The sequence below is a fragment of the Mobula birostris genome, chromosome 13, assembly GCF_030028105.1.
Source record: "Mobula birostris isolate sMobBir1 chromosome 13, sMobBir1.hap1, whole genome shotgun sequence".
Lineage (NCBI taxonomy): Eukaryota > Metazoa > Chordata > Chondrichthyes > Myliobatiformes > Myliobatidae > Mobula > Mobula birostris.
In genome coordinates, this window is record NC_092382.1 from 92,682,796 (window position 1) to 92,826,974 (window position 144,179).

The following is a 144,179-nucleotide window of genomic DNA, read 5'->3' on the forward strand; positions in this document are numbered from 1 at the left end:
CCCAAATCTCTCGGTCATCTCCCCTTGAAGGACCTGACAAACCATCCACCCACGCCGGAAGTTTGGCGAGGTTTCCCTGTATTTTCATTTACCTCAGATAGTGATCACAATTATTTTGCAGGCTCCACTCTTTGGATTTTACCACAAAATTTGCCTGGCCTTCGTATGACTGAACGAAATGATCTCCCGGAAACGGCTGAGAATTTCTCGAGATCTATGTCTTACTTTCTAGAGAATTTGCCCTGATACCATCCTCCCGCAGCAGCAGTGGGAAAAGGTCCTTCATGTCGTTACCTACTCCACCACGAACGTATCATCCGTCGTAACTTCCTCCGTCTCCAATGGGATCTTACGACGATGCCATCCCCTACCCCACTTCTTCCGCCTTCTCGGCTTTTGGCAGGTATCAGTTTCCACATCACTCACTTCTCCACAGTCCCTCCCTACTGACCTCCTTCCTGGCACTTACCTCTGCATGCGTAACAAGTCCACCTGCACCTACACCTCGTCCGTCACCAACCTCCATTCATGAAAATCTGTCCTTTCAGTTCGAACGGTTATACAGTATCCGGTTCTCCCGGCGTGACAGCCTCCACATTGTTGAGACCTAATGTAGGTTGGTGTACCGCATTGTGGAACATCATCGCTTCACACTCACCCTCCGAAACCGATGCCTTTTGAATAGCGAATGAACATCTAAACAATTACCAGTATTACAATCCAAATGGATCTGTGGCTGGTCTATGAGGATGGAACATAGGACATCCCAGGTTGGCTGGTAAAGTGATTTTCAAATTGACTTGTAACAGGAGGGAGAGATTCGCTGTGGAGACTTGCTCTGTGACTCACCAGTTAAAATAACCAAGTTTCTGTTCAGACATAGCACGGAATAAGATTATGATGGAATTTTCCCCACTTTACTGGAAAATAAATCTTCAGTACGTCGATAGGAATTTTGATGCCACCCGGAAAAGGAAACCGCTTCATCATATTTCACTCGGCAGTGTGTGCCACCTACAGTGCTCGTCCGGGCCGCACCTCCATCGTCTGGACCAACGACCACAGTTGCAGGGAAACCACGGTACCTCAGAGTTCCAGTTCGAGGCAGAAACCTGCTTTGCCGAAAAATGTATCTTCGTCCGTCACTGTTCATCGGCCTACCACTTTCCATTCGCTACTTGAGAGGCTGCAATCGTGCACCAGAGAAGCTAATTACTGCCATCGGAGGAGCAACTGGAGACGGATAATAAATGATGCCTTGGTTACAAAGAAATGAATAAAACCAGCGCGAGCGTGGATATATTAATCAATTAACCCGATGTGTTGAATAATGGCGCAGTTCGCAATAAAATGGCGGAGTATGAATTGAAATGAACTGGATAAAAACCATTCAGAAAAGTTGAGTCAAATAGTGAGACTAGCGCAGTCAGTCTCTCAAATGGTATTTAAAGTGTGAGAGGTGAGACGCGCGTAACAGGGCTGAGAATTTATCAAATGAGCCGAGGGCCACGCATCAGTACGAGTTCCACAATTTATGCACGTTGGTGAGTCTCCCTACAGTGAGCCGAGGGGCTGCACATCGATACCAGTTCCACAATGGATACAGGGAGGTGTGACTTTCCCTGGACAACAGAAGGCTGCACACCGGTAAGTGTTCCACAATGGATACAGAGAGGTGTGCCTTTTTTCCCCAACAAGCCGAGAGCCGCTCATCGGTACGAGTTCCACAATAGGCCCGGGGTGGTTCACTGCAAGAGCAGAGGAAGTGTGATTGAAAGATGAGTTGAACACATCTTCCGTTCTGCACGTACTTAGAGTGGCGAGGAAATGGACAATGAGAAGAGACTGAGTGGGAAAATGGGACAGATAGAGTCATCGAGTCATAGATTATTACTACAGAGAAAGAGGCTCTTCTGCCCATCCAGGTCATCCGGCTGTGATCTTCCGCCTCCTCCCGTTTATCTGCACCCTCCGTCCGTCTCTCATCTACGTACCTACACAACCTTTATTTAAATGGTGCAGTGATTGTGACAACCAATGAGAATAGAGCTCTCAATACCATCCAATCTGCCTGTGATGCCGCTTTCCTGGAATTAAAGATCTGTAATCCCAGATCCTTTAAAAAAATATTGCACACTAAAGTCCTACCGTTCAGTATGCGCGTCTTCCTCCGCTGTCATTTCTCATCCCAACGCAGACCACCTCACTCTTGCCTGTGTTCAATTCCGCCGCCATTTCCCAACCCTCTTCCCAGCCAGTCAAGACCACACTACGAGCTTGGATGGTCTGCCGGCTTGTACAGGGCACCCTCAGTCTTGGAGTCGTCCGCAAGTTTTCTGATCCACTTTTCTACGCTAACATTTAAATCATTAATATAGATGACAAATAAAAACGAACCCAACACTTGTCACAGTCAAATAATCAACCATCCACTCTCTGCTAAACTAGATCCATGTTGCTTTAGTTTGATGTCTCTGAATGAAAATTTGAAGTCAACGTGCGAGATTCACCTGAAAAATAAGCTGTCGTGTCTCATCAGTGTTTCATGGGGACATAAACAACATTTGGGACTTTCAGCACACAATTTCCGTGCGAATATCAGGTATTGACACCTTGTGGTGTTCCATTCGGTCTTCGTGGCAAATAATATCCTGGAAACTTCCGGATAGATCACAGATTTTAGTTTCTACTTCTGCTCAGACCGAAGATGGATGCAGAAATGCTGATATGACTGTGGCAGCTCTGGCTAATGTCTTTGACACACGTCACGGGTGGGGGTTAAGGTGGTCAAGTCTTTCAGCAGTGTGCTGAACGTGTGTGCTGGGAAAGAACCTTCATTAATCAGTCCACAAACCGCAGTTAATGTCGTGTGGGCTGGTACCTATGACTATCAAATATCCCTGGAATATTACTGCTGATCTCTCTGATAAACTCAGATGAAAATATGTAGTGTGTGTTTTATTGTGATCCGTGCACTCAAATCACTTGAAATGACTGGAACAAACGGAAGGACAGAATGATTTTTTTATTCCCCTTCAATAAAGAAGTTTATTCCGTTTCACCTGCCAAGCTAAACTCGTGCCCTCAATTTTAGGATCGACTCCGCTCCGCCGAATGTGCGGAGATAAATCTGTTTGAAGTTGGTGGTTGAAGAATACTCCCTGTGTTAGAAACCGGACTGATCAGAAACTGTCCCATTTCAGCAGATGGAGCCAGGTGACTTGGAAATTAACTTGGTAACGCTCGTATTATCTTTTGTTTTGAAGTTAATAACTTGGAACATCCCTTGAGGAGGCGAATTTATAGCACGGTGACAGAGTGACGAAAACATTTTCATTGTCAGTGTTTTTGTAGCTGGTTGCTTCTAACGTGACTGATGTGATAACCACACTAATTGTCTCAGTGGAATTGCTCTCTCTTGCATATAACTCTGTCAAACCGATCCCCGGTTCAGATGAGCAGCAGCAAAGTTCCGTACACTTGACTGAATATGGGATACCCAGCGGTTTACTACATCGCGGCTGTTTTCTACCCTGTCCTTGTAGCGATTGGTGTCCCGGGTAAGATACAGAATCGTGCTTCAAGCGTCTGATAGTTTTATTTTAGTTTTCCACATTTTTTCCGATGTGATTGTTGTTTTCTTTTGTCAATTACCTTGGCGCCCACACTGACATAGTTTCTGAAGCATGTTGGTCTATGTGTTCCTCGGCCGGTGTCTCTATCTTCGGCCTTAAACAACAACACGACAGCTTTCTGAGACGACTGACCAGATGTCTCTCTATTTTTATTTTCGACACAAGTCAGTAAATTATAATTGATGCTTTAAATCGCCTTGATTTTACTTTGTTCTCACTACATATAACAACTTCAGAATTTTCATCTCCAATCATGAAACTGGTGTTGTTTATGGAGGATGAACTTCTGACCAGTACGCGAGCGGTGGAAATCGGATGCCTCGCTCTCCACTGTCGGAAGCTCACTGCCTCTCCAGTCCGTTATTGTTGTGCAGCCGGAGCCCACACACCATGGATTCCTGCTTTTCTCTTCCAAGATAAAGTATACCCTGCAGAGCATCGGAAGCATGGTGGATATTCAGACAGTTGCAACTAACGACAATTCTGTTTGTTTTCTCCACATTTCTTGCAGTTAATTTAACGGCGATTGTGATCCTCTCTCGGGGAAAATGCGGACTCTCCAAATGCATCACCCGTTACCTGGTTGGAATGGCAACAGCGGACTTGGTGGTTATTGTTGTCGCGTTGGTGGAACAGACCAACAATATCTACATTTATGCCAGATCCCTGCTCATCACTCCTGTATGCGCTCTGACACTTGTATTTCGGGTCATAACGACGGACTGTTCTGTTTGGTTCACGGTCAGTTTTACCTTCGATCGCTTCATCGCCATATGTTGCCGAAAGCTGCGGGAGCGATACTGCACTGAGGGAACAGCGACGGTGGTGATCGTGACCGTGGTTATAGTGAGCTGCGGGAAATGTGTCCCGTTTTATTTTGCCGTTGAACCTTACGCCATCATTGACAACATGCCGTGGCGCTGCGCTTTCACACAGGAATACGCTACTTCACCCGTGTGGAAAGGATTCGAATTGTTGGACAGCATTTTAACACCGCTGCTACCAATCGGCTTAATTCTAGTGTTCAATGTGTTAACAGTAAGGCATATCATTGCGGCAAATAGAGTCCGCAGAGGACTACGGAACAACGGCGATAATCAGAAGGATACCGAGGTGGAAAATCGTCGGAAATCGATGATCTTGTTGTTTGCTATATCAGCTAATTTCATATTATTCTGGATGCCCTATGTAGCTCGTTCTCTGAAGTGGCAAGCGCAGAACTATTTTTACCAGGACAGACATTTGAGTTCCCCGGTATATATACTACAGCAGTTTGGGTACATGTTGCAAATCCTCAGTATGTGCACCAATACTTGTATCTATACACTGACACAGAGGAAATTCAGAAAAGAGCTCAAAAATGGAATGAAGTATGTCTTTACATTAAATGGTCATCTGTGTAGATAAGGTCGACGTCCAATTGCAATTCAAAAGATTTTTCAAATAAAACAGTTTTTTAATTAGTAGTTTTGGAAGATATGCCCTAAAGTTAAACAGTCATGTGCCTGATCATCCTGAAATCGAAAAAGCCACGAAACCTTGCATACCTCACACGTTTAAGGTAGGAAACTGCGCAAACGTTCAATGGGCAGGGGTGATTGTTACAGCGATTGAAGTACACTCCAAACTCTCACAGAAACTTGATAATCACAAGGGCGGGAATGGCTTCTGGACTCTCCCGGGTTCAGGCGGACAGAGTCGGGTAAAAGGAATGCCATTTCAAAGCAGGGACAGTATGCCGGTATCACAGTTGCAGAAAGGGACGACGCCGTGGAGAGGTTGTCTCTTGTTAGACTGTGAGTAGAACTCAGAAGCAGGAAGGGAGTATTGGGAGTCTTTTGGGAGTATTCTATACAGATCCCTCCCCCACGTCATCATAAAGAAAAACAGCAGGGACAGTGAAGAACTGATTGGGAAAAAGATTTTAGACAGATGCCATATTATTAGGAAAGTTATCAAAGGCAACATAAACTTCCTTAATACTCATTGGCAGTTTCCCATGTTAAGAAGGCTTAGATATGACAGGATTTCTCAGTTGTGTCCAGGAAGGAGACCTGGCACAATATGCGGACAGGCGGACTAGTACTAGAAAGTGAAACGGATCAGGCGACAGATCTCTCCGCGGATCACCATTTCAGAAAGATAGAGCATAACTCCCCGATATTTACTATAATGTTACACTGGGAGAGGGGCAGACAGTACAGAATGTATCGAATCGGGGGAGTGCGAAGTATGGTGGTACCAGGCAGTAAATTGGTAAATGTCACACTCACGGAAATGCACAACTAAAACGTGGAGACTGTCTTGGGAGCACTTGCATGGGGTTCAGTGTAGGCTTGTCTCATTGAGGCGCGGAACTGATGGTAGCGTAAACTAACTCTGGTTGACAAGAGATTTGGAACACCTCGTCAAGTGGAAGAAAGAAAGGTACTTAAGGTTCAGGGAGAAATGATCGGGCAGGGCTATGGAAAGTCACAATGTAGTGAGGAAGGAATTTAACAATGGGCTGAGAAGAACTAAAGAGGGACACGAGACTATAAGAATATAAGAGCATAAGGAATAGGAGCAGAAGGGGGCATCTGACCCGTCGATCCTACTCCGCCATTCAACAAGATCATGGCTGATCTGACCATGGACTCATTTCCACCTCCCTGCCTTTCCCCCATAACCCTTAATTCCACTACTACTTAAAAAATTATTCAACCTTGTTATAAATATATCTACTAAGGTAGCCTTCACTGCTTCATTAAGCAGAGAATTGCACAGATTCACAACTCTCTGGGAAAACCAATTCCTCCTCAGCTCCGTCCCAAAATTACTTCCCCCCCCCATCTTGGGGCCAAGTCCTCAAGTTCTTGTCTCACCTATCAGTGGAAACAACTTTCATACCTCTATCATATCTATCCCTTTTATAATTTTATATGTTTCTGTAAGATCTCCTCTGAATTTTCTGAATTCCTGTGAGTACAGCCCAGGCGACTTAATCTCTTCTCAGAATCTAACCCCCTCATCTCTGGAATCAACCTGGTGAACCTCCTCTGCACCGACTCCAAAGACAGTATATCCTTCCTCAAGTAATAAGACCAGCTGTGCACTCCGTACTGCTGGTGCGCCCTCACCAGAACCCTGTAGAGTTGCAGCATAATCTATCCGCTGTTAAATTCAATCCCTCTAGCAACGAAGGTCAACATTCCATTTATCTTCTTGATAGTCTGCTGCACCAACAAACCAAGATCACGCCCAGGCACTCCCAAGTCCTTCTGCACAGCATTTACCATTTAAATAATAATCTCTTCTATTTTTCTTTCCAAAGTGGGTGACCTCGCATTTAACAATATTGTACTCCGTCTGCCAGACCCTTGCCCACTCACTTAATCTATCCGTATCCCTCTGCACACTCTCCGTATCTTCTGAGTAATTTGCCTTTCCACTCAAATTAGGGTCATCAACAACCTTGGAAATGCTACACTCGGTCCCCATTTCCAGTTCGTTAATATATATTGTGATCAGTTGCGGGCCCAGCACCGACCCCTGCCGCACACCGCTCACCACTGATTGCCAACCACAGAAAAACCCATGTAGCCCAACTCTCTGCATCCTATCTTATGTAAGTCTTTCATGCGGCACCTATCGAACGCGCTTGATATATACACACGAAATAAAACAACTCCAGTAAGTTTGTTAAACAGGACTTGCCTTTGCTGAGTCCATGCTGCGTCTGCCTGATGGATCCATTTCTTTCCAGATGCCTCGCTACTTCTTCTTTAAGGATAGCTTCAAGCATTTTTCCTTCTGGAGATGTTAAACTGACTTGCCTCCAGTTACCTGCCTTTTGCGTAAATCTTTATTTTGAACTGTGGCGTGACATTCGGATTCTTCCACTCGTCGGCAGCTGCCGAGAGTTCAGAGAACTTTGGACAGTTTTTACCAAAGCTTCAACTATAATCTGTGCCATTTCTTTCAGCACCCTGGGATACAGTCGGTAAGGACCATGGGACTTGTCTATCATTAAGCTCACACGTTCGCTCAGCAATACCTCTTTCGTGATAGCTATTGTATCGTGGGTCTCACCTCCTGTCGAATCCATATAGTTTCTCTTCGGCATGTTAGGCGTGTCCTCCACTATGAAAATCGACACCAAATAGTCATTCAAAGTCCCGGCCATTTCCTCATCATTGAATATCACATCCCCCTTCTCGCTCTCCAAGGGACCTATATTCACTTTGGCCTGCCTTTTCCACTTTACATAATTACAAAAAACTTGTACTATCCGTTTTAATATTTTGTGCCAGCGTATTGTCATAATCTATCTTGCCTTTCTTTACTGATCGCTTAGTGGTTCTTTGTTGTTTTTTTCAAGTTTTCCGAATCTTCCAGTTTTCCACTACTCCTGGCGAATTTGTACACACGAGCTTTAGTTTGATACCTTCCTGTATTTCCTGAGTTATCCATGGCTGACTCTCCCCGACCCCTACCGTCCTTACTTTTAACTGGAATGTATTTTTGTTGAGCACCATGAAAACTCTCTTTTTTGAAAGTTCTCCACTGTTCCTCCAACCTACCACAATATAGCCCGTGCTGCCAGTATACCTGATCCAGCTCCTCCCTCATTCCCTTGTAGGCTCCCGTGCTTATGCATGGGTGACTGGTTTTAGACCGAGCTATTGCGCTCTCCATTTATATGAGAAACTCAGTCATATCGTGAGAACTCGTTCCAAGTGGGCCCCTAACCACATGATGGCTAATTTTACCCGTTTCATTGCTCAACACCAGATCTAAGATAACGCATTCCCTTCGAGGTTCAGTAACATGCTGTTCAAGAAAGCTATCATTTATGCACTTCTGTGAAGTCCTCCTCAGGTCTGGCTCGACCAACGTGATTCACCTAATCTATATGCAAGGTTAAGTCCCCCTCGATAACTGCTGTTCCATTTTTACTTGCCTCAGGTATTTCTCTGTTCATTGCCTGTGCCACTGTAATGTTATTATCCGGTGGCCTATAGACAACTACCACCAGTGAATGTTTCCATTTAATATTCCTAATCTCTACCCAGATGGATACAATATTCTGCTTCTTAGATCTAATATCGTCTTTCAGTGTCGCTCTGATCTCATCCTGGATTAAGAGCGTTACCCCACCTCCCTTACCTTCCTGCCTATCCTTCCGTATTACCTGATATCCTTGGATACTTAATTCCCAATCCTCTCCAACCATTTCTTTGTAATGGTCACTAAATCATACCTCTTCGTACTGATTTGTGCCACAAGTTCACTGACCTTGTTACAAATATTACGGGCATTCACATTTAGTGCCTTCACTGATTGTGCCTTTAAAATCTCGTAATCTTTGTCCCGTAAGCACTTTTCTGCACTTCATCCTTACGTTTCAATTTGTTTAACTTTTGTTCTTACTTCATCTTTATCCACAGCTTCCTCTTATACTTTATCCATATTTCTCCAATCTGTTGAAACTAGCCCCCTGCTAATTGGTTTAATACCCTATCCACTGTGATAATCCATAACTCTAGTTAACAATTCCTCAGGATCCAATTCCCATTACGGTTCGTGTGGAGCCCATCCCGATGGAAAAGTTCCCTCCTTCCCCAATACTGGTGCCAGTTTCCCGTGAATTCAAACCCACTTCTCACACACCAATCCTTCAGCCACGCATTGAACTCGCCAATCTTCTTTACCTCTGCCAATTTGCACAGCACATCACCCGATCCAGCATCTTCCTTTCTTTATTGAATTAGTTTTAGTTTCGTGACTTTTTATTCAACCACTACTCAACTGTGCATCGTCACTGAAGCCTTTTGAGCCAAAGTCGGTGAACTCTGTTCTCTTCGCCGATAAACTATACCGCGAAGCACCTTTTAGTCCCGCCTTGTTAGGGCAAAAACAACTTCACCGCTCTTCTCATTATATGTTCCCATTTATCTTGAAAAGCACGCTAAGCGCCTCTATTACCGCTAGAGGACGCCTTGGAGAGTCTTTTTAGGATATATAAAGAACATTAAGATGACTAGAGAGAGGGTTGGACAGATCAGGGTCAAAAGAGGAAGCGTGTATCTGGAGTACAAAGTGGCAGTGAAGGCCCTTAGTGATGCCTTGCTTCGGTATTCACCAATGAGCGCGACCTTGATGAATGTGCATAAAGCGTAAAAACGTCAGATATTCTGGCACATGCCGACGCGAAGAATTATGCACTGGTACCTTGTAAAACTTTAAAATAGACCATTCCCCGGTGCTGGAAGGGATATAATCCAGGTAATTAGAGAAAGCGGGCGAAGATATTGCTGCACTTTGGACATGATATATGCGTCTTCACTGGCCGCAGTAGTAGTACCAGAGTACTGGAGGATACAAACGTTATTTCTTTGTTCAGCAAAAGTAAGAAGAATAGACCTGAGAATTACAGGCCTCCCAAAGTCCGAATTTCAAATTCCCTATTCAAATCCACACGAATTTGTCCTAATGCCAACTTTTGATCAATGGGTTTATCGTACCCCGAATAGATACTCTCATATATCTACACTCTTAACCCAGATTCCACCTGGCCAGTGTGGAATCCGTGTCTCCCTCTGAAGTCAATACCAAAGCAGAGAATTAAACGTACACAATCTAAATCCGCAGGAGAGTCTAAACAAAAAGTCCAAGCCTGGGCTTCTCTTCCTTCCAAGCCGTCACAGGTAAATGGCGTATTCAGAATAAACAGTCAATTCCCGGAGTGAAAATCCTTATCGAATATTCTAAAGGACAGAGTGAAGAAAGAGGTGTGTGGTTGCGGCCCACACACACGAACACTTTCAGAAGGAGATGCAATCCCTAAAGTACACATCAGTTGCCGCCAATGTATTTCACGCAAGGAAACAGACATTTTCAGACAGTCATACCCTGTTGTGAAATTGGGGGTTAACTCAAACAGCCTTTCAATACAAACCTAACAAACAGACGACTGTCCACCCTTCATTCACGCACGCATTATCTCCTCTTCTCTTTCAAGTGAACTCACAAATGTCCAGATCTAGTGCAATACTTTAAATGCTCAAAACACGACATAATTTTCAGTGTTGAACAGCTAACAAATAATGTATAATTAGAATCAGACAACATTTAAGAAACCCTTTCGAGTTGAAAACAAACAGACACGAGAAGTTATGTATCGTCCGCAATATCAACACATTTAAAACGTGACGTCACCACGCCACCAACGATTTCCACGTTTTCTCGCCTTCCATCTCTGACCCAGGGTAGGATTCAGATTAAATGAACGTTTTGTTGCGTAGTATCAGTCTTAATAATCCCCATGACCACCGCTGACGTAACAGATTTGGAAACCGTTCTGGGACCTGTGCCACACCCACATTCAGTCTGGAACTATAGTCTTTACTAATGGAGTGAAGGTAAATAGATAGATAGATAGAGAGAAAGAGACATACTTCATTGATCCCGAGGGAAACTGGGTTTCGTTACAGTTGTACCAACCAAGAATAGAGGAGGGATCCAAGTGAGGACTGGCAGGAAGTGAAGGGCAGAGGAAGCTGCTCAGGAAGCAGAGGCTGCGTCACAGGAGGTTGGTGGGAGCGGTCACACGAGGCCGAGCTGGGCTAGGATCCTTTCCAACTCCCTAAATGGACACAAGAGGGAAGGAAAGGTGTCGTCTAGTTCAGGAGGAGGTGAGAGCAGTAGTGGAGGAGATGAGAGCCTGCAAGGCGGTGGGGATGAAGCAACAGGGAGCTTGGACAAGATAGGAGAATGCGCTTGAGAGGAAAGTGACCTGGGCTGATCTTTGGAAAGCCGAACCACACCGCATCCAATTTCTCATCCAGGCAGTGTAAGATGTGCTTCCAAGTTCATCAAATCTGCACACATGGGGCTGTGCAAGGACACTTGGCGCGGGACGGTACAGGTGGAGGCATGATCAGGTCCTGAAGACCATCGCTGAAGCCGTCAGCGCAGGAGTTGATTGGGCGAAGTGGTCCCGATCCTCCAAGCAGACCATTGCCTTTGTCAGAGCTGGGGAGAAGTCAATACCTGCCAAAAGAACATCTGCAGGGATTCTGACCTCTGCAAGGGACTGGCAGCTGTTGGTGGACCTCGAAGGGCAGCTGAAGTTCCCCAACCATATCGCAGCCACCACCCTGCGACCAGACATTGTCCTTGTGTCTGAGTCTACTAAGCAAGTGGTGCTGCTGGAGCTGCAGTCCCATGGGAAGTTAGCTTGGAAGAGGCCTTTGAAAGGAAGCTCTCCAAGTACGCAGGACTGGTCAACAACTGACAGCAGGCTGGATGGAGAGTGAGGTGTCTCCCAGTGGAGGTTGGTTGTAGGGGATTCGTAGCCAATTCTTTAGTTAGAGCCTTCAGCATTTTGGGCATCGAGGGAGAGAGGAAGAGGAGAGCCATCCGCAGTACCGCCGATGGGACAGAGAGGGCCTCAAGATGGCTGTAGCTCAAAAGAGGGGAGCCTTGGAGTCATAAGTAACTAACCATCTGGACACAAGCTGGGGTCCGATCAGCCCCGGCTGGTTCACCTGGAGGAGGTTGTATGATGTTGAAAGACCCGAAACACCCGGTGATTCCAGGAACATCACTGAAGCTGTGTCCAGAAGCATCAATGGATGTATGTACACATCATATATTAATGAAATATTTATCTGCGAAGATGTTAGCAATATGAGAGTAAGTCTAGAGAAAAATACATTTGTGTTAAGGGGTTCAGAGATCTTAGAAAGCGAGGTCCTGATTCAGCTGAGAATGCTGAAAGTTAATAAATCTCCAGGCCATACAACCGATGTCTAAGGGTACTTAAAGAGTCATGCGATTGTACATACAAACCACTGATATGTATGTTGCAGAAGTCATTGTTGACTGATGAAATCTCGAAGGAGTGTAAATGTGTAACGTTGTCAAAGTATATAAGTAGGGTCTCCACACTAACCCTGGTAACTATAGACCAGGAATCTTAACGTGCATATAGGTAAGATAATGGAAACAATCATAAAGAATGAGTTGGAAAAGACACTGATAAGAACAGGAAATGTTTGCAAAAAGCCAGCATTGGTTCAGAACGGGGAAATCATGATTTACTGATAGTCTGTTCTGTGAAGAGGAAACTAAACTTTATGATAACCTTTGAATGGTTCATATCATTTCAAAAGGCTTTTGACAAGATGTTCCACAAGGGGTTAATTATCAAATTACAAGACACAGGGATTCGGAGTAAGGTGTGCGATGGCTGCAGAATTGGCTCAAAAACAGAAAGCAGCGAGTGGTGGTGACAAATCTGATCTCAACAATATCCAGGTGTGAGCAGATAACTGGCAGGGCACTTAATGTAAGTAAATGTAAAGTATTACATTTCGGACGCAGGAATATTAGATACAAATATATAATGGGGGTCTTGAGTTCGACAGTGCGCTGTATGAAAAGGATTCGGCCGTCCTGGTAGACTCCTCACCATCAACATCTGGACAATGCGCAGAAACGATCAGAAAGGCTAATGGAATATCGGTCTATATAATGTGCTCAGTGGAGTTCGAGGCCAGCGAGATCCTCGTTAAGCTGCATAATGCGCTGGTGAGGCCATTCCTTGAGTGCTGTGTTTGAGGGATGTGGAGGCATCAGAAACAGGTCAGAGAAGGGCGAAGAAACTCATTCCATTTCTGCAGGTGATAAGCTATCCAGAAAGATTGAAATAATTAAATCTTTTTAGCACAGGTAGACCTGAAATACCAGGAGACATGATAGAAGTGTTTAAGATCATTCCGAGTAGAAGTAAGATGGATAACAGCTCAGGAAATATCAAAATTAGTCCATCATCAAGTACACGGGGCCAAAGGTGAAGTCTGACTGGAGGGAGATTTTAGACCAAAATCAGGAAGCGCCTCAGGTAGGGTCTGCACTATCAAAACTGAGGGAATGCTTCTCGTTCACGAAATATGAGGAAATACGGGAATTCTACTTGCAACATGGATGAGAGGGTGGTGATTTGTACAAGGCGATCTCTAATAGCGTTTGGCCACTTTACAAGCCATATCCTCGCTAATTCTGATTACAGCTACAGGCGGAGAAAGGTGCAAAGAGACACTCAAGCTGTGAAATGCACGTCAAAGCTTTTGTAGAAAATCAAACTTATTCGGAATGTCGGAAATATCCGCAGTGTCAAAACACCTTACTGTGCTCGTTGCTCACAATGCAGGGCCCTCTGTTTAGAAAACGTAAAGGAGTCCTGCATGATCGCCATGACTAACCCAATTGCCGCTTGTCTCTGTTTTCACTCGCCACCGTCATCGCAGTCTGAGCTCTGACCGGCTGCAATGTTCCAGAGAGTTTAAAAGTGAGACTGAGTAATAGCATTTTATCACCCGCGTACGCCGTGCAGGAAATTATGGTGAGGTGTATTGCAGAAAATCATGATATCCCTGTTTGTTTGTCCGTCTCTATAACCTCTCGCTCCTCCCACTCCTTTGTTTCCCGTCTGTTTCTCTGCATGTGTTTCTGGTCTATATTTGCAATATAAGATTGGAGGGTTATGGGCCGAGTGCAGACCGGTGGGACTAGATGAGAGTAAGCGTTCGGCACGGACTAGAAGGGCAGAGGTGGCCTGTTTCCGTGCTATAATTGTTATATGGTTATACGTTGTATAACAGTGGAGGAGGCCATAGATGGATATATCAGAATGGGAATGGGAAGTGGAATGAAAATGGGCTGATACCGGGAAATCCTGATTGTTCATGGCGGACTGAACGTCGATGGTCGGTTAAACGTCCCCAATCTACGCCGGGTCTCACCGATGTACAGGAGGTCATACCGCGAGCACAGAGCACAGTAAATGGCCAACAGACTCACAGGCGAAGTGTCGGCTGACCTGCAAGGACTGTTTAGGGCGCTGTATGGTAGTGAGGAAGGAGGTGTAGGGGCAGGTTTTGCACTTGTTCCGCTTGCAAGGATGTGGCAGGACGGGGATCAGTGGAGAGGGACGAATGGACAAGGAAGTCGCGTGGGAACGATCCCTGTGGTAAGCAGATAGAGGGGGGCGATGGAAGGGTGCTTGGTGGTGGGATCCCATTGAAGATGTCGGAAGTTTCGGAGAATTATGTGCTGGATGCCGAGGCTGGTGGGGTGGTATGTGAAGACAAGAGTAACACTATCCCTGGTAGGGTGGCGGGAGGACGGGGTAAGAGCAGGCGTGTGTGAAATGAAAGAGATGCGGCTGAGGGAAGCGTTGATGGTGGAGGAAGGGAATCCTCTTTCTTTGCAAAAGGAGGATATCTCCTTTGTTTTAAAAAGAAAAGCCTCATCCTGGAAGCAGATGCGGCGGAGACGGAGGAAATGAGAGAAGGGGATGGTGTTTTTACTAGTGGCAGGGTGGGACGAGGTCTAGTTCAAGTAGTTGTGAGAGCTCGTGGGTTTATAATAGACATCGGTGGATAAGCTGTCTCCGGACATAGAGATAGTGAGATTGAGAAATGAAAGGGAGGAGTCGGAAATGCACCAGGTGAATTTGAGGGCAGGGAGGAAGTTGGAGGCAAAGTGCATGAAATCGACGAGTTCAGCACGGGTACAGGAGGCAGCACCAGTGCAGTGGTCGATGCAGGGTAGGAAATGTGTGGAAAGATAACCAGATTGGAACTGTCCCACGTAGCCGACAAACAGACTGGCATAGCTGGGACCCATGGGACTGCCCATGGCTGCCCCTTTTGTCTGAAGGATGTGGGAGGAACCAAAGGAGAAATCATTGAGGGTGAGAAAAAATTCCACAAGGCGGAGGTGAGTGGTGATGGCGGGGAGCTGTTTAGGTCTGGTGTCCAGAAAAAAAAGAGCAAAGCGTGTTGAGGCCTTCCTGGTGGGACTGGAGGTGTGTAGGGATTGGACATACAAACTAAAAATGAGACGATGAGGTCCGGGGAACTTGATATTCTTGAAAAGAGCAAGAGCGTGTGAGGTGTCACGGATTTAGGTAGCGATAGGGTTCCTTTTCTCCTCACCTACCACACCACCAGCCTGCGCGTCCAGCACATAATTCTCCGAAACTTCCACCTCCTCCAACGGCACACATTTCCCTCCACCCCACTCCCCAACTTTCTGCTTTCCCCTGGGATCCGTCCCTACACGGCTCCCTTGTCCATTCGTTCCTCCCTGCTGATCTCTCCTGGCACCTAACCTTGCAAGAGGAACAAGTGTTGCACCTGCCGCTACACCTCCTCCCTCAACAACATCCAGGATCCTAAACAGACACTCCAGGTGAGGCAACACTACATGTGAGTATGTTGGCTTCCTTTCACTGTCATGATGGCTCCACACTTAGATTGGAGGAATGACACCTTATATTACGTTTGTGTAACCTCCAACCCGATGGCATGAACATCAATTTCGTGACCTTCCGGCAATGCCCCCCAATAACACCCGTCCTCCCCATTTCCCAACCCCTTTTCGCTCTCTCACTTTATCTCACCAAACGATTTCCCAGCTCATTACTTCATCCCTCCACCCCCAGGTTTCACGTACCTCCTTGTGGTTGTCTATCCCCTCCCCCCACCTTTCAAATCTACTCCTCAGCCTTGTTTTTTCTCCAGTGCTGCGAAAGGTTTCGGCCCAAAATGTCGAGCGTACTTTTTTTTTAGTAGATGCTATTTGGCCTGCTGAGTTCTTCCAGCATTTTGTGTGTGTTGTTCGGATTTCCAACAGCTGCAGATCGTTTTTTTCCTGTTTGTGGTTTGAAATCTACCCCTCATCTTCTTCTGTCACCAGACCTGCCGGAGTGTTTCAGCCCGAAACATCGAATGTAATTTTTGCATTAGATGCTGCCTGGCCTGTTGAGTTCCTTCAGAATTTTGTGAGTGTTGTTTAAGTCTAAACAATTTGTGGAAATCAAATGTGTAAAAATATAGAGTGTGTAGCGTTTGAATCCAAAATTTGATTAATCTCCGATTTATCTCATCATGCTCCTGTATTTCTTTCAGTATTTTGTCCACCTTTGGGACGCCATTCCGGATTTTCACGAACGTTTCCCACATCACCCTCTGGGCGCGGGAGCCTTTCTCCAGCACGAGGCTCAGGAGGAGTTTAGAACTGTCCGCCCGCTCTCCCTTATCAGCGAGATCAGAGATTTTCTGTGAAGAGTAACAATGAACATATTGGGGTTTGACAGATTCACACAGAATGATGCACTCTGTAACGGGATCACACCGAGCAATCACCCGGACGGGTGCTGATCTTGTCTGGACATGCACTGTACATTCTGAGTGCAGAGGACACGAAGGAACATTCGCCTCAATCGTTGTCGACCAGTCAATGAGATCCTGGTTGATCTGTGACTGCTTTGATGAGGTGGCTCCAAATCTATAAATTGTTCCTCACCAGATTTGAGTGTCAAGCAGAAATTATAAATTATAGATCACAGATGAATAAGGAAATCAAGAAGAGTTTTATAACAGAGCCCTCGGTCTCAGAGCAGTTGCAGGAAATATGATGTGATTAATTTCCGCAGTCCGACAGTGTCCAACATGACAGCTTTTTACCAGCTGACACCTGATGCCTTTCCTTTGCCTTGTCTAGTGGAGGTTTATTCAGTGAATGTGTCACAGCATTACAACAGGGCAGTATTCCCCGATTCATACTGTTTGTATTTGCAGATTAGAACACAATCACCTCCTGCCAGAATAGAAACCACTCGAGCTCCTGTCACACCCAGAGAGGATGCCCTGGTTCTCACTGGCCTCCTGCTGCCATGATTCCTGATAGTCCATTACCGGAACTCCTTCCAGTTTACTTTTAAACTCCTTCTTTGTACGACCTTACAACGGATAGCTTTCCCCTCTCTCCGCTCTGAACATTGAGCAGCCACCCACCAGTCCGCGGGGTTTTTTCACCGCTTCTATCGATGGTTTAGATTCACAGTGTTGTGATTGTGTGTACAGTATTTATTTCACAGTTGTTCGTTTATCTGATTTTTTATCCGATGGCTCAGAGCGGCAACGCCCCTCCGTACAGTTATGATCAAAAATTCAAACCCTCTCTCCGTCTCACTTACCCGATGTTCCTCTCCACTGAACTGATTCTCGAAGGTTAACGCCAGGCTCAGTCCGTATATCCCCCCTTCTATCGCCTGTTCCAGCCTGTCCCGGTAGAAGTTAGTCAATTGCAGAAGCTTGAAATCGTCCCAGTTTGCCAGGAGTTCGGTGATCACCGAGCTCGCACCTGTGAAGCAAAACGGAGGGAACTAGGGACATTATCTCTAGTGACACCTACTGGGCAACAGATTTCTCTCTGGAACCTCTGGACTTTGCGCCAGCTCATCAAACAGGTTCGAAGTAGACGCGCACAGGTGTTACGATTTAGAAGGACAAATCAGAGGACACTTGAACAGAGAAGGACATGGCACTGAACAATATAGATCCAACTCCAAAGAATTTAATTAATTGAAAACGACGTCATGTGGAGGTAGTTTAAACACAGCCTTGGTATATTATTTTATAGATCTAGTTACCTATAGAAATCGGAGTGGTATGTATCGTTCGTGAGGTATAGTTTGGAACATTGCGTGCAGATCCACCTTGGATCGACTTTGGCATCTTTCAGTTCTCATTAATTCCAAGTACATTTGCCTCCTGCAACAATTTGCATCCAATGACCCGTGGTGCTGTAAAAAGCACCCGAGAACAGGGACAGACTGAGAAAGATTGAATGGTTTGAGGCAATTAACATTACGCAAGTCTCTGACAGAAGAGGTTAGAGCGAAAATTAGGAACAGCACTCTGGTTAGTCTGAGATCAGTGCTGTGAGCAATTCTCGACCACTGTAGAAGCTGTATCAGGAGAAAATTCAAAGGACCTAACACATTCAACAATGCTCTGTAAAACGGAAATCATACTGACCGAGCCCACTGGAATGCTATTGAGGATGCAACGAGCAGAATAGATAAGGCGAGACCAGCGAACATAGAACATTTAGATTTTCAGTAAATTTGCAGTGAGATTAATAGGCAAACCTAAAGTAATGATGTGGACACGAATTGGTTGGTCGAATTACATCTAGTAGGCATGAATGGATTGTTATTCAAATGACAGGGAGTGACGAATGGTTCCCGCGGAATTAATGAAGGACCCGAGCTATTCAAAATAGCGAAAATAGCGATTTGAACAAGGGATTTGAAAGCAGCATACCCGGGTGTTTTCCTGATCTTGACGCCACTGGATCTCGTCCCTGATCGGTTCCTTCAGCCATTGTGAAGGCAGGTGTTGACAGATTCCGGTTCTCTGTAAGAAGCAAAATCAACAGGAAGGTCAGGCATTAAGTAATGTATAAAGGAAGAAGTTGTTTTGTGTACCGATCCACACACTACGAAACAACTTGGTCCTGTCAAGTTAAGTCATGAAAAGGCCTGATCCACCTGCACACAATATTCCGTGGCGGGATTACTGGGTGATCTGGCCGCACTATTCCAGGCAATCCTGTTTTAAGAATCAGTTCTGCGGCCTACATCAGGAGTGGGGTGTCTTACAGGGTTGTGAGTCAGATTGGAAGTCCTGAGCAGACAGTACGAACTGCTTGTGCCCTCCCACCACTAGGTGGCGCTATGTTTATTAATGGCCACCTACAGCAGCGTGAGCTCAAAAACTTCTACTGGCCGTGAGACATCTATTCCTCTCATCGCTGAATTGTGCACGTTTCTCAATCACTTCTTTCTCTGACTGACAGCAGGATCTCCCAGTGGCCACACATTTTAATTACACACCCCATTCCCATTCTGACATGTCTATCCACGGCCTCCTCTACTGTAAAGATGAAGCCACACTCAGGTTGGAGGAACAACACCTTATATTCCGTCTGGGTAGCCTCCAACCTGATGGCATGAACATTGACTTCTCCAACTTCCGCTAATGCCCCACCTCCCCCTCGTACCCCATCTGTTACTTATTTTTATGCACACATTCTTTCTCTCACTCTCCTTTTTCTCCCTCTGTCCCTCTGACTATACCTCTTGCCCATCCTCTGGGCTTTTCCCCCCTCTCACTTTTCCTTCTCCCTGGGCCTCCTGTCCCATGATCCTCTCATAAACCTTTTGCCAATCACCTGTCCAGCTCTTGGCTCCATCCCTCCCCCTCCTCCTATCACTTTGGATCTCCCCCTTCCCCTCCCACTTTCAAATCTTTCACTAGCTCTTCCTTCATTTAGTCCTGACGAAGGGTCTCGGCCTGAAACGTCGACTGTACCTCTTCCTAGATATGCTGCCTGGCCTGCTGCGTTCACCAGCACCTTTAAAATTATAACCAGTTGGTGCGTTTCCCCGCTATCCCAGTCACTTTTCAGATACGTCACTTATTTCTCCATACTGAGCGACGAAAAGATCTTTAACACTAACTTCACCGGCTCTGTTTTCATCAGCCAGTGGATGCGGATGGTAGAGTTAGTAACATTCACATCCCGCATTCACTGTGACCAACGCAAATCTCTCTGTGATCTCAGCTCCTTTGCTGTAACATATCAATCACTTGTGCATCAGGAATCATTACACTGCAGGACTGCAAAATACATTGAAAGAGTCTGCTTCCCCCGATGTTGAGGGCAGCAATTCCAATGACATACCAGACCCAAGCGAGAGAGGAGAAATCTTATCTGTCTTCAACTTCCTCCCTCAACAGGAAGCACTCTGTCCACAGCCGTGCTTGCAGTTACAGGAAGCTACCGTCCTGGGTATTCTATCTTTCATCTAAGTTCCCGCTCATTGTACCAAACTATGGCGGATACAATCAAATATTAGAACATTCTGTAGAGTATGCAACCAGGTTTCCCCTTATTCATCTGATATCATTGTATTAACGCAGGTCAAATTAAATTATTCTAAATCTGTGAAAACATGTTAAGATCACAGACCTTTCGCCTCAGGAGAGCTCACACGGTCCAGTCATTTCTCTGCTAAACCGTATCTGAACTCTCACCAACCCGCTCTTGTTCTGAGAGAAGAAAAGCAACACTGCAGACTGTGATCCACAAAAGTTCTCACTAACAGTCTGTATAACAGAAGCATCACTTCCTTATAGTTCCACCTCACTTTAATCTGCAACCTGGACGTTTCCCCTAATGACGCCCCCGTACATATCTACTGAAATGTAGTCAAGGATGGGCAGAGAGTGTCCATCCCGCTTGCGGAGGAATAAAGAGAAGCCTCGGTTCCCTCGGTGCAGGATCAGTGTGGTAGGGTCTGACTTCTGCTGCTGGAAGTACTAGCCATTGGGTTCAACTTTTAGGGCTTCCGGAAGCTCCCACTTCCCCAGCATTTGCTCGTTATTCAGAAACGGATTGCAAGCGCGGCATTTCAACTGACACTTCCAGCTGCACCAGGTTCCCGCAGGACTTGCTCAGAAAGATGATCCAAGTAGCTGGAAGGAATTAATAATTCCTTGAATAGTGGTTCGTTACAGCTCCACTGTTAAGTCCTTAGTCTCATTTAAGTGTTCATAAAGTGTCTAGCTGCCTTTTTTGATGTTTATTTTTCAGTATCTGCTGGTTCAAATCTTGCGCGGCGGCCACAGATTCTGTTACCAGACTGTCCCAGCAAAGCTGCGCTGTGGGTTCTGCAGATTTCACAACCCGGATAAGCCTCATCTCCTGGTGATGATCATAACCTGAACTCACATCTTTATCAGCGGATCCCTCCGTGCCCTGTCCGTTAGTGCTGGCATGTTCTGAGACACAAGCATCAGAATGGGGAAGTAATGTGACCTCAATGACTTTGGACGTGGAATAGTTGTTGGTGACAGACGGTACAGTTTGAGTACCGCAAGAAAACAGATGACTTGGGGGCTTCACAATTTACAATCTCAGTTTACGGAGAATGGCGGGAAGGGGAAAACAAAAAGCAACCGTTGAGCGGCTGCTGTGTGGGCTAAAAGGCCTTATTAATGAGAGAGATTGGAGGAGAATGCCCAGACTGATTCAATCTGCCAGGAAGAGAAGAAGTCAGTACAGTTGCAGCACCTGGGTTCTTTTTCAGTCCTGTGCAGAAAAACATCACTGAACGCGTAACATGACGAACATTGAGGTGGCCTGGCTTCAACAGCAGGTGACCGTGAACGTGCGCACTCTTAGTAGCCACAGGAGGTACACAAACAAGTCCCCACGAAGTACAGACTTCAAATGTTTATCAACCACCAGTGAGATTTTTGTCAGGAAGTTTTCTTTTAAATATTACTGCCGGAACACGCCACTGTCATTGTTAAAGCAGAACATACAAAAAGAGTATACAGATCGGCAAAGCCGCACAATTTAAAGACAATATTGAACTGATGGAATCCCTGGAAATACTGCCGTGACAAGTGTTCGTGTTGAAGCACAATAACATTGCCGACCGAGTACAGACTCTAAATTTACCGTGTGCTGATCTTCTGATTCCGTTCCAAGCGAACCCGAGCTGCTGAATTTTGTGGATCCACACAGTAAGTGAACACACCCTGAGCCTGGACTTTACTCTAATTAGCATGTTTCGCAACACCCATAAGAACATACGATACCTGAGCAGAATTTGACCATTTGGCCCATCGTGTCTACTTCTCCATTGCATCATGTTTGTTGTATTTTCCCTCTCGGCCTCATCTTCTGTCGTCTGCCACTATGCCATTATATATGGGAAGGATGTAATAGAGAAATAGAGGTCATTTAAAGGTGAAATTTTGAGGATACAGAATCTTTCTGTTCCTGTTAGGTTGAAAGGAAAGGTTAAAAGTTTGAGAGAGCCATGGTTTTCCAGGGATATTGGAAAATTGTTTCGGAAAAAGAGAGATATCTACAACAGATATAGGAAGCATGGAGTAAATGAGGATCCCGAGGAATATAAAGAATGTAAAAAGAATCTAAAGAAATAAATTAGAAAGGCTAAAAGAAGATATGAGGTTGCTTTGGTAAGTAGGGTGAAAATAAATCCAAAGGGTTTCTACAGTTATATTTATAGGAAAAGGATAGTGAGGGATAAAATTGGTCCCTCAGAGAATCAGAGTGGACGGCTATGTGCGGAGCCAAAAGAGATGGGGAGATGTTGAACAATTTATTTTCTTCGGTATTCACTAAGGAGAAGGGTATTGAATTGTGCAAGGTAAGGGAAACAGGTAGGGAAGTTATACATAGAAACATACATAGAAAATAGGTGCAGGAGTAGGCCATTCGGCCCTTCGAGCCTGCACCGCCATTTATTATGATCATGGCTGATCATCCAACTCAGAACCCCGTACTGGCCTTCCCTCCATACCCCCTGATCCCCGTAGCCACAAGGGCCATATCTACCTCCCTCTTAAATATAGCCAATGAACTGGCCTCAACTGTTTCCTGTGGCAGAGAATTCCACAGATTCACCACTCTCTGTGTGAAGAAGTTTTTCCTAATCTCGGTCCTAAAAGGCTTCCCCTCTATCCTCAAACTGTGGCCCCTCGTTCTGGACTTCCCCAACATCGAGAACAATCTTCCTGCATCTAGCCTGTCCAATCCCTTTAGGATCTTATACGTTTCAATCAGATCCCCCCTCAATCTTCTAAATTCCAACGAGTACAAGCCCAGTTCATCCAGTCTTTCTTCATATGAAAGTTCTGCCATCCCAGGAATCAATCTGGTGAACCTTCTTTGTACTCCCTCTATGGCAAGGATGTCTTTCCTCAGATTAGGGGACCAAAACTGCACACAATACTCCAGGTGTGGTCTCACCAAGGCCTTGTACAACTGCAGTAGTACCTCCCTGCTCCTGTACTCAAATCCTCTCGCTATAAATGCCAGCATACCATTCGCCGGCATTTATAGCGAGAGGATTTGAGTACAGGAGCAGGGAGGTACTACTGCAGTTGTACAGTAGTTATGGAAACTATGATGATTAAAGAAGAGGACGTATTGGCGCTATTAAGGAATTAAGTAGATAAGTCTCCGGGTCCTGACAGGATATTCCCTGGGACATTGAGGGAACTTAATGTGGAAATAACAGGGGCTCTGACAGAAATATTTCAAATGTCATTAGAAACGGGGATGGTGCCGGAGGATTGGTGTATTGCTCATGTTATTCCATTGTTTAAAAAGGGTTCTAAGAGTAAACCTAGCAATTATCGACTGTAAGTTTGACGTCAGTTGTGGGTAAATTAATGGAAAGTATTCGTAGAGATGGCATATATTATTATCTGGATAGATAGGGTCTGATTAGGAACAGTCAACATGGATTTGTGCGTGGAAAGTCATGTTTGACCAATCTTATTGAATTTTCTGAAGCGATTACGTGGAAAATTGACGAGGGTAAAGCGGTGGATGTTGTCTATATGGACTTCAGTAAGGCCTTTGTCAAGGTTACCTAGGGAAGATTCGTTAGGAAGGTTCAATCGTTAGTTATTAATCTTGAAGTAATAAAACAGTGGCTGGATGGGATACACCAGAGAGTAGCGGTGGATATCTGTTTATCACGTTGGAGGCCGGTGACTAGTGGTGTGCCTCAGGAATCTGTACTGGGTCCAATGTTGTTTGTCATATACATTGATGATTTGGATGATAGGGTGGTAAATTGGATTAGTAAGTATGCAGTTGATACTAAGATAGGTGCCGTTGTGGATAATGAAATAGGCTTTCAAAACTTGCAGAGAATTTTAGGCCAGTTAGGAGAGTGGGCAGAAAGATGGCAAATGGAGTTTAATGCTGATAAGTGTGAGGTGCTACATTTTGGAAGGACTATTCAAAATAGGACATAGATGGTAAATGGTAGGGCATTGAAGAATGCTGTAGAATGGAGGGATCTAGGAATAATGGTGCATCGGGCTTCCAGCTGAGTACAGGTATCGATTTTAATCGATATTTCAAAACATGTACCTGGCTGGAAGCCTGAAAAGAATTTATTCGCCATGTACGCCGGGAAAGCACTAGATCCCATTGACCACATGCCGGCCGTCAAACACTGCTGACACTGTTTGGCATCGTCCGTCTCGAAGGACAATGGGTGATGATCATCATCACAAGCCTGGGTGGAAGACCCTGAGATGCCCAGTCGTCAAGCCCTCTCGGCCTCACAGGTGTAGTCCAAAGAAAAGCTTATGAAGCAATGCGTTTGGCACCAGCTTGGCTGCAGGAGCTGCGGAAGGATGTTCAATGACGTCTCTGGATCTGTTGTCTGAGTTCACTCCCGCAGCTTTTGTCTCTCCCGAGGCTGCCGCAATGCAGTGGGGCTATTTATCTGGTGCTAGGGATCGGGTTCACGAGCACTAGGGCGTGTCCACGCGTCAGTGGCCCTGCGTGTTACGTGACTTCCTCCCCGTCCTCTGTATTTCAGCCTGTTTCCGAAAGGACTTCAGTTTCCGTGTGTCACCAGCGAGGAGACACTGCATGAGAGTAGCTGTCAGAGAGGCTGTGTACTGATAGGGAGAGACTTGCACACTCAGCTCTCCTTTTCACAAGACTGCTAGCCAGTGGTGGAAGCTGAAAGTGAGAATGACAAGCACTACCCACTACCACTACACTACCACACTAGCTGTATCACAAAAATTTTGACACCATTGACACTGATCCCACATAAATCTCATGTTATCTTCTTCACGTACCCCCAGAGGCAGTTTTCTGTGGTCATTTAACCTACTGATCAGTGTGTGAAACAAAACAAGGACTCCCTGTTCTAGAGTTACCTCCTGAGGACCCTCCATCTCACGATGCAAGAAGACAACGCACTAGGGGCCAAAGGCATCTCCCGACCCCCAAGTCTGGGCTGCCACTGACTGGTCAATCTGTCCCCGTCCCACACCAATTTCCAAGAACGGAGAAGCCTATAAAAAGTGGTGGATTAAGCCCAGTCCATCACGGGAAATAACTGTCCCTACCACTGGCCACGTCTACAAGAATCGTTGCCACAAGAAAGCAGCATCCACCATCCAGACCATGCTCTCTTCTCTCTGTGTCCATTGGGCAGGAGGTACAGAAGTCTGAAGTCTCGCATCACCACATCAAGGACATTTATTACCCTTCATCCGTCAGGCTGCTGATGCAGCGTGGATAACTTTACTCACCTCAATACTAATCTGATTCCACAACCTATGGACTCATTTTCAAGGAATCTACAGCTCATCTTCTCAATGTTATATATATTTTCTATCTATCTTTCTACAGTGCTTTGAAAGTATCCAGCCCCCAAAACGTTGTACATCTTAATGAGGACTGTAACCAAACAGTTTGATCAACTTAACTGGAATTCTTTATCTGTGAATCACGTGCTCCTAGGTTCACAGGTGAAAAAAAAACACGAGAAACGAAAAATTCAAAAGCTGAAGTGTCAGCAGTTCAGAAATAAACTCAAAATAAAAGCTAAAGAATCCTTAATGTGAGATCATTGGTGAAGTGAATGCAGTTAACCCCTTTGCTCAGGAACCTGATGGCTGCGGGTAGTGACTGCTCTTGAACATTGTGATGCGAGTCTTGAGGCTGTTGTACTTTCTATCTGATGGCAGCAGCGAGAAACGAGCGTGGTCTGGGTACTGAGGATTTCTGATGGTGGACGCCGCTTTCTTGCAACAGCATTTCATGTAGATGTGCTCAGTGGTTTGGAGGGATCTACCCGCTACCTACTGGGCCGAATCCAATCCCTTCTGTAGGACTTTCCGTTCAAACGCTTTGCTGTTTCCGTACCAGGCCGTGAGGCAGCCTGTCATTACACTCTCTACGACACATCTGTAAAGGTTTGCCAACGTTTTAGATGGAATTTCCTCAAAATTTTAAGGAAGCAGAGGCGCTGCGGTGCTTTATTCACAATTGCACCTATGGGCTGGGTTCAGGGCAGGTCCTCTGAAATGTTAAAACGCAGCAATTTTAAGTTGCTGACCATCTCCTCGTCCGATCCTCCGATGCGTACTTGCCCATGGACCTCCGGTTGCTCTCTCTTAAAGACTACAATCAGTTCTTTGGTGTTGCTGACACTGACTGGGAGTTCAGTTTGTTATTATGACACTACTCAGACAAATTTGCAAATTTGCCTGTGTGCTGATTCATTGCCACCTTTCATTTGGCCCACAACAGCGGTGTCATCAGCAAACTAGAATACGGTATTGGAGCTGTGCATTACCATACACAGTTATGGGTGATACAAGAGTAGAGCAGGGGGCTAAGCACACGGCCTTGTGATAAAGCTGTGCTGATGGAGATCGTGGAGGAGACGTTGTTGCCAATCGGAACTGACCAGGGTGTAAAAGTAAGGGAATCCTGGCACCAATTCAACAAGGGGTTATGGAGGCCAAGCAGCGTGTTGATCAGTTTTGAGGATGTACTGGCATTAAACGCTGAGGTGTAATCGATAAAGAGCATCCTGATGTATGCATCTTTGTTGTCCAGGGTTGGGTGAAGAGCCAATGAGATTGGATCTGCCTTACGTCACCCTCTTTTCCGTGCCCCTCCCTCCCCACTGCTCCTTTCTCCCTCCCTGCTCGCTCAACGCTCCCCTCGCTCATCAGCACCGCTCCTCTCCCGCAAGTGTCCGGGTATATGGAAATCGTTGTGTGTTTTTTTTCCTCCAGAAATATAAAGATCAAAAGTGACGCGATACTGGATGCAACCCAGGAGAGGTAATAATGAGGGGTGTAGGCAAATGGCGGGCTATCTTGCGCCAGTCCTCGCTGTGGAAGGCACCAGACATTGAAGAGTGCCGGGATTTGGGGGCAGAGTTGAGTGTAGTTGCTGTTACTAACAGAAGGTGCTTGGGATGCTGAAAGGTCTGAAGGTGAATAAGTCACCTGGAACATCGCAGATTTCGGAAAAAGTGGTTAAAGAGATTGTGGAGGCATTGGTATGTCCGTTGGGAATCACTCGGATCTGGAATGATTCCTGAGGACTGGGAAATTGCAGATGTCACTCTACCCCTTCAGAAGGGAGGGGGGCAAAAATAGGAAATTCGCAGCCAGTTAGTCTGACTTCCTGGTTCGGAGATTGTTGGAGGATGAGGTTTCGTGATGCATGATAACATAGCCCTAATGAGAAATTTTGCCACGCAAATATGTTGCTTTCTTTTTTTGGAGGAAATAACAGCTAGTAACAGACAAATGAGTGTCTGGGGATATTGTTTACTTGGATTTTCAGAAGGATTTGACAAGCTGCTGCACAACCGGAAAAATGCCAGCCCGGAGAGCTTTACAAAACTCCAGTGAGGCTGCACCTGGAGTAACACATTTAACTCTGGTGGCCCAATCAGAGGAAGGGTGTCAATACTTTGTCGAAGGTGCAGAAGACGTTAACCAAGATGCTGCCTGGATTAGAGCGCATGTGCGAGAACGAGAGTTTGGACAAACGGGGGTTGTTTTCTCTGGAGCGGAGAATGCTGAGAGTAGATTTGTAAGATTGTAAGAGACATAGAGATATAAGCGTAGCCTCCTGGTAATGGCTCTGCTCGCTTCAGTCTAGGGGAAGCAGCCTTCGGCCCCGCCAAACTGGGTAATCAAGTTTGTGTGGATGCTGTGTGATGTACCCCACCCCTGCCCAAATAACAGACAGTACACCATATCTGATTAAATGATTACACTCTACAGATCTTACTGGAAATATGTAATTAATGGAGATACAATATAAAAGGAAAGTAAAAGACGCCAAACTTATCAAAGTCCGACCACTTCGTGCACAACAGTTGGAGCTCAATTAATGGAGTCTTCTTTCCACCATTCGATCCCCTCCGACCCCCTCGACCCGCCGCCTGGGACCAACCACGGTGGTTGACCAGACGCTCCACACGAGTCTGTCCTCGTCTCCTCTCCTCGCCGAAGACTCTGGGCCTTGGACTCCCGCTCGGGGTCCGTTCCGTCGCCCAATTACAGCATCGCTTATCCTCTCACTGTCCCCATCGCGCCTTCTGCCCTAAAGTCCGCCAAAACAGTAGCTTACAGACACAAAAGAAAGAATAACATCTATCCCAATTGGTTAGCAAATGAATACAATTCTCTTTATCAGTAATTATAACCCAAACAAGCTGCTAGAGAGAGAACCACTGTCTCAGCAGTTAACATCACAGAGGAGCCATTTTATTCTAACATAGCAAAGAACCATTTTTATTAGCCTTAGCAGTAACATAAAAGAAGAATCCCCTTACATAAGACAGACAGTATCTTTGCCCCAGCGTTGAAATGCCAAGCAGCAGAGGGCGTATATACAGGCTGAGATGGGGGCAATTTCAAAGGACATGTGTAGTGCAGGCTGCTAACACAGACAGCGGTGCGTACCTGGACTGTGCTGCCTAGGTTGGCGGTTGAGGCAGAAACATTGGGAAATGTTAAGGGATGTTAAGATAGGCACGTAATTTTATGGTGAGCGGACGACTATTTAGGCGAGGTGTTTCATTTTAATAGAGATGGTTGGTGACAGGAATGCTCTGCGGAGAGTGGTGATTGAGAGAGATATATTAGTGAAGTTTACGAGTCTAACAGATCGGCAAAGGGATGCTAGAAAAAAGCAGATTATGGGCTGTGCAGTGGGGATAGTTTGGACAGAGTCCGCGCAGGGTGCAGCAGACACGAGGAGAGGGCGCGCCAGTGGTTAGGCGCAAGAAGTGCGCGTGGCTGGTGGGGCGGTAGAGCCCAGGTGGCGGGAAGGAGGAGAGGACGGGGTTAGCAGGAGTTGGGGGGCCATCCCACCAGACCTCCCTCAGCCTGGAGGTGAAACGCTGCTGTGCTAGTGTGAGAGGCTTTGGCCCACTGTCGGTTTGCCCGGGCTGCGGGGAACAGCAGTAACCTCAGGTCACTGATTCGCCTCAAATCAGACTCAAGTTCAACACCACGACTGGAAGCTACAGCGGTTTGTTGATTTAATCATGACAAATGTAAATTACACAATTCCTGCTAACGTGCGGGAATAAATGAACTTCTCCCGATTTACTCACAGACACAACAATTCATTGACCGACGACAATGAGTGACAGGTTGAATAATTATCAGTCCCGTTTCTCACCATCACTCTGCAATGGGGAGCCGATGATTATAAAATTACACTTCGAGGCAGTGTTCGAGATCGCCACAGATCCAGGGTCACTACCGAGGCATTTGTCAATTTAACAGAATTATATCTCCACACAGCGGATTGCACCGTCCTCAGCAAAGGGAGCAAAATAATCCTCTCCATGGATAATTCCACCCCGGAACACTGGTGTCCCAGAATGAGCCCCGCCCGCGGACTCTTCCTGTCAGTCTATATCCACAGGGTGTCACTTGGGGAACGCTCCGACGCGGACAACCCGCGGAGTCGCTGACACGAAGCGCAATCGTAACTGTGGCAACGCCTCTGACGTCACACAAGAGTCGGCTGGAAAAAAGATCCGTTAGCACCGTTGCGAATTAAACCTGGGGGGCGGTCATTAAAGGGCAGGGTGGCTATTAAAGGGAAGGGTGGGAAATCGGCCAAAATGTTCACACATTCAGATTCTCACAGGATCACGGTCAGTCCGGGTCTGGGACCGTCCAGAGACCGCAATTCCTTCTTCCTGGTACGACTGAATCCGTTCCCATCCAGCCTTCAACAGTTGGAAGAATAAAAAGGAAATACACAGATTACACAAGTGTCAGCAACAGGGCACTGGAGTTATTGTTTCAACAAAACTCACAGACAAATATCACCAGAAACGCCTCAGATCGACTGATATTTTACCACATTGAACACTAACACAAACACTCACTTGATTTGTTTCAGTCTCAGGAGGGACTGAATGAGGCTGCAGAGAGCAGGGACAGATCGGTCTGTGAGCGAGTTTAATCCCAGGTTCAGCACCGTCAGTGATCGTTTTGTACTGAGAGCGGACACGAGATCCTCGACACCAGAATCTGTGAGACCGACATACCACAGCCTGGAGATGAGAGAGAGTGAGGTTTGAGGACAGGGAGAGACAAGAGACGGTAAAAATCACCACTGTTTATTAGTAACACAATTACTGGTCATATTAATGTTCAGTGTCAGACACCCAGTGACTGTAAACACAATCTCCCACAGTCTGGTACTTACCCCAGTTTCTGTATTTTACTCTTCTGGTTATTCAGAGCCGTGGACACCAGTATCACTCCTGAATCTCCCAAGTCATTACCACCCAGGTCCAGCTCCGTCAGTGATCGGATTGCACTTAGAGAGGAGACGAGATCTTCCACACCAGAATCTGTGAGCCCGACACCCCACAGTCTGGAGATAAGAGAGAGTTAGGGTGAAGACACAGAGACACATGAGACGGTACAAATTCCCAGTGTTTATCAATAACACAATGACTGATCATATTAATGTAAACTGTCAGATATCCAGTGACTGTAAACACCATCTCCCACAGTCTGGTACTTACTCCAGTTTCTGTATTTTACACTGTGGGTTCCTCAGAGCCGCAGACACCAATTTCACTCCTGAATCTCCCAGCTTATTCTCCTTCAGGTCCATCAGTGATCGGTTTGTACTGAGAATGGAGACGAGATCCTCGACAACAAAATCTGTGAGACCAACATCGTTCAGTCTGGAGATGAGAGAGAGTGAGGGTGAGGGACACAGAGAGACAGGAGACGGTGCAAATCCCCAGTTTTTATCAGTAATACAATTACTAATTACATTAATGTTCAGTGTCAAACACCCAGTGACTGTAAACATAGTACTGTATTTTATACTCTGTGCTACTGAGAGCCGCAGACACCAGTTACACTCTTGAGTCTACCAGGTCATTCTCCCCAAGACTAAACACAAACAGACAAATTGATGAACTATTGAAACCGTTTGTCTGAGAGAATTTCATCACTTGGATATTTCAGGAAAAATTAATCCCTTCAGAAAATCACGGATCGGATTTCCCATCTCTGTCAATGTCCCTCAGTGCGCAGCTCCAGGGTAATCACCCAATGTCAGGAACTGAAACTGTCGGCGTGACCCTGTAAACTCTCCATATTCTGTCTCACTCCCCGACGGATACAAAAACTTTCCTGATGTGAGACGGTCAGAGTTGAAAGGTGGGAGAAATTCCCAAGGCGAGGACGAGATGTAGGTGACAAAATATCCTTAGGAGATGGCGGAAGACACCCGCACCAGAGGAAAGGCGGAAAAGGGTTCTGACAGGAGGAAGGGGGATGGCGATGAGAAATCCCTACATGAGGCAAGGGGATGGGGAACGAAGATACGGGACAAAGGAAGAGAGATCCCAACAGCAGAAAGGGGGTCGAGGAACGGAGATCTCTACAGAAGGAATGGGAGTGGTGCAGAGAAATCCCGCAGGAGGATAGCAATGCAGAATGCAGATCCCACAAATAGATATGATGTGAACATCGATCGCACGGGAAGGATTTGTCCGAACTGAGGCCCACATTCGGAAGAGGAGATGCCGTCATGGGGATTGGGCATCTGGTCGTAAGCAAAGTCACACGGTGGAGTAATGGAGGAAGTCACACGCGGGGAAAGGCAGGAGGAGGACAATCTCTCTGAGGTATTTCTCTCCCTCTCACTGGGTCAGTGCTCTGACCCTCTCTTGTCCCTCACTGGGAATAGGGTGAGAAGATCTGACCCACCGGCTGCAGTCAGTATCGGCCTGGGTGCCAGTAACAGCGAGAAGGGACATTGTCAATGGTTTCGTCACAGGCCGCGAGAAAAACGGCCACTCCTGTGACTTACTACCATTAAATCAATGGCCCTTGTTCACTAATTTGATGAAGTCCCCAAATCCATTTAAGAGGAACCACAGAATCCTCCCATCCTTGGGGAATTACTGGCCGATCACCTGGACATTTGTTACAATTCTTCACAACCTGATTTTTCTCAGTTTTACACAAATCCCTTCACGTTGAAACAACACGATGGAACAGTTTCACAGATCGCGGTGAGAGATAAATCAAGCTACCTCAAATCCTGGCACTTATGGAGACAGGGTCCCAGCCTCTGGAATCCTTCACCCTGAACATGGCAGCTAGAGAGATCGAGGAGTTTTATGGTATCACAGAGTCCGATGACATGAGACAGGACCGCGCAATCAACCGGGGTCAGTGTCATTCCACTGAATGAAAGACTTTCCACAGATTCCAGTGCGGCCTGAGCCAGTCTACGATCCTGAGACTCAAACAGGTAGTACATTGTGTTCAGTAGGTTTTTACCGGCTTCACTCCATCTGTTTCCACTCTGGCGTTTAACTTCCTCCCTCACCCAATCAATCACCCGGCGGGGTGTTTGATGAGGAGACGGACCCAAGAACTCTTCCAGAACCCGAGTTGTCATTGGGGAGGAGAGACCAGCAACAAAACGGAGAAATGCCTCAAATCGCCCGTCTGTCGTGTTGTGGGCTAAAGTGAGAAATGTCAGGATATCCCCGGGATCTCGAGTCAGGAATTGTGCGAGTGCAGCTACAAAATCTTGGATGGTGGGGTGTAGGAATGTGTACACCACACCCCGGGCAGAATCCTCTCTCTCCAAAAGCTCTATCAGGAACCCGGACAGGAACTGGGAAGGCTGGAGATTGTACTCGATCAAATCTTCATCTGTAAACACAATCTTCCTCTGAGACACTCCTGCGAAGGCCATCTGACCAACTCTCAATAACACATCAAGAGTGTTCTCAATCTCACAGCCGTGATTTTCCAGGATGTTGCAAATATAGTAGAAATATAATTGGGTGACGGTCTTGGGAACTCGCTGAGGGTGCCTGACTCTTTGTGTGAAGAAGGGGCCCAGTGCTAGAGCGAGGATGCAGCAGAAGGAGGGGTTGTGGCTCATGGTGTACAGGATTTCGTTCTCCTTCACGTGTTTGAAAACAGCTGCCGCCACCTTCTGATCTTCAAGGTGTCTGTAGAAATATCTCTTCTGTTCCTCACCAACAAATCCCAGGATTTCAGCCCAGACACTGATCTTAGCCTTTTCCAATAACTCTACCGCGGTGGGACGGGTGGTCACCAGCACTGAACACCCTGGGAGCAGCTTGTGCTGGATTAAACTGTACATAATATCCGACACTTCACACCACGACTCAGGATCTGGGCACTGGTGCTTGGGTTCGTCAGCAAAATCGATTTTGTGCTTGAATTCATCCAAACCATCAAGTATAAACAGCAATCCTTCAGGGTTCTTCCAGAGCTCTCTCAGGAAATTCCCGAAGTAAGGATACTGATCCAGAATCAGTTTTCTGAGGCTTATTCTACAGTTAATGGAGTTTAAATCCCTAAATCGGAAACGGAAGGCAAATTGGAATTGTTGGTATATTTTCCCCGTGGCCCAGTCATAAACAATCTTTTGCACCATTGTTGTTTTCCCGATCCCCGGGCCTCCGACCACTGCTGCTGAACTCCCAGATTTGATTTCACTCCGGGAAAAGCTGCTCTGGAACAACTGATCAGTCCCGATTTTTTCCAGCTCTCCGCAGAGATGTTTCTCTCTCCACTCCTCGTTTTCTACCAGTCTCCGGTCTCGAACAGTAGAAACGACCGTGAGCTCAGCGTATCGATCAACCAGCTGGAAAACCTTCACCTTCTCCCTCATCAGGATTGTGTTCACTCTCAGTGTTTCAGTTTGTGCCCGCAGAGTCTCCCTGTGTTTCTTTTGAACATCTTCCATAGGAACAGAGAACAGAGTCAAAATGTTAAATGGCTCAACTGACAAAGAACTTTGTAAATGCATTACGATATTCAGAGGTAGAGATTACATGAATTAATTCAATACTTAGCATTCATTCTTCATATTCTGGTACTAATTCCGTGTGAAGGTGAACATTCCCCTGATATCCTATTGCAATTCTGACTTCACTTCTGTGGAAATTTTCCTTTACAACATTTCACTATTCTTAAAGCATTGTTTGCATCATTAGCAAGTGATCTGGTGTGGAAATATGGAGAGCAGGGCACTGTGCATTTTATCAAATTGCTCACTGGGGATTCACAGGTGGCCACTGCATCCTGCATCGAAACAGGAGCAGAATATGCGTAAAATACTCAAATCGGGCAGTGTCTTTATGTTCGATATTCTGCAGTTTTCTCATCCAAAATTCTTGTATACATCTCTCAAAAATACATCTGCTATTTTATTTAATTGTTTCAGCTTTACTGATGAAGGAGTGCATAATTTCACATCGTCTATGTATAGAAGATGTATGTTTCACTTGATTATTTCTGATTTGAGACACGATCTTCATCCGATTCAATAAATTAGAGAGCGGGCTTCAAGCTGGACAAAACCATAGTGGGCTTAGAGAATCACCATGAAAAATGCATCGGGTTATTTTGATTGTTCTTTTTGTGTTTGTTAATAGACAAGGTAAGTATTATACGCCAATGCTTCATCAGATTTTGTAGGACCTTGCTAAGTATTATTATTGTATGTTGTATCTTTTCTCAACTCATGCTGGTAAAAGCTAGGTTACGGGCACAGGCAAGCACACTCATTTCTCAATTTCTCAGAACTTCTGGATTACACGAGTGGCGTTTAGTATTGTGGATTTCTGGAGACACACATAAGTATTGCTGGGCCGGACTAATTGTTTAATGCTATTGAGAAGTGCATTTGGAATGATATCAGTTGTAGATATTGCTATTGGAACAATATATACTCTGTTCAGGTTCCACAGTCTTTTATTTCCTTTTTTAATTCAACACAATTCTGGTGTTTTTCTCTAATTAACTTCTGCATGTTATGTGTGCATGTAAAGGTTCCATCTATTTCGTAAATTGTTCTTGCTTGTTTATCCTGACGTTTTTTTATGGATTGCCCTATCTGCAATAATGGACCGATCGTATTATACTTTGTAGATTCCTGACTGTAAAAGTAAATCGGGCTTGCAGTTATGGGGGCCCTTAAAGTTGGATGCCGCCTTTTTCAGGCATCTCTCCTTGAAGATGTCCTGAATGACGGGGTGACTAGTGTCCACGAAGGGGCTGATGCGTTTACACTTTTCTGCAGCTTATCGTGATCCTGTGCTGCGGTAGCTCCCCCCTCCCCACCCCCACCCTCCCAATACCAGACAAAGTTGCGTCCGGTTAAAATTTTCTCCACAGTACATCTGCAGAAATTTGCTATTTTCTTTGATGACACACAATGTCTCCTCAAACTCCTAATAAAATATAGCCGCTATCTCGCTTTCTTTGTAACGAGATCGAAATGTTGGTGCCCAGGATAGATCCTCGGAGATATTGACACCCAGGAACTTGAAACTGCTCACTCCATATACTTATGATCCCCCAGTGAAGACAATTGCTTGTTCCCTTGCCTTTCCCATTCTGAAGTCCACAATCAATTCTTTGGTCTTTGAGTTCAAGATTGTTGTTGCAACTAGCTCATACATCTTGCTCCTCTACGCGTTCTCGTTGCCGTCTAAAATTCGGCCAGCAATAGTGTGTCGTCAGTAAATTTATACATGGTATGTCAGCTGTGACTAGTCATTGATACTGAGAGGGTACAGTAGTCGGCTAAAGAGAACATTCTTGAAGTGTGCAAGTTTTGAATGTCAGCAAGGTGGAGATGTTATTTGCAAACTATATAGACTGTGGTCTTTTGGTGAGGAAGCTGACGTTCCTGTTGCTGTGGAAGGTATAGGGCCACAGGTTTTGGAGCTTTTCACCATACTTGTAGGAATGATAGTGTTAAAAAGCAGTCTGACATAAGTATTGGTATTGTCCAGGTGATCCAAGTCCTCACAAAGAGACAATAAAATCACATCCACTGAAGACCTATTGCGGCGATGGTCAAATTGGAGTGGGTCCAGGTCCTTGCTGAGACAGGAGCGTATTATCGCCATAGCTAACCTCTCAAAGCTCTTCATCACCGTAGATGTGAGAGCTACTGGACTATAGTCATTGAGGGACTATAGTCTATAGACTATAGTCGCCCTGCACTTCTTGGGCACTGGTACGTTTGTTGAGCTTTTGAAGCTGCTGGGAACTTCCAACTGCAGCAATAATAGATTGAAAATGTCTTTGAGCACGCCCGCCAGTTGGTTGGCACAGATTATCAGATGCCTACCCAGTACACCATCGGGGCCTTTGAGCTTGCGATGGTTTAACCTCTTGAAAGACTTCCTGACGTCAGCCTCCGAGACAGATCACAGTCTCGCTGGGTGCTGCAGAGCCCCTCATCGGTGTCGTTTAATTCTCCCCTTCAAAGTGTGCATAACGGCCGTTGAGCTCATCTGGGAATGAAGCATCCCTGCCATTCAGGTTAGTTTTCTCTTTGTTGGATGTAATGGTCTGCCATTCTTCCCAGACCGGCTTCATCCGATCCCCCCTCTACGTCTATCCGAATTGTTATTTTGCTCCTGAGATCGCCCTCTGCTGCTCATGCTTGGCTTTCTTGTATACTCCTGGATTTCTGGCGTGAATGCCACAGATCTAGACCTCGGCAGAGTACGAATCTCCTGGCTCATACACGACTTTTGATGCGATTATGTAGATTGGCACACAGTCATCTACACGGGTTTTAATGAAACCAGTGACAAATGTGGCGTACTCATCCAAATTCGAAGATGAATCTCTGAATACGGTCTGGCCCATAGACACAAACCAGTCCTGCAACCTCTCCTGTGCTTCCCTTGTCCATCCCTACTTATACCTCTGTACTGTTGCTGTGGTCTTCCGTCTCTGCCTGTAGTCAGGGCGTCGAAGTCCAGCCGGGCGGTCAGACTTCCAAAAAGTGGACAAGTGGACGTGGGATGGCATAGTAAGCACTCTTGATGGCAGCATAACTGTGCCCCAGTATCTTGGCTCCTCTGGTTCCACACGTGATGTGTTGGTGTTAACTCTTCAAGACCTTTTCACCCGGCCTGCTTAAAATTCCCAAAGGGGACGACGCTTGATCGTGAGATGTCCCAGGTCGGGTGGGCATGGCTGGGGTAAAACAGCCACGTTTGAGCACCACAGGGAGTTAAAAACGAAGCATACTCCACCTCCTCTGCCTTTGAAAGACTGCACAGTCCTACCTTGATGGCGAATGTGAAGCCAGCGAGCTGTATCACGGCATCTGGGTTGGCGGGAGATATCCAAGTCTCCATGAAGCAGAAAACACCATGTGACCGAATGTCCCTCTGGGACAGCAATCTTCGATTCTATTTACCAGCGATTGTACGCTCGCTGGATAATAGTCGGTTCTGGAAGTCTGTAGCCTTGTCTCCTAAAAAAAAAACTTTTAATCCAGCGCGGTATCCTCTCTTCCGCTGTCTTAAAGGGGAACTGCACATGCGACTCCAGACTGCTGCTCGAGATTCGTCGGCTTTGAGTAGTGATTGATTTTTAATCACCTTAAGACGATGTAAATTGCTGTATTACACATAGCTGTAGCTGTGGATTTCAGCTGTTGCCGTCTGAAACCGGAATATGTGACCATTTCCATCGAAGCTGCTCGTTCAAGTGCCGACTTAATGGCGCCCCAGAATCTGCTGAATATTGTGCACATATCTACTCTAAAGTTGATGTTTATACCTTTCGAAAATAGTTCCACTGTTTTGAATTAATTAATTTTGATTTACTGATGAAGGAGAGTATTAATTAAAGTCATCCATGAATAGGTGTGTCAACATTTCAACGTTTAAATCATTTAGTCTTTTGCTGAATTGGTATCGTATTTTCAACCAATTTAATAAATTAGAGAGTGGTTTTAAAGCTAAGCACGGCCGCAGAGAGCTTCGAGAGTCACTCTGAGAAATTCCTCACTTTATTTTAATAACGCTGTTTGATTTTGGTTGCTAATAGATGCAGTGCTTAGAGCACACCAATGCTTCATCAGATGTAGGAATTTCACAGAATTTCAAAACCTGCGCATGTTTTAAGAACTTCTGTTAACCATGAGTGTGGGACAGAATCAAATATTTTTGCTAATCAGTGTAACAACATGAGAGGTTTCTGCTTTTCTCCGGGCTTGATTTAGAATTACAGGGTCTATTATTAGTTGTTCTTTACATCCATTCATACCCTTTCATCCTTTTTGCTCTTCTGCAAGTATATTGTGGTTACCCAATGAGTGATGATTAGTTGCGAGATACATAATGTTGCAATTTTATATATCGTTTATAAGCAAGTAATTGGACAAGATTGGCCATCTGTGATTTCTCCTTAAGGTAAAAGATATGTTTTACCTTGTTATTATCTGTATTATTATTTAGAGTTCATCTTATTTGTTACGGGCAGAAGTCCAGGGTGTGTGGCCGAGGAGTGGGAAAGAAGTACGTCCCTTTTGAACAGAGGTGAAGAGAAATTTCTTTCGATTGCGGGTGATGAATGTGTGATTATTTTGCTTGCCTGCAGAGGGTGGTGGTGGAGGGAGTACATTCAGATTGGAGGATTGTGACTAGTGGTGTCCCACAAGGATCGGTTCTGGGACCTCTACTTTCCGCGATTTTTATTAACGACCTGCATGTGGGGGTAGAAGGGCGGGTTGGCAAGTTTGCAGACGACACAAAGGTTGGTGGTGTTGTAGATAGTGTAGAGGATTGTCAAAGATTGCAAAGAGACATTGATAGGATGCAGAAGTGGGCTGTGAAGTGGCAGATGGAGTGCAACCTGGAGAAGTGTGAGGTGGTACATTTTGGAAGGACAAACTCCAAGGCAGAGTACAAAGTAAATGGCAGGATACTTGGTAGTGTGGAGGAGCAGAGGGATCTCGAGGTACATGTGCACAGATCCCTGAAAGTTGCCTCACAGGTGGATAGGCTAGTTAAGAAAGCTTATGGGGTGTTAGCTTTCATAAGTCGAGGGATAGAGTTTAAGAGTCGCGATGTAATGATGCAGCTCTGTAAAACTCTGGTTAGGCCACACTTGGAGTACTGTGTCCACTTCTGGTCACCTCACTATAGGAAGGATGTGGAAGCATTGGAAAGGGTACAGAGGAGATTTACCAGGATGCTGCCTGGTTTAGAAAGTATGCATTATGATCGGAGATTAAGGGAGCTAGGGCTTTACTCTTTGGAGAGAAGGAGGATGAGAGGACACATGATAGAGGTGTACAAGATAATAAGAGGAATTGATAGAGAGGATAACCAGCGCCTCTTCCCCAGGGCACCACTGCTCAATACAAGAAGACATGGCTTTAAGGTAAGGGGTGGGATGTTCAAGGGAGATATTAGAGGAAGGTTTTTTTACTCAGAGAGTGGTTGGTGCGCGGAATGCACTGCCTGAGTCAGTGGCGGAGGCAGATACACTAGTGAAGTTTAAGAGACTGCTAGACAGGTATATGGAGGAATTTCAGGTGGGGGGCTTATATGGGAAGCAGGGTTTAAGGGTCGGCACAACATTGTGCGCCGAAGGGCCTGTACTGTGCTGTACTATTCTATGTTCTATTTTTATTTTGCCATGGATGGCTGCGGAGGACAAGTCATTGGTTATAAATAAAGCGCAAGTTGATAAGTGCCTTAGTAAGGGCGTCAAATTTACATGCAGAAGGCAGGGCAGTGGGGCTGACAGGAATTGCAGAGCAAATTCGATGAGCCGAATGAACTAATTCTTCTCCTGGGTCTTCTGATGGCCCAACTTTTTGAATCATTGGAGAAGGCGCAGAACAGGTTCACCAAAATGTTACCCGATTCGAGGGCACGGGTTACAAGGAGAGGCTTAAGAAACTTGGTTTGTTTACACCGGAGGTTGAGGAGAGATCTGATAGGGATGTATAAGATTAAGGGAGGCAGAGTTTAGTCGGAAGCCTGAAATGCCTAACACCAGAGAGCATTTGGTTTTGGCGAGGCGGGGCACATTCAAAGAACATGTGGGAAGTTATTTATTTTTTGTTTGGTAGTTCTTGCAAAGAGGTAGGTGCCTGCAATGTACTTCCTGGATGGTCACCGATGCAACGATGACAGGCCTGTTAAATATAGTCCTAGATATACACAAGAATGGATATGGTCCACAGTATAAAGGAAGATACAAAACTTTCTTTCTTCCTTTCCTGGATATATAAAGAGTATAAGAAAGGAGAGAGTAGATATTCGATAGTTGGAAAATGATGCTGGAGATGTAGTAATGGGGGAAAAGGAAATGGCGGATGAACTCAGCAAGCATTATCCGTCGGACTTCACCGTGAAAGGTACCAGCAATATGCCACTATGTCAAAAGCATCCCAGGGCAGAAGTGAATGCAGTATTCTAAATAAGGAGGAAGTGTTTTGGAGCTTGAAAGATCTGAGGATAAAAAAGTCACCTGTACTGTAAGATACAGACTATCAGGAACCTGCCTGGGGTGTGCAGGGATTTCTAGCGCGTTTGGGCCAGTGTGAAGCTCTGGCAGAACCAACTGCTGGATTAGTGGAAAAATACATTGTAGCATATTCAGGCTGCAACGAGACATTCTCTGAATGGTAACTTGAATCCAGAGATCAGCAAATGGTTGAAACCGAATAGCTGATTGTGGACTTCAGAGAGAGTTAGATGAACGAATACGAACGGGTCCTCAGAGGGATCAGAAGTAGAGAGATTTAGCAATTTCAAGTTCCTGGGTGTCAGTCTCTCTGAAGATGTTACTTGGTCCCAACATAACGATGCAACTATAAAAGAGGCAAGACAGCGGCTAGGTTTACTTCGGAGTGTGAGGTGATTTGGATGGTCACTTAAAACACTCGAAAGCATCTATAGATGTTCAGGGGGAGCATTCTGACAGGCTGCATCGCCGTCTGGTATGGGGGACACTGTACAGTATCAAAAGAAGCTACAGAAAATTGCAAAATTAGTCAGCTTTATCATGGATGCTAGCTGCTGTACTGTCAAAGATACCTTGAAGGAGCAGTGCTTCCGAAAGCCGGCGTCCACGATGAAGGACCCTCATTGAGGGGGTACAGAAACGTGAAGGCACATACTCAGCAATTGAGCAACTGCTTCTGCCCGTCTGACATCCGATTTCTAAATTGACATTGAACCCATGGACTCCATCTCTCTTTGTTATCATTTCTGGCATCGTACTATTTTAATTCAACTATTTAATGTACACATATATATTTACTGTAATTCAACTACTTATTTTTACTATATCACAGCTTCTGCCAACCACAGTCTAACATTTGAGATGTGGTTTGAACTCTGCATTACATCACTCACCTTTCAGTTGAGTGGGTAATTCTCGGCTAAGAATTATGTGTTCATGTGGATCCGGGCCTGTTTAAATAAAAGAAAAGCTCTCATGATAACCGAGCTATTGCACTTAAGACTGTTTATTTCAATGTGAGTTTGCGTTCAGTGCGTGGCTTTAACATACCGAGCTCCTGTATTTCCTTCAGTATTTTGTCCAACTTCGGTAGCTCAGTCTGCATATTCGCAAAGGATTCCCACATCGCCCTCTGGGCCCACGAGTCTTTCCCCATCACCAAACTGACGAAGAGTGTGGAACTCTCTGCCCGGTTTCCCTTCTCTGCCAGTTCAGTGACCTCCTATGAAAGGGAAACAATGAATTTATTGTGTAGCAGAACAGAAAGACATGGAGAATGTGGAGGAAATGTGAATTGATTGCCACGGTAGGTTCAGAACAGGTGCAGTCACTGGACTGCCAACTCAGTAATCTCTGTGTTGTGTCATTAACAGAAAAACAGTAACTGAGGGAAATTCAAAATCAATGCCGCGCAAGAATAAGGCTCACTGACACTCTGCAATAGACACAAGAAGATTAATCTCCTCGATCCGTCAATGTGCAACATTACATCAACAAGATGTGACAACAAGAAAGGGGAGAGCGAGAGAGGAAAAAATGGATGGAAAGCATCACTGAATCGCGGCTGAAAGAAGTTCATAGTTTTCTGCTTAAATCCAAGGTTACTTTTTGTATCGAAAAGATAGGCTGGTAGGCTTGGATCGTCTCTGATATTAAAAAAATTTCTTGAAAGAGGTGACATCGTTTTGGATAACCTTGTGGGTAGAGTTTAGGGACTTGAATAGCAAAATAAGCTGGATGGAAATTAGATACAAGACTTCAAACAGTAGTCAGAATATGGAGATAGTTTTTTTTTAAATCTTGTAAAAAGGGCAATTTTAAGATAGCCATGGTGGTGATTTCAATATACATTTACCTTTGGAAAATAAAGCTGGTGCTAAATCACAAGACAGGGAATTCGTATAATGTCTACAAGATGCTTTTAAGGGAAACTTCTGGTTGAGGCCGCGATGGTAAAGGCGAATCTGGATTTGGTGTTGTGCTTTGTACCATATTTCATTAAGGAGCTTAAAGTAAATGAAGTCTCAAGTGTCAGAGGTCATAATTTGATAGAGCTCACAGCATAGGTTGAGAGGGAGGTGGTAAAGTTAGACGTATCAGTATTACAGTTGACAAAGGCGTGGGAGAAGTGCTGGCTAAAGATAAATTGGAAGGCGACTTCTTTGACTAGGTGCCGCACATGAGACTGCCTACCCGATAAGGACAGGAAAAACACTAGCACAGAGATGGGATCCATGTTTTTCTTCTCGTTCGACTTCAGGCTGACTATCGGGAGGCAAAGCAACAAAGGAACAAAGTGGGCCTTTCGTTTTAGATGCCGGTGGCTAGTGCTGTTCTGCAGGGGTTTGGGGACCGTTTCTTTTCTTGTTATATGGTAGTGATTTCGACGACGGGATTGATGAGTTTATGGCCAAGTTTGAGGACAATACGAAGCTATGTGGAGGGGCGGAATGCGTTGAGAAGCAGGGAGTTCACCGGAATAGATAGACTGTATGGAAAATGGACAAAGCAGTGGCAGTTTGAATATCGTATAGGGAATTATATGGGCATGCACGTTTGTACAAATAATGAAGACGTAATCTATTTTCGAAACTTGGATAAACATGTAGAATTTTCTGTGGATAGGATGTTCATTACAGTGGAGAGTCTAGAACCAAAGGGCACAGTCTCAGAATATAGGGACCTCCATTTAGAACTGATGAGGAGGAATTTCTTTAACGGGAGGGTAGTGAATCTGTAACTTCCATCGGCACAGACACGTCATTGGATATATTTAAAATGGGGGTTGGTAGGTTCTTGATTAGTCAGGTCGTCTACGTTTAAGGGGAGAAACCAGGAGAATGGAGTTGAGACGCATATTAAATCATCGATGATGGAATGGCGGACAAAATCAATGGACCTCTGCTCCTCTGCCTTAGGGTCTTATGATTGATGGGTAAAGACAACAGAATGTTAGTTAATGTCGGTGCGGCTGACTCAGGATTCAGATGACTACTGCCTGGAGTACAGGATCTGGGGTGTTATTTTGAACTTGCGATACAAGCTGTTGAGGCAGATTTACAATATTGCATGCAGTTCTGGTCACCTGCATACAGGGAAGGTGGAAATAAGTTTGACAGAGTACAGATAAAATTTAACTTGGATGTTGGAGGGACTGGATGACCTGAGTTATAAGGAAATATGCAATAGGTTAGGATTTTATTCCTGGAATATAGAGGGTTGAGGGGAGATGTGATAGAGGTATACAAATTTATCATGAGGGGTATAAAAAGGGTAAATGCAAGAAGGCTTCTTTCCACTAAGTTCGGGTGGTACCACAAGTGGTCAACAGTTAAGGGTGAAAGGTGAAAGGTGAAAATTTCATGGGGAACATGAGGGGAACTTCTTCACTGTGAGTGTGTGAAATGAGCTAACAGTGAAAGAGTTGGAAGCAAGCTGGATTTGAACGGTTAATAGATGTCTGGATCGGTACGTGGATGGTACGCGTATGGAGAGCTATGGTCCGGGTGCAGGCCGACAGGAGTGGGCCGTTTAAATGTTTTGGCATTCTAGTCTGGGGAAAGAGCCTGTTGCTGTGACTTAATTTTCAATTACTTTGTGAATAGGCAGTTACGAATTGTTTGGAAACTCTGATGGAAACGGAAGCAGGTTTGGTTAGTAAGCTTACAATCCCTCAGAGACGGCATTGAAGACAATTGGCCCAACTTACAATCTGACATCTTGATATTCATCCTATATTAATAAACTGGGGTGAATTTGTCAGACGGTCCTGGTAAGATGGGAAATTCCTTTTAAACTAAATGTCTGTTCAACAGTCCGGATATGCAGCCCCTGCTCTTAGTCCACACCGATAAATACAGCAGACGTGAGAGGAAATGATGACACTGAACCTGCAGTTCCCAGGGCTCCCCACCTTAACTGGATTTTTACAGGTGAAATCAGATCTTCTGGAGACAAGTTAAAGAACAAATAGTCATTGCCATGTAGAACGACATGTTGGAGATTAATTTTGATCACTATTCCCTCTGATACTTATACTTTATACTTTATTGTCGCCAAAGAATTGGTACTAGAACGTACAATCATCACAGCCGTATTTGATTCTGCGCTTCACACTCCCTGGATTACAAATATTAAACATTAAAAATATTAAAAATAGTTAAAATTAGTAAATATTAAAAACTTAAATGATAAATCATAAATAGAAAATAGAAAAATAGGAAGTAAGGTAGTGCAAAAAAACCGAGAGGCAGGTCCGGATATTTGGAGGGTACGGCCCAGATCCAGGTCAGGATCCGTTCAGCAGTCTTATCACAGTTGGAAAGAAGCTGTTCCCAAATCTGGCCGTATGAGTCTTCAAGCTCCTGAGCCTTCTGCCGGAGGGAAGAGGGACGAAAAGTGTGTTGGCTGGGTGGGTCATGTCCTTGATTATCCTGGCAGCGCTGCTCCGACAGCGTGCGGTGTAAAGTGAGTCCAAGGATGGAAGATTGGTTTGTGTGATGTGCTGTGCCATGTTCATGATCTTCTGCAGCTTCTTTCGGTCTTCAACAGGACAACTTCCATACCAGGTTATGATGCACCCTAGAAGAATGCTTTCTACGATGCATCTATAAACATAGATACCAACAGTTCTGTGAGAAAACACTAAATACACTCACTGCATGTTCTTGTGCACTGAAATGTCCCTCCTTTCTCAAAATACAACTGAGTAGTTCAATCCCTTCTTCAATCACTTGTTTCAATTTGTCCCTGTAGAACATTGTCCGATGGTAAAGTTGATATTCATCCCGCTGTGCCCGGAGGTCAGAGATCGTAGACACTGGACCTGCGAATATGAAAAGGAGAAAGTGAACAACATCTCAAACATCCATTGTCTGCATCGCTCTCACAGCACTCAGCAAAATCATCATGTCTCCAATCTCAGTGTTCACCCGTCTTCAGCTGCAAACACGGATTTTGTCCAAATCTCCAACAAAGGCCTTAAAACCAACCCAAGAATGCCCTAGGCATTACTTTACAATGAGGACCACTATAACATGACCAGTCTGCAACGCATCTACTCACACAGTTTAATTTAGAGTGGACAATAAATGCTGGGACTGTCAGTGATTTTCGCTTCCCGGTGATGCTATCGCCATTGGGCGGCTGCATTTCCCTCAGTTCACATCCCGGAAATGCGCTCTTCATCCAGACTGCTCCATTTCCTTTACTTCACATCCAGGAAATACTCTCTACATTTGGACAGCGGCATTTCATAGAATCATAGAAAACCTACCGCACAGTACAAGCCTTTCAGCCGACAATGCCGTGCTGAATATGTCCTTACCTTCGAAATTACCTAGGTTTACCCATTCCCTCTCTCTTCTAAGCTCCATGTACCTATCCAGGAGTCGCTTAGAAGACCCTATTGTATCCACCTCCACCACCGTCGCCGGCAGCCCATTCCACGCACTCACCACTCTGCGTAAAAAAGCTTACCGCTGGCATCCCCTCTGTACCTTCTTCCAAGCACCTTAAAACTTTCGTGTTAGCCATTTCAGCCGTGGGAAAAAGCCTCTGACTATCTATAAGTTCAATGCCTCTCATTATCTTATACACCTCTAACACGCCATCTCTCATCCTCTGTCGTTTCAAGTAGAAACGGCCAAGTTCACTCAATCGACTCTCTTAAGGCTCCCCAAACACGGAAACATCGGTGTAAATCTCCACTGTACTCTTTCTATAGTTTCCACATCCTTCCTGCAGTTAGGTGACCAGAACTCCAAGTGGGGTCTGATCAGGGTCCCTTGGAGCTGTAACATTACCTTTCGGCTCCTAAACTCAATCCCACAGTTGACGAAGCCCAATACACCATTTGCCGTCTTAACCACAGAGTCAACCTGCGCTGCAGCTTTGAGTGTCCTATGGACTTGGACCCCAAGATCCCTCTGATCCTCCAAACTGCCAAGAGTTTTATCATTAAGGCTATATTCTGCCATCATATTTGATCTACCAAAATGAACCACCGCACACTTATCTGGGTTGAACTCCACCTGCCACTTCTCAGCCCCGTTTTGTATCCTATCGATGTCCCGCTATAACATCTCCACACTATCCACAACACCCCCAATCTTTGTGTCATCAACAAATTTACTAACCCATCCCTCCACTTTCTCATCCACGGCATTTATAAAAATCACGAACAGAAGGGGTCCCAGAACTGGTCCCTGAGGCACACCACTGGTCACCAACCACCATGCCGAATATGACGCGTCTACAACCGCCCTTTCCCTTCTGTGGACAAGCCAATTCTGGATCCACAAAGCATGGTCCCCTTGGATCCCATGTCTCTTTACTTTCTCAATAAGCCTTAACAAATACCTTGCTGAAATCATTATACATTACATCTACAGTTCCACCTTCATCAATGTGTTTAGTCACATCCTCAAAAAATTTAATGAAGCTCGTAAGGCAAAACCTGCCTTTGACAAAACCATTCTGGCTATTCCTAATCATATTATGCATCTCCAAATGATCGTTAAGCTTGCCTCTCAGGATCTTCTCTATCAACTTACCAATCACTGAAGTAAGGCTCACAGATCTATAATTTCCTGGGCTATCTCTACTCCCTTTCTTGTATAATGGAACAACATCTGCAACCCTCCAATCCTCCAGAACCTCTGAGGATGCAAAGCTTGATGGTGCAAAGATCATTAAGCAATTTTTTCTTCGCCTCCCAGAGCTGACCGGGGTATTTCGCATCCGGTCCCGGTGATTTATCCAACTTGATGCTTTCCAAAAGTTAAAGCATATTCTCTTTCTTAATGCTTATATACACAAGCATTTCAGTCCGCTGTAAACCATCCCTACAATCGCCAAGGGCCTTTTCCGTAGTGAATACTGGAACAAAGTACCTATTAAGTACCTCCGCTATCTCCTCCGGTTCCATATACAATTGATTGGTTCTATTCTGTCACGCTTATCCTCTTGCTCTTCACATACGTGTAGAATGCCTTGGAGTTTTCCTTAATCCTGTTCGCCAAGGCCTTCTCGTGGTCCTTTCTGGCTCTCCTAATTTCATTCATAAGCTCATTCCTGCTAGCCTTATAATTTTCCAGATCTCCGTCATTGCCTATCTTTTGAACCTTTGGAAAGCTTTTCTTTTCTTCTTGACTCGATTTTGAACAGCCTTTGTATAGCATGTTCCGGTACCCTACCATCCTTTTCCTGTCACATTAGAACGTACCTATTCAGAGTATCACGCAAATATCCTCTGAACATTTGCCACATTTCTGCCGTACATTTCCCTGAGGACACCTCTTCTCAATTTGTACTTCCAAGTTCCTGCCTGATAGCTTCATATTTCCCCTTACTCTAATTAAACGCTTTCCGGACTTGTCTGTTCCCATCCCTCTCCAATGCTATGGGAGTAACGGGTTCCTCTCACTCACGTATGCCCCTCGACACCACATTTACCACAGCTGCACAATTATCTGTCCCCTGTGGCCATCCCCCCAAGAAGGCCTCACATGTTCCCTCCTCCCTGCCACAATGTGTGAACGCATCAGCCACATATTTGACTCACCTGCTCCTTGTCGGACACTTGACAATTCCGTGTTTAATGAGCTTCTGAGCTGCCAAGCAGTCGCCTCACTTGTGCTGGTTCCAGCTTCCGGATCAGTGTCTCTGACACCACTGTCTCTGGGCCGACTTTTCTCCCCATCCTCTGCGGCCGGACCGTACTCCATTGGGACATTCCTCTCAATCTGACCCTGCTTGGTTATCTTGTTTCCCTTGTCCCAATCATCTTCTATCGATGATCGGTCTGGAAAATATCTCTTGAGATCTCTCGGTACCCGATTTAATTTCTCACCTAAGACTAAAGATGAATTGCAGGTTATAGTGGAGTGATTCAGAGCGGAGCAAAACAAAGATTCAGAATGGGTGGCTGCAATTAATTGACCGGAGACTTCGACTGACCAGAGTTTGAGTGGTACTGTGCTGGTGAACGTGAACCGTACTTCCTGCCACGTGACCAACCCGATAAGCCGGTGACTGGACACATCGACTCCCAGAAAAAGAACAGGATAGACACAGTAATAAGATCCCTGGCTACGCAGTAACTGAACACTCCGAAGATCAGGGGATCTTAATGGCACAACTGCAGGTGATACCGGGAAATATCACTGGGATTATCTTCCACAAGCAAATATCTCCCTGGGTCACATGCCTCCCGGTCCTCTTTGTTACACACAGACCAGCCACTGGATTACACCGTGTCCGATACGCTAGACCATACACTCTGTGTCCACTGTGTCACAGACTGACCATAATCCTGAGGCCCATGCTGTCCAATTCTGCAGTGGCCAGACTGATGCAAAATCCCTCTCAGAAATCTACTTCACCCTCCTCACAGAGAAAAGCCCATCCTGTCAACTAATCATAATCTTTTTAATTTCTGGTGTCTGCCTTCACGCTCACTGCACCGTAATATGGATTTGTAAACTTTACCGAGATTTACTCTCAGTGCTTTTCTGTTTAAAAGGCCACCCTGCATTATCAGTGAGACCTGAGTCCTGCGAAATTTATTCCTTTACCATCGTCAAAGTTCAATGTAAATTCATTATTGAAGTAGATTCACTACCAGTAATTCACAGTAGAACAAAGATATACAATAGAATCAGTGAAAATTGGTTGAAAGAAGACTGAGATTCGGAGCGTGAGTGTGGAGGAAGCCTTTTTTAAACTTTTCGGTTTTTTTCATCGGCGTCGAGAGAGTCAGGACTCCGCAGGTGTGTGAGGTCGTGGAGGGAAACGAGGAAGATTTAAAGGAACACAGCCACAGTCTGAAACTTGGCTACAGGAGGGGCAGGACTGGCAGCTTAATATTCCAGGGTTCCGATGTTTCAGATGTGATCGAGGCAGAGGGATGAAAGGTGGGGGAGTAGCATTGCTTGTTGGGGAAAATATTACAACAGTGCTCAGGCAGGGCAGATTAGAGGGCTTGTCTACTGAGTTCTTATGGGTGGAGCTGAGAAACAGGAAAGGTATGGCCACAGTAGTGGGATTGTATTACAGACCACCCAATAGTCAACGAGACTTGGAAGAGCAAATTTGCAGAGAGATAGCAGGCAACTGCAGGAAACATAAATTTGTGGTGGTAGGGGATTTTAATTTTCCATACATTGATTGGGACTGCCATACTGTTAGGGGTCTAGATGGTTTAGAGTTTGTAAAATGTGTTCAGGAAAGTTTTCTAAATCAGTATATAGAGGGACCAACTAGAGGGGATGCAATATTGGATCTCCTGTTAGGAAACGAATTAGGGCAAGTGACGGAAGTCTGTGTAGGGGAACACTTTGGTTCCAGTGATCATAACACCATTAGTTTCAATTTGATCATGGACAAGGATAGATCTGGTCCTAGGGTTGAGGTTCTGAACTGGAAGAAGGCCAAATTTGAAGAAATGAGAAAGGATCTAAAAAGCGTGGATTGGGACAGGTTGTTCTCTGGCAAAGATGTGATTGGTAGGTGGGAAGCCTTCAAAGGGGAAATTTTGAGAGTGCAGAATTTGTATGTTCCTGTCAGGATTAAAGGCAAATTGAATAGGAATAAGGAACCTTGGTTCTCAAGGGATATTGCAACTCTGATAAAGATGAAGAGGGAGTTGTATGAAATGTATAGGAAACAGGGGGTAAATCAGGTGCTTGAGGAGTATCAGAAGTGCAAGAAAATACTTAAGAAAGAAATCAGGAGGGCAAAAAGAACACATGAGGCTGCCTTGGCAGTCAAAGTGAAGGATAATCCAAAGAGCTTTTACAAGTATGTTAAGAGCAAAAGGATTGTAAGGGATAAAATTGGTCCTCTTGAAGATCAGAGTGGTCGGCTTTGTGCGGAACCAAAGGAAATGGGGGAGATCTTAAATAAGTTTCTTGCGTCTGTATTTACTAAGGAAGCTGGCATGAAATCTATGGAATTGAGGGAATCAAGTAGTGAGACCATGGAAACTGTACAGATTGAAAAGGAGGAGGTGCTTGCTGTCTTGAGGAAAATCAAAGTGGATAAATCCCCTGGACCTGACAGAGTGTTCCCTCGGACCTTGAAGGAGACTAGTGTTGAAATTACGGGTGCCCTGGCAGAAATATTTGAAATGTCGCTGTCTACAGGTGAAGTGCCAGAGGATTGCAGAGTGGCTCATGTTGTTCCGTTGTTTAAAAAAGGATCGAAAAGTAATCCGGGAAGTTATAGGCCGGTGAGGTTAACGTCAGTAGTAGGTAAGTTATTGGAGGGAGTACTAAGACAGAATCTACAAGCGTTTGGATAGACAGGGGCTTATTAGGGAGAGGCAACATGGCTTTGTGCGTGGTAGGTCATGTTTGACCAATCTGTTGGGGTTTTTCGAGGAGGTTACCAGGAAAGTGGATGAAGGGAAGGCAGTGGATATTGTCTACATGGACTTCGGTAAGGCCTTTGACAAGGTCCCGCATGGGAGGTTAGTTAGGAAAATTCAGTCGCTAGGTATACATGGAGAGGTGGTAAATTGGATTAGACATTGGCTCGAAGGAAGAAGCCAGAGAGTGGTGGTAGAGAATTGCTTCTCTGAGTGGAGGCCTGTGACTAGTCGTGTGCCACCGGGATCAGTGCTGGGTCCATTGTTATTTGTCATCTATATCAATGATCTGGATGATAATGTGGTAAATTGGATCAGCAAGTTTGCTGATGATACAAAGATTGGAGGTGTAGTAGACAGTGAGGAAGGTTTTCAGAGCCTGCAGAGGGACTTGGACCAGCTGGAAAAATGGGCTGAAAAATGGCAGATGGAGTTTAATACTGACAAGTGTGAGGTATTGCACGTTGGAAGAACAAACCAACGTAGAACATATAGGGTTAACGGTAAGGCACTGAGGAGTGCAGTGGAACAGAGGGATCTGGGAATACAGATACAAAATTCCCTAAAAGTGTCGTCACAGGTAGATAGGGTCGTAAAGAGAGCCTTTGGTACATTGGTCTTTACTAATTGAAGTATTGAGTATAAGAGCTGGAATGTTATGATGAGGTTGTATAAGGCATTGGTGAGGCCGAATCTGGAGTATTGTGTTCAGTTTTGGAAACCAAATTACAGGAAGGATATAAATAAGGTTGAAAGAGTGCAGAGAAGGTTTACAAGGATGTTGCCGGGACTTGAGAAACTCAGTTACAGAGAAAGGTTGTATAGGTTAGGACTTTATTCCCTGGAGCGTAGAAGAATGAGGGGAGATTTGATAGAGGTATATAAAATTATGATGGGTATAGATAGAGTGAATGCAAGCAAGCTATTTCCACTGAGGCAAGGGGAGGAAAAAACCAGAGGACATGGGTTAAGGGTGAGGGGGGAAAAGTTTAAAGGGAACATTAGGGGGGGCTTCTTCACACAGAGAGTGGTGGGAGTATGGAATGAGCTGCCAGACGAGGTGGTAAATGCGGGTTCTTTTTTAACATTTAAGAATAAATTGGACAGATACATGGATGGGAGGTGTATGGAGGGATATGTTCCGTGTGCAGGTCAGTGGGACTAGGCAGAAAATGGTTCGGCACAGCCAAGAAGGGCCAAAGGGCTTGTTTCTGTGCTGTAGTTTCTATGTTTCTATGGTTCTCTGGTTCTATATAGTGGGAAGCGGAGTTTGTGGGCGGTGGAGTGAGCCGGGAGCACAGTGCAGGCTTAAGGGCTTTAGCTAAGCGGGCTTAGGCAGAAAAGGGCGAAGCGAAAAGGGTTCGGTTATTCATTTTTTTCTTCACTGTTATTTGAGGAGAGGGGAAGTATGAGTGTGAGGGCAGCTTGTTTCTCAGTGCCGGATGTGGGAGGTAGTGGAGTCTCCAAGCCTCCCGGACATCCACATCAGCGGCAGGTGCATCGAGATGCAGCCCCTAAGAGACCGCGTTAGGAAACTGGAGCTGCAGCTCGATACCTTGGTCTTATCAGAGAGAGTGAGGAGTTGATAGAGAGAAGTTACAGGCAGGTGGTCACACCGGAGCCACGGGAGGCAGACAAGTGCTTCAAAGTTAGGAGGGGGAATAAGAAGGATAAAGCAATAGAGAGTACCCCTGTGGTTGTGCCCCTTGACAATAGGTACTCATGTTTGAGTACTGTTGTGGGGAGGACAGCATACCTGGGGGAAGCAACACTGGCCGTGCCTCCGGCACAGAGTCCAGCCATGTAGCTAACAAGGGTAGGGGACAGAAGAGGAGGGCAATAGTAATAGGGGACTCAATAGTTAGGGGGTCAGATAGACGATTCTGTGGACGAAGTCAGGAGACCCGGATGGTAGTTTGCCTCCCTGGTGCCAGGGTCTGTGATATATCTGATCGAGTCCAAGAGATCTTGAGGTGGAAGGGAGAGGAGCCAGAGGTCGTGGTACATATAGGTACCAATGACATAGATTGGAAAAGAGAAGATGTCCTGAAAGAAGAATATAAGGAGTTAAGAAGAGGGTTAAAAAAAAAGGACGGAAAAAGTAGTAATCTCGGGATTACTGTCTGTGCCCCGCGACAGTGAGAGTAGGAATGCAATGAGATGGAGGATAAATGCGTGGCATAGAGATTGGAGCAAGAGACGGGGATTCAAGTTTTTGGACTATTGGGACGTCTTTAGGCGCAGGTGTGACCTGTACAAAGGGGACAGGTTGCACTTGAATCACTGGGGGACCAATATCCTGGCGGGGATATTTGCGAGGGCTACTAAGGTGACTTTAAACTAGAATGGTTGCGGGGAGGGAATCAAATTAAGGAGACTAGGACAGGGGAGGTTGATGTAAGGGAAAAAGAAGAAGATACCAAAGTTATTTGCTCAATTAAGGATAAGCAGAGAGTGGGAGGTGGAGAGTTTCTCAAATGCATCTATTTTAATGCTAGGAGCATTGTAAGAAAGGTGGATTAGCTTAGAACATGGATAGATACCTGGAAATATGATGTTGTAGGAGGGGTGTGATTGGCAACTAAATATTTCAGGATTTCGTTGCAACAGGTGTGATAGGAGGGGCAAGAGGGGACGGTGTTGCATTGCTTGTCAGAGATTATATAACAGCGGTGCTCTGGCAGTATAGATTGGTGGACTCGTCTAGGGAGGCTATTAGGGTAGAATTGAGGAATAGGAAATGTGTTGTGACGCTTATAGGGGTGTATTATAGACCACCAAATGCGGACCGAGAACTGGAGGAGCAAATTTGTAAGGAGATAGCAGATATTTGTAGTAAGCACAAGGTTGCGATTGTGGGAGACTTTAATTTTCCACTAATAGGCTGGAAAGCCCATTCTGTAAAAGGGCTGGATGGTTTGGAGTTTGTAAAATGTGTGCAGGATAGTTTTTTGAAGCAAGACATAGAGGTACCAACTAGAGAAGGGGCAGTGTTGGATCTCCTGTTAGGGAATAAGACAGGGCAGGTGACGGAGCTATTTGTTGGGGAGCACTTCGGGTCCAGTGATCACAATACAATTAGTTTCAGTGTAATTATGGAGAAGGATAGGTCTGGACTTAGGATTGAGATTTTTGATTGGAGAAAGGCTAACTTTGAGGAGATGCGAAAGGATTTAGATGGAGTGGACTGGAGAAATATGTTTTATGGGAAGGATGTAACAGAGAATTGGACGTCGCTTAAAGGTGAAATTTTGAGGGTTCAGAATCTTTATGATCCTGTTAGGTTGAAAGGAGAGGTAAAAAGATTGAATGAGCCATGGTTTTCAAGGGGTATTGGAAACTTGGTTTGGGAAAAGAGAGGGATCTTCAATAAATATAGGCAGCTTGGAGTTAATGAGCTGCTCGAGGAATATAAAGAATGTAAAAAGAATCTTAGGAAAGAAATTAGAAAAGCTGAAAGAAGATACGAGGCTGCTTTGGCAAGTAAGGTTAAAATAAATCGAAAGGGATTCTACAATTATATTAGTAGCAAAAGGATAACGAGGGATAAAATTGGTCCCTTAGAGAATCAGTGTGCACGGCTAAGTGTGGAGCCAAAAGAGATGGGGGAGATTTTGAACAATTTCTTTTCTTCAGTATTCACTAAGGAGAAGGATATTGATTTGTGTAAGGTAAAGGAAACAAGTAGAGTAGTTATGGAAAGTATGAAATTAAAGAAGAGGAAGTACTGACACTTTTAAGGAATACGAAAGTGGGTAAGTCTCCGGGTCCGGACAAGATATTCCCTAGGACTTTCAGGGAAGATAGTGTAGAACTAACAGGGGCTCTGACAAAAATATTTCAAATGTCATTTGAAACGGGGATGTTGCCAGAGGATTGGCGTATTGCTCATGTTGCTCCATTGTTTAAAAAAGGCTCTAAAACTAAACCTGGCAATTATCGGCCTGTGAGTTTGACGTCAGTGGTGGGTAAATTGATGTAAGGTATTCTTAGAGATGGTATATATAATTTTCTGGATAGACAGGGTCTGATTAGGAACAGTCAACATGGATTTGTACGTGGAAGGTCATGTTTGACAAATCTTATTGAATTTTTTGATGAGGTTACTAGGAAAGTTGACGAGGGTAAAGCGGTGGATGTTGTCTATATGGACTTCAGTAAGTCCTTTGACAAGGTTCCACACGGAAGGTTAGTTAGGAAGGTTCAGTCGTTGGGCATTAATATGGAAGTAGTAAAATGGATTCAACAGTGGCTAAATGGGAGACACCAGAGTATAGTGGTATATAACTGTGTGTCAGATTGGAGGACGGTGTGTAGCTGTGTGCCTCAGGAATCTGTACTGGGTCCAATGTTATTTGTCATATATATTAATGATCTGGATGATGGGGTGGTAAATTGGATTAGTAAGTATGCAGATAATACTAAGATAGGTGGCGTTGTGGATAATGAAGTAGGTTTTCAAAACTTGCAGAGAGATTTAGTACAGTTAGAAAAGTGGGTTGAAAGATGGCAGATGGAGTTTAATGCTGAAAAATGTGAGGTGCTACATTTTGATAGAACTAGTCAAAATAGGACGTACATGGTAAATGGTAGGGCATTAAAGAATTCTTTAGAACAGAGGGATCTAGGAATAATGGTGCATAGTTCCCTGAAGATGGAATCTCATGTGGATAAGGTGGTGAAGAAAACTTTTGGTTTGCTGGCCTTTATTAATCAGCGTATTGAGTATAGGAGTTGGGATGTAATGTTGAATCTGCATAAGGCATTGGTAAGGCCAAATCTGGAGTATTGTGTACAGTTCTGGTCACCGAATTATGGGAAACATGTCAATAAAATTGAGAGAGTACAGAGGAGGTTTACTAAAATGTTGCCTGGGTTTCATCTCCTAAGTTACAGAGAAAGGTTGAACAAGTTAGGTCTTTATTCTTTGGGGCGTAGAAGGTTGAGGGGGGACTTGATAGAGGTGTTTAAAATTATGAGGGGGATTGATAGAGTTGACGTGGTTAGACTTTTTCCATTGAGAGTGGGGAAGATTCAAACAAGCAGGCATGGGTTGAGAATTAGAGGACAAAAGTTTAGAGGTAACATGAGGGGGATCTTCTTTACTCAGAGAGTGGTAGCTGTGTGGAATGAGCTTCCAGCAGAAGTGGTTGAGGCAGGTTCTATGTTGTCGTTTAAAGTTAAATTGAATAGATATATGGACAGGAAAGGAATGGAGGGTTGTGGGCTGAGTGCAGGTCAGTGGAAATAGGATAGGGCAAGAGTTCGGCACGGACTAGAAGGGCCAAGGCGGCCTATTTCCGTGCTGTAATTGTTATATGGTTATATGGTTAAAATTGCAAACATTGCTGACAGCCAACCAATGTGCAGACAACAATCTTTGCAAATACACCAAACAAACAAGCAGTTAATATAATAGCAGATAAATAAATGCAGAAATAAATAAACGTTATGAGAACAGGAGACATCTAGTCCTTCATAGATTGTGTTCAGTGATCTGTTAAGTCTTGTAGAGAGTGAACTTTTCCACTGTTTCAGGCGCAGGATGGATAAAGGATAATCACTGTTTCTGATCCTGACAGTGTGAGACCAAAGGCTCCTGTACTTCCTGTTCGGTGGCAGCAACGAGGAGAATAGTCTGGATGGTGGGGCTACATGTTGATAGATGCTTCTTTCCTGCGACAGTCTTCCTTGGTGGGGAAGGTTTTCCTTGTGATGGCCAAAGCTTATGCAGGCTTTTCCATTCATGGTCATTGGTGTTTCCATACCAAACCCTGATGCCTTCAGTCAGGATGCTCTCCACTGTGCCTTTTTAGAAGTTTGTCTAAACTTCTCATTTCACCACGGGCCCATATTCTGCCTTCATTTTTCATAAGCTCACCTCAATCACCTAGACAGTAATCAAGATGAAATACATACCTGAAACCTCCCCCCCCCCACCCCCAGCCCACTCCACTGGCAGAAAGGTCAAGGGCGATATAAGCTTTTTCCTGCTCCTTCTCCAAGATAAGGGCACACAGATCGTAGCTTAATATAGCTCAGCAAAGACAAGGCAGACGTTTAACTCTACTGCAGGGCGAAAAGTCCCAGCCTATTCTACCTCTCCTTATAACTCAAGACCCCCACTCCGGTTAATATCTTCACAAACGTTTCTGTACCCTTTCCATCTTAATGACATCAGTCCTGTGCCCTGTCTCCGTATAGAAACAGTTACAGGGAAATATGCATCCGAAACTTTGGCTCTCGCCATTCTACAACATTTATAGTGCAGTCTGGCACTGGTTTAACTTTACAAAGTGAACCCATCCCTTGGTGCATTTTTCACATTCCTCTCGGCCAACTTTTTTGTCCATTATACCACCAATTTTGATGCTATCCTCAAATTTACAAATGACAGTGACAAATTTATCTACAAAATCATTAATACAGGTAGCAACAGTGGACTTAGCATCCATCCACACCACTGGTGACAAACCGCCAATCTGAGTAGAACTCTATTCGTAACCCTCTGATTCCTTCCAACGAGCCAATTTCATATCCAGTTGTCTAGCTCGTCCGCAAGGTAATGAAGCTCAAGGCAGTATATGGTGACATATATGTACATTGCTAATAAATTCACAGTGAACTTTGAACTTTTGAGCTTTTAATTAATCCAAGTATCACCAAATGCGACATCACAGCTAGACAATATATGGAGACTATATTTAACACATTTGACGCCATTAATGTGTCCGTTTTATGAAACTATTCTGTGCCCCGTTAGCGCCTGAATAAATTGCTTGATCTGAATTATTGCACACCAACAGGACAGAAGCTAACATCCCAGTGATCATACCTGCAGCCATTCTGATTCTTCTTGTTGATACTTTGCTCGCGGTGCAGGAAAGCTCCACCTGCTGGCGATGCTCTGAATTACACACAACAAGCAGACAGTGAGTCAGAGAGAATACGATTACTTTGCAAACATTACAGTATCTCCACCCCTGTATCAGAACAGCAGTTGGCCGAGGGAGCAAACATTGCTCGTAAACATCAACTTGCACACCATGTCTGTATGTCTATCTAGTGATATCTAGTGCATCATACTGACAGAGTCATAGAGCAACAGAGCACGTATACAGACTCTTCAGCCCAACAAGACCATGCTGACTACAGTGACCACCAAAATGGTACGAATGTCCTATGATGGGCCCATATCACTGAAGGTCCCTTCACTCCATCTACCCGTCCAAATTGCTCCTTAACTGATTTTTATTGTATCTGCCTTATCCACTGCCTCCGTCACTCACTCTGCATACAGTGCCCATAACATGTATTCACCGCCACCCGGGAGTTTTCATGTTTTATTGTTTTACAATATTGAATGAGAGTTGATTTATGTTGGCCATTTTTACACTGATCAACAGGAGATTGACACTTCCGTGTAAAAGTGAAAACGAATCTCTACAAAGTAAACTAAATTAATTCCAAATAGAAAACACAAAATTATTGATTACATAAGTATTCATACCCTTAAATATGACACACTAAATCATCACTGATGCAGTCAATAGGTTTTAGAAGTCACATAATTACTTAAATAGAGATCTATTTTTGGAGTTGTGTGCGCAGTCAAAGTGTTTCTATTGAATATAGTAAAAGTATTCCTGTAGCTGGTAGGTACAATTGCTGGTGAGTCAGTATCCTGGCAAAACTATATCATGAAAAGAACACTCTAAGCAACTCCATGAAAAGGTTATTGAATAGTACAAGTCATGAGATAGATTCAAGACAATTTCTAAGTCACTGTATACTCCTTGGAGTGCAGTTATGTCAATCACCAAGAAATGACAAAAATATGGCACGGCTGTATAGACCTTTTCAGAATGGCAGGCGGTGACTAGTGGGGTACCGCAAGGCTCAGTGCTGGGACCCCAGTTGTTTACAATATATATTAATGACTTGGATGAGGGAATTAAATGCAGCATCTCCAAGTTTGCGGATGACACGAAGCTGGGTGGCAGTGTTAGCTGTGAGGAGGATGCTAAGAGGATGCAGGGTGACTTGGATAGGTTAGGTGAGTGGGCAAATTCATGGCAGATGCAATTTAATGTGGATAAATGTGAAGTTATCCACTTTGGTGGCAAAAGTAGGAAAACAGATTATTATCTGAATGGTGGCCGATTAGGAAAAGGGGAGGTGCAACGAGACTTGGGTGTCATTATACACCAGTCATTGAAAGTGGGCATGCAGGTACAGCAGGCGGTGAAAAAGGCGAATGGTATGCTGGCATTTATAGTGAGAGGATTTGAGTACAGGAGCAGGGAGGTACTACTGCAGTTGTACAAGGCCTTGGTGAGACCACACCTGGAGTATTGTGTGCAGTTTTGGTCCCCTAATCTGAGGAAAGACATCCTTGCCATAGAGGGAGTACAAAGAAGGTTCACCAGATTGATTCCTGGGATGGCAGGACTTTCATATGAAGAAAGACTGGATGAACTGGGCTTGTACTCGTTGGAATTTAGAAGATTGAGGGGGGATCTGATTGAAACGTATAAGATCCTAAAGGGATTGGACAGGCTAGATGCAGGAAGATTGTTCCCGATGTTGGGGAAGTCCAGAACGAGGGGTCACAGTTTGAGGATAAAGGGGAAGCCTTTTAGGACCGAGATTAGGAAAAACTTCTTCACACAGAGAGTGGTGAATCTGTGGAATTCTCTGCCACAGGAAACAGTTGAGGCCAGTTCATTGGCTATATTTAAGAGGGAGTTAGATATGGCCCTTGTGGCTACGGGGGTCAGGGGGTATGGAGGGAAGGCTGGGGCGGTGTTCTGAGTTGGATGATCAGCCATGATCATAATAAATGGCGATGCAGGCTCGAAGGGCCGAATGGCCTACTCCTGCACCTATTTTCTATGTTTCTATGTTTCTATATGCCTAGAGCAGACCGTCCTCAAAAACTGAGTGGCCGCACAAGAAGGGGACTAGTGAGCGTGGCCACCAAGAGACCTATGACAACTCTGAAGGAGTTACCAGCTTCAGTGGTTGAGATGGGAGAGACTGCGCATACAACTGTTGTCCAGTTGCATCACCGGTCGCAGCTTTATGGGAGAGCCGTAAACAGAAAGCCACTGTTGAAAAAAAACTCATGTGAAATCTCGGCTGTAGTTTGCCAGAAAGCACGTGGGAGACTCTGAAGTCAGCTGGAAGAAGGTTCTATGGTCTGATTAAAATAAAATTGAGCTCTTTGGCCATCAGACTAAACGTTATGTTTGGCATAAGCCAAACACCGCAGATTATCAGTAACACACCGCCCGTTCCGAGAGGCATGGTGGTGGCTGCATCAGGCTGTGGGATTGCTTCACTCCAGCAGGCCCTGAAAGGATTGTACAGGCAGATGGTAAAATGAATGCAGCAAAACACAGGGAAATCTTGATGCAGTCTGCAAGATAAGTGTGACTTGCAGAAGGTTTCTTTTCCAGCAAGATATTGACGCCAAGCATAAAGCCAAGTATACACAGGAGTAGCTTAAAAACAGAAATGTCAATGTCCTGGAGTGGTGAAATCAGAGTCCAGACTTCAATGCAACTTGAAATTTGTGGTTGGGCTTGAAAAGGGCTGTACACTCACGATCTCTATGCAAAATGACAGAGAATGAGCAGTTTTGCAAAGAAGAATGGGAGGAAATTGCAGGGTCCGGATGTGCAAAGCTGGTAGAGGCCTATCGACACAGACTCAAGCCTGTAATTGCTGCCAAAGATGCACCTACTTAATACTGACTTGGACGGTGTGAATTCTTACACAATCAATTATTTTTTGTTTTATATGTGTAATTAATTTAGATCACTTTGCAGAGACCTGTTTTCACTTTGTCAAGAAGGAGTCTTTTTCTGTTGATCAGTTTCAATAAAAGTCAAATTAAATCCATTATGATTCAATGTTGTAAAACAACAAAACATGATAACTTCCAAGGGGGCGGGGTGTATACTTTTTGTAGGCGCTGTAACCATCAAACTCTGAATTAAATCTTTGCTGCTCATGTCCCTTTTAAAACTTTCCTTCACATCCGAAATCTATTTCCCCAGTTCTGCTCTCCCCTAACCTCGGGAAAAGACTTTGAACACTGACCTATCTCCGCTTCTCATAATTTTAAACATTTGTGTAAAGTCGCTGCTCATTCTCTTGTGTTCCAAGGGGTAAAGACTCAGGCTAGCCGTCCTCTACTTGTAACTCAGGCCTTTATTCTTGACAACATCATCGTAATTCCTCTCTACACTCTTTCTACTTTAACCATAGCTTTTTATATAACAGAGAGACATAATCCACTCACAGAGAGATGTAGTTCTCCACGCACATCCTCACGAAAGGCAGCTGCACATGATGTCACAACCTCCGTACCTAGTAACCACGACCGGTAAAGGCCAGTGAGCTGAACACCTTTCTCCCCACCCTGTAGTCCTAGTGCCCTCTTGTCCATTACACTACCTAGTGCCCTATCACAGCCCGATGTTGGATTGATAGCCAAAACTACCGATCCGTATTTGCATGGCAATCTATTTACCACTCATCCGCCTATTTCCTCAACTGATTATCATCCCTATAACCTACAATAATCTTCACTATCAACAGTACCTCTTAATTTTCTGTCATCCGCAAACTTGCTTGTCAAGCCTTGTGATCCGCACACAAATCTTTGCTGTAAAATAATAAATATCAGTCCACAATCGTACGCCTGTGGCACTCCATGAGTTTTCTGCGTCCATTCTGCGGAGGAAACTTCAACTACCACTCTTTGCTTCCTACCTTCAAACTGATTTTGAATCCATTTAAGCAGCTCTCGTTGGACTGTATGGTACCTAATCTCCAACGCCAACCTGTCAAAGGCTTTTCTAATGTCCAGTGTACGACATCCACTGCCCTGACTTCATTTACGACTTTAGTTAATTCTTCAAAATCCTTCAGGAAACACGACAATACCAAACAGTATGCTACCTGTCCTTATTTTGGTCTGCGGAGACAATTTCGGTCCAAACAGCTCAAATCAGTCAATATCCCGATCCTGACAGGGACAAAACATGCCCTGGTAAAGATCAGTTCACACTCTCATAAAATCCAGTATCATCTCTCCATCCGATCCTTGACACAGGCACGTTCCGAATCACATTCAGCCTCACTCAGAATAAGAGTGTTCTAAATCTAGATTAACTTTAAACAATATAATATTTTGTGTAGGACAGATGACAATAGAAATGGCAAGTTTATATCAAATTGAAACCATGTGTTGCATCTCACATCTAAACCAAAGAAATTATATTCTGAAATGAACTGTAAAACATGCGAAATCCCCCAAAATGGTTAATATTTGAAGACTATGGTAGTTTCAATGTAGAGAAATGTTTTAACCAGAGAACAATAAACATTACTGCATAGTACCGTTCATTTGGCATTTTGAAATGATCATGACGTAACACAGCCAAGCAAAGAATAAGCAGAACCTGACCAAAAGCTACTGGAGATGATGCAAGATCTTGAAATGAGTAAACACTGTGAGGGAATGAGAGTGGCCTTAAAGAGCTGAGCTGCTGACAGCACATTGGCAGACTGGAGTGATTACACGTCCATCTGACAGAGGCATAACTGCTAGCTATGGGTACACTCAATCTCACTCCAACTTTTTCATATCTTCCTTTGTACAGATATGTAATGTCTAAAGGATCAGTGTTTGAGGAAATGAGCCTCACCAAGCTTCCTCCTGACTGAACAAATTGAAACTCTGAATCAGAAGGGATCTCCAGTTGATGCTTTCAGTCCTCAGGCTGGTTCACTTGTTGCTGTTCCCTCATCGGCAGTCGTGGTTTTCTTCCAGTTGTAGGATTTTGTTCCAATAAAACTCTCACCGCCAGTCTACCTTTAACCGAGAAATAATGAAGCACATTAACAAAACAAAGAAGTACAAAAAAAAAAACAACTCCTGCCTCTCCCTGTAACCCTAGAGCTACTTAGCATTCTAGAATATATTAATCTCTGTCTAAATGAACCCAATGACAGCACTCACCGCTCTCCTTGGCAACAGATTCCACAGAACAAACATTTGTCTGAGGAAATTTTTCTCATCTCAAAGAAGTGCAAGGAACACAATTTATAATCTGAAATATCAGAATAGTAATCTATGCAAATAAAAATGGAGATGGGGACGATCTTACATGAGTATTTTGCATCTGTATTTGGTAAGAAAATAGACACAGACTCTATAGAAGTGAGGCAAAGCAGCAACGATGTCATGGACACTCTGCAGATTACAATGAGGTGTTTGCTGTCTTGAGACTAATTAGGGTGGTTAAATCCCCAGCGCCGGACAACGTGTTCCCTCGGAGGCTCTGGGAAGCAAATAGAGAAATTTCAGGGGCCCAAACCGAGATAGTTAAATCAGCCTCGCAGAAGCTGAGGCCACGGTGGATTGGAGGATAGTTAAGTTTGTTCCACTGTTTAAGCAAGGTTCCAAAATAAACCAGGAAGTTATAGTCCGATGTGCCTAACATTGGTAGTGAGAAAGTTACTGGAAGGTATTGAAGGGACCCGATATAAGAGTATTTGGGTAGGCAACGACTAATTAGAGATTGTCAGTATGGTTCAGTGTCTTATCTACCCAATCTTGTAGAGTTTTATGAGGCAGTTATCAGGAAAGTTGATGAAAGCAAGGCAGTGGATGTGATCTACATGGACCTTAACGAGGCAGTTGATAAGGTTGTGAATGGAAGGTTGTTGACGAAGGTTCAATCACACGACATTCATGATGGAGTATTAAATTAGATTAGATTTTGGCTTTGTGGGAGAAGCTGGAGAGTGGAGGTAGATAGACTGACTGACTGGAGCCTGCGACTAGTGGAGTGATGTAGGGATCGGTGCTGTTGTTTGTCATCTACATCAACAATTTGAATGACAACGTGATTAGCTGGGTCGGCAAATTTGCAGCTATCACCAAGATTGGGCGGTGGGAGTGTTTGCGGGGGAGATGGTATAGTGAACAGCGAACAGACTATCAGAGAATGCAGCGGGATCTGGACCACCAAGAAAAAGGCGCTTAAAAACAGATGGAATTTAATGCAGACAAGTGCGATGTGTTGCACTTCAGTAGGACCAGCCAGTGTAGGTCATAGTGGGCGACTGAGGAATGAGGAGTTCTGTAGAACAAAGGGATCCATCATTTCCATAATTAATTGAAAGTGGCGGCACAGGTAGTTATGACCCTAAAATAAAATTTTTGGTAGACAGACCTGCAGCAACTAAATTACTCAGTGCAGACGATGGGATGTTATGTTAAAGTTTTATGTTTGTGAAACCTGATTTGTAACTACGTATTTGGTGCAGTTTTTGGTGAACTACGTAGAGAAAATACTTAAGTAAGTTTGAAAGAGTACAGAGAAAAATTTGCAAGGACGTTGCTGGGTCTAGATGATCTGAGTTATAAGGCAAGAATGTCTAGGTTAGAACTTCATTCCTTGGTATGTAGAAGATTAAGGGGAGATTTGATAGAGGTAATCACAATTAGGAGGGGTGAGTGCAAGCAGGTCTTTTTTCCATTGAGATCATGGGTTCAGGGTGAAACGTGAAATGTTTAAAGGGAACATGAGGGTAAAGTTGTTCACTCAGAAGGTAGTGCCAGCGTGGAATGAACTGCAAGTGATTTTAATACTGAAATGAAAATTGGATAGATATATGGATGACTATGGTCCGGGTGCAGGTCAAAGGGACGAGGCAGTTTTAATGGTTCGGTGCGGACTTAATGGTCCAAAGGGCCTGTTTATGCGTTGTACTTTTCTATGACACTATGACTTCTTGAAAGGGAACCTTTATTCGGAGGTAGTGCTTTCAGATCCCAATTAATGGAAACATCATCTCCATGTCCACGAGATCCAGGCTTTTCGTATTTGGTCAGATTAACTCACATATCTGCCGCCGTCCCTCTGAACTCCTTTGACCACAGACCCAAAGCCACCAAATGCTCCTCATACATCATGCCCTTCGACGCTGTGATCATCCAGTTGTGTAAAAATAATGACAACAGCACTGAACACGTTTCCAGGAATAACGGGTAAATTAGTACCAGGATAATTTGCTGGGAAACCCCGCCCTTTCTTCACTGTCTTACCACCTATCACGAAAAGAGTGCCTGTGCACAGGTCCATTTCCAGGAGATTTAAGCCATGTCGGGGCGAATGTAACAAAAAGAAACGAGAATTACAAGAAACGCTCAGCGGTGAAGGAACAGCTGTGTGCAGAGGAACAAAGTTAACCATTCAGAATCACAAACTTCCATCAGACATTTTCCGCGTTTAGTGCTGATCTCCAGTTTCTGTTTGATTTCCACTGACAGGGAGGGGGACCTCTCAAACACTGAACCCCCTGGTCCATCCCTACTGTTGCAAACACGGAACGGCCCATTTAATCAAAGCCTTTCCTTGTGTGGGATGGAATGAAAACTCATTCTCTCCTTTCCTTCCTAAGGAGCTCTAATCTTCTCAATTGTATTTGCTTCAGGGAGGAATCGTGACCCACATCCTGGTTCAGTTCCGTTCGTGTTATAACATTGATTCATTCTTTACTTTGGGAGCAGTTTATTGTCAGACTATAAGCCCCAGCGATAGCTTGGGACAGAGACCGCTGCGGGATAATCGCACGGAGACAGCAGAGGGAAGGGCACTGTGAACTCTGATGAAGTATTATGCATTTGGATTAACCTTTTCTTTTGAACACTGAACATTGGCTTTCTCCAGATTTAACTCTGTTCCCATTGCCTCGAGTGCACTGATTTCAAGTTCAGCCTGTTTATCAAGCCATCATAGAACATAGGATATAGAAAATAGAATAGTACAGCACAGTACAGGCCCTTCGGCCGACAATGTTGTGCCGACCCTTAGACCCTGCCTCACATATAACCCCCCACCTTAAATTCCTCCATATACCTGTCTAGCAGTCTCTGAAATTTCACTAGTGTATCTGCCTCCACCACTGACTCAGGCAGTGCATTCCACGCACCAACCACTCTCTGAGTAAAAAACCTTCTTCTAATATCCCCTTTGAACTTCCCACCCCTTACCTTAAAGCCATGCCTTCTTGTACTGAGCAGTGGTGCCCTGGGGAAGAGGCGCTGGCTGTCCACTCTATCTATTACTCTTATTATCTTGCATACCTCTATCATGTCTCTTATCATCCTCCTTCTTTCCAAAGAGCAAAGCCCGAGCTCCGTTAATCTTTGAGCATAATGCATACTCTCTAAACCAAGCAGCATCCTGGTAAATCTTTAACTATTGTCCGCAGTTGGACCGTCATATTGATGAGCCAGCTGGGGAGCATACCATCTCCCCGAGATAACTACCCGTCAAAGTCGAAAGCAAGACAAGAATGCCCTCCCCCTTCGGTTTACTGCTCACTTACTGGAAACAAATTGCCAAGTCATATGAAATTCCGAATGTTCCCCTCTATTAGAGATAACTACCGGTCAAAGTCGACAGCAGAGATAACAACCACCCACTCTTTTACTCCTGTATCGGTGATCCATATTAGTTCTTAGCAACAGCTATACAATGGAACCAACGCCTCGCTATATCTCCCCTCACTCTAATTGGCAATATGCGTGCTTTCCTAATTAATCCCCTTTCACCACCTACTGAAATGTAGTCGGGGATGGACAGAGAGTGACGGCCCCACCAGTGAAGGAATAAATAAAGCGAAGCCTTGGTTCCATGTGTCCGGGATCACTAAAGCTCAGAGAGTGAAAGTGTCCACCTCCTGCATCTGGATGCACTTGCCTGGGGATCTCTGGGGCAGAGAAAAGCCTTCACCACCCCCCACCCCACCAAGATTTTGCTCTTTATTCCGAACTGAATGGACAGTGCGGTGTTTCAAAGAACAAATCCAACAGCCTCGGTTCCCGCAAGACATGTTCAGAGAGTTGATCCAGCAAGCTGAAGGAAATCATTAATCCCTTCAAGAGCCAAATTGCTACAGATCAACTTTTCAATAATCCATTAATTTCTCAATCTCGCTTAAGATATCCTAGCAATGCCCAAACACCTTTCTGTTGTATGAAAGGAGGGTGAGGCAATCGTGGCTAACAAACCAATACTTACACGGCCTGACAAATGCGCGTCAATGTTTTTGGCAATATTCATCTATGAATATTTAGAATTAAAACTGAAAAGTTACATACTTTTGATTTTATTTATTATGTTACGTACCCCGTAACTGGGTTGCCAAACCAGCAGAAATGGATCACTCAGTTGGAGTCTGGATTACTAGAACTAAGAAAGTTTTATTAAAGAAATAAGCAACACAGTATTCTAATCAAAAGGATAATAAATGCAACAGTTCAGCAATGATAAACACACATGTACACAGAATTAGGATAACAGGATCAATCAAGTTCTATCGTCCTCTAGGGGTAAATGACCAGTTTCAAAGTGACGCAAAGTTCAGCTCAATTGAATTCAGTTCACTTCGCAGTAATCACTGCCGTGGGAGATGGACAGTGGGGGGCAGGAGAGAGAGAGCAAAACGATTGAATATTCAAACGGCTTCCACACAGACCTTCGATATTCTTCGCAGTCAGCTTTCGGGCGAGCCCTTTGTGATGTCTTCTGAGGTCACCGACAGTGACCCCTCCGTTTCCAGATACGATCGTTTCTCTGCGGTGAACCTGGCACCCAGGCAAGGGCAGACACACACCAGGTTCCCGCTGATCGTGCCTTTCCACCCTGTGCGTCTATGGCTTGGTCCCGCGCCCACCGACAAAACTTCCCACCGACTTGTGGGAGACGCACCGCTTCCAGCGTCTCGTTACCTCGGGGTGTCGTGTGTGTCCTGCCTTAGCGAACCTGTCCCTTTTTATCCCCCTGCTGGGGTATCGCCTGTCCATCACTTCAAACAGTTCAGGGTTCAAAGGGGGAGCCGATCTTGACAGCTCTCCTTCCGTTAAACTCTCCCGTCCCTTCATTAACATCTCCAAATGCTGCTCCATTGTTTTTCCTTATCTCTCTCTCTCCTGAAGACAGGTGGCAGACCAACTGCTGATCCCACTGGTGCCAGCACAGGACAGCTAACATCTTAATCTATGTGTATTCTCGTCACAATTAGTTGAAGGGTATAATAAAATAGAAGACAATAAGAAAAGATTTCATGTTTCGTAAACTCTTTAGCTGTGCACAATTCCATCTGTGCAGCAACAAATGTTACGTGCGCGGAAATATTTCAGTTTTTGTGCGGCCGCGCACTGGCTCAGCTTAGATCTCTTTCTAGATTACCCCTCCCTCATGAAACGGATGTGTCCACTGACTTGTCAGCAGCAATCTGTTGTTGGAATTCGGCAATAATTAGGCCCAGATCTCATCCTTGCTCATACCTACGATGGGGAAGGAGGTGTCTAAATGGAAAATACACTCCATAAATCTATATACCAGCTCGTTAATGCGAGTCAGTTAAATCTGCGGAAGCAACTCACTGCATAAAAACATGGTCATGAAGTTCAGTTGTTGTTCCGATCAAACATCAGAATAGGAAATAAATAGCATTTAAGTGACTTTGACAGTGGAATGCTTGTTGGTGCCTGACGGGGTAGTTAGAGTATCACAGAAAACTGCTGATCTCCTTTGATATTCATGTAGAAGCGGCTTGTTTTACAGAGAATGGAGAAATAAACAAGCAAACAACCAAACAAAAAATACAGTGAAAGGCAGTTCTGTGGGTAAAAATTCCTTGTTAACGACACAGGTCAAGGAGGTTGGCCAGCCTGATTCAATCTGACAGGAAGGCGACAGTTACTCAGATAACAATGCATTTCAATAGTAGTGTGCAAAAGAGCTCACTAAACGTGTAGCATGCAGAATATTGAAGAGGACGGGCAAAAGCAGCAGAAACCGCAAACATGCACTCAGTGCCCACGTTAGTAGGAACAGGAGGGACTGTACATTATAAAGTGTCCACTGTGTGTAAATTTCGATATTTTTATCAAAAGCCAATTACATTTATTTCAGGAAGTTTTATTTTAAATATCCCGGCCAGATACACTCCGTCCTTTTTTAAAACGACACACGCCAGATTAAAAATAACATATTCAGCATATCCATAAAGCCCTGCAATTTTAGATGCAATATTGAACTGATAGAAACACGAGAAACACTGCCCTGACAAGTGGGCGTATTGAAACAGCATAACGTTGCCCACCCAGCACATTCTCTATCCATAGCTGGTGCTGAACCGCTCAGCGAATCGATGCATCTGAATTTTATGATCCCGAACAGTAAGGGAGCTCACCCTGAGCAATGTTCAGTTGGTAACGCGATCATAAAGCTAAACATCACTCTATTCAGCACGTAACCCCACAAAATATTCCGCAACGCTTGCATTAGGCCGCACTAAAACTCAAGTTTGTTTGAGTAAATATTTCTAACACGTAGTTCGAGCCAGAATTACTACTTCAGTGCACAATGCAATGACTATCTTCCTCTCGAAAATTCTCCCTGCTCCAGAGAAGAATCACAACCCGCATCCTGGTTCGGTTCGGTTGGTTTCGTCCCTTTAATTTTTTGTTTACCATGTGACCAATTCATTGTCAGATTATAAACTCCAGCGTCAGCTCGGGGTAAAGTTCACTATTGCTTTATTGCATAGAGATAGCAGAATAAATATCTCTGTGAACTGTGGTCGAAAATGCATTTGGAATAATCTTTTATTTTAATTGCTGGACATTCCCTTTCTGCAGGTGTAACTGTGCCCCAGATATCTGGAGTCGGTCTGATCTCAGGGTCAGTCCGATAATAAAGCCATCTTCGATAGTTGTCTCCAGTTGGACAATTAGAGTAATTATCGAGGTCGCAACTCTACCGTGATTACCATCTCCCAGATATACCTATCAGTCAAAATCGACAGCAAGGTAACAGCGCCATTATCCTTGAATTTATTGCTCACTTACTGGAAGCAAGCTACCATATCACAGCACAATCATATGAAATCCTCACCGAATTCACTGGTGAATTTGCCTGACATCGTATTTATTTTTCAAGTCTATTAACTGCTCCTCGTCAAAAAAGAGACAGAAAAAAACTCTAAACATTAAAATCACTGGGTCTCTAATTTGTCAGAGTGTGCCGCTGGCATTCTGAATTAATGACAGGACATTCGCCCCCTTAATCCTATTCCGATATTCTTCATGATCCCAGCTGAGCCGTGCTCTCAGCAACGTAATACTGCGACCGCCTGCAACATCTCTCTTGATTTTCAGGAATTTATGCTCTGTGCAACTTGGCACATTGAAAATAAAAATCTCTGCTTCTCTTTTCCTTTAAGGTAGAAAGTTCCAAACGTACACCTGCCCCGCGCCATATAAACATTTTATCTGTACGCATCTGTTTCAGCGGTCCCTAAGACAGCAAACATATTCTCCACATTCTTGCCAAGACTCAGCGTGATGTTAACTGCTCCTAGCAAGCATCCAACTCATTTATCTAAACACCAGCTGCTAAAGACGCCACTTATTCATCTAAATAGCTTCCTGTCATTATTTAATGCCAGAGAACACAACCAAACTCTTCAATTCAGTCAGTAACAGTAATTGACCTCGAACACGTCTAAGTCAACGAAAAATATCTATAGCTGGCACATGCACCCACTCTTTGCTGAAAGAAATATATATACAGAGGCAAAATAAAAAGGCACATCCGGAAAGCTGAGCAATTTAAAAAATAGTATTGACCTCGGACAAACACTAAAAATACCACCGTGAGAAGTGGGCTCATTGAAACCCCATAATATTTCCCCGTACAGTCTCTGTCCTTACCTGGTGCTGGACACCCGAGTCTGTTTACAACGAATCGGAGCATTTAAATTTTAATGGCCCTAACATATGTGAACACACTCTGAGCAATGTTCAGCTGATAACGCGCTCATAAATCTGAACGTCACCTGATTCAGCACTTTACGCTGGCATTCCCTTACTCCAGGTTTAACTGCGTGCCGATTGACTGGACCTGCACGGATTTCTAAGTCAGCCCGTTTATAAAGCCATCTTTAGCACTTGTCGCTGGTGGGCCATTAGAGAAATGGGCCAACTGGGGAGAAAAAATGCCGGGATTACCACCTCGCTAAGGTAGCCACCGGTTAAAGTCGACAGCAAGATAAGAACGTCATTCTCCTTCAGTTTACTGCTCACTTACTGGAAACAAGATACCACGTCACAGCAGCAATCATGTGAAATTGGGACTTTTTCCCTCTAGTGAATTTCCCTGCATTTATTTTACACAAATATCTAGCGTTCTTCGTCGGAGATCGATGGAAAAAGTCCGGACATTAAATAAATGTTCTTTGTGTCTCTTATTTGTCAGGGTGTTCTCCAGGCATGTTGAATTAGTAACAGAACATTCGGCCACTCAGCGCGGTTGCACCGTTCCACGTGATCACAGCTGGACTGTGATCTCAGCGGCCCAATTCTGCGACCGCCTGCATCACTACACTCCCTTGCCTGTCAATAAGCTGTGCTCTGCGGAATTAAACACAGCGAAATAAACTCTGCTTCTCTTTTCCAATGAGGAAAAGAATTCCAGTTCGTTGATGTGGCAGCAGTTCTATGTGCAAAAACATGCAGACATGGTCAAAAAGTTAAATTGTTGTTCAGTCCACGCATCAGATGCGGTAGAAATGTGATGTACGTCACTTTGACACTGGAGTGAGTGGTGGTGCCTAACAGGGTTGGTTTGAGTAATTCTGGAACTGCTCATCTCCAGGGATGTTCAAGTAAAAGTAAAAAAAGCAGGCAGAATCCAATGAACAGCAGTTCTGTAGATGAAACGCCTTGATAATGAGAGAGATGAAAGAGAAATGTCAGACCGATCATTCAGACAGGACGGCGACAGTAACTCAAATGACCACGCCTAACTAAGGGAGGGCACATAATAGAGCAAACATTAGCGGGGTTTTGGAGAACTGAGAAGCTTTTAAAAACCAGCAGAAGGCAACTAATAGTAATTAAGAAGGAAAAGATATAAGCTAGCCAATAATGTTGAAGGGGATTCCAAAAGTTCCTTCAGGTAATTAAAGTGTAAAAGAGAGGCGAGAGTGGATATGGGACCACTGGGAAACAATGCTGGAGAGGTAGTAATGGGGGACAATGGTGGACGAACACAATACGTATTTTGCACCAGTCTTCATCGGCAGTATGGTGGCAGTTTCAGGGGTCAGGGACCATGAGTGAGTGAAATTGCCATTACGAGAGAGAAGGTTCTTGGAACAGTATGTTCTGAAGGTACATAAGTCACCAGGACCAGCTGACGTACATGGCAGGGTTCTGACTGAGGTGACTGAAGTGATTCTGGAAGTATAATTAATGATCCTTTATGATTCTTGAATGGTTCCGGAAGACTAAAACATTGTAAATGTCACCCAACTCTTTATGAAGGGAGAGAGGCAGAAATAAAGAAACTAAAGACAGTCTGACCTCAGTCGTTGAGAGTATATTGGAGTTGAATATTGAGGATGAGGTCTCAGGATACTTGGAAGCACATCACGAAATAGGTCGCAATCACCATGGTTTCCTCACGAGCAAAATTCCCTGACAAACCTGTGGGAATTTTTTTTTAAGAAATAGCAAGCAGGATAGACAAAGGAGAATTGGTTGATACTGTGTACTTGAATTTGTAGAAGGATCTTGACAACGTACGACACATGAGGTTGCTTGACAAACTACGAGCCCATGGCATTACGGGGTGGAGGGGGGGGGGGGGTTTCCTGATGGGCTAAAGAAGTGGTTGATTGGCAGGAGGCAAAAATTTGGAATAAAAGGATGCCTTATGATTGGCTGCTGGTGACTAATGACGTTCAACAGCAGTCTGTGTTGGGATCGATTCTTTTTACGTTATATGTCTATGATTTGGATGATGGAATTGATTGTTTTTTTGCAAACTTTGCAGACAATACAAAGATAGGTGGAGGTGCAGGTAGCTTTGAGGAAGTGGAGAGGCTACAGAAGGACTCAGGCAGATTAGAAGAACGGGCAGTGTAATAACAGAAGGAATATAGCTTCGGAAAGTGGATAGTCATGCACTTTGGTAGAATAAAAGAAACGGCAGACTGTTTTTCAAAATAGGGAGAGAATACAAAAAAGTGAGGCGCAAAGGGACTTTGAAGTCCTTGTGCATGACTCCCGAAAGAGTAATGCACTGGTTGAGTCTGTGGTGAGGAGGGCAAATGCGATGTTAGCATTCATTTCAAGAAGATTAGAATATAAAAGCAGAGATTTCAAAGCACCGGTAAAGCCTCGCTTTGAATATTGTAAGCACTTTAGGGCCCTTTATATCAGAACAATGTACATATAGTTTGAGTTTTTTGATATTAATCAACCGAAACAGACTTGTTCATGTCAAAGTGAAAACAGATCATGACAAAGTGATCTAAATTAATTAGAAATATAAAACACAAAATAATTGATTGCAAATGCATTCACCCCGTTCAAGCCAGCCTTTGGCAGCAATTACAGCCTTGAGTCTCTGTACAGAAGCGTGAAAAAGTTTGGGCACTCCTGGTCAAAATTTCTGTTACTGTGAATAGTTAAGTGAGTAGAAGATGATCTGATCTCCCAAAGGCATAAAGTTAAAGATGAAACATTCTTTTAAACATTTTAAGCAAGATTAGTATATTATTTTTGTTTTGTACAATTTTAGAGCGAAAAAAGGAAAGGAGCACCATGCAAAAGTTTGTGTACCCCAAGAGTTATCTCAGATTACTTTTACCAAGGACTCAGACCGTAATTAGTTTGTTAGGTCCATGGCCTATTCACAATCATCGTTAGCAAAGGCCAGGTGATGCAAATTTCAAAGCTTTATAAATACCCTGACTCCTCAAACCTTGTCCCAACAATCAGCAGCCATGGGCTCCAGTAAGCTGCTGCCTAGCACTCTGAAAATTAAAATAAATGATGCTCACAAAGCAGGAGAAGGCTACAAGAAGACAGCAAAGTGTTTTCAGGTAGCCATTTCATCAGTTCGTAATGTAATTAAGAAATGGCAGTTAACAGGAACGGTGGAGGTCAAGTTGAGGTCTGGAAGACCAAGAAAACTTTCCGAGAGAACTGCTCGTAGAATTGCTAGAAAGGCAAATCAAAACCCCCGTTTGATTGCAAAAGACCTTCAGGAAGATTTAGCAGACTCTGGAGTGGTGGGGTACTGTTCTACTGTGCAGCGACACCTGCACAAATATGACCTTCATGGAAGAGTCATCACAAGAAAATATCCCCTGCGTCCTCACCACAAAATTCAGTGTCAGAAGTTTGCAAACGAACATCCAAACAAGCCTGATGCATTTTGGAAACAAGTCCTGTGGACTGATGAAGTTAAAAAAAAGAACTTTTTGGCCGCAATGAGCAAAGGTATGTTTGGAGGGAAAAAGGGTGCAGAATTTAATGAAAAGAACACCTCTCCAACTGTTAAGCACGGGGGTGGATGGATCATGCTTTGGGCTTGTGTTGCAGCCAGTGGCACGGGGAATATTTCACTGGTAGAGGGAAGAGTGAATTCAATTAAATACCAGCAAATTCTGGAAGCAAACATCACACCGCCTGTAAAAAAAAGCTGACAATGAAAATAGGATGGCTTCTACAACAACACAATGATCCTAACACACCTCAACTTCCACAATGGACTACCTCAAGAGGCGCAAGCTGAAGATTTTGCCATGGCCCTCACAGTCCCCCGACATAAACATCATCGAAAACCTGTGGATAGACCTCAAAAGAGACGTGCATGCAAGACAGCCCAAGAATCTCACAGAACTAGAAGTCCTTTGCAAGGAAGAATGGGCGAAAATCGCCCAAACAAGAATTGAATAACTCTTAACCGGCTACAAAAAGCGGTTATAAGCTGTGATACTTGCCAAAGGGGGTGTTACTAAGTACAGACCATGCAGGGTGCCCAAACGTTTGCTTCGGGTCCTTTTCCTTTTTTGTTATTTTGAAACTGTAAAAGATGGAAATAAAAAAGTAATCTTGCTTAAAATATTAAAGAAATGTATCATCTTTAACTTTATGCCTTTTGGAAATCGGGTAATCTTTTAGTCGGTTAGCTATTCACAGTGACAGAAACTTTGACCGGGGTGCCGAAACTTTTGCATGCCACTGTAGCTGTGGGTACGTCTTCTCCCAAGTTACAGTTCTCTTGAAGACTGCATCAGGTTGTTCTCCAGGATTTCCTGGAATTTTGCTGTATTCGCTTTACCCGCTACCTTTACGAGCCTTCCAGAGCCTACTGCAGTAAAGCATCGCAACTGCATGATGCAGCCAGCACCATGCATTTTGGTAGGAATGGTGAGCTATTGATGATTTGTGTTCCTCGTCTTACGCCAAACATAGCGTTTAGCCTGATGGCCTTAATGCTCAATTTTGGTTACATCAGACCATAGATCCTTCTCCAGCTGACCTTAACGTCCTCCATCTGCCTTCTGGCAAACTCTAGCCGAGATTTCATGTGAGATATTTTCAACAGTCGCTTTCTCCTTACCACTCTCCCATAAAGCTGCGACTGGTGAAGCACCTGGACAACAGCTATTGTATGCACAGTCTCCCCCATCTCAGCCACTGAAGGTTGTAACTCCTCCAGAGTTGTCATGGGTCTCTTGGTGGCCTCCCTCACTAATTCCCTTCTTATTAGGATGGCCTGCTCTCGGCAGATTTACAGCTGTACCATATTCTTTCCATTTCTTGATTATTGACTGAACTGTACTCCAAGGGATACTCAGTGACATGGAAATTCTCTTGTATCCATCTCCTGATTTGTGTTTTTCAGTAATCTTTTCTCGGAGTTGCCTCGACTGTTCTTTTGTCTTCATGATGTACCTTTTTCTTTGCCGGGATATGACGCACCAGCAGTTGGACCTTCCATATCTAGGTGTATTTTTACTACAATCATTTGAAACACCTTGACTAATTATGTGACTTGTCAAACGAATTGGCTGTACTATTGATGATTTAGTGTTTCATGTTAAAGTGGTGTGATGGATAGAGTAGCGGACCGGCAAACGAAACAGCGGGATATATGTTAGTTGCAGATATAGGCAGAGAAATAGTGGACGGGTTTAAGCAGACCAAATATGGGTTTTTGGGAGATTAAATGTAAAGGAACAGTATACGGGTAATCTCGAGACACTTAACAATGATCATGAGGACACGGATCTTGTGATCCAAGTTCACACTGCTCTAGTAAATGACTACGCCTTTTGATGGGGTGGTACAGAGGACATGTGGGATGTTTGCCTTTATTGATCGCTGAATTGGCGATCCAAGAATGGAGAGTTGTGATGTACTTTTGTAAAATTTCAGTTCGGTATATTGCATTAGGTCTGGTTGGTGCATTTCAATAAGGATTTTAGAGGCTCTGGTAACAGCGCAGATGATGCTTTTCAGATAATGCCTGAATTAGAGGGCTTGCACTATCGGATTGTTCCGTGTTCAGTATCTAATGTAACTCAGGAGGGCATTAATTGGCGTAAGGAACATTACGGCTCCTGTATAAAGTCTCATTGAAACAGCGCATCTGGCGAGAGACTCCTGGACAGGACGAGGGAACCCCAGCACCGGGCTGGGCGAGGTACCCCTGGGCTGGGCGAGGCACATGGACAGGACGAGAACACGAAGCCTTGACTTGGTCGGGGGAGACCAGGAACGCAGAGCCTTGGTCGAGGGAGAACAGGAACGCAGAGCCTTGGTCTTGAGAACGGGAGCACGAAACCTTGGACTTGAGAGACAGGAAAATGGAACACGGAGCCAGGACATCTCCTTGGGAACAGAACGTAGGGCCGTGACTCATACACAGAAAACTGAGAGACATCTCTCAACTCAAGATAGCGGCAAACAGCCGGACCTACCCAGAGGTGGCGAGGGCACAAAAAGACAATTCCCAGCACAAGGTAGCGACAAACGGTCGGACCTACATAGCGAAGGCATGGACACAGAGACAGTTCTCAAAACTAGGTAGCGGCAAACGGCCGGACCCACCTAGCGAAGGCGTGGACACTGAGACGGTTCCTACCACTAGGTAGAGGCAACCGCCCGCGCCTACCTAGTGAGGGCGTGGACACAGAGACAGTTCAAAACTACGATAGACAGTTCCTTATCTTGCTTTGGCGGTTGAACCTGACAGCGGTGCAGGCAAAGGTTGCAGACGAGGGTTACAGGCGAGGCAAGGCTTCAGCCGAGGCTTCAGACGAGGCAAGGTGAGGTAAGGTTTCAGACGAGGTAAGTCGAGGCAAGGCTTCAGACACTGGTTGCCGGGCAAGGCTTCAGGAGGAAGGGGCAGAGAAGGGATTCGGACAGGGGGCTTGGACAGGAACAATCCAGCAACTGAAGCCGAACCAAGGAGCTATTTATGTAGCCAGCCCAAAATGTGAATCAGCTGCCTCAATTAGAACACCCAACAGAAAAAGGGAAAACCAGAAAACCTGGAATAAGGAAAGATGGACCTGACAGCGAACCGGAATCCGGACTTCACGGACCGGACCATAACATTCACGAACAGCATGCGTTGTTCAGTCCTTGAACTGAGTCCATAGAGTGTGGAATCAGTTGGAGTTCAAGTGAGTGAGGGCATCCACGCCCGTTCAGGAGCCTGATGGTTAATGGGTAATAACGGTTCCCGACAAAAAACACACACAAAATGTTGGAGGAACTCAGCAGGCTAGTAGCATCTATGGAAAATAGTAAACAGTCGACGTTTCCGATCAGGACCCTTCATCAGTCCTGATGAAGTGTCTCGGACCAAAACATCAACAGTTTACTATTTTCCGTAGATGCTGCCTTGCCTGATGAGTTTCTCCGGCATTTCGGTTGTTTTGCTTGGATATCCGGCATCTGGAACAGGTGGCGGGAGGCGGCAGGAACAGTTTGATCCTGGCGAAGAGGCAGGTGTAATAGTGGATGAAACGGACGCATGTGTGGAGAGGTTGGCTGTTTCGTCCCATTGCTTCTGGGGTGAGGGCCTCGTGGGCGAGTGGAACAGGGCACCTGTCATTTTTGAGGAATGATAGAAACGTATTTGTGCCTGGGTGAGACCTAGAGGGGTCACAGTTCAACCTGTAACAGAGGTTATCAATGTTCGGACACTGAGTGGGGTGGAAAGACCCAGGCCTATTGTGGTTTAGCTCCAACAGGAGGGACGGAAGAAATGATCTTGGGAATCCCCTACAGGGCAGTGGGTATCTATCAGCAGATTTTTCCTGGTTATATTATAGCAGAGTGCCGGCTAGCCCCAGTACAAAACCTATCACACGTTTTCACCCTCGCACTCTCCTCTTCACAGACCTCACAGCAGATGCGGCTAGAAAATCCAAGGATAATACTTATATTTTCATTAATAGCATCGAACCGGACCCGGACCATCGCCCTCCATAGTTCTACGCTCCCTCCCCGCAACCGCCCACCCATGTGCATTTCCAAATTTCTCTGAAATGGAACACACAGCCATCACTTCCGATGGCAGCTCGTTCCCTACTTTCACCACCGCCTGAGCTCGGGTTCTCTTTACAGGTGTCGCCTTTCGCCTTTAACCCATGACCTCCAGCTGTAGCCTTACCCAGCCTCGGTGGAAAACTAAGCATGTTCTGAATACCTATCAAATTTCTCTTCGTTCTCCTGCAAACCAAAGAAAAGTCTCTTAGCTATCCTACCTTTCCTTATAAGTCAGGTTCTCAAATTCTGGCAACATTCCTGTGATATATCTCTGTACGCTTTTAAGCTTACTGATGTCTTCACTGTTGGTAGGTGACAGAAACTGCACAATACTCCAAACATGGCCTCCCCAAAGTCTTAAACATCTTCAACATCCTATCCCAGCCCTTGTACTCAATACTCTAACTTAGAAACTCCGCTGGTTCATGACAGCGACGCCTCTCTTCCTGATAGATTGAATGTCTTCTACGCACTGTTTGATGCACTGAACGACGGGCCGGCCAAGGAGATCAGATCAGCCATTGCAACATTGTGTGGCTGTCAACATACCTGGTCGGGTAAGAGACTCTTCTACCCAGATAGCAGATGTTCCCATGGACATCGTCATCAACCTCACTTCTTTAATATATATTATTTCTGATTTTGCACAGGATTAATCCATTCAATATACGTATACTGCAATTGATTGATTGATTGATGTTTTTATTTATTTATTATTATTACTTTGTTCCCCCCCCCCACCCCACTCCTCTGTATTATGTATTGCACTGAACTGCTGCTGCTTAGTTAACAAATTTGACGACACATGCCGGTGATAATAAACCTTATACTGATTCTTTCTGAATCAGCCCTCTAACTTTGCAGCCTTGAAGGCTGTTAAGATCATCCCGGTGCCCAAGAGGCCAATAGTAAACTGTCTTAACCACTACCGTCCAGTGGGACTGGCCTCAGTAATAATGAGGTTTGAGGTGTTTGGATTCCTCCGCCAGAATACTGTTCACCAAGTTCGGTTCGGCGTTCAATGCGATCGTTTTTAGAAGTGAGTGGGGGGCCTGTGCTTGCTGGGTCTAAGCACCTATTTCTCCAACTACAACTTGGACGTCTTGCTGGATAGGCCTCAGACTGCCCGAGTTGGCAGCAAGATCGCTCACTCCATCATGCTGAGCACCGGCGCCCCCACCCCGCCCCTCCCACCAGAGCTGCGAGCTCATTTTGCTATTGTTCACCTTGCTGCCGTGCAACAGTGCTGATAGATCGAGAGACAACCACGTCATTACGCTCCTTGATGACACAACAGTGGCTGGCCTCATGAGCAACAATGAAGAGACAGCGTACAGAGAGATGATAGAGTGGCTTTTCCGCGGGTGTGAACACACCACCTTGAGAAGAGATGATTGTGGACGTCAGAAGGGGCAGGCCAACCACATTATTGAACACCAGCTTCGCCTCCGCGCAGAGCGTCAGTAGCACCAAGTTTCTTGGTGTGCTTTATCCCAGTGGGTCACTCAACGCAACTTCTTTAGTCAAGAAAACTCAGTGGTACCTCCACGTCCTCAGGTGACTGAAACCAGCGAGATTTCCTGCCCTTATTCTAACCACGTTCTACCAGAGCTCCTTCGAGAGTCTTCTGATTGTAGACTACAGGAGAGGGAAACCACAGGTCCGTGAGACAGCAATCACCGGAAAATCAGAGGTGGAGAGGGTCAGTAACTTTAAATTCAAGGGTGTTACCATCTCGGAGGGCCTGTCCTGGACCCATCATATAAATATTATTGCGAGGAAAGCACGACAGCGCTTCTACTTCCTCAGGAGTTTGTGGAGATTCGGCATGTCATGAAAAGCCTTTCCAAACTTCTATAGATGTGAGTTGGCCATGTATTATGACTATAACTCTATTATGGCCATGTATGGGAGCACCAACGCTTTTAAGTGGGAGATTCTACAAAAGGCAGTGTATTTCTACCAGTTAATCATAGGTAAAACCCTCACAACCATTGAGTAAATGGACATGAAACTCTGCCGTGGAAAATCAGCATCCATCATCAGAGATCCTCACCACCCAGGCCGTGTTCTTTTCTTGCTGCTGCCATCAGGTCGAAGGTACAGGTGCGTCAGGGCTCGCACCACCAGATTCAAGAACAGTTACTATCACTCAGCCATCAGGCTCTTGAACAAAAGGGGATAGTTGCAGTCACTCTATTTCTAGTGTTCCCACAACCGATGGTATCACTTTGAGAACTTTTTAATTTGGTACTTTAATACTCTTTATTTATTGCTGGGCTAAACGTCTTGCTTACTTAAGGAAGGTGAAGTGGCTCCACAGCCTCTCCTTTCCAGGTGTAGTGATCTCCGTACGACCACGGTTTAGCTTGCCGTGCAGGAGGTCACCTGCATATGGCCTCTCCGACATGACTATGGCTATAGCAAAGCCTTCTCGTGGCGTCCCTGTTCTTACTGAGTTTGCTATGTCCTGGCGCGACCGAGCTGCCTGCGGTATAGCCTGGGCTAATGAATCCTGTTTGGCAGCCAGACCAGGAGAAGGACACTTCCGTTTCCAAACCGGGGTACATGGGACTCGTTACCCCTGCGATGCAATCTGTCTCAGAGAAAACAGATATTCAACCGACAGCAGCTTACTGTGCCATTGTGGAACGTCCCGCCGCTCAAAAGAGTGGAATCGGTCCGTACGCACCGATCCTTACTATAAACACCCTGCTGCGCAGGCGGGAAGAACCAGCGCGACGTCACTCCTGTCTTGAAATTTGTTAACAGCCGCAGCAGTTCAATGCAATGTATACTATAGAAAAAAAGGAAGAAAATAATAAACAAATAGATAAATTACTGTATACGTATATTGAATAGAATAAAAAATCGTGCAAAAACAGAAAAATATATATATATTTAAAAAGTGACGTGGTGTTCATGGGTTCAATATCCATTTATGAATTGGATGGCAGAGTGGAAGAAGCTGTTCCTGAATCGCTGAGTGTGTGCCTTCAGGCTTCTGTACCTCCTACCTGATGGTCAGAGTGAGAAAAGGGCATGCCCCGGGTGCTGACGGTCCTTAATAATGAACGCAGCCTTTCGGAGACACCGCTCTTGAAGATGTCCGGGGTACTTTGTAGGTTAGTACCCAAGATGGAGCCGACTAAATTTACAACCATCTGCAGCTTCTTTCGGTCCTGTGCATTAGAACCATACCAGACAGTGATGAAGCCTGTCAGAATACACTACACGGTACATCTATAGAAGTTTCTGAGTACCGCTGCACTCTGGCAGAAAACTATGAACTAGGGACAGCAAGGCTGCCCAGACTCTCATTGTTACCTAAATGACCTCATTATTACTGGTAAGGATGACAAAGTGCATCTCAAGACAGATTTATAAAGTTTAGAAGAGCACGGTATCGTAAGTGTGAATTCTGTAAAGCAAGCATCACTTACTCTGGTCTCAGGATTGACGCACAAGGATTTACACAAGTGTTTTGAGAAAATTCAAGCAGTGGTCGATGCCAGGGCCAAAAGGACGTGTCACAGTTGCGGCCTTTTTTTAAAAGTATTTGTCAACGACTATAACAGCCGGCTGCCAAACCTAGCTACCGTGCTTCACGCCTTGAACTCATGACTACAGATCGGGAAGAAATTACACTGGACAAAGCAGTGTGTGGTAGCTTTCAAAGAAGTGAAGGACATGGTGACGTCAGACCCGCACTGACTCATTGTGATCCTTGCCGTCCAGTGAAGCTAGCCTGTGACGCCCCGCTTTAAACATTGGTACAATGATGTCACGTGTTATGAGCATGCAAGTGAACGCCCCATAGCTTTTGCAACACGTTCCCTTACCGCTGCAGAGAAAAATATCGCGAAGATTGACAGAGTGGCCTTGAGTATGGTTTGGGGTATTTTACCCAGCACTTGTATGGGAGAGAATTTCCCAGAGTTATTGCTCGCCAACCACGAGTGTCCAGTTTTAATCCACGATCAGCAGCACCGCCAATGCAGAGACAGGCACTGGTTCTCGGAGGACACAATGACAAGATTAAATTTAACAGAGCGACCAATATTGGAAACGTTGTTATGTTTTCCCGTTTGCCCTTGGAAAATGAAATACTGGGAAAAAAAGTTATAAAAATAAACGACACTCCTCTTCACGTATTTTTCCTAAGGCAAATCGAAACCGTTCCAATGATGTCAGAAATTATCCAAAGGGAAAGCAGAAAAGACCCCATACCTCCTCGGGTCTACATGGCCAACCAAAATGCCTGGAACGTACTGCATAAACTACTGTTCCTCCAATTTACCAGCGTCGAGATGAACTTGTCCTTGACGGGGGTTGCCCTATATGAGGGGATTGCGAGTTGTTGGGCCATCCAAGATGAGGTAACGTGTTGGAAGCGCTAAGAGAAGGCCATCTAAGCGTGTTTAAAATGAGGGTGTTGGCCCGAAGCTTTGCCCGGTGGCCTGGGATAGTTCAGCAGATTGAGCAGCTTGCCATGGGCCGTGCAACATGCCAACATGTTCAAAAGATGTTAAGAAGTAGCGCCTCTCCATCCCTGGGAATGGTCTGCATTGCCCTGGCAGAGGATCTATGTGGATTTTGCCTGTTCGTGCGTGCGCACGAATGTCATGGTGGTAGTGGATGCAGCTAGAAAGTGTTCCCAATAACACCCACTACAGCCCCGCAGACTGTTGATGGGTTGAGAAGCCTCTTCGCAAGGACGGGTGATGGTCAGTGATAATAGACCTAAGGGAATAAATGGCTTAGAGGGTAGGTTTGTTCAGCGTCTAACGACCACACTGCAAGCAACGTCGGCACAACATGCTACGTTAACACCAAAACAGAAGCTAGTCGATGTCCTCCTTGCATATCATAATGCAACACATTTCACAATTAGCAACTCACCGGCCGTGGGTCATACCTTTCGCTCACGCTTGGATCTGCTCAAACCCAATCTCAGAAAGTGTTTGCAGGAAAAGGGATTGAGCAGATTGAGGAAGTATGAAGACCCGGATTGAGCAGATTGAAAGAGTATGAGGACCTGCCGAAGGGTCTTGGCAAGAAACGACGACTGTTTACTCTTTTCCTAGCTGCTGCCTGGCCAGATGAGTTCCACCAGCATTCTATGCGTGTTGCACGGATTTCCAGCATCTGCAGATTTTCTCTCGTCTGAGAACCTGAGTATTTTGTCTACTTGAATAAGCTACTTTGATGTGTGTAAGCTAAAATTATACTGGATTGATTAACGTCCAGCTGCTTTCTTATTCGCTCAGTTAGATTTCAGAAAACTGATATTATAGGAATTTATTTCCTGGTAAATTATAAAAATTACAACGATTCATGGACTGGGCAATCGCGATATCCCGATAACTAAAATCTCTTGGCAATTTCTAAAAGATTCGATTGTGTGGTTTAATGGGTAAGGCGTCTGACTTCGGTTCTTCACCTGAAGTCATCAGAAGTTTGCAAGTTCGAGTCCTGTTACGTTCGTATTGCTAACCTTAATGTATTGGATCCAGACATCCATTTTGAAGACGCAACATTTTATTTAATATATCTTGTCTGTAATGGTTTTATGTAACTATGTTCACAAAAAACGCGATTAAAATCCTCATCTGCCAACAGGAGCTGCTGCTAGGAAGGCGAAGAGTGCTTCACATTCCGTAGATCGGGCTCAGTTAGGATACACCGCAAGTGAACTGGGTAACCATTGGGACAGCACATCAAACACGTTTCCCTTGCGTCAGATACGCACACGGGGAAGGTCCTGATTGTGACGCGAAGGACTATCATCAGAATTCGGACGGGTGGCTACGTTTGAAGGAAGAATGAAAAACGACTATAGACTGATAGGAATTGGTACAGGTACGTCAGGTTTCAGTCCAAGGTGTGAGGCCGCAGTGCTGTTGTCCTGTAACTTGCCCAGTCCCATTGTTAAACTGTGAGAAGTATAAGTTATTTGAGCGTATTTCACAAAACAGTAATGCATCCAATGATTACACCTGATGCGGGGACTATTTACGTAAAATACAGTAGTTAGCACGCAGGAACTTTCAAATCATCTCGTCTTCTCTGACCGCAATCCAAAATTAGACTAATTCTATCTGGTCGCGCCTACTCCATTTGCTTCTATTCTCGTCTTCCCTGTCAAAACAAGCAACAACATCTCCTCCTGAAAAAAAAGTTTAGTTTCTCCGACCCCCATGCCCGGAAACTTGAAAGCACTTTAATCGTTTCATTAGCTGCAGTAATAAAGTTAACCACAAATTTACCCATCATGGCCAGGATAGTTTAGTAGTCTAAGGTTGTGTTTAGAGGTGGTTTCCAGTTCCACTTCTGAGAGTTCGGCAATCTTCCTCCCGTTCGTTTCCGTGTTTTCTTTACTTTATCCCGGTTTTGCTGAATTACAGTTTCCATCATTGAACGTGTATCTCCATCCTGTTGTTTTTCGCGATCTTCTCATTTTCCCCTCGACTGACAGCAAGATATGTAAGCATCATCCATTCCACTATCTCTCTTTCTATCCACCAGCTCCTTTCCGGTTGTTTCCCAGATATTTGTTGATGGAAACGGCTATAGAAATCACTCTGGGCGTGGGGGTGGGCGACGTGGACAATGTGCTATGCAGTTGGGAATGAAAATTTGGGAGAGTTGCGACATAGATACTAAAAAGAGATAAATACAAAGAGTGAAGTCGGAAAGTGACGAGACATGAGCTGGAAGGTCACGTGATGGAGCCAAGATTCAGTGAGAGGACAATCGAAGTAACAGAGCAGAATATGAGCTGGACTTGTGCAAATTTGTCCTGGTCTCAGCCCTTATTGTATGCTATTTATCAAAACCCTCCGCCATTGATAGCACAAATACACACAACACACATCAAAGTTGCTGGTGAACGCAGCAGGCCAGGCAGCATCTCTAGGAAGAGGTGCAGTCGACATTTCAGGCCGAGACCCTTCGTCAGGACTAACTGAAGGAAGAGTGAGTAAGAGATTTGAAAGTGGGAGGGGGAGGGGGAGATCCAAAATGATAGGAGAAGACAGGAGGGGGAGGGATAGAGCCAAGAGCTGGATAGGTGATTAGCAAAAGGGATACGAGAGGATCATGGGACAGGAGGTCCGGGAAGAAAGTCAAGGAGGGGAGGAGGGGAACCAGAGGGTGGGCAAGGGGCATATTCAGAGGGACAGAGGGAGAAAAAGGAGAGTGAGAGAAAGAATGTATGTATAAAAGTAAGTAACAGATGCGGTACGAGGGGGAGGTGGGGCATTAGCGGAAGTTAGAGAAGTCGATGTTCATGCCATCAGGTTGGAGGCTACCCAGACGGAATATAAGGTGTTGTTCCTCCAACCTGAGTGTGGCTTCATCTTTACAGTAGAGGAGGCCGTGGATAGACATGTCAGAATGGGAATGGGATGTGGAATTAAAATGTGTGGCCACTGGGAGATCCTGCTTTCTCTGGCGGACAGAGCGTAGGTGTTCAGCAAAGCGGTCTTTGTCTGTGTCGGATCTCGCCAATATATAGAAGGCCACAGCGGGAGCACCGGACGCAGTATATCACCCCAGCCGACTCACAGGTGAAGTGTCGCCTCACCTGGAAGGACTGCTTGGGGCCCTGAATGGTGGTAAGGGAGGAAGTGTAAGGGCATGTGTAGCACTTGTTCCGCTTACATGGATAAGTGCCAGGAGGGAGATCAGTGGGGAGGGATGGGGGGGACGAATGGACAAGGGAGTCGCGTAGGGAGCGATCCCTGTGGAAAGCGGGGGGGGGGGGGGAAGATGTGCTTAGTGGTGGGATCCCGTTGGAGGTGGCGGAAGTTACGGAGAATAATATGTTGGACCCGGAGGCTGGTGGGGTGGTAGGTGAGGATCAGGGGAACCCTATTCCTAGTGGGGTGGCGGAAGGATAGTGTGAGAGCAGATGTACATGAAATGGGGGAGATGCGTTTAACAGCAGAGTTGATAGTGGAGGTAGGGAAGCCCCTCTCTTTAAAAAAGGAGGACATCTCCCTCGTCCTAGAATGAAAAGCCTCATCCTGAGAGCGGAGGAATTGCGAGAAGGGGATGGCGTTTTTGCAAGAGACAGGGTGAGAACAGGAATAGTCCAGATATCTGTGAGAGTCAGTAGACTTATAGTAGACATCAGTGGATAAGCTGTCTCCAGAGACAGGGATAGAAAGATCTAGAAAGGGGAGAGAAGTGTCGGAAATGGACCAGGTAAACTTGAGGGCAGGGAGGCAAAGTTAATAAAGTCAACGAGCTCTGAATGCGTGCAGGAAGCAGCACCAATGCAGTCGTCGATGTAGCGAAGGAAAAGTGGGGGACAGATACCAGAATAGGCACGGAACATAGATTGTTCCACAAAACCAACAAAAAGGCAGGCATAGCTAGGACCCATACGGGTGCCCATAGCTACACCTTTAGTTTGGAGGAAGTGGGAGGAGCCAAAGGAGAAATTATTAAGAGTAAGGACTAATTCCGCTAGACGGAGCAGAGTGGTGGTAGAGGGGAACTGATTAGGTCTGGAATCCAAAAAGAAGCGTAGTGCTTTGAGACCTTCCTGATGGGGGATGGAAGTATATAGGGACTGGACATCCATGGTGAAAATAAAGCGCTGGGGGCCAGGGAACTTAAAATCATCGAAAAGTTTAAGAGCGTGAGAAGGGTCACGAACATAGGTAGGAAGGGATTGAACAAGGGGGGAATAAAACAGTGTCGAGGTATGCAGAAACGAGTTCGGTGGGGGAGGAGCAAGCTGAGACAATAGGTCGGCCAGGACAGGCAGGTTTGTGGATCTTGGGTAGGATGTAGAAACGGGAATTGCGAGGTGTGGGTACTATAAGGTTGGTAGCAGTGGATGGGAGATCCGCTGAGCGGATAAAGTCGGTGATGGTGTGGGAGGCAATGGCCTGGTGCTCCGTACTGGGGTCACGATCGAGGGGTAAATAAGAGTAGGTATCCACGAGTTGTCGCTGTGCCTTGGCAAGGTAGAGGTCAGTACGCCAGACTACAACAGCACTCCCCTTATCGGCGGGTTTAATAATAAGGTTAGGATTAGTGCAGAGAGAGTGGAGAGCAGAGCGTTCCGAAGGAGTGAGGTTGGAATGGGGACAAGGTGCGGTGAAGACGAAACGGTTGATGTCCCGTCGGCAGTTAGCGATAAAGAGATCCAGAGCAGGCAGAAGACCAGAGCGGGGTGTCCATGAAGAAGAGGAGGGTTGAAGACGGGAGAAGGGGTCATCGCTGGGGGTGGAAGAGTCCTTGGCGAAGAAGTAGGCCTGGAGACGGAGACGGCCGAAGAAGAGTTTCGCATCCTAGAGATGCTGCCTGGCCTGCTGCGTTCACCAGCAACTTTGATGTGTGTTGCTTGAATTTCCAGTATCTGCAGAATTCCTGTTGTTTGTATCTATACACACAGGTTGATTCATTAATTCATTCCAATTACCCAACTCCCACCAGCCACCGGGGCAGAGAATTCCTGAGATTTATATTCCTGTGCAATGGGAAGTTCCGATTTAAGTAAGTGTCCCTTGTTTGAAATTGTCCAATTGGCAAACGCATTCTAAAATAAGGAATCAGGGTCCTTTACTATTTTCTACCTTCTAATCTTAAAACGAATACGGGCCTGACATATTTCTAAAGAAAGACGTGACATAATGTCAGAGAATGTTGAATCTTTGTGGGTGGATTAAGGAACTGCAAGGGTTTAAAAAAACCTTATGGGAATCATATATAGGCCTCCGAACAGTAGCCAAGACGTGGGATTGAGATTCCATGTGTCGGTATCGCAATGGAATAAAGGGAATTGCAGAGGCGGTAGAGAGGAACTTGCCAGGGTGGATTGGAGGAGGATACTAGCGGCGATGAAACCCGATGGACTGAATGATCTAATTCTGCTCTTCTCTCCTATGATCTTATGGCATCGACCTCTCCTCTCAGCTATGAAAATTGCTTTGGTCTTCCAACTTTCAATGGCTTCAGAATTCAATCCACATATGTGGCTCGTTGGTCTAGTGGTATGATTCTCGCTTCGGGTGAAAAAAGAGCTGTATATGCGAGAGGTCTCGGGTTCAAATCCCGGACGAGCCCCGTTATTGGATATTATCATCGATTTGTTTCTCGATTTTTACATCGAAGCAGGGAGTCATTCGTTGTATCAAGAAAGAACAGAAAATGATTTGGAAGTAGATTTCAATGCAGATAAGTGTGAAGTTGCGCATGTCAAACCACCGGAGTAGTTATATATGAAAGGTAGAGCGCTAGGGAGTGCGATTCAACAGCGGGACCGAGTAGTACAAGTGCATAGCTCGCTGAAGCCGTGTCATATGCAGAGATAGGCTATGGAAAAGGAATTCAGTGCGCTGGCCTTCAGTGGTCTGCGCTTTGAGTGTAGGAGTTGGGAGATTGTGTAGCTGTTACACTCTATTACTGTATGGGGAAATGCGTGTAAAATGTAAAGACAGTAAGACTATGGAAAATTCGGGGTCTGCCTGCCCATGAGCTCTGTAAGCATTGATGTGGCCGAACAAGAAATCGGCAGGCGAACTTGCAGACTGGGAGACCGTTATGCTGAACACCTACACTCTGTCCGCCAGAGAAAGCAGGATCTCCCAGTGGCCACAAATTTTAATTCCACTTCCCATTCCCATTTTGATATGTCAATCCACGGCATCCTCTACTGTCAAGATGAAGCCACACTCAGTTTGGAGGAACAGCACCTTATATTCTGTCTGGGTAACCTCCAACCTGATGGCATGAACATTGACTTCTCAAACTTTCGCTAATGCCCCACCTCCCCCTCATACCCCATGCCTTATTTATTTATCTACCTATCTATTTATTATTCCCCGCCTTCTTTTTTACCTCTCTCTTTTTTCTCTCTCTGTCCCTCTCACAATCACTCCTTGCCTGCTCTCCATCTTCCTCTGGGCTGCCCTTCCCCGTTCTTTCTCCCTAGGCCTCCCGTCCCATGATTCTCTCCCTTCTCCAGCTCTGTATCCCTTTTTCCAATCAACATTCCAGCTCTTAGCTCCATCCCTCCCCCTCCCGTCTTCTCCTATCATTTCGGGTCGCCCCATCCCCCTCTCAAATCTCTTACTATCTCTTCTTTCAGTTAGTCCTAACGAAGGGTCTTGGCCCGAAACATCGACTGTACTTCTTCCTATAGATGCTGCCTGGCCTACTGCGTTCCACCAACATTTTGTGTGTGTTGCTTGAATTTCCAGCAACTGCAGACTTTCTCGTGTTAACCTTGTAGTCAATATCAGTAAGACCAGGAGAAGAACTACCAATCCTTACCGAGGGTTCCGTACGGTGAACATACTCAGCGTCTTGGGCGTCAACATCTCAGGAGATCCATTCTGAGCCCAACATATTGATGTAGTCACGATGCAGGCGCGCTGTGTGTTCACTGAAGAGATATAGAAACATAGAGAAACAGAAACATAGAAAGCCTACAGCACAATACAGGCCCTTCGGTCCACAAAGCTGTGCCAGACATGTCCCTACCTTAGAAATTACTTAGTGTTACCCATGGCCCTCTTTTTTTCTGAGCTCGATGTACCTATCCAGGAGTCTTCTAAAAGACCCTATCGTATCCACCTCCACCACTGTCGCCGGCACCTCATTCCATGCACTCACCACTCTCTACGTAAAGAACTTACCCCTGACATCTCCTCTGTACCTACTTCCAAGCACCCTAAAACTGTGCCCTCTCTTGTTAGCCATTTCAGCCCTGAGAAAAAGTCTCTGACTATCCACACGATCAATGCCTCTCATCATCTTATACACCTCTATTAGGTCACCGTCGCTCCAAGGAGAAAAGACCGAGTTCTCTGAACCTATTCTCATAAGGCATGCTCTGAAATCCAGGCAACATCCTTGTAATTCTCCTCTGCACCCTTTCTATGGTTTCCACATCCTTCCTGTGTGAGGCGACCAGAACTGAGCACAGTACTCCAAGTGGGGTCTATATAGCTGAAACATTACCTCTCGGCTCCTAAACTCAATCCCACGATTGATGAAGCCCAATGCACCGCATGCCTTTTTAACCAGAGTCCCTGCGTAGCAGCTTTGAGTATCCTATGGAATCGGGCCCCAAGATCCCTCTGATCCTCCACACTGCCAAGAGTCTTACCATTAATGCTACATTCTGCCATCATATATGAGCTACCAAAATGAACCACTTCACACTTATCTGGGTTGAACTCCATCTGCCGTATAGACTGCTGTGATAAAAAAAATCTTGTGAATGTGTATGGACGTACGTGGAGAGCATTGTGAGTAGTTGCATCACAGCCTGGGATAGAATCTAGGGAGAGCTGTAGGCTCAGCTTGTCCTGTCCCGGGCACACGCCTCGCCACCGTTCAGGACATGTTCAAAATACGGTGCCAAAAGAAGGCTGCAGACATCATTCAGAACGTACCATCAGGCTTGGGGGGGGGGGGGGGTGCAGAACGTACCATCAGGCTTAGGGTGTGGGGTGGTTGGGTGTACAGGAGACTGAAAATGGACACTCAGGTTTTCAGTGAGAGCTTCTTCCCATCTGCTTGGACATTTCTCAAACATGAACGCTCCCTGACGATTCCCTTTTTCAAAATCTAGTTATTGCATTTCACTGTCATTTACAGTGACAGATAGAAAAGAAATCAAATCTTTAGAAAGAGATAACATAGTATCCGAAGATGGGAGTTATAAACAGGCCTCTAGCAGCAGAACCTGATGGGAGTTATAGTCAAGTCTTCGAACAGTCGAGTACAAGTGGCAACGGGAGATACGCAAGTCATGTAAGAGTGACAATATTATGACGAGCACCGTAGGATTTCAATATGCAAGTAGCTTGGGAAAATCAGACTGCTGCTGGATCCCAACTGAAGGAATTTGCACAATTTCTGCTCGGTGACTTTTCGGAACACGTTATGGTTGAGCTCATTAGGGGAAAAAACAATTCTGGATTGTGCGTTGTGCTCTGATTTGACGAGAAGTGTGAGATGCCGAAATGCTAAAGAGGCAGTGATTAGAATCGGATCGAATTCACCCGGCAGTTTGAGAGCGAGAAGCTAAAAGCTGTCGTCTCAGTATTACATGCACAAATGGATCTGTAGAGGCACAAGGGAGGAGCTGGCAAAGGTGATAGATAAGATAGAATTCACCCTGCAGTTGGAGAACTGGGAGCTAAAGTCAGGTGTGTCCGTATCATAGTGGAGTAAATGGAATTACAAGGGCCTGAGAGAGGAGGTGGCCAAAATTGGAAGAGGGCAGTAGCAGGAATGATGGCAGATCAACAATGGCTGGTGTTTCTGGGAGCAAAGAAGAATTACTGTAAAGGGAGGATGAGGCAACCGTGGTTGATAATGACAATCAAAGGTACCAAAAGAGCCAAAGTGAGGATAGAGAATAAAGTAAGAATCAGCGGGAAGCTGGAGGAGTGGGACGCTTTCTAAAACCAAAAGAAGGCACCGAAAAAGTCATTGCGAAATGTGAAGGTAAGAAGGGTGATAGAGAGACGAAAATGCCATGCGTTTTTTTTTTCAGACATGTAAAACGTAAAAGAGAGGCGAGAGTGCATATCAGACAACTGGACATATACAGTGGGGAGCCAGTAATGGGGGACAAAGAAAACATGAGCAGGCTGAATGATTATTTTGCGTCTGTCTGCTCTGTTGATTATACCAGCAGTACGGCAACGATTAAAATGTATCAGAGGGCATAACTGAAGGTAGGTGTTATGACTAAGGACAAGCCGCTTGAGAAGATAAAAGGTTCCGAAAATAGATGTCACCTGGAGCAGATGGACTACACCCCGGGGGTTCTGACATTGGCAGCTGAGGATATCCTGGAGGCATTTGTAGTACTCCTTCCTCTATCACTAGACTCTGAAATAGTTCCAGAAGAGGGAAAATTACAAATGTCACTCCACACTTCAAGAAGAGAGGAAGGCAGAAGTAGGAAATTATAGGCCGGTTAGTCTGACCTCAATAGTTAGCAAGTTGCTATAGTCCATTATTATCGATCTGGCTTCTGGAAACTTGAGGGACGCGATAAAATAGGCCGATAAAGCATGGTTTCCTTAACAGAAATTCTTTCATTTCAAATTCGTTGGAATTTTTTGCGGAAGGAACAGGTACGATAGAAAATGGAGAGTCACTGAAGATTGTTTACTTATATTTTCAGGAGGCCATTGACGATGTGCCGCACAGGGGGTTGTTAAATGTTACTACACGAAAGATACTAGCATGGGAAGAAAGCGGGCATTTTCTGGTTGGCTGCCCATGACCAGCTGTGTTCCACAGAGTTCGGCGTTGGAACTGTTTCTTTCAAGTTATGTGCGCAAGGTGTGTATGACGGAATTGACGGATTTGTGGCCAAGTATATGGAGGATAAGAAGATAGGTGTAGGGTCAGGTAGCGTTGAGGAAGCGGAGATTCTGCAGAAGGATTTGAGCAGTTAAGGAAATTGGGTAAATAGTTGTGAAATGGAGTATCGTGTAGGGAATTTAATGGTCATCCGTCTTGGAAGAAGGGATAAAGGTGTCTATAAACGGGGAAAATTTTCAGAAATCAGAGGTGCAAAGGGACCTTGTGTAGTATTCCCTAATGGTTTTCTTGTAGGTTTAGTCGGTGGTAAGGAAGGTAAATGCAATATTAGCATTCATTTCAAAAGGTCTAGAATCCAAAAGCAATGACAGAATGCTGACGAACATAAAGCATTGGTCAGACCGCACTTGCAGGGTCTAGAGGAGGTTCACAAGAGTGATGCCGGGAACGGATGAGTTAATCTATGAGGGGCGTTTGATACCTGTGTCTGTGCGCCCGGCAGGGCCATCTCATTGAAACCTAACGAATATTGAATGGCCTAGTTGGTGTGGAAGTGCGGAGGATGTTTCCTATAGTGGGGGAACCTAGGAGTAGAGAGCACGGCCTCAATGACCGTTTAGAGCAGGGATGTGGTGGAATATCTTTAGCTAGAAGGTGTTGTCTGTAGCATTCTTCGAGTCAAGTCAAGTCACGTCACTTTTTATTGTCATTTCGACCATAACTGCTGGTACAGTACACAGTAAAAACGAGACAACGTTTTTGAGGACCATGGTGCTACATAATCAATACAAAAACTACACTGAACTACATAAAACAACACAAAAACTACACTAGACTACAGACCTACCCAGGACTACATAAAGTGCACAAAACAGTGCAGGCATTACAATAAATAATAAACAAGACAATATGCACAGTAGAGGGCAGTAGGTTGGTGTCAGTCCAGGCTCTGGGTATTGAGGAGTCTGATGGCTTCGGGGAAGAAACTGTTGCATAGTCTGGCCGTGAGACCCCGAATGCTTCGTGCCTTTTGCCAGATAGCAGGAGGGAGAAGAGTTTGTATAAGGGCTGCGTGGGGTCCTTCATAATGCTGTTTGCATTACGGATGCATCGTGTGGTGTAAATGTCTGTAATGGCTGGAAGAGAGACCCCGATGATCTTCTCAGCTGACCTCACTATCCGCTGCAGGGTCTTGCGATCTGAGATGGTGCAATTTCCGAGGCAGGCAGTGATGCAGCTGCTCAGGATGCTGTCAATAAAACCTCTGTAGAATGTGGTGAGGATGGGGGGTGGGAGATGGGTTTTTCTCAGCATACGCAGAAAGTAGAGACGCTGTTAGGCTTTCTTCGCTATGGAGTTGGTGTTGAGGGACCAGGTGAGATTCTCCGCCAGGTGTACACCAAGTAATCTGGTGCTCTTAACGATCTCTACAGAGGAGTCATCGATGTTCAGCGGAGAGTGGTCACAAGCGGCCATGGAGGCCAAGTAATTGGGTGTATTTCAAGCAAAGATGAAAATGGCTTGAGTAGTAGAGACGTCAATATCTACTGCGAAAAAAAAGACAGTAGAATGGGGTTGAGGGGTAATTAAATCGGCTATGGTACAATGTCCGTGACATTGATACAGACGCCAATGTGAACCCTCCGATCACACGTTCTGACCTAACGGTGTAGAAACAAATCCAAAAGTAGTCCAATCATACTTCTGTATCGGAAAGATGATCCCAGTTTTGTAACTGAAAACAGCTTGATATTCAGCCAACACACACAAAATGCTGGCGGGCCGCAACAGGCCAGGCAGCATCTATAGGAAGAAGTACAGTCGACGTTTCGGGCTGAAACCCTTCGTCAGGGTATTCAGCCCTCTCTTCAAGTGTAGTGTCCGGTCGGAGTTCAGTTTTGGCAGAGCTGCGATGGCCGAGTGGTTAAGGCGTTGGACTTGAAATCCAATGGGAGATTTCCCGCGCAGGTTCGAACCCTGCTCGCAGCGCTCTTAGTACAAGCGTGGGGAATTTGAACTCTATGTATTCAACCTATTGAGTTGGTTGATAACATTTTTTCCGTATTAAAAATCATATAAACGATGCATTTCTACAGATTATGTGGATTTCATTTCTATTCCTACTGATCAAGTGCTTTGAGAAATTCAAACTCTCTCCAGATTGGAGCTTTACTCTCTCGTTAATCTAAATGAATCAAACACTCTGAACGGATCCTTCAGCGTCAACGGCTAGAAGTGGACTCCATACTTTGACTCTACGACAGACATGTGGGCGTATTCTGAACGTCCGTCTCTAACCTCAACCAATTCCTGCGTTACTGCCGTTCTAACAGAGTCTACGCAACAACATTTGCGGCTATCTTAAAGGTTTCCTTTGTTAGAGAGAGGCTTCCTCTGATGAAATCTCCGGTATATCTGCAGATCTGTTGCAAATCCCTGCTATCAGGCGATAGACGCGACCAGATGTCATTGACTCGAGATGCCCCGATCCCTGAGATTAGACGTTGTACAGTTTCTCCCGGAAATTCAGCCTGCCGCTGTGTAATCTGTAATCGGGTTTTTGCAATTTAAATTGTCATTCTGAATACACATCAACCGGGGAGGCCAGCTCCATGGGTTTAAAGACTTGCTGAATTTGAAAATTTAGAAACGTTCCTTCCTGTCTGGGGGACAGATCGTTACATTTCGGTCGCCCATTATGCTTCACAATCCCTCCCTGATTTCCTTAATGTTTCAGAAATGCACTCACTAAGGGAGAAGGTGGCGGCGCGACGGCAGCGCGCGCGGCCTCTCCGGTGATGAATTTCTGTTATCTGTCAAGTAGGGGACTGTGCACAGTCCTGATTTGATAGAGACAGACATGAGTGCATAGCGGAACATCTGGAAAACTTCTGAAATGTCTGCTTTGCTACCGCTGCTACTGTGCGGTAACTGGAATCTCTGGAGCTGTAGGCCTCGAAATCCTCGGCTTTGAGTGTTTCAGCGGCCAGGGAGAGGCCGAAGGCGCACGGCAGAGGATGGCGCTCGGGAGGCTGTATCGGAGGCTCGAAGTTTCGGACGGATGGGGTCGGCTGGTTCCAAGGTATCAGCAAGTTGACGGTGCCTGGATGTTTATGGCAGGGAGTGTCTCCTTTTGCCGCCGCTATCGGGGACTCGGGAGTCGTTCGACTCGGGGACTTTGAGACTATTTTTTTATATACTGTGCCTATGGACTGTTCTTCGTCAAATATAGTATTGTTTTGCAGTGCTGTAGCTGTATGTTATAATTATGTGGCTTTGTCCGTGTTAGTCTTTATACTGTCTTGTTTTCTGTGATATCACGCCGGAGAAACATTGTATCATTTCTTAATGCATGTATGCATTTCTAAATGATAAATAAAAGAGGACTGAGTGTTCTCATAATCTAATATCCTATTTAAATTAGCTGTCTTGTAACATCCACAACCCTGAGTCGTGGGGTAGTCTATTGTATTAGGAACGCGCGGGCAGATACTCCTGTTTAACTCAGTTTTAAACGATAATCCTTATTCTGCAGCTAATTTTCCTGGACTACACGTCTCAGACGTGGCCTTAGATCGACTGCAATTTCCATATTCTACATTGAACAATTTTAATTTCAGTCGTTCAAATAGCGCACCTACACTTTGCGCGGGCAGGTGTGTGCGCGTACGCGACGTGCCCGCATTCCAGAGCGACGCACAAGTATAAATGCTCACAATGCGCGTAGGCCACTTGCGTAGGTTACGGCGTCGAGTTGACGCACAATATAAACCAGCCAAGTCAGTGCAATTGTTCTGGGCTTCTCCAGTGCTGCGGTACAAATAATCAGAATAAAATTACCGTCATCGGTCTCCGCACCAGCCTCACCCTCAGAAACCTGCATCCAGGGAATCGTTGTTCGCAGGCGCCATCTTGACTGGAGCGCCTTGCCCAGTCTGAGTTCCACTCAATGGCTGGATTTTGATTTGCTAAGTTCTCGTCCCGTGTCCAGCAGAATGCTGAAACCAGTAAGGTGTTCGTCAATAATTCCTGCTCATTTGGCGGGGGACAGTTCGATAAGCTGTGGAGTTGATAACTATCCGATATTTCCGCCAGTCCAATGATGGCCGCATTTCTAGATGTGAATAAACACGAGATGCTGAAGCTCCCGAAGCGGAGTTTCGACCAAAAAATATCAACAATATCTCCCCTCGCCCCCCCCACCCCCCGAAGTGGCGGCGCCACAGATTTTTTTCCTGTTGGTGCTACAGTGGGGCAGAATTATTCAGTGATGGTGTTAAGGGATGTACCCTATGGTAATATGCATTCGCAAGGCCAGACGCGTGGCGTTCAAAAGTCAGTTTCAAAAATTATGTGCGTACTATAAATGCCGCTGTTGAGCAATTGATAGATCTAACATGGAAGTGAACTGTGCCCGTATCAACAGCATCGGAGACAACCAGGGCTACACAGAGCATAAACAAACAAACCAACAGAGCAGCCGACCCACAGCGCACAACGTGAATCACACACCAATCCCGCAATCAGCGTCAAATGCGTGCTTTTAACTGAAAAACTCCTTTGCTGATTACAAAACTGTTGTGAAGGGCACTTTTTCCATGCTGACCGGGGGGTCCTTCCTCAGGCTGCTGGCCAACATCGCTAACAGTATTCCCACGAGCACTAGGAGCAGCTTCATCCGCGTTCTCTTCCGAATCCCGCTCCATTTCTTGTTCCTCGACTTCGCCCTCATACTCCTTCGATGAACTGCTGTCGTCCTCATCCCCACTTACTTCTTTCTGCATGTCACTTTCAATTAAGAGAGGCTCAGGCTGAGACACCACTGATTCCTCTGGATTAGGTCGTTTTCTCACTAAAAGTCGATCTGTTTTTCACGCCGGCCAAAATAATGCACGTGCCAGCCCCACGCAAGCTTGTAAACGCACAATGTGTGTGTGGGGGGCATCCGTTAGTCTCGCGAGACGATGGATCTGCGCCTGGATCCTGCACAATGTATGTCTACAATCAATCTCTCGCGTGAGTGAGTGTGAGTGACATCACCACCTTAAGTGATCTTAGATTAATTTAATTGATTAGATTAGATTAAATTGTGAGGACACACGGTCCCCTTTTATTGTCATTTACTAATGCATGCATTATGATATAATATTCCTCCGGTGTGATATCACAGAAACACAGGACAGACCAAGACTGAAAAACTAACAAAAAAAAAACACATAATTATAACATAGTTACGGCAATGCAACAATATCATAACTGATCTGAGGATAGCAACGGTAAAACATTGCCAAGGAAAGAATAAGCAGAAGTGTAGAGTGGATCTGACCTTAAACCAGCACAGAGTTAATAACTTCATTGCTGCGTGGGTGCTATGGTAATTAGAGGGGCTGTTTCAGTCGATCAACTGGAGAAACAAGCTGTATTCAAAACTATACAGAGAAAGCAGTTGTAATTTATATGTCAAATTTCATTTAATTTCTTGGTGGTGCTATGGTGGTGTTAGTGTAATTTCTGCTGGTATAGCTGCTATAGCACCAGCAAGCACCACCTCAGCACTGCCACTGCACGCCACCCCCCACAGCCCCCGTAGATTCTAGTGTCTCGCTGAGTTTCTCCTACACTGGCATACTTGATGGTGATTCAATTGACCTGTATCCAGTGACGGGCCAACGGAGGGATCATACGCTATTGGCGATTACCTCAAATTGAAAGTGAATTTCTAGCCATATACACCTCCACGTGTATCCACAACTGCAGCAGCTGCTGATAAGTAGTAAAATGTCCAAATATTCTTCGAGAAACAGCACAGTTAGAACATAAAAAATACAATTGAGTGCAAAATGATCAAAGCAGTCATCGCATTGCTGAATACTAACGAAAATGATGTTGCCGAATGGTTATAGAATTAAACAGTTCAACCTAACCTCGCTGATGCTGATTCGAATGCAACATTACCCGGCATGCCACGCGGCTCAAGCTTCTGAGGGAATCACTGCAAGGGCACTACTGATAGCGATTGCACCCAGATGCATCTGGTCGGACAACTGGTCAATTATACTGAGGAGGCAGTAATGGAGAGCAAAGAAAACATGGGCAGGCTGAATGATTATTTTGCGTCCGTCGGGTCTGTTGTTTATACAAGCAGTACGGCAACGATTAAAATGTACCAGAGGCCATAACTGAAGGTAGGTGTTATGACTAAGGACAAGCTGCTTGAGAAAATAAAAGGTTCCGAAAATAGATGTCACCTGGAGCAGATGGACTGCACCCCGGGGTTCTGAAATTGGCAGCTGAGGAAATCCTGGAGGAAATTGTAGTACTCCTTCCTTATCACTAGACTCTGGAGTAGTTCCAGAAGAGGGAAAATTGCAATTACTACTCCACGCTGTAAGAAGAGAGGGAGGCAGTAGTAGGAAATTATTGGCCAATTAGTCTGACCTCAATGGTAAGCAAGTTGTTATAGTCATCATTATAGTCATCAAGCTTAGGGGAACTTAGAGGGACACGATAAAATAGGCCGATAAAGCATGGATTCCTTAACAGAAATTCTTTCCTGTCAATTTTGTTGGAATTATCAGGCAGGACAGAAAAAGGAGAACCGGTGTAGGTTGTTGCGTTATAAGGGGGGCGATGGGACCCGACCCAAATGCAAGACACAGACACTAAGATAATAGGAACACAAGAAAGCAAGAAAGCAAGGAAAGTGAGGAAGAAACGACGCTGGACAAGACACAGGTCCTGGACGAGACTAGGATACAGGGCCTGGGATAGGACTAGACTAGGAAAGCGGTACCTGGACGAGGAACTAGGAACTTGGAACCTGGATAAGGGCTCCGAGTCAGAGACTGGACAGGGACCCGGATCCTGGGTCTTCACTCGGTCTAGGACACCGGATCTAGGCGAGGACAGGACGTGGCTATAGGAATGGACGTGGAACTCCTGCACAGGCCGAGGCACGTGGACAGGACGATAACCTGAAGCCTTAACTTGGCCTTGAGAGAACAGGAACGAAGGGGCCTGGCCTTGGCAGCGCTCCGAGCGCCGGGACTGGGACCTGGCCTTGGCAGCGCTCCGAGCGCCGGGACTGGGACCTGGCCTTGGCAGCGCTCCGAGCGCCGGGACTGGGACCTGGCCTTGGCAGCGCTCCGAGCGCCGGGACTGGGACCTGGCCTTGGCAGCGCGCCGAGCGCCGGGACTGGGACCTGGCAGAACTGGACCATGGAACACAGAGCCTGGACCCTTCCTTGGGAACAGGACTTGGGGAGTCAGGACCACTCCTAGAGAGCATTACGTAGTGCCGGGACTCACATACAGAACACTGAGAGACAGATATCCACTCAAGATAGCAGCAAACGGCCAGTCCTACCCAGCGGAGGCGTGGGCACAGAGAGACGGTTCCAAACAACGAAAGACAGTTCCTTATCTAGACACAGCAAGGTACCGGTCTTGCGCCAGTGGTAGAACTTGACAGCGATACAGGCGAGGATGAGGGCGAGGTTGCAGGCGAGTCTTCAGGCAAAGGCAAAGGGTTCAGGAAGAAGGTGAAGGGAAGGGTAGGAAACAGTCCAGCCGATGAAGCTGAACCCAGGAGCTATTTATGTAGCCAGCCCCAAAATGAGAATCAGGTGCCTCAATTAGAGCAACCAACAGAACAAATGAAAACCTGAAAACCTGGAATAAGGGACGATGGACTGGACCTTGAACCGGAATTCGGACTTCACGGACCGGACCATGACAGTTTGCTTAGGAGGCCTTTGACGACGTGCCGCACAGGGGGTTGTTAAGATCACAAGATCACAAGACAAAGGAGCAGAAGTGGGCCGCTCGGCCCATCGAGTCTGCTCCGCCACTCCACCATGAGCTGAACTATTTTTCCATCTAGTTCCAATATCCGGCCTTTCCCCCATATCCTTTGATACCCTGACCAATCAGATACCTATCAATCTCCTCCTTAAACACCCTCAATGATCGCAGCTGTATGTGGCAACGAATTTCGTAAATCCACGACCCTCTGGCTATATATATATTAAAAAAAATCCTCATCTCCGTTTTAAATGGGTATCCTCTAATTCTAAGACTGTGGCCTCTTGTCCTGGACTCACCCACCAAGAGAAACAGCCTTTCCACATCTATTCAGTCCAACCCTTTCAACATTCTAAATGTTTCTATGAGATCCCCTATCATTCTTAAATGTTACTACACGAAAGATACTAGCATGGATCGAAAATTGGTCGACAAGCTGGAGGCTAAAGTGGAAAGAAAGCGGGACTTTTCTGGTTGGGTGCCCGTGACCAGCTGTGTTCCGCAGAGTTCGGCGTTGGAACGGTTTCTTTCGAGTTATGTGCGCAAGGTTTGTATGACGGAATTGACGGATTTGTAGCCAAGTATGTGGACGATAAGAAGATAGACGTAGGGGCAGGTAGCGTTGAGGAAGCGGAGATTCTGCAGAAGGAATTGGACAGTTGAGGAAATTGAGTAAATAGTTTTCAAATGGAGTATCGTGTAGGGAATTTAATGGTCGTGCGTCTTGGAAGAAGGGATAAAGGCGTCTATAAACGGGAAAATTTTTTTAGAAATCAGAGGTGCAAAGGGACCTTGTGTAATATTCCCTAATGGTTTTCTTGTAGGTTTAGTCGGTGGTAAGGAAGGCAAATGCAATATTAGCATTCATTTCAAAAGGTCTAGAATCCAAAAGCAACGACAGAATGCTGACGAACATAAAGCATTGGTCAGACCGCACTTGCAGGGTCCATAGAAGGTTCACGAGAGTGATGCCGGGAACGGATGAGTTAACCTATGAGGGGCGTTTGATAGCTCTTAGTCTGTGCGCCGGGGGGGCATCTCATTGAAACCTAACGAATATTGAATGGCCTAGTTGTAGTGGAAGTGCGGAGGATGTTTCCTATAGTGGGGGAACCTAGGACTAGAGAGCACGGCCTCAGAGTAGAAAGATGACCGTTTAGAGCAGGGATGAGGTGGAATATCTTTAGCTAGAAGGTGTTGTCTGTAGAATTCTTCAAGTCAAGTCAAGTCACTTTTTATTGTCATTTCGACCATAACTGCTGGTACAATACACAGTAAAAACGAGACAACGTTTTTCAGGACCATGGTGCTACGTGACCAATACAATAACTGCACTGAACTACGTAAAACAACACAAAACTACACTAGACTACAGACCTACCCAGGACTGCATAAAGTGCACAAAACAGTGCAGGCATTACAATAAATAATAAACAAGACAATATGCACAGTAGAGGGCAGTAGGTTGGTGTCAGTCCAGGCTCTGGGTATTGAAGAGTCTGATGGCTTCGGGGAAGAAACTGTTACATAGTCTGGCCGTGAGAGCCCGAATGCTTCGTGCCTTTTGCCAGATAGCAGGAGGGAGAAGAGTTTGTATAAGGGCTGCGTGGGGTCCTTCATAATGCTGTTTGCATTACGGATGCATCGTGTGGTGTAAATGTCTGTAATGGCGGGAAGAGAGACCCCGATGATCTTCTCAGCTGACCTCACTATCCGCTGCAGGGTCTTGTGATCTGAGATGGTGCAATTCCTGAACCAGGCAGTGATGCAGCTGCTCAGGATGCTGTCAATACAACCTCTGTAGAATGTGGTGAGGATGGGGGGTGGGAGATGGATTTTTCTCACCCTTCGCAGAAAGTAAAGACGCTGTTGGGCTTTCTTTGCTATGGAGCTGGAGTTGATGGACCAGGAGAGATTCTCCGCCAGGTGTACACCAAGAAATTTGGTGCTCTTAACGATCTCTATGGAGGAGAGAGGTCACAAGCGGCCATGGAGGCCAAGTAATTCGGTGTATTTGAAGCAAAAATGAAAATGTCTTGAGTAGTAGAGACGTCAATGTGTACTGGGGAAAAAAAGACAGTGGAATGGAGTTGAGGGGTAAATAAATCTGCTATGGTACAATGTCCGTAACATTGTACAGACGCCAATGTGAGCCCTCGGAACTCACGTTCTGACCTAACGGTGTAGAAACAAATCCTAAAGTAGTCCAATCATACTTCTGTATCGGAAGGATGATCCCCAGTTTCGTTATTGCAAACAACTGGTATTCAGCCAACACACACAAAATGCTGGTGGAACGCAGCAGGCCAGGCAGCATCTATAGGAAGAAGTATAGTCGACGTTTCGGGCTGAGACCCTTCGTCAGGATATTCAGCCCTCTCTTCAGGTGTAGTGCCCGGTCGGAGCTCAGTCTTGTCGGAGCTGCGATGGCCGAGTGGTTAAGGCGTTGGACTTGAAATCCAATGGGAGATTTCCCGCGCAGGTTCGAACCCTGCTCGCAGCGCTCTTAGTACAATCGTGGGGAATTTGAACTCTATGTATTCTCCCTATTGAGTTGACTGACAATATTTTTACTCGTATGAAAGATGCATTTCTACAGATTATGTGGAGTTCATTTGTATTCCTACTCTGATCAATTGCTTTGAGAAAGTTTAAACTATCTCCAGATTGGAGCTTTACCGTCTCGTTAATCTAAATGAATCTCTGAACGGATCCATCAGCGTCAACGGCTAGAAGTGGACTCCATACTTTGACTCTACGACAGACATGTCGGCGTCTTCTGAATGGCCGTCTCTAACCATAACCAATTCCTGTGTTAGTGCCGTTCTATCAGAGTCTACGCAACAACATTAGCGGCTCTCTTAAACGTTTCCTTTGCTCAACAGAAAGGCTTCCCCTGAGGAAGTCTCCGGTATATCTGCAGATCTGTTGCAAATCCCTGCTATCAGGCGATAGAAGCGACCGAATGTCATTGACTCGAGATGCCCCGATCCCTGAGATTAGACGTTGTACAGTTTCTCCCGGAGATTCAGCCTGCCGCTGTGTAATCTGTAATCGGGTTTTTGCAATTTAAATCGCCGTTCTGAATACACATCAGCCGGGGAGTCCAGTTCCATGAGTTTAAAGACTTCCTGAATTTGAAAATTTAGAAACATTCCTTCCTGTGTGGGGACAGATCGTTACATTTCGGTCGCCCATTATGCTTTACAATCCCTCATTTCCTTAATGTTTCAGAAATGCACCTGCAGTATGTCCTATTTAAATTAGCTGTCTTGTAACATCCACAACTCCGAGTCGTGGAGTTGTCTATTGTGTCAGGAATGTGCGGGCAGATACTCCTGTTTAACTAAGTTTTAAACAATAAATCCTTACTCTGCAGCTAATTTTCCTGGACTACACGTCTCAGGCGTGGCCTTACATCGACTGCTATTTCCATATTCTACATTGTACAGTCTTAATTTCAGTTGTTCAATAGAGCACCTACACGTATCACTGGAGGTAAGTCAGTGCAATTGTTCTGGGCTTCTCCAGTGCTGCGGTACAAATAATCAGAGTAAAATTACCGTCACCAGTCACCGCACCAGACTCAACCTCAGAAACCTCCGTCCGGGGAATCGTTGTTCGCAGGCGCCATCTTGACTGGAGCACCTCACCCAATCTGAGTTCCACTCACTGGCTGGTTTTTGATTTGCTGAGTTCTCGTCCCGTGTCCAACAGAAGGTTGAAACCAGTAACGTGTTCATCAATAATTCCTGCTTGTTCGGCGGGGGCGAGTTCGATAAACTGAGGAGTTGATAATTGACTGATATTTCCGCCAGTCCAATGACGGCCGCATTTCTAGATGTGAATAAACACGAGATTCTGGAGCTCCCGATGCAGAGTTTCAGCCAAAAAATATCAACAATGTCTTCCCCCCACCCCCCTCCCCCGGAATAGCCCCCATAGATTCTGATGACCCGCTGAGCTCCTCCTACATTGGCATAACTAACGGTAATTCTATTGACCTGCATCCAGTGACGGGCCAACGGAGGGATCATACGCTATTGGCGATTACCTCCAACTGAAAGTAGAATTTCCAGCCATATACACCTCCGCGTGTATCCACAACCGCAACAGCTGCTGATAAGAAGTAAAATATCCAAATATTCTTCGAGAAACAGCACAGTTAGAACATTAAAAAAAATACAATTGAGTGCAAAATGATCAAAACAGTCATCGCATTGCTGAATGTGCCGGTCGTGCATGCAGCCTGGTACAGCCGTTCCGATCTATTCTTTTACCTTCTTCTTCTTACTTTTTAATTTACGTTATTTTTTGTATTTTTTTTCTCACGGTAACACATCGAAGCTGCACCCTCTCTAATATGCTGGTAGAGAGGGTTTTATTTGGGTTTTCTTTAGCGCTGGAAATGGTTACATCCCAACACGCGGGACAGAAGCAAAGTCGCATTGTGTATTCCACGGACTGGCAAATTCCGGTCGGCTTAGCTAACAGAGCGGCGGACACCCCAGCTGAAATCCGGAGGAAACCACACAGAGGATGCAGAGGGGGATCACAAAGCCGAGGAAAGAGGACCGGGTCGAAACAACAGAGACTTTTGGAGAAGAGGAGTTCGGTGGGTAATACCGTTCTGCCTGACCGGAAGTGCACCGAAAGCGGTAAGCGTAAAGGAGTTGGGTGCTTACTGTTCTGGCTAACAACAGATGGTGCAATCCGGGGTATATTACGATTGAGGAACGTGTTTGCAGACTGGATATTGAACTTTTCACTGTTGGACTTCGGCCACATTCCACCGTGATACAACACGGGGCGGCACGGGAGGTCGTTCCTGCCTGTGGCCATCGAACATGCAGCTCCTCCCGTGGAGGGTCAGACACCCTGAGCCAATAGACTGGTCCTGGACTTATTTTCCATCTGGCATAGCTTTGCATTTTGGTGTTTGATTGTTGGGGTTTTTTGTATTCCTATATTTACGCTCTGTTCTTGGTTGGTGCGGCTGTAACGAAACCAAATTTCCCTCGGGATTAATAAAGTATATCTATCTATCTATCTATCTAATGAGAATGATGGTGCCGAATGGTTATAGAATTAAACAGTTCAACCTATCCTCGCTGATGCTGATTCGAATGCAACGTTACCCGGCATGCCATACGGCTCAAGCTTCTGAGGGAAATCTGCAAGGACACTACGGATAGCGATTGCACCCAGATGCGTCTGGTCGGAACGATGCTTGGCCTTTCGGCGTCGGCAATAACCAGGGATTACCAATGACTTCGAAGTTCTGGGCTTACTGCACTTGACACATCCTTTCTACAAGGATGTTGCCTGGACTGGAGAGCATACCTTATAAGAATTGGTTGAGTAAACTTGGCCTTTTCTCTTTGGAGCGACGGGGGGGGGGAGGGAGGGGAGAGGGGCGGGATGAGGTGTGACCTGATAGAGGTGTATAAGATGATGAGAGGCATTGTTCTTGTGGATAGTCAGAGGCTTTTTTCCCAGGGCTAAAATGGCTAACACGGGGGGTGGGGGGCATAGTTTAAGGTGCTAGGAAATAGGTACCGAGGGGATGTCAGGAGTAAGTTTTTCACACAGAGAATGGTGGGTGCGGGGAATGCATTGCCGGTGGCGGTGGTGGAGGCGGATACAATAGGGTCTTTTAAGATCCTCTTAGGTAGGTAGGAGGAGCTTAGAAAAGTAGAGGACTACGCGCTAGGAAAACCTAGGCAGTTTCTAAAGTAGGTTAAATGGATGGCACAACATTGTGGGCCGAAGGGCCTGTAACGTGCTGTAGATTCCCATGTTCTATGTGTAAGACTCGGATGACGCAGTACCATTACCTATTCAAAACTCGCTCAGCTATGTAAATTACTGAAAATACTCTGACATTCGTGCAGCATCTGTTGAAATAGGGAAAGAGTGACCTTCATGTCGAAAACTCTGCATCGGGCATGGCAAGGAGAGAAAAAAAAACGTATAACTTGAGTCGGGCAATGAGGAATAGAGCAGACAAAGGCCCTGTCTCTGATACTGTCAAGCCTATAAGAAATATCATGGAAATGGACAGAAACTGGCGGAATCATCACTAGTTTAGCTGTGCCTTTGTTCCTTCGGCGCCTTTGTATGATAATGCCGATGTTATTCACGGCTGTATGGATACAGGGCGCCTCGCTTCGCTTACTGACGTACATCCTTAGTTGTTCAGGGGCAATCTAACGCACTGTGATAAACTCTTCCATCGAAATCAGCTCTGGCTTTGGAACTTGAAGGGTTAATGACGCTGCGAATTACGTGTGAACACGGACAGATTTTCTTTGCAGCCGAATAGAATGCCAAACGTCAGGAAACTGATCATTTTCAGGCCAGCAAAGTGCAGCTGCTGAATTGTCGAATGTATAATGCGGGCCAAGAATGCGTAAACCAGCTTGATCACGGAAACGGTTACTTTCTAGCCAGCCTTGCTTCTCGCGGCCTGGCGTCGGTGATGACGCAGAGACGGGTAAGAGAGAGGGATGTTTCCGCTGGAATATTGTGCGAGGTGAGCCAGTGCTGTGGTAATGGCGGAGAAGCCGGGAGGCCTCTTCAGGAAGAAAGATAATGGAGTGATGTTTGTCAGAATGATCCCTGTGTCGTAGATGAACGAGGATGCTAGCAGGGGAAACAGTGATCGGTGAGCAAGGCTTTGCTTTTGTTAAACTGTAATTCCGGCGTACAGAGTACCAGTGCGATTGCGGGGAATGTAGAGCGGTGCTGGGGTTGTCCCGGGAAGGTCGGCTCATTGAACTGATATATAGGATTATGAGGGAAAATTAATCTCATAGTCCCTGTACTTTGTAGACGAAAGTAACCTAAAACATAAGCATACAAGATTCTGAGTCAGAAGTCCCATACTGAAAGGACTTCTCTCCTTAATGGAGTCCCTGCATCGGACGGGCATAGATGGAGACCCGGTCCACTGCTCATACGAAGCCGGAGAAGCTGTCTCCCACAAATATCTGTGCGTCTCTCCATTCTCCCTCTATAAAAGGAAGCTGGGGCTGATTGCATTCGACTCCCGTTCGCACTGAAACAGAACATAGCTCCTTGATGTTAAGTGGTTGTGACTATCCCCAGCTTTTGCGCAATCTGTTTTCCCCGACCTGGATTTTCTTTTTAGTAAAGCGGATTCCAGTCGCATACCAGTGTGAAGTAACAGGCAGGCAAAAAAAAAGTCTAACCCCTATCCCGTAGGGGCGAGGTTTGTCACCTGATTACCGGTTGGCCGGTAAATCAATATAATAACAGTTGTTGCCCATCTCCCTGTCTTTTGTATTTTTGTTGAAATAGATAATGCATGATAATGTATTCAGTATATTCTTGTGTTAAATAACAGAGGGATATATCCTCCGCACAGTCGGTGAGGGCATATCCTTGCCCGCAATATGTGCGGAGAGAGTCGTCTCCTTTGAAAACGGAACGGAGGAGTCCCAGTCCTGATTCCGACATAAGAGCTCTGCTCAGTGAGAGCCGCTAACTTCCTCGTACGAGGCCGTCAAATCCTTCGTGCAATGCCGTCATTATTGGTTGAGTAGTCCCTCTGACTATGTCCGCAGATATGTGACAAGAGCCCTTTTACCAGAGAGAGTTGAGGACTGTGTGGCTAATGTTCACGGGCCGATTTGCAAACCATCGGGCGAGACAATTTGTTGGAAATGGGATGGATGATTGCATGTAGGTTGTCTTTATAACTTAAGAAATTTGGAGAATTGGCGTCAATAAATCTAAACGGAGCACCCTCTCTTGCTGCCCTCTGTGGAAAGGCCATGACCAAACACATGAACTATTTCTCCTGCTCAGTCGGAACGCTGATAATACCCCAGATGCCTCCAGCTTCCGAGTTTAAATGAAGGAACAGAGTGATTCTCTTTGTCATGTCCGTGCGGTGAAATACTGCTCTCTGATGGTCAACACAACACTGTGAGGAAAACGGTGGCCCGAAGTAAAGAAGCGAACAGGAAATCCAGAAAATGCGTGTACCTCTCTCTCTCTCTCTCTCTCTCTCTCTCTCTCTCTCTCTCTCTCTCTCTCTCTCCCTCTCTCTTTTTCTCTCTCTCTCTTTCTCTCTCTCTGTCTATCCATCTCCCTCCCTTTTTCACTCTCTGTCTTGCTCTCTCTTTGTCTCTTTATCTTTCCCCGCTCTTTTTCTCTCGCTCACTCGTGAGTGCGCTCTCTCTCGCTCTCTCTCTCTGTCTTGTTATCTCTCTCTCACACACTTTCTCTGTCCCTTTATATATCTCTCTCACTCGTCCTTCCTCTTTCTGTCTTTTTATCTCTCTCTCTCTTCCCCTGTCTTTCGCCCGTCCCGACTATCTCGCGCTCTCTTCGTCTCCACTCTGCCCCATCTCTCACTCCAACTATGTCCCCTATCTCCAGCTCTCAATCTCTCTCCCCTAACACACACACTCTCTCTCTCTCTCTGTGTCTCTCTCTGTCTTTCTCTATTTCTCTCTCTTTTTCTCTCTCACATTCTCACTCTCTCTCGCTCTCTCTATCTCTGTCTTACTCTCTCTTTCTGCATCTTTTTCTCTCTCTCTCTCTCTCTCACTCTTTTTATCTCTTTATATCTCTCTCCCGCTCTCCCCTCTTCGTATCCCTGTCTCTTTATCTCTCTCTCTCTTCCCCTGTCGTTCTTCCGCCCCCGTCTTTCTCTCTCTCTCTCCCTGTCTCCACTCTGCCCCGTCTCTCTTTCACTGTATTGCTACCCCACATCTCCACGTCCCCATCTCCTGCTCTCAAGCTCTCTCTCACCCCTAACACAAACACACACTCTCTCCCTTTCTCTCTCGTTCTCACCCCCTCTCCCTCTCTCCCTCTCTCTCTCTCTCTCTCACACACACACACACACACACACACACACACACACACACAGAGTCGCTCTCTGTCTCTCTCCCTTCCTCCCTTCATCATTCCCCCCACATTGCACACACAAGTCTGAAGCAAACAGTTACCATTGAATGGTCATGTTCAGAGGTAGACACTGAGTGATTTGGATGGGGGGCGGTTGTAGATATATACAGACCTCAGCTGGGATGGGTTGTACAGGTAACAGGTCATGATGGAGTGGCGATTTTCCAATAAATCTGTTCTCCCGATTTCGATTCCCTAACCAGAAAACGACCCCGTCTATCGCCCTACACAATCCCGTTGGCAGAGCTCCATAAACACCACCCTCGCCTGTTGTCACAGATGCGGTTTAAGGGCCGCGCACGCGATCGTCATCAGCCAACCCATGAGCCAACCGTCATCAGATGACGTGCAAGACAACGTTCCTCGATCCCAGGATCTCCCGTTTAAACCAGTGGCGGAACAACCGAGGGGTTGTTCCCTGCCGCATATCCCGCCTCCATCTGCCTCCCAAAAGTCCGTCCAAACTTGAACAAAGCAAAACAAAACAAATACTTTTACTTGTTTATTTGTTATTTTTAATTGTATTATCATTGTTATTATTATTTCTCTACTGGATTATGTATCGCATTGAACTGCTGCTGCTAAGTTAACAAATTTCTCGTCACATGCCGGAGATAACAAACCTGATTCTCATTTTGATTCTGATTCTGAAAATCCTGTTTTTAAAAAAAATATTTCGACATGCCTCTGAGGGAAGTTGGGAGCGTTGTCAGCGCGGCGAATTAAAGGCGAGGACAAGAGTTTACCTCCTCTCACCTGGGGAGAGGGAAAAAGCATTGGTGAAAGACAAGCGCTTTCTGTTGACCGTCAAGTGCGGTGTGGGGTTTACTATTGAGAGCAAGTTTGGACCAGCCGAAGTCTCATTGAATATCAGGCCGGACTGGAGAAAGCAAGTGGTCTGCTCCTCTTTCTGTTGTCTGTTTAAAAAAAATACCAGGCCCTTCTTGGACCGGCATGCTACATCAGTGGATGTAATAGGGACCGGTGCTTGGAGCCCTGTTGTTCACAATCTGTGTCACCAGTTTGGCCGGGGAATCATTTCCATGTCTAAAAGTGGCACAAAATTTGGAGCTAACATTTGTTAATGATGCAGAGTTGTTACTTTATATTCTGAGCACTATCTAAACCTAGGTGTCTGTTATGATGCTGCTGACATTTCTGTCAAGAGGGGTCAAAGTTGACGTGGACAAGCTGATTGCGTGGGAGCTGGAGTCCAATGTGGGAAATGAGATCTCACACGGTTCTGCAGAACAGACGGCATCGCCAGTCTGTTTAAATGGCGAGGGAGTGCGGTGCAGTGAGTAGTGAAGGAGATCAAAGGTAAATGCAAGAGTTACTATGTGAAAGATCTCACACAGTTTTGTTGGGCTTTATTGAGACTGCACCTGGGGTATTGTGCGAAGTCCCCCTCTCCTGGTTTAATAAAGGTCATGTAATGCAAAGAACAAACTGCTGTCGGAGCAGGGGAGAACGGGTCAGGCAGCATCTGTGGATGGGAATGGACCGTAATCATTTCAGCTCGACGCACTGCCTTTCAACTGAACAGAGGGTAGACGGCTAGAATGGGGGGCGGGGGGTGTGGGGGCGGTGGGCGTGCAGCAAGAATTGTGAAGAAACCGGCGAGTGTAAGTGGGGAGGTTTGGTAGGCAGCTGGATACTGGAGACTTGTGGTGCGCCACAGAGTTCGGGAGCGGGACCTTAGTTATTCGTTATGTATGTCAATGATTTTGATGCGAAATCACTCTTTATCATTAAGTTTGCGTATGACACTAAACTAGGCGGCGCTGTTCATAGAGGAAAATTACTGTAGATTATAAGGGAGTCTCGATCAGTTAGAGAAGTGGGCGGAGACGTGGCAAATGGATTTCAATACAGATAAGTAGGAGGTAGTGCATTTTTGAAATGAAACTTTGCAAAGGAATTGTGCCATAAATGGAAGGGCATTAGAGAGTGCAATTGACACGAGTACCCCCGGAGCACAACTGCACAGTTCGCTTAAGTCGGCGACACATGTCGACACAATGCTGAAAAGCCGTTTATCAGGCCTGCTTTCCTTATTCAGGGCAACAATAAGGAAAGTGAGTTGGGACATTACGATACAGTTGTGCGAGTCGTTGTCGAGGCTGTCGTTGCAGAGCACAGTTAGGACTCTATTAGAAAAGATGGCGTGAAACTGGAAAGGGAGGAAATAAGTTTTACGATGATGTTTTCAGGACAAGAAGACCTGCGATACATAGAGAGTTTGTCCACGCTAAGTATTTACTCATTACAAGATAAGGAGAACGCGGGCGACTTTATGCAAGATTCTTAACTGATGAAGGGCAGAGATAATGTCAATGTCAATACCAATCCTCACAGAGGAATCAGAAGTGTAGAGAGTGAGCAGTTTCAAGTTCCTGGGTGTCAATATCCCTGAGGAATTACCTGGTCCCAACATATCGATGTAGTCATAAAGAAGGCAAGACAGCGACTGTACTTCATCAGGAGTCGGAACAGATTTGGTATGTAAACAAATAAACTCAAAAACTTCTATAGATGTACCGTGGAGAGCATTCTGACAGGCTGCATCACTGTCTGGTATGGGGGGTGGGGGTGGGTGGCTACTGCACAGGACCGAAAGAAGCTGCAGAGGGTCGTAAATTTAGGTAGCTCCATCTTGGGCACTAGCCTACAAAGTACCCAGGACGTCTTCAAGGAGCGGTGTCTCAGAAAGGCAGCGTCCATTATTAAGGACCTCCAGCACCCAGGGCATGCCCTTCTCTCACTGTTACCATCAAGTAGGAGGTACAGGAGCCCGAAGACACACATTCAGCGATTCAGGAACAGCTTCTTCACCTCTGCCATCCGATTCCTAAATGGACATTGAATCCTCGGACAGTACCTCACTTTTTAAATATATATCATTTCTGTTTTTGCAACCATTTTAATCTATTCAATAGACGTATACTGTAATAAATGTATTTATAGTTATTATTATTACGTGTTTTTTTTTTCTTCTGTATTATGTATTGCATTGAGCTGCTCTGCTAAGTTAACAAATCTCACGTCACATGCCGGTGATAATAAATCTGATGTTGATTCTGATTCTGTTAACAGTCTTTTTCCCCCTAGTGCAGGGGAGACCAAAACCCGGAAAGTGGGTTTAGGCTTCGATGAATATGGGCACAAAGCAAGAAGTTAGAACTGGCTGTGTGGGCATCGTGCTCGGAATGGTTCTTTGAGCCGAAGAGCCTGTATCAATTCAGTATACCTCCGCGACACGTATCAGTGGGATGCGTCAGATATGACTAGAAAGGTACAATGTGGAAGTTAAGGGTAAAGAGGAATGCTTGCTTAGCAAGCGAACTACTGCTCTCATCCAGGAGGGGGCGATACCGTCATTTTTGCAAGGTGATCATACGGTCTCTGACTCGATGTCTGCTTCGGGAGCACGTGGAGCTTTCCCCTACCGGGGCGAATGCGTCAACACGAAGCCGACGATCAGCTACCAACAGTTGGAATCAGAATGGACGCAGGTATGTTCGCTGTCCTCTTCCTAACTAAATTGTCCTGCTGGTGCACGTTTAGACAAATGGCGAATAGCTCCGAGGACGAAGCTGACACATGCGCTAAATGGACACAAAACAGTGATTTGGTCCGACTGGTAAAGCAGACTGGGATAATGGAACGTTCCAACAATTCCGGTGCAGGAATAGTTGAATCACTCCACTCACCGTGCAGAGATTCTTCTAAGTGAAAGGAGCAGGAGGTCCTGAATCAGGAGGATGTAGACACGGATGCGGAAGCAGTTGTTGGGGGTAATGAGACAGACCAGGGAATAGGCAGGGTCTGATTCACTTCGTGGCCGCCCGGATGTGGAAGACTCCTTGAAATCCCATTTATAAAAAGCAGCGCCAGATTATTGGAGCATTTCGGGAGTTAGGAGATTGCATGACATGAGTACAGTTCATATATTGGAAGGACAGCAGTCAAATTCCCGCTGATTATCTGGGGGGGGGGCGCGGGTGCGGTTGCAGTTTTCAGCGCTGAACAAAATTGTTTTCAGTGGTGGAAATGGCCGAGGAGCAGTATGCAACACATTGTACATAGCTGCCAAATCTGTTCCGACGTGTTATCGCAATAATGAATATCTGGGCTTATGACCAATGGTGAGCGTGGTTTCTGAAAATATGCTTCGACACTGAAGTGGGATGGGGACTTTGATAAACATAAAGAAGGTTAGAAAGTGTATGGTCATGCACTTTGGTGGAAGAAATAAACGGGCAGATCATTATTTAGATGGGGAGATATTTCAAAATGCAGAGTGCAAAGGGACTAGGGAGTCCTTGTGTAAGATACCTTAAAGGTTAACACTCAGGTTGAGTCGGTGGTGAAGAGGGCGAATGCAATTTTGGCATTCGTTTCTAGAGGTATAGAATATAAGAAAAGGGATGTGATGTTGAGGCTCTATAAGGCACTCGTGAGACCACACTTGGAGTATTGTGTGCAGTTCTGGTCTCCTTATTTTTAAAAGGATAGGATTCAGAGAAGATTCACAAGAATGATTCCAGGAATGAAAGGGTTACCGTATGAGGAACATCAGGCAGCTCTTGGGCTGTATTCCCCGGAGTTCATGAGAATGGAGGGGGGGGGGGGGCGGTGGTGATCTCGTAGAAACATTCTGAATGTTAAAAGGCCTGAACAGATTATATATGGCAAAGGGAAGCCTAGGACAAGAGGGAACAACTTCAGGACTGAAGGACGTCCATTTAGAACAGAGATGCGGAGAAATTACTTTAGTCAGCGAGTGGTAAGTCTGTGGAATTTGTTGCCACGACTGGCTGTGAAGGCCAAGTCATTGGGTGCATTTAAGGCAGTGATAGATAGGTTCTTGATTAACCAGGGCATCAGAGGGTATGGGGTGAAGGCAGGGGAGTGGGGATGACTGGAAGAATTGAATCAGCCTATGATTGAATGGCGGAGCAGACTCGGTGGGCCGAATGGCCTACTTCTGCTCCTATATCTCATGGTCTTATGGACAACTTCAAAGGGGACAAAATGGTGTATGGAATCGTCCTTGACGACTGGGGTAATATTTTCCAACAAGAGGATAACTAGAGATATCAACACGCAAAATACCGGAGGAATCAAGGACAGACTGCATCGGAGGGAAATGAACACGGAATGAGTCGTGTAGAAACTCTCAGTCAAAAATTATTCAATTTAGTCTCCTTTAACTGAAAACTTAATCCTAAAAAGCACCACCTTCACCTTATCCGGTACAGCTACGTTATTTCTATATTATTGTTACGAGAACGGCACACACTCGTCTAACTGACCTAAAAACAAATCTTACAGATTTGTAACAAGGCTTCCCTGTATTTGTATTATGTCGCCTTCTCCTCGTTGTCTACATATGCTGCCACTTTCAGTCATCTTCAAATGTCCAAAAGTTCAAAAGTAAATTTATTATAAAAGTGCATACTTTTCACCATATTTCAGCCTGAGATTCATTTTCATCAGGGCATTCACAGTAAATGCAAAGAAACAAAATAGAAGCAATGAATCAGCATCAGAAACAGCTCTAATATCATCGAAATCTGTCCTCAGATTTGTGGTCTTGTGGCGGTAGAACGTTGTAATACCTACTATAGTAATAAGTACTATAAAGCACAGTAAGAAGGACTATAAATTGCATCGGGTAAAATTTAATTCCCTGACCGGGAATCGAACCCGGGCCGCGGCGGTGAGAGCGCCGAATCCTAACCACTAGACCACCAGGGAAACTGCTACTCAACTTCAAAGAAAGTGATGACTAACCCAAAGAAAGCTGTGCAAACACAAGAAGATGCTCGTAGCAGTACATTCGCCAGTAAATACGTAATACATGTTCTCTGCGTGAGCTGTGAAATTCTTCAAACTGTAACCATGAGTGGTGAAGTCAATTCAGCGCTGAGGTGAGCGGTTATCCCACTCTGGGTCAGGAGCCTGATGGTTGAGAGGGAATCACTGTTTTCCTGGCTCTAGTCGAAAACGACCTGTGGCTTCTGCACCCCCCCCCCCAACTTCCTGATAGCAGCAGCGAGAAGAGAGCATGGTCTGAATCTTTGATGCTGCGATGTCAGCGCTCCTAGTAGACGTACTCTCTGCAGGGAATACAATTAGCTCTGATGAAATAGCCTGTATCTCTTACTTTATGTGTACTTTTTCTTTCACGGGCATGGTGTTTCTATACCAGGTCTTGATATACTCGCCACCGCACAACCGTAGAAGTTAGATCAAAAGCCGAACATTCGTAAACGTCTGAGTGAGGAGGGGAGCTGCCGTGCCTCCTTTGTAATGGCACCTTCGTGCTAGATCCAGCAGAGATCCTCAGATGTGATAACTTTAAAGTATTGACCCTCTCTACTTCTGGTACTCTAATGCGAACTAGTTCATGCACCTCCGGTTTTCCCCATCCTGTAGTCAGTAATCAGCTCTTTCCTGCTGTGAAAGTGAATGAGCGGTTGTTCTGTTGGAGCGATCAGGTTTGTTATCACCGGTATGTGTCCTGCAATTTGTTAACTTAGCAGCAGCACTTCAATGCAATACATAATATAGAAGAAGAAAATAATAATCAACAAATAAATTACAGTATACGTATATTGAATGGAATAAAAATTGTTGCAAAAAACAGAAATAATATATATTAAAATAGTGAGGTAGTGTTCACGGATTCAATGTCCATTCAGGAATCGGATGACAGAGCTGCCCCTGAATCGCTGAGTGCGTGCCTTCAGGCTTCTGTACCTCCTACCGGATGGTCACAGTGAGCAAAGGGCGTGCCCTCGGTGCTGGGGGCCCTTAATAATGGACTCTGCCTTTCTGAGACACCGCTCCCTGAAGATGTCCTGTAGGCTAGTACCCAAAGTGGAGCCGATTAAATTTACGACCTTCTGCAGATTCTTTCGGTCCTGTGCAGTAGTTCCCCTCCCCCACCCCATACCAGACAGTGATGCAGCCTGTCAGAATGCTCTCAGAATAGAAGTTTTCGAGTGTATCTGTTGACATCCCAAATCACTTCAGATTCCTAATGCAGTATAGTCGCGGTCTTGCCTTCTTTATAACTACATCGATATGTTGGGACCAGGTTACGTCCTCAGAGATCTTGACACCCAGGGACAGATTCAGGCAGACTTGCAATCTCCCTGCTTTTTTACTGATTCACCCCTCACCTTTCGTACGGAAAGCAATAGCGGTGTCATCAGCAAAGTTAAATGTGGCATTGGGGCATTATTTAGCCTCAGTCATAAGTATAAAGAGAGCAGAGCAGTGAGCTAAGCATCCAGCCCTTCGGTGTACTTGTGCTGATGGAGATTGTGGAGATGTTCGAAGGTTCAAACGTCCAATTCAATGTCAGAGAAATCTATACAATATACATCCTGAAATGCGGTTTCTTTGCAAACATCCACGAAAGGAGTTGAGGATGCCATTGTCTACCTGCTGAACCGTGTCTACGCCCACCTGGACAAGCCAGCGAGCACTGTGAGGGTCATGTTTTTTGACTTCTCCAGTGCGTTCAATACCATCCACCCTGCTCTGCTGGGGGAGAAGCTGACAGCGATGCAGGTGGATGCTTCCCTGGTATCATAGATTCTTGATTACCTGACTGGCAGACCACAGTACGTGTGCTTGCAACACTGTGTGTCCGACATCAGCAGCACTGGGGCTCCACAGGGGACTGTCTTGTCTCCCTTTCTCTTCACCATTTACACCTCGGACTTCAACTACTGCTCAGAGTCTTGTCAGCTTCAGAAGTTTTCGGATGACTCTGCCATAGTTGGATGCATCAGCAAGGGAGACGAGGTTCAGTACAGGGCTGCAGTAGGAAACTTTGTCACATGGTGTGAGCAGAATTATTTGCAGCTTAATGTGAAAAAGACCAAGGAGCTGGTGGTATACCTGAGGAGAGCTAAGGTACCGGTGACCCCTGTTTCCATCCAGGGGGTCAGTGTGGACATGGTGGAGGATTACAAATACCTGGGGATACGTATTGACAATAAACTGGACTGGTCAAAGAACACTGAGGCTGTCTACAAGAAGGGTCAGAGCCGTTTCTATTTCCTGAGGAGACTGAGGTCCTTTAACATCTGCCGGACGATGCTGAGGATGTTCTACGAGTCTGTGGTGGCCAGTGCGATCATGTTTGCTGTTGTGTGCTGGGGCAGCAGGCTGAGGGTAGCAGACACCAACAGAATCAACAAACTCATTCGTAAGGCCAGTAATGTTGTGGGGATGGAACTGGACTCTCTGATGGTGGTGTCTGAAAAGAGGATGCTGTCTAAGTTGCATGCCATCTTGGTCAATGTCTCCCATCCACTACCTAATGTACTGGGTGGGCACAGGAGTACATTCAGCCAGAGACTCATTCCTCCAAGATGCAGCACTAGGCGTCATAGGAAGTAATTCTTGCCTGTGGCCATCAAACTTTACAGCTCCTCCCTTGGAGGGTCAGACACCCTGAGCCGATAGGCTGGTCCTGGACTTATTTAATAATTTACTGGCATAAATTACATATTACTATTTAACTATTTATGGTTCTATTAATATTTATTATTTATGGTGCAACTGTAACGAAAACCAATTTCCCCCGGGATCAATAAAGTATGACTATGACTATGGCTATGACTAAAATAGAGGAGTGCCCCAAAGAATGAACGACAGTTAAATGTAAGAACCCCGAAGTGCATCCCACCAGCTCCCCTCCCTTCTGCGCGTAAGCAGCAGCATGCAGCAATCCCCCCTCCCCCCCCACCGACAAAAAAGGCACCCGCTACCGAGCAGAAGCGTGAGCAAGGCAATAACAAAGACACAGACATGCAGTTACCCCAAAGACTTCGCCTTTCACCCGGTGTTCGACATACTGCAGGCTCTGTCCCTGATAAGGGAGAAGGAGGTGTCTCCATTTTCCCAGCGAGCGGGGAGACAGAACAAACAACTTGCCGGGTTAAAAGTCCGTTCTGTCGTTTTTTCCGTGCTCTGTGCATGAAGATTGCAAAGTTCCTGGGCCTTCGGGCGCACAGCAGATATCCAAACACCCCGAAGACGTCCAGGTCTCCTGTCGTGACACTGACCCTCGGTTCTCCCGTCTCCAGAGCCCCGAGACCTTTGGTTTCCAAATTCGAGCGAGAACCCTTGGCATGCAGAACAACAACGGCCAGTCCTGAAAACCCGAGAACGGATCCCATTCTAGACTTTTTTCTCTCCTGTTGGCGTCAGTAGTTAACCTCCCTCACGTTCATTGAGTTCCACACTACAACGGAGACTTTGAGTTATGACTTGTCTCCAACAACCCTGACCTCAGCTGTAAAACCGACTGAGGTGGACATCACAGGGGAATGCAGATTCGGGGTAATCTTTTCCCCTCAAATTCGCTGTATTTAGTGGGGAGTTGTGAGTGCAGTGGCTGCATATCTGGACTGTTGAACGGACATTGAATCTCAAGTCCACTTCGCATCCCATCAGCGTTTTTAGTCAAATTCCGTGGAGTTATCTGATCCACAGCCTATGTTAAGATGTCTGACGTCACCTGTATCCACCGGGTTCAGTACAGTCATTTATGGAGGAAGGGTTGCCAACCGGAGCTGCACTGGCCTCTATCTGGGTATACAAGTAAACAGAACTTCTCCCGATGTCTCGTGATGCTAGAAATCACTTGGTTGGTCTAGACAGCTTTAAAGTGGCTGAATAAATAATAAAAATCTGACTCAGTTAATAACGGATTAACAAGAGACTGGGATAAACTCTTCCGTGAGTGTCGACGGTGAAATCCAGTTGGACTCAGTAGCTTCCTACTACTGGATACTATGGATGTGGAGAGAACGCTTCCTATGGTGGGGGAGTATTAGACCAGAGATCCCAACCTCAGAATAGAAGGACATAGAGGGACATCCACTTACAACAAAGATGAGGAGGAATTTCTTTGTCCAGAGGGTAGCGAAAGAGATAAGGTCGTGTAGAGTAAGTACAGGGGGAGTACGGAGCCACGTTGTTTAGTATATTTAAAGAGAATGTTGATAGGTTCTTGACTAATCAAGGCGTCAAAGGTTACGGGGTCAGGCAGGAGAATGGGTTCAGAACGTTAACAAATCAGTCGTGTTGAAGTTGCAAAGCAGATTCGATGGGCCAACTAGCCTAATTGTGTTCTTATGCCTTATTGTCTATTCTACTAACAACTATGGGAACGGGGGACCTTCAGATTTTGGTGGCATCCATTAGTCTCGCGAGACCATGGATCTGCGCCTGGAAAGACTTGCTTCAATCTCTCCAGGGCACAGGCCTGGGCAAGGTTGTATGGAAGACCGGCAGTTGCCCATGCAGTAAGTCTCCCCTCTCCACGCCACCGATGTTGTCCAAGGGAAGGGCAAGGGCTGATACAGCTTGGCACCAATGACGTCACAGGAGTTGCCGGAGCGAGGTTGAAAGGAACGTCGGACTGCCTTAGAGACTCCAGCCCCGGATTTGTCCTCGGGGTTTCCTCCCGAAGCATTTCCCACGAGTGGGCATTGCCACAAGGCAGAGGAAGTTTGAAATCAGAGTTTTCTTCAGATATATCTTTCTCCTTATGGAGGTAATGGAATCAACAGATCACCCGACCATGATCCTCAACGTCACATTGCCTATAATTTGGCAATGTGAAATAAAGTGCCCAGATCTATTTCAGCCCGAAAATTATTTCCAAGCAGCCACTTTCCATAATAGTTTCACTCTGGAACTGTCGGTGCATTGCGCAGAATTACTTGCATTAACTGGATTTTAAATTCATGACGAAGATTCGATAAAAGAGGTCAAATTTGATAAAGAACCATTTGTAATATATATATATGGATAGTAAGATCTGCGGTTGTTCTTCAGCAGATGTTCCTATCTCGGTTTTTCTCTCAAACAATGCTAGTGGGTTTGAATTTGGACCCATCAGATATCAAGTTTCCTTTGGTTCATGCGTGCACCCTGATACATTGTGATGGTTAAAATACGTAAGGTGTTCCCATTTATAAACATGGAATAGAACATCTCACCGGACAGGTGATGCTAGAACTGGTTACATAAATGGCAATTTAATGTTTCCATTAATTTATCCGAAAGAGGTGGTTCCACGAGGTGCGGGGTGGGTTGGATGGTCTACAAAGGAGATGTCATCCAGACGGAGAGGGAATAGAAGAATTGACCGACTACATTGTTATGACTACGGCTTTACCAGGGTAAATTACTAGATAAGCAAAGGTGGTTTTCTTAGGGGGAGAATGAGCGGAGATTAAAATTATGAAGGACGATGAGTAAGAAAGTGAGATGTATTCATTTTCTTAATAAGACATTAAAGGGGAATGAGGAAAATTGAAGTATTTGGTGGGAAGATTAGAGGAGAGAGAAACATTTAGATTTTCGAGCCCATTGTATCAAATAGAAACATAGAAACATAGAAAACCTACAGTACAATATGGGCCCTTCGGCACACATAGTTGTGCCGAACATGTCCCTACCTTAGAAATTACTAGGCTTACCCATAGCCCTCTATTTCTCTAAACTTTATGTACCTATCCAAAAGTTTCTTAAAAGACCCTGTCGTATGCGCCTCCACCACCGTTGCCGGCAGCCCATTCCACACACTCTGAGTAAAAACCTTACACCTAACATCTCCTCTGTACCTTTGAAAGTCCAAGTAAGCAATTTCCGCTGACTGTCCTTTGTCTCTGCTGTCTGTTATTCCACAAACTACTCAAAATGATATTTCAACCCTGAGGAAAGCCTTGCCGACTTCGGTCCAGTTTATCATACGGAATGCCTCTTGAGATCCCCGAAACTCCGCCCCTAATAATGCCCCTAAACATCTTGTCAACACCGAGGCACTATCATAATGCTGAGGAGGGGCTCTTCCTCCAGGATTATCGATAATCAACGAGCGTTAATCAGTATTAATATACAGAATGGAACCGTCCCTCCTGTCGGGGCAGTGCACTGAAGCGCAATTTTACTCCTTGTTTGTTAAGAGGCTGGAAATAACATCACGTGTTGTTTAAATCCATTTTGTTATTTTAATTTACTTGAATCATGCAATGTCTTCCTCATATAAGTGGATAAATCAGAGCGCAGTCACACACTCTGGTCGGGTACATCGAGTTGAAGGCAAATGCTTAGTGACATCTGCCACTGAGTAGATTGTGCATTGGGGAACATTTATAGATGTAGCGGAGCAGAGATTAGGACAAAAACTCTACACTGCATCGAGTATTGTTAAATCAACAACGTTGATTTTGGACCTGCTTTTTACTTTCTCTGACCGGGAGTGCAATTCTTCTACAAAACTGGTGCATTTAATATTAATCTCAGGCGCACACTTGACCGCAGTGTTAAACTGGAAGACAATTGCGCACAACTGTAGGAAATGGGACGTGCCCTAATTCACAAGATTAAAGACGTTTACTATCCCTTCCTGGCAGCATTTTGCACTCCCGGTAAATTATGGTTTGGATTTGTGCATATGGTACAGAGCTTTTTCTTTTGTTATTCATAGTTTAACAGATTGATTAACACGCCCTCATCGCAGATATCCTCGTCTCCCGTTCTGTTTTTTTCTCCCCCACGGGAGTACTGAAGTGATTCCGTGAGCCGGTCAATGCGACAGGTCGGTAATATTTTCCAAACTGAGTGCCAGGGTGGCTGAGTTACGATTCACGCTTCCTACACCCGTAATACAAACCACTATCATCCAACTTCAGCTCCTCGCACCGAACGCGTATGAGTCACTGAGAGATATCACCAGAACCCCGTCACTAACGCTCGTATCATTCACAACAGTTGGAGCGTCATTAAGCAATTGGTGTTATATTGAAGCGGCTAATTACACAGCCTGACACTCGTAATCTTCACATCTATCTCGGTCTCCCTTGAACAGCCCTTAAGGTCCTATCCGATGGCTCGCTGAGCAGGATGGTCAAGGAGTTTATTTATTCGTACCTATCCGCAGTTCTCCACTTCGTCACGGGTATATTTTTAACGTGGGCCGCCTGCATTTTTTATTCTGGTGATGCAAGGGAGAGTCACTCTTAAACTTCGTCCGCAGAACGAAGAGTTGTGAATCAGTGGTGTGGGATTACTGTGTGCAGTTTTGGTCACCACGTAAAAGGAAGGAGGTGGTTGGCATGGGAGACAGCCGCGGCGAATCACCAGCTCGTTGTCTAGAGTGTTATAGTGATATATTCTGTGTTTGTTATCTCTCTGGAAATAGGGCGGTAACCTGACAGAAGTATACAACATCATGAATCAGAATTAGATTTATTATCACCGGTTTATTTCCATGGCTGGGATACCAGGAATAAGTTCCCTGCTGAATTTCGAAGCCAATAATTCATTTGGATTACTAGAAACACAAGTCAAAAATGGAAACGCAGAAACGACGAGAACCCTGTCTCTCTCTTCCCGTTCCCTCGGCTGCAAATGTTATCACAGTTTCACACCTCCCTGTTAACGGGCAAAATCCGAAATACTTCGGGAATCGGAAGAGGCAACAGTATTGGGTTGAGTTGAAATGCTTCCTTTCCTCAGTGTTTGGAATTGCCCACAATTAGTTTTCACGTTCGGTGGCTAACTGATACATTTCAGCGACATCTTGTGAAATATTTTCCACTCGACATGTCTCATACATTCATTTCTAATGTCTTTATTTGAATATTCCACACGGTAGGCTTATTCAGAAAGTCAGAAGGCATGGGATCCAGGGAAGTTTGGCCAGGATTCAGAACTGGCTTGTCTGCAAAAAGCAAAGGGTCGTACAAGGGTGGAGGGAGTACATTCGGATTGGAGGGTTGTGACTAGTGGTGTCCCACAAGGATCTGTTCTGGGACCTCTACGTTTCGTGATTTTTATTAACGACCTGGATGTGGGGGTAGAAGGGTGGGTTGGCAAGTTTGCAGACGATACAAAGGTTGGTGGTGTTGCATATTGTGTAAAGGATTGTCGAAGATTACAGGGAGACATTGATAGGATGCAGAAGTGGGCTAAGAAGTGGCAGATGGAGTTCAACCCGGAGAAGTGTGAGGTGGTACACTTTGGTAAGACAAAGTCCAAGGCAGAGTACAAAGTAAATGGCAGGATACTTGGTAGTGTGGAGGAGCAGAGGGATCTCGGGGTACATATCCACAGATCCCTGAAAGTTGCCTCACAGGTGGATAGGGTAGTTAAGAAAGCTTATGGTGTATTAACCTTCATAAGTCGAGGGATAGAATTTAAGAGTCGTGAGGTAATGATGCAGCTCTATAAAACTCTGGTTAGGCCACACTTGGAGTACTGTATCCAGTTCTGGTCGCCTCACTATAGGAAGGATGTGGAAGCATTGGAAAGAGTACAAAGGAGATTTACCAGGATGCTGCCTGGTTTAGAGAGTATGCATTATGATCAGAGATTAAGGGAGCTAGGTCTTTACTCTTTGTAGAGAAGGAGGATGAGAGGAGACATGATAGAGGTATACAAGATAATAAGAGTAATAGATAGAGTGGATAGCCAGCGCCTCTTCCCCAGGGCACCACTGCTCAATACAAGAGGACATGGCTTTAAGGTAAGGGGTGGGAAGTTCAAGGGGGATATTAGAGGAAGGTTTCTTACTCAGAGAGTGGTTGGTGCGTGGAATGCACTGCCTGAGTCAGTGGTGGAGGCAGATAGACTAGTAAAGTTTAAGAGACTACTAGACAGGTATATGGAGGAATCTAAGGTGGGGGCTTATATGGGAGGCAGGGTTTAAGGGTCGGCACAACATTGTGGGCCGAAGGGCCTGTACTGTGCTGTACTATTCTATGTTCTATGTTCTAGATTAAGTATGGAAAGGAGGCTTTTTTTTAGCGAGGTAATTTATGTAAATATCTGACCACCGTTCCTCCCGGTTTCGGCCATTTTTAATTCTCAGTGGTCTCTCTTTCAGCGAATCTCCTCAACATCGTGGTTCTCTCCAGGGGAAACTGCGCTCTGTCAAAATGCATCTCCGTCTACATGGTGGCCATGGCGGCAGCAGACCTGCTGGTCATGATTTGCAAAGTATTGTTATATCAGATTTTCATGCAAAGTCTTGGAGTTCAGATCTTATCGCACACTTACGTTCGTACAGTCACTCTGTATATCAGTAGCGCTAGTGTGGGACTGTTGGTGTATTATACCGTTTTCTTCACGTTTGACCGATTTGCAGCCATCAGTGGTCTGAAATTTAAATCCAAGTACTGCACAGTGCGCACTGCGAAAGCTGTTCTAATAATTGTTTCCATTTTGGTCTTTCTGTGGTTCGTTCCAAATCTGTTTGCATATGAACCTAGAATTGTTATCAACGATGTGCGCTTCGGTGCCCGCCCCAGACCGGAGTTCTATTCCTCCCCGATTGGTTCCGTATACATGAAGGAGAAGTCCATTTTACTCTCGTGGGTTAGCGTTGCTGCAATATTGCTGAGTAACTGTCCGACGGTCAAATACATCATCGTGGCTAATAAAGCTCGGAGGGCTCTGCGGTGTAAGGACGGTGCGAATGGGGTCGATCCAGAGATTAAAAACAGGAAGAAGTCAATAACTCTACTTTTCACTATCTCGGGCAGCTAGGTAATTCTCTGGGTGGGCGCAGGTGTATTCGGCAGTTTGTCGGTGTACCGGCGAGCAGACTACAACTCCCGGGAAGTTGTCGCCGCTGAAACTGGCTACATGCTCATGTACCTGAGTTGCTGCAGCAACGCCTGCATTTACATAGCGACCCAATCTAAATTTCGGGAGCAGCTGAAAGCTGTGCTGAAATCTCCTTTAACTCTCATCCCGACGTTGGTTAAACAAGTGCAAGTACTGAAGCAGTCTGTCCCGAACTAAACCCGCTTATGCACCGGGTTGCGTTTCTGGAACTGCGTTCTGCTCGGATGGAAAATGTGAAATGAGATAATAAAAGGGAAGAAAAATATATTTCACTGTGAGCACAGCCTCCCTTACATCGACCTTTCTCAACGCACATCCGCAGCCCGCCCCTTGCATTCACCCACAGCTTTCGTCCTTCATCCCTGCCGACACTATGACGCAACTCATGACCCAAGCGGACGGGGTCACGCGGGCCCAGCCGCGTTCCATAGAGCAGGCCGATCCCATGTCCATGGACAGCCCTGAACTTTCGTGAGTCTGGGGTGGCCTGTCGTTCTCTACAATCGTCCTTTGTGATTAACGATGCTGCTGAGCTTCTCGCTGTCACAAGATCGTGATTCGGCCCATTGAATCAGTTCCGAGCGAATTCCGCAGCGAACATCTTGCCTCACTCGCGCCTTTGCCCTTACCCTACAGGCACACGCGCTGCTGTTTCCCGGAACAACCACTGAACAGCGTTGTCGGACTTCCTTCATGACTGTCCATGCAGTCAATCCCTGAACCTCGCCGCTTATTTGTGTACGGGAAAAGATTTCCCTCCTGAGTTTCCTGTTTTGTTGAACGCCTTCATTCGATTCCTCCATTCACGGGGAAATCTTGCCTGATAAATCTGTTCGAATTTAACTGTTCACAGATTGATTGGGACTCCTATAACCACATGGGATAGAGTTTCTCAAACGTGTTCAGGACAACCAGACTGAAACTGTCGAGGGATAGGTAGCAGCACAATTTGTAGCGGCGATGATCACTAATATTTACATTTTACCAACGACTGTCAGAATGTGAAGTACGTGATTCACCTATTTCTGTTTTACCACTCGGCAATCTTCAGCTTAACAGAGAAATAGGAAATTATTCGCTTTTTTTTTAAAGAATGAGGCCATAACATCGCCCTCGCTTGTGAGAAGACGCTTTAGCTCATTTCACGCTTCACCGTTGTGACTCCATTTCTGACACGGCATTGCACATCTATAACATTTGATAGCGTGGATGGCAGGAACATACTTGCGAACTTGTGCTCCCCGCCTCTCACCATATTTCCCTGCATCCTACAGTTCTATTCTGCCCTCCCCATTCTTCCTCTCCAGTCCTGATGAAGGGTCAACTTTCCATTTCCCTCCTGGGTTCGTCCAACAACTATGTGTCCGTTACCAGTGCGACAGTATTGTTCTGATATTCATTCTTTGCCGGTATATTTCCGTTTAGTTCTGGGGACAAAGGAACGCCGAGCCAAAACGTCATTTTTAATCTGATTTATTTCAGCTGTAAAATGTTACAGAGGTATGATGCGGGCAGAAATTGCTGCATGAAAACAGTTACGTGCGTGTGCTTTGCCCGAAGAGAAGACGGCCGGAGTCGCTTGGCACCGTTTATTCGGGCTAGTGCGTTTATTCGGTGTGTCACACAGCAAACTAACAAAAATTAGTGACAGTGGTGAAAAGAAATCCATCAATATACGGTGGGGGAAGAATTTATGGAGTATTCAGAGACTGTCACAGAACCTACTCAGGGAGATGTAGTTCTCTGTGAGGAGGTGGGATTAATGAGAGATCCTCTGTGAAGGATCCCCAGGAAAGAAATGATAATGACAAGGGAGAATTACAGACACAGTCTGAGGCTGAACATAGAAAATTGAAAACCTAGAGCACAATACAGGCCCTTCGGCCCGCAATGCTGCGCCGAACATGAATACCCGGGTCTAGAACCAACGTCCTCGGACTAAATGAGGGCAATTGCACCGATGTGAAGGGGTGGTGGTCTGGGGTGGTCGGGGTGAACAGGCTCGGGGCCACGTACTGTAGGTGAATGGAAAAATTTGTCATAACGCTCTGCGGAGATTGATCCCAGTTAGATAGAGGAATCTCGCACAAATAAAAACCTTCTTGGGGCAATAACGGAGGGTGAGGGAAATATTAAATACAAAACATATGAAGAGGCAAGAGCTGAGTCTAGAGGCAAAGGCAAGGCCAGCGGATGAGAATGTTTTTTCCGGGAACCAGTGATAAGAGACAAGAGCTAAAGCTAACAAGGAGTTGGCAAACACGAGAAAATCTGCAGATGCTGGAATTTCAAGCAACACACATAAAAATTGCTGGTGAACGCAGCAGGCCAGGCAGCCTGCTAGGAAGAGGTACAGTCGACGTTTCGGGCCGAAACCCTTCGTCAGGACTAACTGAAAGAAGAGATAGTAAGAGATTTGAAAGTGGGAGGGAAGATCCAAAATGATAGGAGAAGACAGGAGGGGGAGGGATGGAGCCAAGAGCTGGACAAGTGATTGGCAAAAGGGATATGAGAGGATCATAGGACAGGACGCCCAGGGAGAAGGGAAAGGAGGAGGGAGGGGAATCCAGAGGATGGGCAAGAGGTGTAGTCCAAGGGACAGAGGGAGAAAAAGGAAAGAGAGAGAAAGAATGTGTGTATATAAATAAATAACGGATGGGGTACGAGGGGGAGGTGGGGCATTAGCAGAAGTTAGAGAAGTCAATGTTCATGCCATCAGGTTGGGGGCTACCCAGACGGAATATAAGGCGTTGTTCCTCCAACCTAAGTGTGGCTTCATCTTTACAGTAGAGGAGGCCATGGATAGACATATCAGAATGGGAATGGGATGTGGAATTAAAATGTGTGGCCACTGGGAGATCCTGCTTTCCCTGGCGGACAGAGTGTAGGTGTTCAGTGAAATGCTCTCCCAGCCAGCGTCGGGTCTCGCCAATATATGGAAGGCCACATCAGGAGCACCGGGAGTTGGCAGATGGGGGATCTCAGCAATCTGCATCGGGGTGCCACATGAAGGTTTGGTGCTCAGGACCAGAGCTCATGGTGCTGGTGAAGTGTGTTAACATGGATTGAAGGCTGGTTGTCACGCAGAAGGCAGAGACAAAATGAGCTGATATATTTCAGGCTAGGAGGATGTAACTAGTGGATTGTCCCACGGATTAGTTCTGGGGCCGCAACTATTTCTGATCAATATTAATCACTTAAAGTAGGGGGTCCGAGTGTGAGCGATCCAGATCTGGCAGGAACATGGAAACAGATGGGGAGGGTGTGTGGGTGCTGTCCTGGATCAGTGGGTCCCTACAGCAGGATATAGAGAGGTTGTGTGAGGGGACCCACTTGGTAAGTGAAGTGTAATCTGGGGAAGTGTGATGGCATGTGCAGTGGTAGGAGGAATAAAAGGGCAGACTATTATTTCTGTGGAGAGAAAGTGTAAATGAGACATATAAGTGGCTCCAGATGTTGTTCTGGACAACAAACCAGCAGAAAGTTGCGGTGAGTGGCTCAAAAATTAACTGATACAATGACATTTATTACTGCGGGGTCAGTGTAGAGAAACAGTGACAGACAAGTGCATCCTAGTGGACTTCCGGAAGTTAAAGCAGGCCAGGGCATACAGAGTGAATGGCAGGTGCCACGCAGAGATAATGAACAGGGATAGATTGGGTACAGGATCCCTGAAAGTCGCACAGATAGGCAAGGCAGTGACAACGAGGTGCGTGGGGTGCTTGCCCTCTTTGCCGCATTACAGTTGCACAACTCACCAATTCGGGCACGGATGGAATATCCTGTACCTTTATGGTCACCATACTATCGCATGGATGGGGTTAAGCTGGAAACTGGCAGGAAAGGATCACAGGAAGGTTGAGTTGCAAGGAAAGATTAAATGGTTAGGACTGTTTTTTTTCCTGGAGCACAGAGGCTGAGGGGATACCTGATAGATGCCTATACGACCATAAACCGCTTTCTCACCCTCCCTGATCTTTAGGAAAGCGTGCCATAGTTCCTTTTCTCAGATCATCTCCACCATCTCCTCCTGGGGTTTCGGCACCAGCGGTTCCACAAAGTCGTCAAAGTCCACACTACCCCCGACTACGGGAGAAAGTCTGGGGGCAGGGAAAGTGGAGAGAGATTGCGGGGAGGGATGTGGGAGAGAGGAGGCGAGATAAAGAGGGGGGAGAGGGTGCAGAGTTGAGTGGATAGACAGGGTGGCGAGGACAGAGGATGGAGATTATTGGGGAGAATGACAGGGAGAGAGTGCGATAGTGAGAGGGAGTTTGTGACAGAGAGAGGAGGGAGACTGGTTTAGAGGGAGGAGTGGGAAGAGATAGGGATAGGGGAGTGAGGAGAGAGGGGAGAGAAGAGGAGAGCAGGATAAGGGCGTGGTAATAGAGAGCAACTGGGACATATAATATTCAGTTGAATATGTATCTAAGCTGTGTCCCGGGAGCGTTTGGTGCCCACATTCGGGATAAAGCTGGTAGTGGGGGGGGGCAGGCACATTGTGGGGTGATGTAGAGGGAGCTCCACACTGTATCTGCCCGCGTCCCGTGAGCGCTCGGCGCTCAGACCTGGGATTAAGTGGGGCTGGGAGATACAATGCGGGGGGTGATGTAGAGGGAAGTTTGCTGTTCACTATTAACTTGAGAGAGATCGATCTGTTTTATTTTCTTTGTATTTATCCCAACTACCACATGCTGCATGTCAAAAAATTATAAATATGCTTATATTGATTTCTAAACAATATTGAAAGTGGAGAGCGGTGATATGCACAGTGAATGTGAAGGGGTATTAATGGAACATTATGTGATAACAGTCGCAACCCATAAATGCTGACCAACGTTGTATGTGTTGGTCCCATTTCACTGCATTTGGCCCATATTTCTCTAACCCAGAGATTCCCGACCTGGGGTTCACAGACCCATTGCTCAATTGTATAGGAGTGATGCCATTTTCAGACAATTATTCCAAGGTCTCTCCGTTCTGCGATGCTCCCGGCACCATACTGTTCACTGCCATTGGCATTCAGTATAAAATTGTCAAATGTACTAAAACGCAGTGCAAAGGTTTGCTTGCGTAACATGCAGGCATTTCAATCAAAACATAAATAGATCAAGGTTCTACAAAAGGAAACTAAGAAACAGAAATGAGAATATATTACTAGAGCTACAGAGAAAGTGCAAGGCGAGGGAAGTACATAGTTTATGACCAGACCCTTGTTACGTACCCCGTAACTGGGTTGCCAAACCAGCAGAAATGGATCACTCAGTTGGAGTCTGGATTACTAGAACTAAGAAAGTTTTATTAAAGAAACAAGCAACACAGTACTCTAATCAAAAGGATAATAAATGCAACAGTTCAGCAATGATAAACACACATGTACACAGAATTAGGATAACAGGATCAATCAAGCTCTATCGTCGTCTAGGGGTAAATGACCAGTTTCAAAGTGACGCAAAGTTCAGTTCAATTGATTTCAGTTCAGTTCGCAGTAATCACTGCTGTGGGAGATGGACAGTGGGGGGAAGGAGAGAGAGAGCAAAAACGAATGAATATTCAAACGGCTTCCACACAGACCTTCGATATTCTTCGCAGTCAGCTTTCGGGCGAGCCCTTTGTGATGTCTTCTGAGGTCACCGACCGTAACCCCTCCGTTTCCAGATACGATTATTTCTCTGCTGTGAACCTGGCACCCAGGCAAGGGCGGACACACACCAGGTTCCCACTGATCGCGCCTTTCCATCCTGTGCGTCTATGGCTTGGTCCCGCAACCAGCTTTCCAAAAGTTCCCACCGACTTGTGGGAGACGCACCGCTTCCAGGGTCTCGTTACCTCGGGGTGTCGTGTGTGCTGCCTTAGTGAACCTGTCCCTTTTTATCCCCCTGCTGGGGCATCGCCTGTCCATCACTTCAAACAGTTCAGGGTTCAAAGGGTGAGCCGATCTTGACAGCTCTCCTTCCGTTACTGTCTCCCGTCCCTTCATTAACATCTCCAAATGCTGCTCCATTGTTTTCCTTATCTCTCTCTCTCCTGAAGACAGGTGGCAGACCAACTGCTGATCCCACTGGTGCCAGCACAGGACAGCTAACATCTTAATCTATGTGTATTCTCGTCACACCCTTAACAAAGTTGTTGTACTGAGGGATCATGGGGTCCAAGTCCCTATTTACCTAAAGGTGGCTCTACAGGTTGGTGGCATGGTGATGAAGGTGTAAGGCATGACGTTCAACAGTTGGGAAGTTATATTATGGTTTGGATTATTTTCTGAAGAGGCAGAGCTCGATGTCAAATGGAGGCCTTTTGGAAGTTTATAAGATTATGACAGGCATAGAGCGTGTAGGCAGTCAGTGTGTTTACCCCAGAGCCTATACCATGCACTGAAAGTCTATTGAGTGTGTAAGTTCAAAGAAGATGTATGGGTAAAGTTTTTTTTTTACAGAGTGGCAGATGTCTGGGATGTGCTGCCGGGGTGTTAGTGAGTAAATACGATACAGGCTCTCAGACTGACACTTGGATGTGCAGGGACTGCAGACGTAGGGACCATGTGTAGGCAGATTTGATTAGTTTTTAATTTTGTTTTTCTTTGGGGATGGGGTTTGTTTTTTTTGTTTTGTTTTTTTTCTTTTTCATGATTTTTTTTTCCAGTTTTTTTTTGCTTTGTATTATCCGTGGTTAGTTATACATGTTTGGGAGCTTTGTTAATTTATACTACTTGGTTTTGCAATTACTTTTTTTAAGTGTAACAACAAATCTCCTACTATTTGTATTATTGCTATGTTTTGTTTCTATATTTTGAAATTAATAAAAAGATTGAAAAAGAAAGATTTGATTAGTTTTGTTCAGTATTTAGTTACGAATTTTATTACTTTAGCACAATATCATGGGCCGAAAAGCCTGCTCCTGCACTGCACCGCTGTCTGCATTCTATGCAAACACAGAAGGTGCAAGGGCCAAGATAACGAAATCTGGGAGATCAAAAGATCATCTTTATCAGACACGAGCATCTTTCAAGAACTTGGTGGTATGTGTTCTTAGTCTTCCCATTGGGAACGGGGAGAGGAGAGAGCGACTGGAGTGGGCTGGGCCTGAATTTTGTTGAATGCTGTCCATGGCAGCAGGGATGCCAGACAGAGACAATGCGTGGGAGGTGGGTTCATGTGAAGAGACTCGTTTCCGTTCACAAGCACAACTCGGGTTTGATTTCTCTAACTGCAGCATCTCTGTCACGATGTGCGCTGACAATATCGGAACCCAAGTGCAGAGAAAAGACAGGCTCCGCTGCAGAGGTGGCGACGAGAGCTTATTCATAGTAATTCCAAAAGGTCATTGGTGGTACATCCCATTTATCTGGATTGGAAACCACTTACCATTCCTCAGCTCTGCTTTCTCTGCACAGCCCTGTGTCAGTCCCCGAAGGAATTAATCGGGGGAAGTGGAATTATGAGGCTGGAACCTCGGAGCATCAATCAGGAACGGATTTTGCTCTGGGAAATGCACAACAGGAATCAGGAGGTATTGCAGGCAGCAGTTGCACGGTTCTGGATAGGTTTGTCCCATTGAGGCAGGGAAAGGACGGCAGGGTGAAGGAGCATCAGACAGGGCTGTAGGGAGCTACAAGAGGAGAAGGAATTAAAGATTGAAATTAGGAGAGCTAAAAAGGTCTTCAGAAGGCCTTGCCAAGTAGGATTAAGAAAAACCTACTTTGTGAAGCAGATGACAAGAGTAATGGCAGGATTGGTCAGGGATCTATGGTGGAGTCAGGGGAGGTGGGGCAGGACCTTAATGAAAACTTTACTTCAGTATTCACCAATGAGAAGGTTCTCGGAATTTGTGAGGGATGCGTTAAACAGACTGATGTGCTAGAACATGTAGTGGTTAAGAGAGAGGATGTGCAGAACTTTTGAAAAGCATTAGGATAGATATGTCTTTGTGTGGTCAGGATATATCTTGGTTACTGCAGGAAATGGGGAAAAGATTGCTCCATATCCTTACATAACTCAAAGTTTCTTCACAAGTTGATAGCTTGGTTAAAAAGGCTTATGGGATGTCAACCTTCATGAGTCAGGGGCTTGAGTTCAAGAGCCAAGAGGTAATGTTGTAAATTTAAAAATCCTGGTTCGACCACACTTGGACTATTGTGTTCAGTTCTGAGTGTCTCATTATAGGAATTAGGTGGAAGCTTTGGAGCAGGTGCAGAGGAGGGTCACCAGGATGCTGCCTGGATTAGAGAGCATGTCTAATGAGGGTAGATTGAGCAAGCTTGGGCTCCTCACTTTGGAGCGGAGGATGAGAGCTGACTTGATAGAGGTGTACAAGATGATAAGAGGCAAAGAACAAATGAACAACCACAGACTTTTCTCCAAGGGGGAAGTGGCTGACATGATGGGGGCATAATTTTAAGGTAATTGGAGGAAAATATAGGGGGATGCCAGAGGCAAATCTTTATACAGAGAGATTGAAGAGTGCCAAGGGTGGTGATAGGGTCAAAAATGTTAAGGACATTTAAGAGTCTCCTAGAAAGGTACACGGATAAAAGAAAAATGGAGGTCTATGTCAGCGGAGAAGCTAGATTGATCTAAGGTCGGCACATTGTTCTATAGAATCAAATCTGACGAACAGTGAGGAACAGATATTCAGGCAGTTTAAGAAAGGTGTAAAATCATTAGGGTTGCTGTCATAGGGGACTTCGACATCCCTACTGTAAACTGGGCCTTCTTAGTGCAAGTAACTTAGATGGAACAGAGTTAGTTAGCTGCATCTAGGAGAGTTTTTTTAAATATGTAGATAGTCCAACAAATGGGAGGAACTTGGTCTGAGGAAGCAGGGTGACGGGTTTGGTGAGGGTGACAAGAGGCAATGATTACAATAATAATAATGTAGGTCACATCTGGAATTTTTCCGGGTAGCAGACAACTTCCTCCCACGCTGTTCTGACGTAGTTGGAATTCACATACGAGGCAATGGTTTGCCGTTGCCTTCTGCCGGCTGAGTTTTTTTTTCCCAAAGAGATCACCAGCCCTTAACCCCACACGGATGGAAAGCGTGCCGGGGGAACCGGCTGGGTTTGAAATTCGGAACCTCTGCCCTGCAGTCCAGTGCTGATGCCACTACACCACCAGCCGGCATAATGATTACAAATAAGCACATTAATCATTTCTTTACAAACAGTAAAAGGTTTGACCAAACACCTAAGTCCCCACAAGTTACACAAACTGCAAAACTAAATATTCCACCAGCAGATACTTAGCTAACAGAGTAGGTGGGGCCTTCGATATCTGCAGCAGACATTCCCAATGTTTCTTCAGCGATGGTCACAATGTCAGTGTGAACACGAGTGCCTGGGGATGAAAGGAGGAGGCCGAGCCTCCCAAACCTGCTATTCTTATAGTCCTGCGGTACCTGAATTTGGGCACTGGCGCCGTGGCACACCAGACAACCAATGGGAAGGAGCTGCTTTATCATTCATGAGGGCCAATCGATGACCAGCACAGTAGAATCAGCTTCTGACCAACAAGTAAACCACCACCTCAGATAACAGAGCTGCAGTGGATCTGGTGTTGGGTCTGGTGAACCTGGCCAGGTGACAAACATTTCAATGAGTGAGCAGATAGGGAACAGTGAATGCAACACCTGAAGTTTTAATATAAGTACAGATACCTCCCTGTTTATCCTATATACCTCAGACTGAATCATCTCGTCGGCAGAAATTCTCTGATGACTCGGCAATGGTTGGGTGTATAAAGGGAGGATGGGAGGATGAATACAGTGCCCTGGTGGAGGACTTTGTCAAGTGGTGCAAGCTGAATCATCTGCAGCTCAACATCAGTAAGACAAAGGAGATGGTGATGGACTTTAGGAAGACTAAGTCTGCACTGCTCCCTGTCACTATTGATGGTGAGGACGTGGATGTGGTGAGGACCTACCAGTACTTGGGGGTGCACCTGGATGACAGACTTGAGTGGAAACCAACACAGAGGCTGTGTACAGGAAGAGCCAGAGTCGCCTCTACTTCCTGAGGGGACTGAGGTCCTTTGGAGTTTGCAGGCCTCTCCTTCACGTGTTCTACCAATCTGTTGTCGCCAGTACAGTCTTCTATGTGGTGGTGTGCTGGGGCAATGGCATCAACACGGGTGATGCCAACAGGCTCAGTATCTGATTTGAAAGGCTGGCTCTGTCATTGGAGTCGAACTGGACACACTGGAGGCTGTGGTGGAACAAAGGACCCCCCCCCCCCACCGGCATTTCTGGGCAATGTTTCTCACCTCTGCATGCCACCATGGCTGAACAGAGGAGCACTTTCAGTTATAGACAAAGACAACTGCACTGCTCCAAAGAGCGCTATATGAAGTCATTCTTACTCTCAGCCCGTAGGCTCTATAATGAGTCAACCTGTAGCCGGGGAAGTGATAATCCCCTTGTACTTGGCTGTGTTAGTAAATAAGCAGATAATACAAAGATTGGTGGTGTGATAGCATTGCCGACTGGCAAAGAATACAGCAAGATCCTGTAGAACTGCTCCAGATATGGGCAGAGAAATGGCAGATGCAGTTTAACCCAGTCAAATGTGAAATGTTTCACCTCAGTCGGTCAAACGTAAAGAGACAGTACACTTTCAGGGCAAGACCCGTAAGAACATGACCTTATACTTAAAATTTTGATAAGCAGAGGGATCTTGGGGTCCAAGTTCATAGCTCCCTAAAAGTAGCTAACCAGGTTGATCGGGTGGTTAAGAAGGCATACAGCATGGTTGCCTTTATTAGTCAAGACATAGAGATCAAATGTCAGGAAGCTGTGTTGCAGCACTATAAAACTCCAGTTCGGCCACATCTGGAGTATTGCATACAGTTCTGGTCACAGTAAGGATGTGGAAGAGGTTTACCAGGATATTACTTGGATTAGAGGGCATGAGCTATAATGAGAGGTTGGACAAACTTGGCTTGTTACCTCTGGAGTGCTGAGGGGATATCTGGTCCTGGCCCTTTCCCACTGCCGCCAACCCTCGATTTACACAAACCTCAGATAAATTCCTTCCTCACCGCCGGCAACCCCTGGGGTCGACACTGCGACTGCGCTTAGCAGGGGTTCGCTGAAGCGCTACCCGTGGTCGGAGGACCCCGCAGCGCCGCCTGCGGCCGGAGGTCAGACGGACAACACAGAGTGTCCAGCCGTCCGGCTCTTTCACTGGGACACACCGACGTCCACACCAACTCCATCCAAATGAATGTGGGTGAACATTAATAACCAACAACCCTAATTGCTCTCAGCGATCAGCTGTCTGAATGATTCACTTTTAGTGTATGTTCCAAATTGTCAGGGTGTTTACTTCACCAGGAGACAAAGACTGCAGGGACTAGAGGTTTTCTGTTGACGAATACACTGTGTATAGATCCCGCTGCCGATTCTGGTTTGCCGTTCTTTGTGAAACTACTAAACAACGAGACACTGCACTGACATCACAAACCATATCAACCGAGAAAGTCATCCGCAGAAACGTTCGGGGTTTTATGACCAAACTCGAGACAAACACCACGCTGCCCGTTCCACCAACAGCATGGCACAGCAGGGGACTTCACATCACACAACACTGGATTCAGCGATGAAACAAGTGATTAATTTTGTTGCTCCACTGAAATCATAAGAAACGCCATTTGAGCTGTTTTTAAATATAAGTGCCACCCCCATGACGTCATATTGGCGCTCCCACGCGCCTAACATCACCCATGGGCTCCACACACCAGGGTCTTACGTCAAGTGCGCTACATCACGGCTGATGGAACAATTTCCACTCACAACATGCTGGAGGAACTCAGCAGGTCGGGCAGCATCCGTGGAAACGATGAGTCAACGTTTTGGGCCGGAACCCTTCGTCAGGACTGAAGAGGGGAGGGGCAGAGTCCCTATAAAGAATGTGGGGGGAGGGTGGGAAGGAAAAGGCTGGTAGGTTCCAGGTGAAAAACCAGTAAGGGGAAAGATAAAGGGGTGGGGGAGGGGAAGCAGGGAGGTGATAGGCAGGAAAGGTGAAGAAGGAATAGGGGAAAACACAATGGGTAGTAGAAGGAGGTGGAACCATGAGGGAGGTGATAGGCAGCTAGGGGAGGGGGCAGAGTGAAACTAGGATGGGGGAAGGGAGGGAGGAGGGAAGAGGGAATTTCTGGAAGTTGGAGAATTCTATGTTCATACCAAAGGGCTGGAAGCTACCTAGACGGTATATGAGGTGTTGCTCCTCCAACCTGAGTTTAGCCTCATCATGGCAGTAGAGGAGGCCATGTATGCAAATATCTGAATGGGAATGGGAAGCAGAGTTGAAGTGGGTGACTACTGGGAGATCCTGTCTATTGTGGCGGACAGAGCAGAGGTGCTCGACGAAGCGGTCACCCAATCTGCGTCGGGTTTCACCGATGTAGAGGAGGCCGCACCGGGAGCACCGGATGCAATAGATAACCCCAACAGACTCACAAGTGAAGTGTTGCCTCACCTGGAAGGACTGTTTGGGGCCCTGAATGGTGGCAAGAGAAGAGGTGTAGGGACAGGTGTAGCACTTACGCTTACAGGGATAAGTACCGGGTGGGAGATCCGTGGGGAGGGACGTGTGGATCAGGATGTTGCAGAATGACCGATCCCTGCAGAAAGCGGAGAGGGAAAGATGTGCTTAGTTGTGGGGTCCTGTTGAAGGTGGCGGAAGTTATGGAGGATAATGTGCTGGATCCGGAGGCTGGTGAGGTGGTAGGTAAGGACAAGGGGAACTCTGTCCCTGTTGTGGCGGCGGGAGGATGGGGTGAGGGCCAAAGTGCGGGAAATGGAGGAGATGCGGGTGAGGGCATCACTGATGACGGCAGAAGGGAAACCACGATCCTTAAAGAAAGAGGACATTTGAGATGTCCTGGAACAGAAAGCCTCATCCTGGGAGCAGATGCGGCGGAGACGGAGGAACTGGGAATAGGGAATGGCATTTTTGCATGTGGCGGGGTGGGAAGAGGTATAGTCGAGGCAGTTATGAGAGTCAGTGGGCTTATAGAAGATGTCAGTGGACAGTGTGTCTCCAGAGATGGAGACCGAGAGATTGAGAAAGGGGAGAGAAGTGTCTGAGACAGACCAAGTGAATTTGAGGGCTGGGTGGAAGTTTGAAGTAAAGTGGATGAAATTGATGAGCTCAGCATGGGTGCAGGAAGCAGCACCAATGTAGTCGTCAATGTACCGAAGAAAAAGTTGGGGAGCAGTACCAGAATAGGTTTGGAGCACAGACTGTTCCACATAAACAATGAAGAGGCAGGCATAGCTGGGTCCCATGCGAGTTCCAATAGCTACACTCTTAGTCTGAAGAAAGTGGGAAGAGCCAAAAGAGAAGTTATTAAGTGTGAGTACCAGTTCTGCCAAGTGGAGGAGGGTAGTGGTAGTGGGGAACTGGTGAGGTCTATTGTCCAGAAAGTAACGGAGGGCTTTGAGGCCTTCTTGATGGGGAATGGAGGTATACAAGGATTGGACATCCATGGTGAAAAAGAAGCGGTTGGGACCTGGGAACTGGAAGTTATTGAAGAGGTGGAGGGCATCGGATGTAGGTGGGGAGGGACTGAACTATGGGTGACAAAATGGAGTTCAGGTAGGCAGATACAAGTTCAGTGGGCCAGGAGCAGGCAGAAACTATGGGTCTACCGGGGCAGTCAGGCTTGTGGATCTTGGGGAGGAGGTAAAACCGGGCGGTACGGGGTGCGGGAATTATGAGTTTAGCAGCTGAGAATGGAAGGTCTCCGGAGTTGATAAGGGTGATGATGGTACGGGAGACAATGGTTTGATGCTTTTTGGTGGGATCCTGTTCCATGGGTAAGTAAGAGGAGGTGTCAGAGAGCTGCCGTTTGGCCTCAGTGAGGTAGAGGTCCATCTGCCAAACTACTACGGCACCAGTTGATGGAACAATTTACATGGCCCCCACCCCTCCCCCAATGTCAACAAAGGATTTAGGAGACACGCTGTCTGTGACAGATGTAATTCCAAGGTAGCTTCCTTGACACATATGTTCTTGCCTTAGTCATTTACCCCTTCAGTTTGTCGTTTGATTGCATTTGTTACATTAATAGCCAGAAGATCCATCTTATTTAAATGGAAAGATTCTAATTCCCCTACTACATTTCAATGGTTTTCCCAAACTGTAAAATGTTTAAACTTGGAAAAAATTAGGAGTGGTACCACAGATCCTTCGGTTAAATTTGAAGAAACTTGGAGGCCATTTACTCAACATTTTCATATGATGTAAGCTGACCTTTTCTGAATCCTTTTCAATAACTCTTTGTGTATAAAGGAGTGGAGTTACTGACAAATAATGATTTTAACCGATGAAATATGGCAGCCCAGTCTTTGTTTTGTTTTTGTTTTGGTTTATTTTAGTGCAGGGTGTAAAACTGTTTTTTTGAATCTTTTTCATGTTCAGTTATTAAGAGATTGGGAGGTTTAAGTTAAATATGTTACTCATAGTCTGTGTCTATATACGTGAACCATTATTAATGTAATCCCGATCTCTTCATTGTTATGTTTACCAATTTGAAATTCAATAAAAAAGATTGAAAAAGATTTAGGAGATACGCTATTGCCATTGATTCATGTGATGTCAATCACTGGTTATACTCAATAGCAGAAGTGAACCAGTTGAGTGGGCATTACCCTCGCTGATCCCCCTCCTCTGCTCCCGGGCTGAACTCCCCGTCAAACCCGAATAAACTTCAAGTAAGTGTCCCGCTTTTTGATTTATCTCCATTTCCCACCGAGTGAATTTGGTGGCATTTGTGAAGCATCTGGTGCGGCTGAGTCTGATGTATCACTGAGAGGGCCCATTGGCTTGATGCCAGCTCCCCAAGGAGGGATCCTGGCAGAGGAAGGAGGGAGATGGGAGTGGGTGGAATTTCATTGAAAGGATAAAGATGTTGTGAGAGGGGGCGGACAGCATGTTTGTCCGGTGGGAACAGGAGGGGCTCATCTGTGGAAATGACTGAGCCCACGGTGGTAAGGAGCAGAAGAATTCACCACAATTAAAGCTAGTGAGGGTCTCGGGGGTGGGGGGAGGGAGAGAGTCTGAGGTGAGGAAGTGTCCGGTGTTTAGTGAGGGTCTCGGAGGGAAGGAGAGAATCTGAGTTGAGGAAGTGTCCGGTGTTTAGTGAGGGTCTCGGAGGGAAGGAGAGAGTCTGACGTGAGGGAGTGTCTGGTGTTTAGTGAGGGTCTCGGGGGGGAGAGAGAGAGTCTGAGTTGAAGAAGTGTCTGGTGAGTAGTGAGGGTCTCGGGGCAAGGGAGAGCATCTGAGTTGAGGGAGTGTCTGGTATTTAGTGAGGGTCTTGGAGGGAGAGGGAGAGAGTCTGAGGTGAGGGAGTGTCCAAGGGTGTGGGGACAGACACTCCTGAGGTAGCTGGACAGTCTGAAATGTGGATTTAATTGGAGAGACTGAGGGAACTCAGGGAGAGGGAGGTGGCAAGGGGAATGTGAAACAAGGAGTGGGGGACCAGATAGAGCTGGGCACAGGGAAGTGCAGAGAGGAGGGACCAAGGGATGAGAAGTGGAAGGGGGAGAAGGTATAGGACCTTAAGTAGGCAATGAAGGGAGACAGGGAGCTCGGGGTGGTGGAGGGGTGCAAAATTGAAAAGGAAGAATGGGGGACAAAGGGGAAGAGAAACAGAAAGGTTGAGCTCGAGGGAGGCAAGAGAGAAGGAGGGAGGGAGTGACCAAGTGGTGAGTGAGACGCAGGAGAAAGGAATTGACTGAGGATAGAGACGCAGGGAGGGATTGAATGGGCAGTGAGATTCAGGGAGTGAAGGTTTGTGTGGGGTGACAGATGGAGGGGAGGATTGTTTCGGGAGGAAGCAAGTTGAGGGAATGGGGAGGGTGTGATAGTCGGGTGAGACATGATATAGGGGAATTAGCGAGGGGGAGGTGCTGGAGGGAAGAAGGACGGTGGGAGTGAGGGGAGATGAAGAGTGGACTGAGGGAGGGACTGAAAACAAGGAAGGACAAGTGGAGGAGTTATGTTGGGATAAAAAGTGCAAGTGAGGGGAGAGAAGGAAGGCGAGAGGGACAGAGTGAGGAGGGTTGAATGGAGGGAGAAAGGCCCTTAGTCATTGGACAGCTAAGCTACCAGTGTGTAAATGGTGGGAGGGGCTGAGGTGAGTGAATTCCTTAAGATGTGCAGACTGAGGGAACTGACCCTTTCAGCTCTTCTGGGAGCTGAGAATTTCCAGGGACCCCTGGATCTTCATTGTGGTCAATGCTCACTCCTCATTCTCTCCCTCGCCTCTGCACCTACCCCTGGTGCCTCGCCCAGAGTGAGGGAGCTCTTGTGATACAGTAAAGCTGTTGGGCTGAGGGAAGGTTTGAGGGTGAGGGTCTAACTGAGGATTAGTGAGTGTCTGAGCTGGAGGTGAGGGAGCTCATGGTAAGTGAAATAAGTCCTGAGGCAGAGGGATGTTCTGATCATGAGGGAGCTCCTTAGGATGAGGGACAGACTGAGTAAGCTCCCTGAGGTTGAGGGATGGACCTGAGGGTGTGAGATGGGCAGATTCCAATGGTCAGAGTCCACTGATGACGGGTCTGTTACAGGAAGGTGTCAGACTGAGAGCGATGGACTCTCCGTGTCAGAGGCAGAGGCAAAGTCTGGTGAGGAGCCACCGGGGAACATTGAACGACAGATGGAAACCAGACTGAGGTGAGAGATGGAGCTGAGACAGGGAGGGTGAACATTTCCTCTGGTCTTACTCCCCACTGAGATATCACTGTTATCTCATCCCTGTCCCTACTATCATGATTTAATTTCTACAACACTGTCCACCATGACCCTCTGCTCTGGAATTCCATTGTTGGACTCCTCCACCTCTACACAAGAACACAGCAAATCAGGAGCTTGACTGGGTCACCAGGATCCTCAACCCTGACCTACTTCTCAGATCGACCTGAGCTGATTTGCCTGGCCTGAAGTCCTGAGCCAGCTCCACAAAGCTCTCAAATCTCCATTCCTTCACAGATTGATATGTTTCATTAAATACCTCCAACGATTAATACCCTGAATTTAACACTGTGAGAAGAAATACTGATGTACATCACTTAGACAACTTTCTACCACATCCCCCTTATTTGAGTCGTACCCACTGCTGGAAACTTCTCAACATTTACACTGTCATCAATCTCCTATCACCCCTCATTACTCCAATCTGTACAGGACTAATGCTTTTAGCTCCTCAGGGGCAGACATCCTTCTTATCCCAGGAATTAGCTGAGTAAATCTCTGCTCATCTACCTTCAATACTAGTATCTACTTTTGTATAAATAAGGGTAGATACTGTATAATATTCCTCCTTTGGAATACACCCTCCTTTGCGTGACATTACTCTTCTAAACTCTACCCCCTGACAATGGTGAAAAAATGTCCTTTACCTTCCTGATTGCTTGCTGCAGCTTCATGCTGACTTTATAGTGTTTAATTTGAAGAACACCTCAATCCCTCTGTACTCCATTCACCTCAAATGCTCTCCATATAGATTTTTCTAAAATTTCATTTCAACTTTATTCACAAAATATATCCAGGAAATATACAATAGTACATTGCATTCCTCACATTTATAATGTTGTCCACACAGTATGCTCATAGCATCCTGTTTCTCACTCACTCAGTGGCCATTTTATTAGGTGCACCTGTACATCTCGGTAATACAAATATCTAATCAGCAAATCATGTGCCAGCATCTCAATGCATAAATACATGCAGACATGGTCAAGACATTAACTTGTTCAGATCAAACATCAGCATTGGGAAGAAAGTGGTGGAAATGTGTGTGACTGTAGAATGATTGCTGGTGCCAGATGGGGTGGTTTGAGTATCTCAGGAACTGCTTAGGTCCTGAGAATTTCATGCAAAATAGTCTCTTGAGTTTAGAGAGAGTGATCTGAAAATAAAGTTCAAAGTACATTTATTATGGGAACATTATACAACCTTGAGATTCATCTCCGAAAAGGCAGCAAAGAAACCCAAAAGAACCCATAAAACAGACATTGAACACCCAATGGTCAGAAAGAAGACAAATCATGTAAACAATAAATGCAAGCAAATGGACATTTGGATGGCGTCCCCAGAGAGTCTGCTCGCAGACTCTTAGTTCAGTACAGAGCTGAGTAAATGTCGTGGAGCAGCAAGCTGAACAGGTCTGTTCCTCACCTCAGGCCCCTGACTATTTCAATCTGGCCCGGTGCCTAAAACATCCAAACCGTGTCGTCTCAATTCAGCCTGTACCCAACCTTTCCGATTCGGCATGGCACTTCAATTGTTGTCCAACCATCGGGTTCTGCCATCTCGATCCATTCTAGGGCCTGGACCCAAAATATCCAACCAGCCCCAGTGCTTAAATCATCCAAACATTGGGTTCTATTGCCTCGATCCACTCTGGGATGTGGAACCCGATGCCCTTGAATCGGCCTATACCCGACCTTTCTAATTTGACCTGGTGCTTAAGTCGATCAAACCTCAGGTCTACCTCGCTCTCGACAAAGGGCCAGCTGCCTCACCTTGAATTGCCTCCAAGTGCTAAGGGAAGTAACAGACTATTACTTGTCGTGGTCATTTACCAGAAAAAAAGAGTAATTAGCGAAGTATTCAGTTGTTTTCCTTGTTTCATTAGACACCAGCCCAAGGTTGCTCAGACTCACCAGCGGCAGTTCTGTGGGTGAAAGCACCTGTTAATGAGAGGTCAAAGGGAGAATGGCCAGACTGGTTCAAGCTGACTGGAGGGCAACGGTAACAAAAATAACCAAGCACTACAGCAGTGGTGTGCAGAAGATCATCTCTGAATGCACAATGTGTTGAACTTTAAACGAAATGAAGGCAACACTGGCTTCCACTCCTGTGCTGAATAAAGTGGCCATTGAGTGTATATGGTGAATGTAATGCATTCTATGTACAA

At 45.6% G+C, this 144,179-nt stretch overlaps 1 protein-coding gene and 4 non-coding genes across 5 annotated transcripts; 3 read left to right on the forward strand and 2 right to left on the reverse strand.

The window, feature by feature from the left end:
* Positions 1-30,029: 30,029 nt before the first annotated feature.
* LOC140208050 (NACHT, LRR and PYD domains-containing protein 6-like) lies at positions 30,030-97,550 on the reverse strand. Its single transcript, XM_072276577.1, has 14 exons — positions 97,502-97,550; positions 96,685-96,842; positions 80,832-81,049; positions 77,889-78,090; positions 77,086-77,149; positions 57,913-57,984; positions 48,342-48,560; positions 45,367-45,533; positions 41,759-41,930; positions 41,602-41,658; positions 32,458-34,150; positions 30,928-31,092; positions 30,280-30,447; positions 30,030-30,117 (listed from the first exon to the last, which is right to left on the reverse strand). The coding sequence occupies exons 1-14, from the start codon at positions 97,548-97,550 to the stop codon at positions 30,030-30,032; spliced, it is 3,492 nt and encodes a 1,163-aa protein (XP_072132678.1).
* On the forward strand, positions 88,528-88,617 carry trnap-cgg (transfer RNA proline (anticodon CGG)). The gene is given in 2 exon segments: positions 88,528-88,563; positions 88,582-88,617. It is a non-coding gene; the product is annotated as a tRNA-Pro (tRNA).
* trnas-uga (transfer RNA serine (anticodon UGA)) lies at positions 94,751-94,833 on the forward strand. Its single transcript has one exon. It is a non-coding gene; the product is annotated as a tRNA-Ser (tRNA).
* Positions 97,551-103,067: 5,517 nt separating the features above from the next.
* On the forward strand, positions 103,068-103,150 carry trnas-uga (transfer RNA serine (anticodon UGA)). Its single transcript has one exon. It is a non-coding gene; the product is annotated as a tRNA-Ser (tRNA).
* Positions 103,151-115,281: 12,131 nt separating this feature from the next.
* On the reverse strand, positions 115,282-115,353 carry trnae-cuc (transfer RNA glutamic acid (anticodon CUC)). Its single transcript has one exon. It is a non-coding gene; the product is annotated as a tRNA-Glu (tRNA).
* Positions 115,354-144,179: the final 28,826 nt, after the last annotated feature.

Excerpts from the sequence above, each read along its gene's own strand:
- LOC140208050 (XM_072276577.1), bottom strand. The coding sequence starts at position 97,550 with ATGGAGCGGGATTCGGAAGAGAACGCGGATGAAGCTGCTCCTAGTGCT. Across the intron at positions 48,561-57,912 it reads AAGAATCAGAATGGCTGCAG|GTGAGAAATTAAATCGGGTA; the intron begins GTATGATCACTG and ends CTTTAGTCTTAG. Across the intron at positions 45,534-48,341 it reads GGAAGCTGGAACCAGCACAA|GTCCAGTGTCTACGATCTCT; the intron begins GTGAGGCGACTG and ends TCATATTCGCAG.